At 39.8% G+C, this 144179-nt stretch overlaps 1 protein-coding gene across 5 annotated transcripts; it reads right to left on the reverse strand.

The window, feature by feature from the left end:
- Positions 1–39176: 39176 nt before the first annotated feature.
- On the reverse strand, positions 39177–96627 carry TMEM200A (transmembrane protein 200A). Of its 5 annotated transcripts, none has more exons than XM_084889647.1 (3): positions 95243–95533; positions 93836–93933; positions 39177–42092 (listed from the first exon to the last, which is right to left on the reverse strand). In XM_084889647.1, the coding sequence occupies exon 3, from the start codon at positions 42074–42076 to the stop codon at positions 40604–40606; it is 1473 nt and encodes a 490-aa protein (XP_084745773.1). In that variant the 5' UTR covers positions 42077–42092; positions 93836–93933; positions 95243–95533; the 3' UTR covers positions 39177–40603. The 5 variants fall into 5 exon arrangements, with proteins under 5 accessions (XP_084745773.1, XP_084745770.1, XP_084745772.1 ...); XM_084889644.1 differs by lacking the exon at positions 93836–93933 and adding an exon at positions 58895–59040 and having other exon boundaries at positions 95243–95330; XM_084889646.1 differs by lacking the exons at positions 93836–93933; positions 95243–95533 and adding an exon at positions 96618–96627.
- Positions 96628–144179: the final 47552 nt, after the last annotated feature.

The raw sequence follows: 144179 nt of genomic DNA on the forward strand, positions 1-144179 counted from the left end.
TCCTCTGGCGAGAAAGAACAGGCTTTTCTTGGGACTTTTATTGTTGTTGTTCACATCTAATGGCACCCAAGTTTCTGGTTTCTTTAGCTCCAAGTCTAAAATGTAGACAAAAGGAAACCTGGCCTGCGCACTGCTGTGCATTCCGTGAATTTCAAGGTCCCCAGTCAATCTGCCTTCTCCTCTCCACCCTTTAGAGTTGTATTACATTTGTTTCATATATTATGTCTAGGGATTTTGGACATAAATTTTGTGCTGAGCTGCAGGAATAGGGCAAACCAACACCATCTTCTGGGAAACAGAAGTCTCTGAGTACTCTTTAATGGAATAAAGCTGGAATCAAAGTAGTCAGAAATAAAACAAATCCTGGTAGACATGAAAAAGAACATATAAATATTGGAAATAAGAAGATTGTCACTATAATTTAATACCTGCTTCAGATATAGAGCTGAGCGAGGCAGTGCTCCTACTATTATACATTACAGCAACTCACCACCACCAACAACAAGCCAAACAGACTGCAAGTTTATGACCTTTCCTTAAACTGCCAGAGAACTGAGGTCACAGGCAACTGAGTAGACCTGAATTTAAGGAGAGATGGGAGCTGCCTGGAGAGATGGAGTTTGCACATGCAGTAGAAGCATCTGGACACTGATGAAAAGAATGCGGCCAAAATAGGAAGCTGACTCCTGTCAGTGCTTTTCTTGATCTATTGAGATGATCAGATAATATAACTTTCTTAGTAATATTATGTTGATTTACATTGAATTATGTTGATTTTTCATATTTTGAAACCTACCTTGCATTCCCATGATATGAATGCTTGTGAACTATTACCTTTTTGATATATTGCTGGATTTTATTTACTAACATTTTGTTGAGGAGATATATATATATATATATATATATATATATATATATATATATATGAGGCATATTGGTCAGTAATTTTCTTCTTTATAATATCTTCATCTGTTTTTGCTATCATGGTAATTCTGGTTTCTTAAAATGAGTTGGGAAGTATTTCCTTTTGTATAGAATTTTTATTATTCCTTACTTAAATGTTTTATAAAATTTATCAATGACCTATTCAAAAGAAGAAAAAAAAATCTCAGCTGATGTGGCTCAGTGGTTGAGCATCAACCTATGAACCAGGAGGTCACAGTTTAATTCCAGCTCAGGACACGTAACAGGGTTGCAGGCTCGATCATCAGTGTGCAGGAGGCAGCCAATCAATAATTCTCTTTCATCGCTGATGTTTCTCTCTCTCTCTCCCTCTCCCTTCCTCTCTAAAATCAATTTAAAAAAGAAAAAAAAGATCTAACAACATGAAACAAAGAAAACTAGATTTATTATGTTATTGTCTGACCTAACTGAATTCAAGCCAAAAAATATTGTGAGGAACAATGAGCTGTCAAAAACTGTTAAAATAAAAAATAATAAAGACAATAGAATAAGAGGTACTGTTGCAATGAATACATATGCATCTAACAATATAGCCAGACACAGAATAACAGCAGGGAGAAGTAGAGTAATCACCAATTTTACTTGGAAAATTTTTACATGTTTCCCTCTATCAAAGAGATATAATTATTCATTTTTGTGAATATGTTAACTGTTCACTTCTGACTTGGTACTATAAAATCTATGAGGGCAGATGCTTTAATTCACCAGTGAAAATCATAGTAATGGACTCAGTACAAACTTACTGAGTGAATAATGAATGAATCAATTGATAATTGGACCTTTACTTGGTCTATACTAATAATGAAAACTGTGGAATAAAATATCTATTAAATTAACCCATCGAGCACACCTGTGTGTGTGAGGGAACCTGAAGAGCAACAAATGTTTTGAAAAAGAAAAAAATTGCTCAACAAATTTTAGTGCTATTCCCCAGAAGTCTTGAGTTTTATTTTTAGCATTGGAATTTTAAGTAAAAAAATAAAAGCATGAAGAATGAGGCAGAAGAGAAATATAAAATACCACACTCTTCTTTAATTACATGAACCAAATATTTAATTTGGAGCAAACTAACAGCTGAATGGAATTGGAAGATATTTCCCAGATAGATAAGATATTAACTGGATTGTTTAGAGAGTTTAAAATTCTCCCTGGATGGTGACAGTTCATACATCTTTTAATTTTAATTGTCATATTCATTGCCTTCAGGATTGAAAAATAAGTACCCCATGGTGCCTGTCAGTTAGTAGACAGAGTTGTTACACAGAGGAACTACAGAAGATATACTTTCAGAGCTTATGAAATTCAAATACTATGTAGCCAGATAAAAATAGCGAACAAAGCTGTAAGTTTCCAGAAGTTATGCCTAAGAGTAAAACATCTGGGCAGAACAGTTACCCCTTCTAGGGCAAGTGAATTTAAAGAAACGAACATGATAATAACCCAGGAAAAATAGCCACAATGTTAAAGCTTTAGAATTCTGTGTAGGTTCCTGAAGAATATACAGACAGAAGACAAAACGGTTTATTCAGCACTGAACAGCCTTCAGTTCATCATGCTTGAACTCAAAGTAGTCTAGTTGTGAAAAATTTATGTCCAGCTATTTAAAATAATTGACCTCAGTTGTTGAGTCTTGAAATTTTTACTGTCTCTGCTAAATTTCCATTTAAAACTGTAACATGTTTTCCAAAATAAGGGTTCTTCCCAGGAACTAAGAGGTCGCTGGTCAGGGCACATGTCCAGATTGCAGGCCCAAACCCCAGTAGGAGTGTGCACAGGAGGCAGCTGATCAAGGATGTTCTTCCTTCATTGATGTTTCTGTCTCTCTATTCCTCTCCCTTCCTCTCTCTCTAAAAATAAATAAAAACATTTTAAAAATACTACATTAAAAATAAAAACAAAATAAGGTTTCTGAGTAACCATCTAGAATGCAGGAAATATATGAAATTTAACATTTAAAAAGTTCCACTTCCAGCCAAGATGGAATAACAAAGATAGGTCTTCACCTCCTGCCATGGAAACTTAAATCAGCAAATACATGCAGTAGCTGTTCTCAGATATTAAATTCCATAGGCATCACAGTACTGGGATCCCTAAGAGAAGGGAACAAACAAGGTGAGCCCTGTGATTGGGTAGTTTTCTGCCTCAAATCAGTATCAAGACTACAGAAGTAGAGCAAAGGAATGCAAACATAGCAGTGAGTTGAGCAGGGAGAAATTAGGGTTCGGGGAGGCTGAGGGATCTGCTGATGGTGGAACAGAGCTCTGGAAAGGAGGAAGCAACACAGACAAAGAGCCCCAACGGCTAATAGAAGTCCATTTGAGTTTTTGCTGAGCAATAGGAAGTGGATGCATAGGAGTGAACTCCACACAAATAGGCAAAGAATGATCAGGAGGCTGCATGGTGAACAGTTTTCAGAGCTCACATGGGTGGAAAGATGCTCCAGCTCTGACCAGCCAGAGTGGATGCTCCAAAACAGTCCTACATTAGTAACAGGAATTAACTCCTATTTTGACTAGAATTATGGTCAACCCCATGCACATTCTTTCTGGGGTAAATAAATCGTACAATTAGAATATTTTTGCCAATATCCAGGTTTAAAGTCTAACTTCCTAAATTCCTTATAATAATTTTTTTTCATTTGATACATATTCAACAATATTACTTAACAGTTTTTAAAGTTAATCTCTATATTTGTATTTCTCAGCATATACAACCCATCTATTTCCTTTGCAAATAAATCTGAAAAAGCAAGGATGCTATATCATGAAAATATAACCTTTTTTTGTCCACTAGATATATCAAAAAGAAGGGTGAAATAAATTTGTTCCCATAGTCAGTGATTTAACTCTCAGTAATTTAAGTTTACATCAACATTTTTGAGGTGGACTGGGACCTCGAAGTGGAGAAAGGATAATAAGTGATAAATGATGCTGGTTGGGCCAAGAAGTAGGTGCCGCTCAAGGGCCAGCCTTTAGTACAATGGTGACTTGGATGCTGTAGCTTGATTGATAGGCATTGTGGTGGTTACTTTATGTGTTAACCTGATTGAACCCAGGGATGCCCAGATATCTGGGGAGTATCTGTGAGGGAGTTTCCAAAGAGTTCAGCATTTGCATTGATGGGCTGAGTAAAGCAGATGGCTCTCCCCAGTGTGGGTGGGCATCACCTATTCCTTTGAGGTCCTGAGCAGAATAAAAAGACTAAAGTAGGTTGAATTCACTCTCTACCTAACAAGTGAGCTGGGACATCAATCTCCTGCTGCCCTCAGGGCTCCTGGTTCTCAGACCTTCAGGATTCAGACTGAAATCTACACCACTGGCTCTCTGGCTCTCAGGCCTGTGAACTGTACCTCTGGCTTTCCCAGTCTCCAGCTTGCACACAGCAGGGTGTGGCCCTTCTCAACCTCATGATCATGTGAGCCAATTTCTTATAATAAATCTCACTCTGTCTATCTCCATATCTCTATTGGTTTTGGTTCTCTCGAGGCATGCAGCACCCTACGGTCCACAAGAGGCTTAGAGCAAAGAGACTATTTCCAGACCCACCAGCTGGTAGGAATAGGACTGGTAGAGCTAGATAGGGCTGACTGTAGATTACGGCTGCTCTTCAACCCCTGAATGAGATCAAGAGGCGACTAACACCGAAGTCATGAAAACTCTATGATATCGAGGACAGCTCAATTTGGAAAAGAGAAGCAATGTCCTCCAGAATACCTGTAGGCTATTTTTTGGTGGCATGCTGCCAGGCAAGCATCATTTTTGGATCATCAAGTACTAATCTGTCTGGTTTTTATTTTCAGAAGGAAATGAATATTTATTGCATTTATTATGTGTCACCGATAGGCATTTTGCTTATATCTTATCTTATTCCCCCCTTATTGTCCACATTTTTCATAACAGGAAATCATAAAACTAAAGCTCAAAATAATTGTCAACATGAAGCTCACGTATTAAGTCATCATAGTTAACAACTGAACTGGGCTCTGTCTTCTTCCAAAAACAGTGCCCTTACTACAACTTTTCAGAGCTAGGAGGTCTTTTTTTTTTTTATCAGAACATTAAAAATTGATACGACCTCCCTGGATATATTCATATACTCAAATTCACAGGAGACTGATTCACTAAAAGCGTTCTAATGGAGAAATAAAACTGATAAGAGAGACTAGAGTGCTTGAATAAAAAGTTTTGTGTATTCTGTCACTAAATTAAAGAGTTATCCTGGGAAGCAAAATTATATTCAAAATACTGCTTGGACAGGAGAAATCAGAAACAAAGGGCTGGAATGGGCTTTAGTATAAGGTGCCTCCATTAAGGGTGATGGGGCTGTCTGCCTCACTTAGTTAGAAGGTTGTTGTGTGGGTCAAGGCTCACTCTCCAGTGGGCAGTGCTGGGTATAGACTACCCCTGCTATTATGTGTACACAGCACAAGAAAATGCTTCTTTGTTTCAGAATCACTCGCAATCAGTCGTTCAGTTTATGCTGTGCATCTCTAATGGCCTGACTATTCAAGGCACTAGGGTACAATACTAAGTAAAAATGTTAAAATCCCTGTTTTTGATGGAGTATTAAAAAAATTTGTCAGAACCAAGGAAACAAAACATTGACTCAGCTACAGCTTTACCTATGCAAATGGTGTTATTTTTTATAAATTGATTTCCTATAATGCTATTCTCCACAATTTACTCTACTTCAAAAAATCCAGGGAGAGCTTGCCATCATCCCTGTGTGTCTTCTCCATAAGGTTACTGAATGGTTGAAAACCTAGGAATGCTTCTTGTAAAAGCCAGGAGTTCCCAGGCAACTTTTATCTTGTAATATTCCTGAGTGTTCCTGCAGCATCGCTGACCTCGCAGGCAGGCCACTGAATGCTTCAAAGATTTACTAAGTCTCTGGAGAAGCCCTGTAAAAGCAAGAAATTGCAGTAACCTTTTTTTTTATATTCATACAAAAAATGTCATCTCTTCTGAGAACTCCCTGTTCCTGAGAGGCTGCTAGCTTGGTTCTCAAGTACCTTTTATGCTCAGACCTTTCTGAGACACCGACTTTGTGGTGGTTAATGTCAATAAAAGCACTCCCATCAATTCATCCCGGGCGATCTGAGGATTTCATGGAGCATTGTTATACTATCGCAAGGAGGACTCCACAACCTTGATTCTCTCTTATTTATTTTTTATTCTAAGATTGTGTTGCATAAAATACCAGGAGAAATAAGTGGGCTGATGACTGAAAATTGACACTCTTCTGATTATGTGTATTTTGATCAAAACACCACTTGTAAAGAATTTATCCTCAAAATAAAAGCAGCCTTTGCTCTCTGCTCACCAACCCCTGACAAATTAAATTTTAAAAAATCAACCTTTAATATAACAGAAAATACGTGCATCTTCTAGTGATTAGATATATTTCATAGAGTAAATTTAAATCAAATGGTTTCTGCCTTAAAGCAGTTTTATTCTAGGCTGAGTAGTCTTATCTTGCTTGGGAAAATGGGCCATAGTCTGCCTCTTCCATTCAGGAGCTGTGTGTAAGCTTCAGCACTAGAGAAGAGCACAGGAGTTGAGTGTGCAGCACCTACGTCAGATGGCAGGCTTTAAATCCCAGAATGACATTTATTGGCCGAATAATCATGAGCAAGTTACTGAGCCTCCCTATGCCTCAGTTGCCTTATTTGTATAAAACAAGCTGTCTTGGTCTGTTCAGACTGCTATAACAGAATACCACAGATTGAGCTGCTTAATCAACAAACATTTCTTTCTCCCAGTTTTGGAGGCTGAGAAGTCCAAGGACAAGGTGCTGGCAGATTTGATACCTGGTGAAAGCTGCTTCCTCATAATGGCTGTCTTTTCTCTGTGACCTCCCATGGCAAAAGGGGCAAAGTGGGCCCTCCTTTTTTAAAGGGCCCTAATCCTACTCATGACCAATCACCTCCCAAAGCCCCATCTTCAACTATAGTGGCAAGGGAGCTTAGGTTTCAATATATGAATTTGAGGGGTTGGGAAACACAACCATTCAACGTATGACATGAGGGTAGTAAATAGTACATATCTCACAGGGTTGCTGCAAGGGCTAGAGGACTTATTACATGTAAAATCCTTAGAACAATGCCTGACAAAGAACATAGCTCAGTAAACATCGGTTTGCTACAAAGTGGTGGCTGCATCAATGCCACTCTGTCTCTTACTCCACATCTAACCCCCTTCCTCCTCCGATTGCTTCTCTGGGATTGCACTCCCTGATCAAACCTTCAAAGATGCTTGTGGCCTGACATTTGCTTCTTGAAGGTTGAGAAGGATGACCTCTAAAGGCCCTCTGCTCTAAAATCACAGGTTGTGATGCACATAGAGTAATTGCAGTCAGAAGATCTAGTTTCGTGTCCTTTTTTTAGCAATGATATTTGTGCGAACTTGGGCTAGCCACTTAACCTCCTCAAGCATAGGTTTTCTTTTTTAGTAAACGAAGAGAAAATGTACTTGATTCTGTGAAAAACAACTTTTTCACAAAATGATTGTAAGAACTGACTGGTTTATAGGAAAACATTTCAAGATTGTAGAACTCTACAAATTTACATATCTGTTGAGGTCAGTCCACCTCACATTTGCATAACAACAGGTAAGTATTGGGGAGGTTTCTTTTGGCCTCTTATTCCTCCTCCTCATAGGAAAGAGAATGATCCAGATTTGGGGGTGAGGGGTAAGGTCCATGGTCATGTGTGGCAGGCCCTTTTGATCTCAGGCATCTCTGTGGAATCAGATGAGGTGCATGTCCATTCATTGTTGCTTTTCTCTTAACTTCCTGTTGCTCTGTTACCATACGTATATCTATTCTCCAACATGTATAGCCTATGTGATCACAGCCAGTGACTAGGAATATGAAGCCACATGCTAATCTTGCAGCAGGTTAGGTAGACAAGTGCACTTTGTGTCTGTCATACTGATTCAGCTGCCCTCACAGCAGTTCCCCAGACTCAGTGGGAAGAGGGTCTAAGCTGTGTGATCTCCATGGGGCACAGAAGCCTTGAAATCTGAAGATGAGCAGCAACCAATGAAGCTGACAGTTTATGAGCCTCTGCTCTATTTTGTTGGAATCTAGAAAAAATAGAGGGTTGTTTCTCACAGCTCCATCAGACCACTCAGCTTCTAGCAATAACTAGCGCACAAGATCAATGCTATCCTCAAACATTCTTGACTTTCACTCCTTTACTGATGTTAAATCTTCTAAAGGAAAAAGTAAATTTGGAAAGGTAAGTTTACAATCACTGTTCCTTTGCAAATAAGAGGAAAAAAATCTGTTTTTGAGAGCAAGATGTAAAAACCTTTAACAAGAAACAGAACCTCTGCTTTGAATTATGTTTAGATGGAAAACCTGCTGGCCACTGTCCAATTGTCCCTCGATGTTCTGTTTGGAACTTAAGCACACTCACTCTGTTCAACAGAATATACCATGAGTAGTAGACATTGGTTAGTTAATATGCGTTTAGACTGCTAGCAACAACAGTTCTAAAAATAATCAGAATAGCCAGTACATTTTACTATCTGTAGGAAAAGAATAAGTCTTTAAAACACTATCACCAGCCCTAACTGGTTTGGCTCAATGGATAGAGCATTGGCCTGCGGACTGAAAGGTCCCGGGTTTGATTCTGGTCAAGGGTATGTGCCTTGGTTGTGGGCGTGTCCCCAGTAGGGAGTGTGCAGGAGGCAGCTGATTGATGTTTCTCTCTCATCAATGTTTCTAACTCTCTATCCCTCTCCCTTCCAAGGGCCTCTAGTTCTTTAATAAGTCCTTAAGGTTCTGTTTCTCTGATTGAATCTTGAGTGATTCAAACACTGGAAGTATTTTCACAGAACCTTAAGGGCAGGTTCTCTGAATTGTTTTACATGATCTAAAATTGGTTTTTGGATACAATTAGATTTAGAATCATCAATGACCCTGAACTTGAACAATGAACTCAAGTTCATGGAATACCCTAGTGTGATTATACCATTTCTCACCCCTGAAGCAGTTGGCCTGATGGAATGCTAGAATGGCCTTCTGAAACTCAGTTATAAATGGCAACACCAGGGTTGGGGTAATATCCTCTTGGATATTATATATGCTCTAAATCAGCAATTAGTAAGACAGAGCCATTTCTTTCTTAGCAAGGATTCAAAGGTCTAGGAATCAAAGGGCTAGAAATGGGATAGCTTTTCTCACTAGCGATGAACTAGGGAAATGTTTGCATCCTATACTCATGATTTATGACTTTGATAATCTCAGACATTTTAGTTTCCAAGTAAAAAATGCATCCACTAGACAACACAGCAGTGGTTCCACAAAATTGAAACTTGAGATGGCCATTGACATTTTTAGGTGACTTGTGCCAGCAAATCACCAGGCAAGAAAGGGGTTACTGAATTGGCTGGAATCCTTGCTCTGGATTATTAAGAAGGGGGAATTGGGCTGCTTCTACACAATGTAAGTGGGGAGGAGTATGTCTGGGATAGAAAGGGAATGAGAGTTTCCATTTTGGACAAAGGGCCTCCTGTACTTAAGGTTTATGGGAGAACTACAAATTGTGTGTGTGTGTGTGTGTGTATAGACCTTTTTTTTTTCTTTTTCTTTTTTTTTTTTTTTTTTACATGGCTGTGGGATAACCATTTGGAAAGAACAAGGAAACAGGTTTATTGTAGCACTTTGCTACTTGGAAGTAAATAGACAAACAAAAAAAGCAATAACCTCTTAAACTAGTTTGTACAAATTGCATACAGATTATTGGCTGACACTTTGTGACTGATAATGCTTAATCAGTTAGTGGGTTTCAGAAATTTTTGGATGCAAATTTCATCTGAATATAATATCTAACTCTGTTCAGGCCTGTTCAGCTTCCTGATGTCCTTGGAGAATGTCTATCTCGTCACAACTTCAACATATAGCTAATGGAAGTTAAAGGGGAGAAGTGAAGTTGCTCAGTCAATAAAGACATAGGGCCACTCTTCTCTCTGTACACCACATCGACCTCCGTTTCAGGACCCTCACTTTTTCTTTTCTGACATTCACGGTGTTAATTACAAAGAAAAACAGAAACTTGGCAAGGAGATTTAGAGACAACTTACACTGCCTGAACTACTGGCAGGCGAATTAGAAAATTAAAAGGCAGCTATAAAACCCTGCTGCCATTACCCACCAGAGATTTCCTCTGAAGTAGGAAATTAATGGCAGTGGTCAAATTCAAACTTTGCAAAACCAGAGGCTTGCAACGTTGATAACTGATGTGTTTAATGCATTTTTTAAGGAGCAGAATGGAAAGTGAATGAAATTTAATTAAAAACATAATTGCAATATGAGCTAATCATGTTGTAGGCACCAGACTTTCCAGCTGTGGTAGGCATGGTCAGAACTTCAATTTCCTTGCTTTGTGCATTTTGAGAACTCAAAATCAATTGTACTGTTTCAACAAAAAAACAATCTTGTAAGAACTACTGCCTCTAAACTGTTGTTGTTGTTTTTTCACCAGAAGGTTAAATATAGCACACCTCTGTTACATATGGCACACATGGTCACACACATGCACCCTATTAAAAAGTTTCCTGCCCACAGCATCACTTAACCTAGACTTCACACAAGACCCATTCTCTTAATCCTCCAAGAAATGAATTGAACATTTTTTGTGCTTTTTTTTTTTTTCCAATTTGAATTCTTTCTTTTTTTTTAACTCAGAAAAATTTCGATTATTTCTATTAAAAGTAAGCAACAAGAAAGAGTTTTACCCAGAGCCCAAACTGGTGAATTAAACATAAAACCAGGAGGTGTTTTCACAGCTTGGGGGAACAGTCCAGTTTGTTTGCCTGTTAATTAAAGGGCTGATGATGTGCGGAGATCAGCGTCTTTGGCCAAATGCAGGCTGATTGTTTCCCAACTCCTCATTATCCCTGCCACCACCCTGGCTCGGGCCCTCATTATCTCTCACCTGGACTGTGGTAATAGCCTTCTAACTGGCTTCCTCCAAAACAGTCACTCCTGGACCTGTGCCTTCAAAGTGTCCCTGCAAGATTCGTTTTCCTAAAGTGCTGAGCTGATCATGTCACATCTGCTGATCATGCTAAGAAGCTTTAATGTACCTCCCATACACACCCACACTCTTCAGATTAAACTCCAGCTCCTAAGGCTGCAGCTGTCACACTCATTACAGCAGTGCCCTACCTCCTCTTCCAGAATCCTCTCTCACTTCTCCTTTACCTCCAGGATTCATCTGGGCTCTATCTTCTTCCTGCTCATTGACCCACCCTGTGCAGTGCCAGCACAGCCAAGAGTTCAGTGGGCCTGAAAGGGGGTGGTGGTGGTGGTGACGGATTAAAGAAAAGACAGACAAAGATAATATAGCTGGGGTTTGGTGGATCTCCTGTGCCTGGATGAGGGCACAGAGAAAGATCCAGCCAATCAAGCTGAGGCTTTATTTTATAGTCAGAGAAAAACAAGGTAGTCGTCAACATAGTTACAATGTTCTTGTGAGTTTCACTTGGTTCACTTGCTGCACCTCCCACAGCCCATTAGCTACCCAGGAAGGATCTAGGGATTGTCATAAAGTCAAGCTTAATTAATATGCTAAGAGGGCTCTGCCCTCTAAGCTGGGACTTGTTTGTGGCTCTGCCACAGTCAATCTGAGGCTTACTCTAGAGCTGTTCCCTACACCACCTCCCAATCCCTTTTTTGGCTCCATAACTGCTGTTTCTTCCACATCAATTGCCTTCCCTTTTTGACTTATGACAATTTTTGTTTATTAAAAAAAAATGCCATCAGCCATCAAAACATCTCTCCAGTGTGACCTCTTTCCTTGAGATTATTTTTCTGTTCATCTCCCTCCCCTTCTCCAGCCAGATGAGATCTTTTGTTTATGCCTCTTTGGGACATCGATCTTATTCTGCTTTATATGTACTTATTTTTTCCCTTCAGAATAATGTTTCAATTTCTTCATCCTTACCTTTTGGAAAGAAATCCAATACCCTTTTAATGTTTTGGGAATTTCTAAAGAAATGAATTATCATGACTAACAAAAAAAAAATCAAAGTAATTGTAGTATTGATTGTCCTTTTTAAAACTATAATGGCCCCCAAAAGAATATCTCCATTGCTTGTTAATTATAACTCAAAACACTGGATTATACTGAAAATGTATGTAAAAGCTAAGCGTAATACCTATCACACAGGATGTGAGCAATACATTTTAGTGATTTTTATTATGATGATTAGCTCCTTGAGAATATGACTGTAAATTCCTGGTTGCAAAAATTCAAAACTGACTGGTCCCTTAGGTGTATTTTTATTTCATGGCAAATTTAAGATCCTGTCTTCTCCATGATGATAACAAATAGTAACAATACACTCCACATATCCTATGACACAGTGTATGGGCTTGCAGAATAAATGAAACAGTGGCCGAGAGAAAGAATGTAAGTTAGTGCAGTATGGGAAGTAAAATACCACTACCTTAACTGGGAATCAGTGCGGGCTCAGAATTGGATTGTTTTCACACTGAAAGAGATAGATAAAATGATTGACAGGTCTGCCAGTCAGGCAAACAGTTGTTTCAGAACTTTAAATTATTCAATCCCTGATGTGTCACCTCAGGGCTTAAATGGGAAATGTGACATATGATTCAAATAACTTGTTGAGTCCATAACAGAGACAATATCTCAGTGTTTCCAATTCAATGATCTCAAATGGGGGATATATAACCAAAGGGCAACTTAATGATGTCAAACATCCATTTTAACTTAGGGAAAAAATAATCTGTCGTAAATATTTAAGAGCTTAGAATCACCAAAAAATAACTTACCTGAAATTTTCAGGTATAATTATTAGGAAAAGAGCCTCAGAAATTAAGCCAACATCAAAAGATAAAGTTAGAGACCAAACTCAATCACCTGTGTTTTATTTATTTGGGTTTTTTTTAGTTTAGTAATTTGGTTGAGTACTTGGGGTCACAGAGTATGACCACATTGGACAATCACAGCTCTCTCCTCCAATTCCTCTCCTTATACACAGATAGCACTTTTATGACAACCCTTGCTATATGCTCCACATCCCCGATAGTGCTGTTTAAAAATAGCTAGGAGTATTTTCTTGTCCCATGGCTTAGAAAAGCCTGGTCACACAAAATATGTCATTAAATGCTGCTGGCAATACCATCACACAATCCAGAAAACATTGTGTTAGTCATAAAATTAATCTTATTATTTGTTATTAAAAAACCAAACCCAATGTGCTCTGCAAGAAACAGGTGAACAACTTATGAGTGCTCTTTCTAAAATCAATGTAGACATTAGCAGGGTTATAGAGCTCAATAAAGAACTAGGAGTTCAAAGAGTCACATTAATTGGGTTCTGAATCTTATTAAAAAAAAAAAAAGAATTAAGTCCTCTACACGATATTTTACTCCCTTATCTTTAAACTGCAAAATAGTATAACAAATAATTTTCATTAACTGGAGGAAAACTTTTAAGCAAATACCCAAGCCGGCTCCCAGGAATTTTATAATGTGCTATCTGTCTGTGTTTATGCTCTGACCATACAGCTTCCCATGGTGGGTGATGCTTGTGTGACAACAGGCTGAGTTTGTAAAAAGAGCCTCCTTTCTATGCTCTGCTGATAGAGTCAAGAAGTCTCTGGTTATCTTTATTTAGGAAAACTGGCCAGGGGTCTGCAGGATCAAGGAGGAGTTCTGAAGGGAGGGGGCCTGTGAGCTGAGATCTCAGTGATGAGTAGGTGCTGGGGGAGAGGAGTCAGAGAAGAATGTTCTTTCTGAGGAATGAGAACAGGGAGCAGGAGGGCCTGTCGGGAGGCTGGCTGGAAGGCTGGGGAGTGACAAAAAATCTCTCCTTTACCAACTTCAGTTGGGCATCTCTGATACCTCTTGTTAACTAGTCCTGTCTTTGGCCTACCTGGCCCACTTTAACAGGAATCCTGCTAAGTCAGTTTAGAAAGAATCCATCATCTTCGATATCTGATCACCCTGGCCTGCTCTCAGCAAGAATCCTATTAAGTCAGTTTAGCATAAACCAACCTCCCTCCCAACTTTGATACCTCTTCTTAGTAATTTTCTATCACTGACCTTCTCACTCTGCTGAGAGATAATAGTCTCACTGTCCTTATTGAAGTAACCTATTGTTGAAGTAACCTAAGAGGTGAAGTCACCGATTGTGATATTTCTGATAGTCCCCTACTGTGATAGTGTTGACACGCAAAGGTGACCTTAGTCAGTCTTCTCTTACGGGAAGCATTTGTCAAGGAAACCTAACATGCACCAGTCACAGTCCTTGAACTCAGCTTTACCTACCTTACCCTAGAAAACAGGACTTGCTAACGTTAAAAGGAAATTCTCAAGCTCCTAGCCAATCATGATGTATTTCCATGTTGCCACTTCTAATTTTCTGTAAAATTTGCTCTTGCCTAAAATCCCCGGGGAAGAGTGCCCCACTGCTGCATGGATTGTTTTCCCTTGAAGAAAGGACATCAAACTTACCATAGCAGTGGTCCTGAATAAGTCTTCCTTACCATTGTAATAGATCTCAGATCATGTTTTCCCAGGAGTGGAGAGCAATGAGTGGGGCGGGGTGAAGGAAAGTGGGGTTGAAGAAGAGGAGGGGAAAGGAGCTGAGGGAGGCAGCCTGGGCCAGGCAGGCAGGGGCTCCTTGGCCATGTGAAAGTGTGAAAAGTTTGGGTCTCTACTGAAAGAGAATGGAAACTCATTGAAGAGTGTTAAGCCACCTAGTGATAGGATCAGGTTTGCGTTTTTGAAAATAATTTGGGCCTTTAACAAAGAGCAACAATATCAGTTTAAAGATTCTTTACAATATGTTAAGGAACATAAATGAGAAATGAGCTCATTTATACATATCCAAGTTTGCACTGTAAGAGGCAAGGATCTGGCGTATTTGTGAGCCCACAGCTATTAGCGTCTCTCAAGTCCAGATTCCCTGCCTCAGCCCACCTGCAGCTAAAAGAAGTTAGTAGTGAATGGCCATGACTATCCCCGCACCCTGGGTATCCAGTACTATCTCATTACTAACCTTGTTTTACCAATAACTTTGTCTCTGATATTCAAAGTTGTTGGTGAGTCAAGGTTAGTAACTCATTTTGCTGTATAAGGCATTCCCATCCTCTGCTGAGTTGTGGGATGTTTCTTTTTCATTCACAGTCAGCTAATTAGCACAGCAGGTAAAATTTCTAGCATGAAAAATAGTTAAGTATCTGGAGGGCAACATTTTGCTTCATTTTTTGGCTGTCGGGTCCTTTGAGATCTTACCTGGTAGTGTTTTATGATTTGGCTACAGTATAAAATCTTGCTCCTTAAGTGTTTGAAAATAAGATTTAAGTTTGACAGGTGGAAACATGAATTGTGTTTGACCATGCTTTTGCAGAGAGCAATGGAGGCATTTTAAGAAATTGAGCTGAATGTTCTCATGTACTCTCTGTCATTAACTGTGATAATGACAAACAAAAAAGATTTGCTGTCCTGCTGTACAATCCTCCAATATTATATTATTATAACAGCTCAAAAAGCATATTCACTTCTAATCCATATATAAAAATGGCTGTAATCAAGGCCTCCTGCTATAGTCATCACACAGATGCAGATATTTTAAAAAGGTGGAGAAGTAGGGAAGTATACCAACATCACATGAGTGTTTTCCTTCCCACCAGTTTTTCTGTGGGTGGCACTCAGCAGTTGATATTATTGGACCATTGACCTTCATAGCAATGAATGAGCATTAGACTCAGCAGCAATGATTGGTAAGAATTTTGTTTTTATTAAGCAGTAGGAATTGTGGATTTCTATTTGGGTCAGAAAAACTTGATGTAATTAGAGTTTTAATTAGAACTGTTTGGCCTTAATTACCTGTTTGTCACTCTCGTTTGATCTCAGTGAAAATGGTTCTACTTTTAACTCACAGTTCCTAGTTCCACCTCCAACCTGCCCCCTATGGCCAATTAAATTGGTCGGACTAAAACCTAGAACATTTTGTATTAAAAAAAAAATCACTTGTAATAGTAGAAACAGATTGTCGTAAGCCAAGCTAAGAACAGAGGTAATTATACTATGGACTTCCGAAAACCATTTCCTTTTGTGGGATGTGGCCACTCAGAAGCATCTGAGTTATTCCATTGCAGTCCAGCGGTAGGTAGACAATAATGTTGACTCGCACAAAACAGAACCAGCTCCATTTCTGCCATCTGGTCCCCCAATGTGCTAGATTTCTTTCTCACTGCAGCCCAAGTTATATGCTCCCTGACCCCACCACTCTTGCAGGTGCTTAGCCCCATCCAATGCAGTAGACGGTCTGTGGCGCGTAGGATAACCCTGGGAGAAGAAGACCAGATGGCCTGTGACACAGTGAACCCCTACTAACTCATGTGGGCCTCCTCACCTCACAGGCACATGTGCACACACACCCTGCCCCAGGGCTTACTGCCTCATTGGACACACTGAAGATGACTAATGTATGGTTACAGATTGACCATTTGATAGGATGGGCCAGGGAAGGTCTTTCTGACTCCCAGTATCACTCAAATTAATCTGACATATGGGAGAACTTCTGTAATAAGAAATCAAGTGTTTTGTGTTAAGGCAGTATTTTGAAGAAGACCTTTTAAACTCCAAATGACTTAATTGAGATAATACCAAGTCACTAACATTCATTATTAATGTTTACTGAGCATCACTATGTGCCCATGCTAAACATTTCACAAATATTTAAATCTCAACCATATCTCTAGAGGGTATTTGCTATTATCACTATTTCATAAGAATATACATTAATTTTTCCAGGGGAACTTATATACTATCACATAAACAAAAAGTAGTCCAATCCTAGAAGCCCAACTCCAAAACTGGGCTCTGAAATTTTACTCTGTATTTATGAGTTCATTTATGCACTAAAGTGCTCAAAAAGTAGCCCATGTTCTTGAGAAAATACGACAGAGATGTGTTCCTCCTTTCTTTAGATGGCCTTGGCCTTGGTTTAGCCAGAGCACCACGTACCTCTCAGCTATGATTCCATGTCTCAGGTGGAAGACAGGTGAGCCAAAGGCCCGAAGAGCATGCCAGCTTGCCGTCTGTTCTATAACATGTTCCTAAAGCAATTCTCAGTGTCTTCTGCCCGCATTTCACTGGCCAGAACTGGATCATATTGTCAGTTGATGCAAGAGAGTCTGGGAGGTGTCATTTTACGGATTCTTGTGGCAGGGGAAAAGAAGGAAAGGGGGTGGGGGGGTTGAACACTATGGGAAGCCAAGCCATAGCATCTGAATCAACATGCTCCAGACATGTTTTAGAGCAGTGGTTCTCAACCTTTCTAATGCCATGACCCTTTAATACAGTTCCTCATGTCGTGGTGACCCCCAACCATAAAATTATTTTTGTTGCTACTTCATAATTATAATTTTGCTACTGTGAATGAATTGTAATGTCAATATCTGTGTTTTCTGATGGTCTTAGGCAACCCTACTAGTGGTTCTCAACCTGTTGGTCATGATTCACAGGTTGAGAACCACTACTGTAGAGCCTAAGACCATCGGAAAACAAAGATATTGACATTACGATTCATGCACAGTAGCAAAACTACAGTTATAAAGTAGCAACAAAAATAATTTTATGGTTGGGAGTCATCACAGCATGAGGAACTGTATTAAAGGGTAGAGCCATTAAAAAGGTTGAGAACCACTGCTTTAGAGGAACTTTGGGTCTTGAGTTGGAAAAGTTTTTATCAAGATGGAGCTGCTCTGACAAGGAATTCTGCCTGAATCGTAGATGTTCTGAAAATGTTAACTTTTAATAATGATTGACACAGTATCTAGAAATTTGTCAGCATCACAATCCTATGATTTACGGGAAAGTAGAGTATATTTATACAGTACAATTTCCCTAATAAAATTTCATTTACACCATTATTCTATATCTTGGCACTGTAAAAAAACAACAGATTTTAAGAACAGCAAGATGCATCAAAGGTTGCCAGGCTTTTATTTCACAAATGAAAAACTAAACCAGACCAGTGGTGGCAGGATTTTCCCCTGGGTAGCCAGTTAATGATAATGCCAAGGTGCTGGTATGCGGCGCACCTTCTCCTAGCATAAGCCACCTCACGATCAGCCCACAAACCACATCTTACCCAGGGCCCGGGCCAGGGAGCTACAAAAACAATGGTTTACAGGTTTTCCTTTCTTTCATACCCAGAAATAATTTCATGCAACTATAGCTGTTTCAATCAATACATATTCTATTTGTATTTTTATAAATGCAAATTTTATTTTAAGGAGGAAAATTTCTCAACTGGAAATTAGGAAATTCCAGTGTGTGTGTGTGTGTGTGTGTGTGTGTGTGTCTGTCTGTCTGTCTTAAAGACAGAGTGAAAATATGTATATTCCATAGGCTATAAACCTGGTTAAAAATATATATAGGAACATCTTGATATGAGTGTTTATATTTTTAATTAAAAATTTAAGATGCTAATATCTTCAGTGAAGCACAAAATTAATACAGACCATTTTGCTAAGTAATGTTGCCATAGTAACTTTAGATTCAGGCTCTCATATGCTCACAATTTTTTTCATTCTAATAACCTTCATTGTTGATTTTTTAAAAGAAGATGAAATTTAGCATCTGTGTGATATGCCATCTAGCTTACTGTCAGATATTAAACAAATAATCATAACAGTTCTCTACTTTCTAAAATAATGCTTCAAGCAGTATCCACATACTAGTTGTTGCTTTGACATATCCTTTTTATTTTTACTGATTTGAAAGTCAGTAATTTAAAATATGGTTATAGTCATTGTTGAAGAAAATTGAAATTATACAAGTCAATAAGACAAGTCCTAGTGCTGTGTCTGCCAGTATAGCTATGTGACCTCGGTGTTGATATGACCTTAATGCCTCTGGGCTTCACTTTCCTTATCTGTAACTGAGATTGGTGAACTAGAATACCTCACTGTCATAGGATGTTCACAGCCAATGCTCCAAAGAGAAAATCCGATTTACATTTTCTTTTTGGTCCTGACCACCATTTTCACTGAATCAGTTTAGGAAGCCAAATCTCTAAGAGTTATGAGACAATTGATATATTTCAGGAATTGGACCTTTCACAGTTGTGGGGCAGGGGAGGAGAATTGATGCTCTCACAAAGGTGTTGGAGGATCAATGGAGTGGCTGGCCCCTCCATTTGAGAAGCCAAATTCATGCAGCCTTAAGAGAAGCAAGCCACAGGGGAGCTGGTGGAGAAGTCTACAGGAGAAGCCTGAGGGTCCACAGCCACAGGTCTAGAGATAGACTTAGGGACGCTGTTGGTCAGCAGGCTCAAAAGTCAGGACAAATGACTGAGAGAAACCGAAACCTGCTGGTATTTTTGACCATAGGACTTTCAGCGAGGAAGGCTGCTGCTTCTTCATTCTACCTCCCAAATCTTGCGCAGGATTCTCTTTTGGACAATTCTAAATCTAGAACCAATAGGGATCATAGATGCAGCTTAATTAAGTTGGTAATAGAATAATTTCATGCAAACACAACCCAACAACGTGGTAGGATCTTTGTTCCGATTTTCTCTATGTTTTGAATCCTTCTGTTCTATGCATATTACTAATACTCTCAGATCCTTGATGTAGAAGTGGAGGTAATTAACAGTTTTAAACAAGTGTGAAAACATCTGAGGATTTAGGGAGCATGTGGACAGTCTTGAAGTGAAGCTTTAGTCTAGAACTAACCTGACTGTCTGTTCATACCAGTCCCGCCCTCCTCACAGATGCCCGGGTCCGTGGGAGGAAGAGTAGGAGGTTTTGCAGAAATGGAACACAGAGCCAGAAGGGCAGGGGAGGCAGTGGGAGGAAGTAGCAGGTGGAGATACAGGATTGAGAAACACACAGAGAACAGGAGCTGGAAGAAGGGAACAGGAGTAACAGAGAAATGGGGGTTTGCAAGCAAGAACAATGAAAGTTGGACAAACAATCCTAAATGTATGTCTGGTTGATCATAAGAATTACTTTGGGAGCTTCTGTTTTCCATCACAATGATATATTTTCTATATCCCACATATTTAAAGGTTGTAATTATACATTGTACATTGTAATTATACCAATTACACACCATACTCAGCTTAAGAAAAAGAATATTGCCCACTGTTGAAGCTTCCTGGTGCCAGTCTCAGACTGCCTCTCTCACCCTGAGAAGGTGGGCTCTCTCCTGAACTTAGAGACCAGATATATGAGGTTTTGTGTTTTTTTTTTTTTTTTTAAAGAAATGCACTGGAGAATAAATAATTTGGGTGATAGAAAAGATGATGGATTTGGTTTAATTGAATAACTTTTCAAGAGAAAGATCATGGGTGTTCTGTGTACTCTGACCCTAACCCAGCTTCTTGGTGCTGTAGGGGCCACTGAAGTGGTCTCTGGGCATAAGGATAAGGTCTGAGTGGGCTGGCAGCGGAATGGGGGGGGGGAGGTGGTTCCATGTTCTTACACTTCAGTGCCTTTTGCACTTTTGTCCACAGGCAAATGCTAGTCCTATGATTATTAGACTTAAACTGGAAGAGTAACCTTATCTGCAAATAGGTGCTTTGTACAAATGAGAGGCATTACAAGATAGTTCTTATGTGTAGAAATTCAGGATTTAATATCCCCACTGGAAGCTATTGCTTTGTAAATGATAAATTGGCAGAACCTTTCTATAAAGAGGGATATTGTCCTGTTGCCTTTTCTGGGACTTCTAGATTGGTATCTTTGGGTCCTTTTTAGCTTTGTCTGTTCTGAACAGCAAATAAATAGAAGTAAATCAAGTTAAGCAAGTGAGGAGGAAGTACAGAGCAGAGAGAAGAAGGGTGGAGGGAGCCGAGGCTGTCTCCTTAAAGAAGGGACTGTCTTACCCACTTTTGAATCCTTCCCTGTGTCTTACACTTTGCCTGGCACAGAACCGTTTGTTGAATTGTTGAGTTAAAATGAGAGTCATAATTGGTCAGCAAAGCCTCCACAGCTTTCTAGTTTAACCATCTTTTCTAGCATCTACTTTGATTCCAACTCCACTGTTTTAGAACCACAAGCAGAACTGAAATTCACAGAGAAGTCTCCCCAGTGTATCTGCCAAACACAGTAGTGACTCAGGAGTGGCCACACAGCAACCAATCACCATCCTTCAAGCCCAAGAGTCAGATACAAGTCAGCATTTTCATTCCTTGGTCTCTGTGCCCAGCTTGTCAAGATGCTCTATAGTAAACTTCTGAGACTGAGCCCACAGGGGTTGAGGAAAATGGTGAGTAGGCACCATAACAAGCTTGACTCTTGGGGAGATTATAAACTAAAGGCAGATGTTCTGAGTTTTGGACCCAGGTCTGATAAGGTCAGTGTGGCTATGGGGCAGATTTCACCAACCTTAGCACCATTGTCATTTTTTAAAATGTATTTTCTTAAGGTATTACATATATGATTAAGGTATTACACATATTTCCTTATCCCCCCATTGCCCTCCACCATGCCCCTCTCATGCCTTCACCCCCTGTTGTCTGTGTCCATTGGTTATGCTTACATGCATGCATATAAGTCCTTTGATTGACCTTTCTCCTCACTCCCACCCTCCCCTACCTTCCCTCTGAGGTTTGATAGTCTAATTGATGCTTCTATGTCTCTGGATCTGTTTTTGTATATCAGTTTATGTTGTTCATTATATTCCACAAATGAGTGAGATCGTGTGATATTTATCTTTCTCCAACTGGCTTATTTCACTTAGCATAATGCTCTCCAGGTCCATCCATGCTGTTGTGAATGGTAGGAGTTTCTCCCTTTTTACAGCAGCATACTATTCTGTTGTGTATCTGTACCATAGTTTTTTAATCCACTCATCTGCTTATGGGTACTTGGGCTGTTTCCAAATCTTAGCTATTGTAAATTGTGCTGCTATGAACTTAGGGGTACATACAGTATATCCTTTCTGCTTGGTGTTTCTAGTTTCTTGGGATATCTTGGGATATCTTACTGGGTCAAATGGGTATTCCATTTTTAGTTTTTTGAGGAAACTGCATACTGTTCTCCACAGTGGCTGCACCAGTCTGCATTCCCACCAACAGTGCCCAAGGGTTCCTTTTTCTCCGTATCCTCACCAATTGTCATTTTGAATCAGATAATTCTTTGTTGTTGGGGGCAGTCCAATGCACTGTAGCATGTCTACTAACAATTTAACTTCTATCCACTAGATACTAGTAGAACCCCTTTTCAAGTTGTAATAGTTAAAAACACCTCCAGACATTGCCAAATGTTTCCTGGAGGCAAATTTGCTCCCCTCCCCCAACCCTCAATGAGAACTCTTGTTATAGGAAACTTCTATTTTCCTATTGAAGTTTTTCTCAAGACATTATTCTTGTATCAGAATCACACCGTGTGCTCATTAAAATACAGAGTCCTAAAGACCATTCCAGAATCACTGGCACAGCAGCATTTGTGTGTTTGATGAGCACCCTAAGACACTCTTACATAAAGTTTGCAACCATCACTTTCACTGGGTGCTACGTACCTGGTTAATTTTGGGAAGGCGTTTATATTGTCAGAGTCCTGGGTGTGGTTAGAGGGAATGTAGGACATTCCTCTGGCACTGGAGGGTTGAAGCTGCCCAATGAGATATGGAGGAATTAAAAACAGAACAAAGACTCTAAAATTAAACAGAGCCTGCCTAAAAATTTCCTTAAGGCTGACTCTGCCAATAAAAACAGGTGACATTTGTAACATACTTCCTCATGTTTAATGGGCCTTACTTCATATCATCTCGGCAGCCCTAGGAGGAAGGCACTTCATTGCAGATGGGAAAACTCAAGTTGAGAGGCAGAACCATGACCTGAATACAGATCACTCTTCTCTAACCATGCTTTTACCATTACATGATAAGCTGCCTAAATTCCAAAAAATTCAAGTTGAAAATACCCTCTGGGACACAGATTCCCAAGCTTCTGTAGCTCTAGCAACTAATCTATTAGAATGGCTTTGGTTTAGTTTGCAATTTGGGCTTCTATTGCAGCAGTGTCATATCCTTCTGCCATCTTGGCAGGCTGTTGGGTGAAAAAGCAGAGCTGTCCTAAGGGCAGGGATCAGAGGAACATGGGCAGAGTAGCAAGACCACCCCCCCAGGGCCCACCAGGAGAGCAAGGGCCTGGCACCTCCAGGGACTGGGGCCCAGCAGTTCTCCCAGCTGGTGCAAATGTAGACCAGAGCCTTCTAAACAGTCCAGCGCCATCCGATTTTTTTTCCTATGCTCTCCCCTTCTGCTGCACACTCCCTTTCGTGCCTTCTTCTTTCCTCTAAGACATCCTCTGAATTCATTCACTTAAGAATAAAATCCAAGTGATTTCTCCAGCTCTGCATCCCTGTGGCAAGCCTTTGGCTCCAGAGCTTCTCAGACCATGTAGGAGTCTGTCAGTCACAAGGGGAAGAGAGAAGGTCAGGGTTGGAAGGGAGGTGGCTTCAGAGCTGAGTGACTGGAGAGAAAACACAGCATGCTTGCTTTATTTAAATCAGGGAAAGAGAGGGAAAGGGAGAAGGCGAGAGGGAGAGAGGGAGAGGGAGAGGGAGAGGAAGAGGGAGAGGGAGAGAGAGAGAGAATTCTGATGGGATTATGGAATCTTAAAGTCCCATCAAGTGCATTAACATTAGAGTTTATTTGTATTTATCTACTTGTGTTTCCATGAGTCTGCCATCTTTGACATATTACTTGGTCTGGAAACACAGTGCCTCTGGAGACAGGATTTGAGGCCACAACAGTGTGAGTTTTACAGTTCCTAGCATATTTTATTTGCATGTGGTCCCCCCAAATTCAAGTTCCCCAAGTCACATGGAAAATGCTGATTAAAACATAAAGCTGCACTGTAGTTTGTCTTCCAAGCATATTGCGCCCCACTGTAGGACAGGCCCCCAAGGCGGCCGGCACTTGTCCTCAGGCCTGGCCGCAGGCAGAGCTCCAGAGAATGGAGCCACCCACTGCTCCTGCTTTTCTGCCTTTGTGCTCCAGGTCATCCTGTAAGCCACCTGCAAATCTAAAGTGCTGTGGCCGAGGGCTTCTCTTGGACTTGCTTCAAGTTGGCACACTTACATTCATCCTGGGGGAGAACTGGCTGTAAGTGAACCACTTACCACTGTTTGCCCACGCAGGGAGCAGGTCGGCGGGAGAGCAAAGCTTCCAACCACGGCCATTGTGCTCTGTACTTTGTAAGCACTTCACCCCAACAACTGTTGTGTCTTTCTGCCCCTGTCTTTGGGACAGAGAAATATTAAATATCATTACACAACAAGAGAAATGCTCAAAGGTGAAGAAAAATAGAAAAAGCAGACCTCCCTTTTGTTTCCACCAAAGGGACTCATTTTATACACGCACGCACGCACACACACACACATGCACACACATGCATGCACGCACACACAGAGACAAAACTGCACAAATGATGTCAGGAAGCCCAAATTTCTATTCACCAGCGGAGAGCAGCTGCCTCCAGGAACCCAGACTTCCATAAAATCATTTGGTTTTAAAGGATCACATCCATCATATCTATTTTAAAGGCTTCCCCAACGGAGTGTCCACTCTCTGAATAGCCGCCTCAAAGATAAAGTGCTCTCTTTAAGAGACTGAGATAATTACATTCATGTCTAATTCAAGGCATTCCTTTTATCATGATGACTGTGGACCTTGACATCGTCTGAGATTCTTTGAGGATTTTCCTCAATAGGAGCCTAAAAACATGACAGAGAAGCAACATGACAGAGAAGCAGACCTAATTACTATGTCCCATGCGGGCAGTGGTTTTTGTTGTTTTTTGTTTGTTTGTTTGTTTGTTTGTTTGTTTTTTGGATTTTTTTTGTCTCCATCCCCCACTACACACACACACACACTATATTGGAAGCATTAAAATAAATAAATCAAACAACATAATTTTTCAATTTTTGGAGGAAATAACAGGGAGTAACTGAAATAGAATTCACTCAGGTCACATTTTCATATCTGGAGCTATCCATTTCTCTGAATTTAAGGAACAGAGTAGAAAAAGTTCAAAAGTTTGGATGTACCAGTATGCAACCCAAGAGAGTGCTCTTTGTTTTAAACAGTGCCCTTTGGCTGGGAATAAGGTTTTCCTCTCATGCCCTTGCAGTGTATTGGCCTTCCTAAACCTGCCTCCTCTGCAGCCGCCAGTGTCCCTATGTCTGAACTTGGTGGGGCAGCTCTCTTTATAGGACATAATAAGCCTCTCAGTGCCACAGCTGTGGGGCCCTACCAAGTGGCCAGTCTGATAGTGGTGACTTCAGCCTGGCCTCACATTTCCTCCTCTCTGCCCTCCCCAACACACACACACACACACACACACACACACACACACACACACACACCCCACTTACTGCCTCCTTTCTCAGACTTGATCCCAGGTTTCTAAGAGGGCCATGTGCCATTCTGTGGCACCATTCCAACCCTGGGCAGAGGGAAAGGATCAGGCCAATTTTGTGCATAGTCAGGATGGAAGAAGCCTAAACAGCATGATTTTTTTTAAAGCCTCTGAGAGCTAACATTTTAAAGGTTATATGTCTAATGGGTTAATCAGATATTTTAAAATGAAAAGAACTTGAAGGAACTTGACAGGATTACAAATGCTGTTTATTCAAAGCTACCAAGAACCTATAATTTTATTGCAGGCCATCTCTCGAAAAAAGGCTTTCTTCTACCTTTGAACCCACTGAGCTGTCATTGTTCTTGGGACTCTTTCTAGGAAAGTCATGATATCTGGCTCAATATTTATTACTTCTGATGAAGACAGGCAAGATCAGAGATTTTTCCTATTCACTCTAGATTTTTATTAATTTTAATGGAATTCAGAAACTTGAATGTCAGTTCAACTTGACTGATAATCTCTGTCTTGAAGGACACATAAGGTTATACTTAATATTTAGTTTCTTTTTCCTTGAGGGAGTTATACCTAGACTTCTTCAGTCTATTTCCACGTGAATATAACAATGATGAATTATGTATGTTTGAAGCTATTATTAATATTTGATGCAACCAGAGTTTCTTTAGTCAGCAAAACTCTTTGGATCTTAAATCTTGGTAACCCTGAACCAAAGGGCAGGTTGACTAAGAACAGATTTGTAATACAATTGTCTAAATGCAGATGAATAGTTGGAAGTTATACACTGGTTTTCCAACATCAGTGATTAGAAATTTATGATTGAGGCTTATCATTTCAGGATTATTCTTCTCTCAGAGACCAGCCAGTGCTATAGTGCAAAAATCAATATTACAGTTGCCACAGAAACTGGGATCACCTTGGAGATGATTAATACCAATAGGGCTAACAGTGGAGGTTGCAATCACATCATCTGGCCAAATTGCTTGTGTCCAAACAAAGAGCAACAAACACTTCTATGATAACACCTAAGCCCAAGTCCTCGTTTCTAGATGATTTAAGAATTATCATCATGTGTTTTTCTCTCTGAGTAAAGAAGTCTCTTAGTAAACAGTTACATTTTCATATACTAAACAACTTTTTACTTGCTCAGTTTTATGGGAGTTGAATGACTCAAGGAGAAGAAATGAAGGTTTGATGATAAAATGCGAGGGAAAGGGAAACTTAAGAACATGTTTATTTTATTTATTTTGTATTTTGCTATGAATCCTTTACTTTGAGAGTCTGGTAACTGTATTATTATAATCATCTTTGAGGTTTTAAATGTTTATGGCTTTTACAGAAATCGCCTTGGTTGAGAGAGATTTGCCAAACCATCAAATTCACGATGTTATCAAGAAAGTCTATATTTGGGCAGGAAGAAAGTACTATTGCTTAAACAGGAGAGTTCTTAATGGAATGTTGAGGCAATAAAATAATATTTTATTATCTGGCATGATTGGTTGGAGATTAGGCTGTCCTGGCTTTAAAAAACAATAAAATCATTATCAATAATTTCACATATATTTCTCTCAGAAATTATACTATCAGAGGGAGACATAATAATAGAAATAGTTATGCTTTTTAGTAAATAGGGTTACAGTATGAAAATATTATTAAAAATTGATAATATGAAAGATGATTATTTTGTTGCTACAATTCTTATATATAATATAAAGCCCTAAGCAACTGGTCGACTGTTTGACCAGTCTCTATGACGTGCACTGACCACCAGGGGGCAGATGCTCAACACAGGAGCTGCCCTCTCATGGTCAGTGTGCCCCCACAGGGGGAGCTCCACTCAGCTGACCCACTGGCATCAGGGATATCAGAAGCCTGGCTCAAGGCTGGGGAGTGCAGCTGTAGCAGTGTGAGCCTCTCCTGCGTCTGCGGCAGCGCTACCACGCAGCCCGGCAGGCACAGCAGGCAGGGAGCAACAGAGCGCCTGGTCAGGCTCAGGCTCCTTCCTGGCCGCCTGCCACTTCACACACTACTCAGGAGATGTTGGACTGCCAGTATCGGCCTGATCCCACAGGCCAAGGGACACAGAGGACACAGGCCAGGCTGAGGGAACCCACCGACGCATGAATCTGTGCAACAGGCCTCTAGTTTATAATACTGCTTCTGGACAAAGTGGTGGTACTATAGATGCATTAATGATGAGTAGCATGGCTTCTGTAGCAGAAAATCCCAGAAATCTCAGAGGTTTAATTCTCTAAAGATTATTTCTCAATTCCAATCCAATTTTAACAGCCTACTGAGCAAGAGACCACAAATCTCATGAGCCTCCTTAGATCCAAAAAGAAGCACATAATAACACCTACAAAATCTTGCCAAAATACCTCCCTGATCATACAATCTATACATGGGACATGGGGGCAGAGAAACTTAACAAATAACATCAGAGAGATGCAATTAGCTAAACTAGAAAGTGGAAAATAATAAAAGACAAATGGTCTAACAAAGCAGTTTCAAGAAAAAGAAAATGGAAGAGGAAGCTAAATATTGAGACTTAAGAGGCATGTTAGCCAACTATAATTTGTGGACCTTATTTAAATTCAGATATAAAGAATCCAACAGAAAGAAATTGTGAAACAATTGGGTAAACTTTAATACCAAGAATGTAATAGTATTAAAAATTAATACTTTTTGGTATGATAGTGGTGTTTTGACTAAATTAAAATGAAAGAAGACTCCTTTAGGGATAAATGTTGAAACATTTACAGATGAAATGGTATAGGTAGGATCTGCTCCAAAATAATTCCAGAGGTGGTGCAAGTTTGGTGAGACCATTACCTTTTTGTTCTTCAAATCTCCCAGCAACAACAGGGACTTCACTAATTAGTATAATGATATTAGAAATGACTTTGCATTGCTAAAATTTGTGCCTTTCTAAAAACAAAATGGTTGTGGGAGATGGACTGCCACTATAAAATCCGTGGTATTCAAGACAAGAAGATTGGCTGAAGTGTTTTTGGCATCATCCCTACACTTGCATGAACAGATTTAAAAGTCCTGGAATCCCTTTGATTTCGTTCTTTATCTTTCATCTGTAGGGATGGTGCCTGCGGTTTTATTCCTAAATTGTCCTGTATCCAGACACTGGTTCAGAGGATTCTAATTGCATCTGCTAATTTCTGAATAACTGAATCCTGACTCTAGATCAGCAGCGAATCTGAAAGTATGTTTGTGGGACCTCTGGGGGCCCTCAAGATCTGAAAGAAGTTCGTGTGGTTAAAATTATTTTTCTAATAATAAGGCTATGTTTGCTTCTCTCACATGCATTCTCTCAGGAGTGTAGGTGGAGTTGTCCAGAGGCTACATGCTCTATGAAAACACCGTTATTCTAACAGCTAGTGTGTTTAGGATGTGTGTTTACTTTATAAAAGCTTACTTTCCAATAAAATATTAAATACCCATGGACATAAAACATAACAAAAACTTTTTGGAGTCTTTAATAAAATTTAAGAGCAAAGGATTCCTGAGCCCAAAAAGTTGAAGTTACTACTACTTTAGATGATCATGTCTATCTTGACTGAAAATGTCATACAAGATGGGTTTCAGGACATGCTACCCCAAATATGGTATCTTGGCATATTGAATATCTTAAGCTGAAAAAGTTTGAGGGAAAAACAGGAAGGTAACTCCAATCTCCCCCAACACTTGCCCTTCTCTCCTGAAAGCAAGAGCTAAACTTACCATGTGGAAAGGTGCCCCCTCAGTACCAGGAGGCAGGGAGAAATCTTATCACCTGAGAGAATTGAGGGCCAAGAAGGCTGTAAAACAATCCCTGGGCTGGGGCAGAGGACCTGAGGCTCCAACCCCCCACCTGCCCTGCAGGGCTTAATTCTCTAAAGACCTCAGGCCATGCCCCCCTCCCAGCGGGGCTTGACGGGGGACCTGAGGCTGCACCCTCTGCCTGGTGGGGCTTAGCGGGGGTGGGACCTATCAAGTCTGGATCTCGCCCAATGTGGGTGGGGCCAGCTGGGCCTGGGTCTTGCGAGATTTCGAGGTGCATGCAGGTTGGAGGGGACTTGATTCTGGGTCTTGTGGCATGCCCCAGACTCTGACAGGAGGAAGGTTTTCATATGCATTTTACTCATTTTCTTTCATCTCTGACATTTCTATTATAGAGAAAGGGCAAATGGCAATATTAAAATATTTTCTCTAATTCCCTTTTAATGTGCATGAATTTCGTGCAGCAGGCCACTCACTAGTCAGTAATAATTAAAAAAAAAAATCTTAATGGTTATGTGTGCTCACATTGGCTTAGGTCACTTTGTACCAGTAATGCAAACCATAAAGCATATGTGCTCAGGAGACTTGACATAGAGGGTTAGGAAGCTGGAAGAAGGGTAAGACTAGGGTATGAGAAAACACAATGGAATACAAATTCAGGCAGAGAAGAGAGCAGATGTTGGGGGAAGGGCTGGTAATATAAAGGACTCATATGTAGAAGCCCTAGGTCCTAGATAAAGCAGGAGATAAGTGGCTTAGAGTCCTCCATTCCCAGCAGTTTTCTAAAATAGTTCTCTGACAACTAAGGGAGTTTTCAGAAGAGTAGAGCCTACAGAATTATAAATTTTCCATGTCCCACCTGCTTGCAAAGAGAACAAAGATTTTCACTCCATAGTTAGAGACAGAAGGCTTAAAATCAAAGTGTAATCAACTATTCAATTAACAAGCAGGAATGATTAACTTAAAAAAAAAATTTTTTATTGATTTCAGAGAAGAAGTAAGAGGGAAAGAGAGAAATATCAATGATGAGAGAGAATCATTGATCAGCAGCCTCCTGTATGCCCCCTACTGGGGATCGAGCTCACAACCCATGTGCCTTTGACCAGAATCAAACCCAGGATCCTTCCACAGGTTGACACTCTAACCACTGAGCCAAATCAGCTAGGACAGGAATGATTGTTTTAGATCTTTTCCTCTTGGGAGCTCAAGGGATGGAGTAAGTTGCTCTCAAAGAGCCTTGTGTAGAGATAGGAAGATTCAAAATGTCCTTAGGATCTCCCCTGTCTGGGTCAAATACTCATTGCCTGGATGCTTTTTCAAGTGTAGATAAGGATATGTGCCACTCTGTTTCTCAAGTTTTGGGAGACTTTCTCTTTGTCCTTTTTTAGTAATGATTTTAGTTCTGAAAGGGTCTATTTCTGAAAAAGCAAGAAACTTAGAATCATTAAAGTCCATAAATCTATTCAATTATAGGTGACATGACTTAATACTTTTTAAGTTTCTGGATCATCTCAGCCTTTTCAAAACTATTTGCCTTTGGTCTTCCTGGCCTCATCCAGCCTCTTCATTCTGAATACACTGTTTCCTCATCATCATCCCTCATGTCAGCTGGCGGTTCTGTGCATCCACCCAGCAGAGAAGGCCAGAGTGGCAGGAGGGTCACCAGGCCAGAATGGATGGTTTGTGTCCAGAAGGAGGTGTGAGATATAAGTCGGAGCACAGTGACTATGCCCATGCAAGAATGGATGGGGGAGAGAGCAGTTATTTGAGTTTTGCAAGCTGCTTAAAGGACAGTTTTTCACCTGGCTTTGTTTTTGCAGCACCTAATTCAATGCCTGGTACACAATGACTCTCAAAAAGTGAATGCTATAGTGGCCACCTAAGAGCAGGATCATGAGGGACATTTCACTATCTTAGTTATTCAGGTCCATTTTGAAAGACACAGCTCTAGTAAGAAGCAGCATCTTGTCCAAATGAGACAGGACCACATTCGGGGCCTAAGGTCTGCCTTGGGGAAGTGGGACAAGGAAAGAGTATGAGAAAAGAATAAACCAGAAATACTAACTCAGGCCCTGAGGTGAAGAAGACATGCCACCTGATCTAAGGCAGGGGCAGCTATCTGAGGGAATAATAGTCTAGGCTAAAAGGCACACACTGCAGAAAGCCTTAAGGCAGGAAGATGTCTGTTGTGTTTAATGAACAGCAAGAAAATGAATGGCGAGAACTGAGTAAGGGGGAGAGTAATAGAATAGATTAGAGGGTAACAAGAGACAGATTATATAGGCTCTTGCTATGGAGACAGATTATATAGGGTCTTGCTATGGGTGGGAAACCATTGCAAGGCTTGAGGAGAAGTGACATAATCTAGATACCACATTGAGAATAGATTGCATGGAAACAAGGAAGGAAGGAGTAGGAAGGCTAGTTATGTGGGTATTTCAGAATTCCAGGTGAGATATGATGGACTGAAACAATAGAAGTGGTAAGAAATGTGAGGCTTGTGGATATATTTTGAAGGCATAACCAACAGTATTTGCTGAAAGATTGGATACGGGATGTGAAAAAAAAGTCTGGAGTCAATGATAATGCTAAGGTTTTGGACTGAACAATTGGAATTGGCATCAACTGAGAAAGAGAAGACTACAAATGCAGCAAGTTGAAGGGAATGATCAGAGTTCAGTGTTTGATATGTTAAATTTTATTTGCCTGTTAGTCCTCCAAGTGGAAAAGACAAAAGTCTTGGATGAAGGGGAAAGTTTGGAAGTCATGGCATTAGTTTTAAAAGCCAATATACAATTAAATATTATTCATCCCTAAAAAAAATAAAATCTTGCCATTTATGGCAACCTGGAGAGAACTCAGGGGCATTGTGCTAAGTGAAGTAAGTCAGACAGAGAAAGACAAATATTCTATGATCCTTCTTACATGTGGAATCTAAAATATCTAAGATACTTAAGAGGGTTTTTTTTTTTTAAATCTTTCTACTCATTAAAAAAATTATGTCAGAATTACTTTTCATACTTAACTTGGAATAGTGAATATTTGCATTTTAAGTATATATTTTCTCATTCTTCTGGTATCTGCTGTTAGCTCATACATGTAAAAGTTCATTAAGAGCAAGTTCTTATTTCAGATTTACATCTAGGAAATGAAAGTAATTTGCATGCTCAGGTAATGTTGGAATTCCTGGGAGACTAGATAATGAGGAAAATGTGTTATACTAATCACAAGATCTTTGTAAATGAACTATAACCTGAGATTCACAAGGAGCAGTAACTGAAGACAATTATTTTGACTTATGGATCATTCATGAAACGGAATATCTGCTTCATTTCAAATAGGGTTTGCACCTTTATATTAAAAGGCAAATATATGAGACAAAAAGATAATACAAAGTTTCAAAAAGGCCACTGACCAGCTCTACAAATACTAAATTCCTTTTTTCACTTCAAAAGTTGCTTTTCAGTTTTTTAAATTTTTTTTTAAACATGCAGTTTTTGAGTTATTTTTCTCATTCATTCTAGGATCAAATAACCAAAAGTACAACCAGATTAATTACTCCTATACCTTCCCACAATTGGTTTATAAGTCCATGCCTTTTAGTCTAATAAAACTTAAACATTTATAACCAGCCACATATGTTCTCCTTTTGTTATTATTTTACAAGCTGACCCATAGGTGTAGCTCAATATAATATAGACTGTTTTTCACCATGAACTAAAAAGTACGTTAACTGGATCAATATTGAGAGTCCAATATTTACCAGTACTGCAATACTCTAAGACATCTTGATGAATCAAGTCTGAAGTCTAGAAAAACAGAAATATTGAGAAGGGAGTCTATAGAGAATATGTTAAAATCAATTCCAGAATTTCCTGGACTTTCCAATAAATAAATAATTCACTGACATACCTTCATTTGACAATAACCTTCATTCTGACCTACAGTCGACTCTTGGTTGACTATGATAACAGGAATGAGAGAACAAAGATAACACATGGTAAGCAGTATTTAGAAATACCACCACCACCCCCATTTCACTTTCTCACATGTTCTCTTTTCTTCCTTTATGATCCCATGCCAGTGTTACCATTATGTTGCAGAATGGTCAGTAATAAGTTTTACCTCTCCTTTAACCTATCAACCAGAAAACATAACTATAAAACTGTGTGAACAGAAGCAAATAATGAGATATATAATAAATAGAAGAAGTTGAAATAGAAGAGCCTGAATGATCCACAGATTAAATACTATAATATTTAAATATTTGAGAGCAGACTATACTTTAGGACTAAACTCTTTTGGTGTGATTTATAAACAGAATAATTTTGAATCAGAATTTCTTAGTGTCTATCATTGCCAGAATTCTAAAGAATGGAGTGGCATATATCAAATTGACTTTGTAAGCTGTCAAACATCTTGCTAGCCAGTATTAAACAATGTAGAGTTCACATGCCAAAGAGAATATATTTCACTTAAATTATTCATAAGAAAAATATTTTCCTGTCTATTAAATGATAATGAGCATGTTATACTGTAAGGGACAATTAATTATAGCCCATATTGAATATGATTCAAGTTTTAAATGTTCTTCATAATTTTTGCTCATATATATTTTATATGAACCTCTTAAAGGCCCTAAAATAGTAATAAAATGTAATGACAAACTCAAAAAATGTATAATATTTCCTGAACTTTTCAGCTGGCTGAAAAGTTAATTTGACTTCTCAAGTTATGAACATTGTAAATGATAACACAAGGAAATACATTTGGAATTTTGAAATGCTTTAGGGAAAAATATATCTAATGAACACAGAAAATGTCTAAGTGCATAAAAAAAGTGACTTCATTTTTTTTAAATAACAACCTTTGAATAGCTTTGAACTATTGATGACTCATTAGTTGACAACCTCAAATTAATTATTAATTCACTAACCTTTAGGGTGACTGATTCAAACTGAATAATAAACACTGGTAGTGTATTTTAAAATCAACTAAGAATATTTTTCACTGCTTTAGGGATTAAAAATTATGAGCTTGGTTTTATTCCCAAATAATGTATAAATAGAATGCCTTTTGCTGTGCATGGGTTTTCAATAAGCAGGAAAAACATGTCATTCTCTCTCCTCCTCTATGTGGGTCCCAAACCCACACCTCTTCATTCCCTCCTCATCTTCCTGCCTTCCTTCTAGTACTTGTGGTTTATCGAATATGCATGTAAATGACTCATTTTAGTTCCATAGATCAACTTCAAAGATAATATAATGGCTCAGAAGAGCATGATGGCATAATTTTCATGGCAGTCACATAGTTAATATATTAAAACAAAGGAAACCAGTGCACAAAATGAATACTAAGAATTCCCATTTCAGACTATGCAACATCTCTAATGTCAGCCCCTACTGTATCATCTCCTTCCCAACCACCCTACACACTTCCAAGATGTGATGAAAATTTCAACACTATGTTTCCCACCTGAAATTTTAGATACTTTGCCCTGTACCAGTTCTAATAAAGCCAAATCTATTCATTAGATTTTCAACATATTTTTATAACCCCCTTTTAAAAAGCCTTGTTTGAGTTTCATTGATGTTGATACTGAGAATCAACAGTCCTGGATTCAGGTGCTGATTCTGTCACTAATATGTGTGTTTCACTAGGTGTCAACTGCAATTGTTTCTAAATTCTAGATTTTTATGTTTCTATTAGCAAGTATCCAGTCTTTCATACCACAAATACTGTGGTTTTGTCTAGATTATAAACAATTGCACTACTAACAACATCTCTTAAATTTAATTTGTAGAATACACATATTCCTGGGGATACAATCTATACCATTTGTTGAACGGAAAGACATAGAGATTTATAAGAAATCTCAATATGTTGTTAAATGGTAAATTTATAGGAGAGGAGACAAAAATAATTTCCTTAATCATTTCTATAATAAAACTACAGCACCCATCAGTAGTAAAGAAAAGTAGTAAGGGAATACATGAAATTTAAGATTACACAGTATAGTGAAAAGCCAACTTGATGCTGCGAGAATGGCAAAATCCTTTGTGTAGAGAAATATACCAAAGATGTGTTTCAATAATAGGAACTGACCTACAAACATACAAAGGTTGAGTAACTTCATTCGCTCACTTCAATGAGCTGTTTTGGGGTAGGCCTGAATTTTAAGTTACTACCTCAAGATGGCATCAATGAGTAAAAGGCACCTCAATGAAGTTGGCCCTTTTTTCCCTTGTGCTACAATTCTGAGAGAAACAGAATATAGAAAGAAACCAATGGAATTACTTCAGTTTGAATTCTGATCACAGAGGAGTTAGATCATCATTAAAAAGGGATCTGACCCAATATCAAGGTTATATACCCTATTATTGATATACAGTCTAACATTCATTTGAGCCTGAAAGCTTTTACCACTGATTGCTACTCTTTTTTTTTTTTAAACTTAAATTCTTTATTGTTTAAGGTATTACATAAGTCTCCTTTTCCCCCCATTGACCTCTCCCTCACCCCCTCACTGTCTGTATCCATTGGTTATGCCCATATGCATGCATACAAGTATGATGGCTACTCTTAAACCAACTGTGGACTTTTATTTTTTTTTTATTATATATCAAAATCAGTATTTTCTGCTTCAAAGAAGCTCTACTTTCTGTGTTTAAATTATTATGCTGATATTAAGATTATCAGTATTGGCCTAACTAGTTTGGCTCAGTGGATAGAGCGTTGGCTTGGGGACTGAAGGGTCCCAGGTTTGATTCTGGTTGCAGGCACATCCCCAGTGGGAGGTGTGCAGGAGGCAGCTGATCGATGTTTCTTTCTCATTGATGTATCTGGCTCTCTATCCCTCTCCCTTCCTCTCTATAAAAAATCAATAAAATATATTTTTTAAAAATATTATAAGTACTAAAATTAACGTAAGTAAACCATACATCCAGCCTTGGGCCACCTGCCATCAGCTAGTACGGATGCCTTTCACCTTGCTTATAAGTCTGCTGACAACTGGCTCACTGCTCTGAAAAAGCCTCTTTGGTTTGGGGGAATGTATTAGTTCCCTAAGGCTGCTGTAACAAATTACACAAACTTAATGGACTAAAGTAATATTTATTTTCTTACAGTTGTGGAGGCCAGAAATCCAAAATCAGCTTCACTGAGCAAAAGCCAAGGTGTCAGCAGGGCTGGTTCCTTGTTGAGGCTCTGCAGGAGAGAATCCCTTTTTTACAACTAGACCTTTGCTCCTTATATTTATTGGCTCATGGCTCCTCCCTCCATTTTCAGGACCAGGATCTTAGCATCATCCATTCTTTCTCTACGTTGGCCACATTATCTTCTCTGTTGTCAGATCTCCTGCTTCCTAATTATAAGGATACTGTTATTTCATTGAGCCCACCTGAATAATCCAGGATGATCTCCCCTATCTCAGGACCCTTAATTTAGAGTTGGGAGTTCATTTTGCCACATAAGTAGCATTCACAGGTTCCAAATTGTGGACTTGGGGCATTTTTAGAGGCCTTCCTTCATGCTACCACGGGGAATATACTTGGGGTTGAGATGGGGACAAGGTGAAGACTGGAAAGTTCTTTGATGACACTTTCAGATAGTAATATCACATATACTGCATATGTTGAATGCTCACTATATGACATCCTGGGCATTCTCCTGGACCTTCTAGGAGCATCAACTCATTTAATGTATATCAGCTGAGGAGTGAGATTGGCACTCCATTGCAACACACCAGTGGTCTTGCCTCAGTAGTTCTCAGCACCTCTGATGGGTCAGTGCCCAAGACCTATGACCAGATTAAAGTAGGAGTCTGGTGCAAATTCTGATCCTCTGGCTCCTACATCCATGAGTCTAACCATTTACTCTACCATAGCTTCTGCCCTTCATTTAAAAAGGAGACTGCTGCGCCAAAGCCGGTTTGGCTCAGTGGTAGAGCGTCGGTCTGCGGACTGAAGGGTCCCAGGTTCGATTCCGGTCAAGGGCATGTACATTGGTTGCGGGCACATCCCCGGTAGGGGGTGTGCAAGAGGCAGCTGGCCGATGTTTCTCTCTCGACTTTTCTAGCTCTCTATCTCTTTCCTTTCCTCTCTGTAAAAAATCAATAAAATATATTAAAAAAAAAAAAAAAAAAAAAGGAGACTGCTGCAGAGATAGTGATAGGCAAAGAGATCTTAATCTCAGGGCACCAAGAACCCTTTACCCTTAGAGGTAGCACTTTATAGTTTATGTTCTTACTCATCTAATTTCATGGTTGAAGAATCTAAAGGCTTGAAATTAAGAAATTAATTGAAATGGAATAAATTAAAATTGGGAGATTACGTGATTTACTCAAGGCTTCACAGTGGAGGTGGTAAAGCCATTGGGGCATATTGTGCTCTTCTCACCAACTGTAGACTCAGAACACTCACTCGGCTCTGCCACTTCTCAATGGCACACCTCATGTTATGGGCTGAATTGTATCCTCACAAAAGCCTATGTTGAAGTCTTAACCCCTGTACCTCAGAATGCAATATATTTGGAGATAGGTAGGGCCTTTAAAAATGGTGATTAAGGTGAAGAGAGGCCTAGAGGATGAGACCGTAATCTAATATGACTGGTGTCCTCATAAGAAGGAAGGAAACACCAGAGATACTGATGCACAAAGGCAAGGCTGTGTGAGAACTCAGAAGACTCCCATCCAAAAGCCTAAGGAGAAACCAAACACCTTAACTTTAGACTTCTAGTCTGCAGATCTGTAAGAGAATAAATTCCTATTGTTGAAGCCACCATCAGCCTGTGTTATTTTGTTATGGCAGCCCTAACAAACCAACACAGCCCAAGATAGCCACAGCCTTAGAAACTCTTTGGCCTGGCAGAAGTCAGCTCATGATTCAGATTCCTTCTTTCCCACAAGAAGAAATGGGTTTCTGAACAATTTTCACTATTTATAAAAGCCTAAGGGAAATGCACAAAATAGTCTAATTAAAATTCTAATACTGTAACATTAATGATTTCATATTCATCTAAAGCTTTATTTATAGCATGTTTCTTTAAAATGAGGTTATCATTTACTAAACTTGATTTGTTTGGTAAATGAAGGACTCTGGTTTGTTGATGGAGAGAGATTGAACAGGAATCACAGCTTTAAGCCCCAATTCTTTCATTTGGATCCTCCAAGACCCATGCTGTTTAATCCTCTTCAAATTCTTAAAGCTCTTTCAGGGGTGAACTGAGCAAATTATATGGCTTTAGTCATTTGTCACATCAGGGGTGTTGAGAGCCATTGTTTTGAAATCTGTATCACTGACATTTGCTAGATAATATATACCTGGTTATTTTTATGAGAGTTGATGAAATTTTAAGTGAAAATGATCCTAAGTGTTTTAGTCAGGATTCTCCAGAGAAACTGAACTGATATATATTGATAGGAAGAGAATAAATAGATAGATGACAGATAGACAGACAGACAGACAGATAGATAGATAATTATTATAAGAGATTGGCTCATGTGATTATGGAGGCCAAGAGGTTCCAAAACTGCCATCTGAAAGCTGGAAGCCTAGGAAAGCAGGTATATAATTCCAGTCCAAACCTGAAAGTCTAAGAACCAGGTGAGTCAATGGTGTGCACCCAAGTCCAAGGGTAGGAGTATATGGATGTCCCAAGTCATATGCACAAATTTGCCCTTTGTTCTATTCAGTCCCTCAACAGATTATATGATGTTGACCTAAATAGGTAAGGACAATCTTCTTTACTCATTAGCTGATTCAAATGCTAGTCTCTTCCAGAAACATGCCTCGAAATGTGGGCATTCCCTTAGCTCAGTCAAGATGACACATGAAATTAACCATCACACCAAGGGAACAAAATATGAAAATAGCCTAATTAAATAGGTGAATGGAATTAGGCTCTCTAACAGGCAAAATCAAAAAGCCACAGCAACCAATACATGTACAAGAGTATCAACAACCTGCTAAAGAATATGTCTGAAAATTTGAAAAACAGTACTTTAAACAGAAATTTATTTTATTTTAAAAATTATAGCAAATATGAAGAACACAAATTTCTATTAAGAACAGAAGTTTATTAAATGTTTTATAGTAAAATATCGAGCCTAGTTTATTGCAATGCACAGGTTTGATGTTCTAACAAGTTAACACTGTACCTCAAGTTAATGATGAAACTGCAGGAACCTGCAAAGGTATCTTCCTTTTCTTCTTCCACAACTGCAGTACTGATTGATATTCAGAAATGTTTAGGCATTGGGGAAGACCTGTCAAGCTTCCTGAGTATTCCATTAAACAGTTCTTAAAATTATATATTACTTTAATGGAAAACATGAAAATTTTCTGGTGGGAACAACCATTTTAATATTTATTATCTTCGATAACTGAGAACCACAATTCCCAAAATGTATTATACCACAAGAAAGTCTTTGGAGTCAGCATAAGGCTTTCCAGCACAAGATAAATTTCAAGGCAATTTATCAAGGACTGAATTTTCTTAAACCACCAAGCTAGCTATATGTGAAGATAAAAATAAATGTCAAGGTAAAGCGGATTGTTTTCCAAATAATAGGATCTAAAAAATATTGGGGGGACATAAGGATGTGAGAATGAGTGGATACTGGATGATAATAGAGATGATTAGTAAAAGGTACTGAGACTAGTTAGTATTAACTAGCATATATTTTCATTCATTAGTCAATATTTTCTTCATGTATATTATTATTTTAAGGTAGCATTACTAAACACTTAATTGGTCCATTCATTTTTCAAGTCGGTTGCAAAGAAATTTCAATACTGGATGTCTAAAGTTACAGCTATTAACATTTTCATTATCTACCACTAAAAACTATCTCACATTCTCAGCCATGGCTCTTGAATACATGATTTCTTGATAAAATATCACTAAAATAGAACTGATGTTGAAAAATTACCGACCTACCAACTTAACCAATTTATATCAATTAGCTCATATAGAATTAAAACAATTCATATCACTTGGCTCTCACAGAAGCCAGATCTTTTTCCTTTTAAACAGTCTAATCAATTCTACATAAAAGCAATTATTCAGAATAGCACACCTAAGATTTGCATTCCTACTCATTTACAAGTATATATTGAGGCTTGGGCCTGAATTTGGTACTTCTAGTCCACACTTTGGTTCCCTACCCTTTCCAAAGTGGACCCTTTATTTTATGAATATGACCATCAACAAGAACATGAAAGTAAAGAAAATAAACTTTAATTCAGATCATGCTTTCAAAGGAATGAAAAAAAAAAATAAAATCATCTATGATAATATAGAGTACTCCAATCTTAGTAACCCAAACATGTAACTATCTCCATTACAGAATTAAGCAGCCAGGTCAAATACACTACGAACCATTTGATTAAAAATGCTTAAAAACCAATGCTTTAACAAGGAAACACTGATGAAAATAGTTTTAAAATATACAGCCTTGTAAAATTATATGTTTTTTTAACATTAAAACCTTGTTTCAGAAGTCCCCCGCTTTAGGTTGTTACTCAAAAACTCATCATGTTCAAAACTCAAATTATTGTGAGATCTTGAGATCATAAGCAGCTTCTCCTTATTGGTAAAGTCTTTTTTGATTGCCGTTGGGGGCACAAGCAACCTTTCCATTGGGTCCTCTTTGTTCTCCAGTTTCACATATCCTTTGCTGTTGCTTCGATCCAACCGAGGCCAACTTGGATGTTTCCGTTGTTCTGCCTGAACAGTTAGGGTGGAGCGACCTCGGTCTAAGTCTAAGGATTTTGAATGTGATGAGAGCACATGCAAAGATGTGTTGGACCCAAACTGTCTTCTGGCAGCCCCAGGAGACAAGAGCTGCCCAGCCCCAGGTCCAAGGGCCACAGAGGACTTGTACTGACTAGACAATGATTCCCCAACGGAATTATTCCGAGGGAGCATCATGCTGACTGGCTGGAAGGACTCATTGGTGTTAGGCAAAGGGACCACAAGGGAATCCATAGACAAATTCCTCGACCTACTATTGAGGGTCTCCGCATCCTCGGTGATGTTATCTATACTGGGCTCATCAATCACACAATTATTAAGTTTGATCACAGGCAATGTAAAAGCACTGATGGATGAGGACACAATGGACTTGGTCTCACATTTCTTAGGGCCACCGGTCTTATCATCAGTTGTCTTGGAAGGAGATGGGTACAGGCCAAAGACAGAGACAGAGCTGTCGGAGAGCAAAGGCGGCATAAGATGCCCCAAACTCTTTTCATTTAGCACAAGCTCATCCTCTTCAACAGAGCTGTCCATCCGAAAACTGCTCCTAAAACCCGAGAAAGAGGAAATGGTGTTCGCTGCCAGTCTCGAGGCACAGGAGCTCCCATTCTGTTTTACTTCCATGTCTCCTATCAGACCTGTGTAGATGCCATTCATATGCTTTTGCTCCTTGATTCTTAGCGTGTGGATGTCGATGACTGTGGAGTAGATGTCCCTCATGTGTATGATTTTGGTTTCTTTGTCACGGTTCTCGTGAAGGATGGCATTAGCACAAATGAAAATGAAAATGCCGATCCCCATTGTGAAAGGGCCAAGCATCTTCATCTTGTCAGAATGTAAATGCTGCTCGAAGAAGCGAACCACCACGCCACTCTGGTTCCGAATGACCTGAGTGGTGTTTGTGGACAGTGTTGTCTCAGCGTCGATGAAATGTTCTTTTTGGGGCCAATACCCAAGGACCGCCATTGCAATTCCAACTATGGAGATAAGCACTCCTAAAATGAGGAAAAAACCAGAGGGGGAATAAAGCCGGATTTTGCCTCGAACAACCACAACATCGGCCCTTGGCCGACGCCTGACTGGTTTCTTCTCTTGGGCAGCGGGCGACGGGCTGAGGCTGACATGATGCTGTGATCTGGCAGAGTCTTGCCTTTTCAAGGCGGCCAGGCCGGTTATCACTCCACCAGTGGCTATCATAGCTCCGTCTTTTATTCTGAAAGGAAGGGGAAAAGATAATTAGCTCAACATGTGCAGGGGTATGCTCATCAATTCAACCATTGTTTGCATATTTTTGTTGCTTCATATAATGAAATGGGCAGGAGAATAGCTTTTTAATTGGCATAATTTGGGTAGAAGTTTTATTATTGACTAAAGTAAAATCCTGGAGATTTCCTTTTTTGGCTAAATTAGTGTTTTTATTATTAATGAAGTGTAAGCTCAAGGTATAGTTTGCTTCAGTAATTTTACCACTTATCATATAAAATAGTCCCCTGGCGATCATCATACCCTGGTAAGTCTCTCTCTCTCTCACACACACACTATCCTCATTATCTGTGTTATTTTACAGAAATGGAAAAATCCTGAATATTTAATAAAACAAACCCTAGACTTAAAAAAAAAAATATGTCCTATTCTTGTGAAAGTCACCAAAGAACTCCTAAACTCCAACATTTGATTTCTCAATTCTCATCTTCCTTACTTCTCTCTTTCCATGAATATTACTGACCCCTCCTTTCTTGAAACTCTTGTCCAGGTTTTTATCTTCCTAAGTCTTCTGGCTCTTCCCTGACCTCACTATTCCAATTTTGGATCATCTCCCCTCATCTAAAAGTAGACCACCATCCCCTAAGGGCCTGGTCCTTGGCCATCTTCTCTTTATACTCTCCCTTGGCATTCATATCTGCTCCTACACCTTCTACCATTTCCTCTATGCTAATGATTCCCAAGTCCCTATTTCAAACCATAGCCTGGGTTTCAGTTCCACATTTCCAACTTCCCAGTGGGGAACACATACACATGCATGCACCACTAGCAAAGCTGAACTCACTTCCTACCAGCACTACTTAACTTTTTTAATGGTGTCATTTCTTTTTTTTTTTAATAAATCTTAATTGTTCAGATTATTACATATGTTCCTCTCCCCCCTCCTCCTTAGCTCCCCTCCACCTGATTCCCAACCCCACCCCAAGCCCTTACCCCCACCACTGTATTCATTCACAGGTGTAAGATTTTTGTCCAATCTCTTCCCACACCCCTCAAACCCCTTTCCCCTGTGAATTGTTAGTCCAATCCCTTTCTATGTCCCTGATTCTATTATATTCATAATGGTGTCAGTTCTCAGGCTTGACTCCGCATAGTCATTTTTAACTCATCCCTTTCTTCTTCCTCTCATCTTCCAATCAGGTTCTAAGTTCTAGGAATTTTCGCTACATAATCTCTCTCCATTCTGCCCCTCCATTTGAACCTACTCTTCCCAGCCCAGAGCAACTCTTACCAACTCTTACTAGACCATAATAATAACCTCCCAGCTTCTCTTCCAAACTCCAACTGCTCTTCCTCCACCATCAAGCTCACACACTGAAGGCAGATTAATTACCCTGAAACACAGCTCTGAAGTTGTTGAAAGAGTGGAATAATGGATAAAATAAATATTCTCCACCACCTACCCAAGTTTAATCTGGAATTTCAAACCCATGGAATTTAGCTTTATCTCCAGCCTGCACCCTTTCATTTTCATAAAACTAAAACCCAACCATACTCCATATTATACTGTTTCTGAGACTTTGTTAATAATGTTTCTCAATCATCTATAATTTCTTCCCACTTCCCCCAACATATATTGGCATCTGGCTGGTCATCAAAGCTCTTCTTTCCACTTCCTTTATAAAGCCTTCTCTGAATGATTTAGCAAATCCCACGTGAGCTCTCATTCCTAAGAGCATTTCAGCAAGTTTTCTATGGCACTCACTGTATTATAATGTCAGTTCTTGCATGTCTTGTGGTCAAACATCTAATCTAATTCACTTTTTTATCACCAGAAACATTCACTGTAGTACCTTGTGCATAGCCAGTGTTCAAAAGCTATTTGCTAAAATGCCCAATAAGAGAATAATTCTTCCCCTGAGATTTGCTGAATGGTCATAATATGAGTATACTATAATAAATTTCCTAGTTAAAGAAACACACACACATAAAATTAAAACCAAAACAAACAGCAACATTTTGCGACTTGGTAAAATATTTGTCATTATTTGCAATGAATAGTACTCAGGCTGCCAATCTGGCAAGTAGGATATGGAGGATATTTTAAGAGCCACACGATCTCTGGCAAATTTCTGAGAGGGTTTCTTCACAGCAACAAATCTTGTCTTGCAAAATCAAGCTATCCTTTTGAATTTTTATTTATGATTTCTGTTGTGTTTAAATAACAGCATTGTGGATGATATCTACAGTTTTAGATAGCCGAACAAGCTGGTTAGTAAATCCAGCCTGCATTGGAATTATAACTAGGATTAAAATAGATTAATGTTTGAATACCAAACTATATTGTAACCCATAGCTCTAGTCTATTAAATTTATCAAAGTATAAATATTACAGTTTAAAAGTTCTCCCAAACCTTGGCTAAAACAAAACTTTGTGTCAGTTTATGTTTTCTTAAAACAGTTATAAATGTTAGAATAAAATTTAGTTACTTCAATATGACAGGATAAGGATTTACTCTGAAATCCTTCAGAGTAGAATGAAAACAAGGGCAAAAGGCTTTCATCTGGTTTAAAAACAACCACCATGAATTATTCCATACAGATTCTTAATCCTCCTCCACTTGTTAAAACATTTTCTGCAGGCTCCATTTCAGAGGCTGACTGAGGAAAGGGGGCTGAGAAAGAAAAATGTATGTATTCTGAAAGATAGATGGGAATAGTAAGGTGGAAAAGAGTGATGAGGGACTGAGTTCCTTTGTGAGCAAGCAAAGCAGGTTAGAGCAGACATGACAAAGTAGCAAGGGCAGTTTAAGAGGATAAACATTCATTAAAAATGAAAGGAGAGAAGATGCCTGGAGAAGTTAAGAAATAAAGGATCAAATTGGGGAAAATCAAAGCACCACACAGCTTCTTCAGCCAGTCTACCCTGGCCAGGTCTGGGCAGGGGTACCCCACTCCTAGGATTAGGGGCGAAGGGGGGGGGGGGCTTGTCCTCTTAATTCCACTGGAGACAACTGAACACTAAGTGAACCTCTATTGTGATTCGGGCCCAGCCCTGAGGGGAAAGCTAAGGTGTGCAAACTCAGTCACCGCTTCAAAGAGCTAGTACATTTACCTAAAACAGAATGAACTAACCCCTAGAATGAGGAGGATCTTTGCAACAGCTTTAGGCTGACAAAAGCATTAACACTTAACAATCAAGTGAATAGCATTTCAGGGAAGGAAGAGAGAAAGAATAGCTGGATACCAGACCTCTGACCTGCCTTTAGCACACAGCTCAGCCCTAAGAGAGGAAACCAGGTAAGGCTAGAAAGGAAAGGAGGGCCAGGTCTTGGAAATTAGGAAGTGGCACTAAGCCGGATGTTGGGCAATATTTAACGCTGGTGGGTTTTGTGCAACTTGAAGCCCTGTGGCATTCCACTAGAGACCTAGGTGGACATTGTTAACTTGTGTAGATTAATAAAAACTGATGTCTGCAAATGCAATAGATATAGGGCTCAAAATGTTTCCTGGCCCAAAGAATATAATAATCAGCAACTATCTTCTCTAGGAGATCATTTGACTAATTATAAACCTAATTAGATGATCAGCCACATCTGGTTTCCATATTTTCAATATTCTTAGGATTTTATCAAAGGTCAAATCCGTGGTCAGCAAATTGTGGCTCTCGAGTCACGTGCAGCTTTTTGGCCCCTTGAGTGTGGCTCTTCCACAAAATACCATGGCCTGGACGAGTCTATTTTGAAGAAGTGGTATTAGAAGAAGTTTAAGTTTTAAAAAATTTGGCTCCCAAAAGAAATTTCAATCGTTGTACTGTTGATATTTGGCTCTGTCGACTAATGAGTTTGCCTACCACTGGGCCAAATTAGTAGATAGGCATATATTCTTCTATAGACAACCAACAAAAATTCGTTTGAATTAACTCTTGGCTACATATTTATTATCCTATTTTCCATTCCCAGTGTTCACAAAACAGCCACAATTTTGCTACCGAGATTATCAGCTTAAAATTTGCACAATAGCCCCGCCAGTGTGCTCAGTAGTTGAGCCCAACCTATGAACCAGGAGGTCACTGTTCAATTCCTGATCAGGGCACATGCCCGGGGTTGCAGGTTTGGTGCCCAGAAGGGGATGTGCAGGAGGCAACTAATCAGTGATTCTCTCTCATCATTATTAATGTTTCTATCTTCGTCTCACAAATCAATAAAAATGTTTTAATAATTTTCACAACTTCTTCACTGTTCAAAACTAGGGTCCTGCAGGGCTATCTACAGACCTTCGCCATCTTACCCATTCATCTCAGGTCTCAGATCTTATCAGCAGGATTTCAATCTTCTTCGTTACCTTTCTCAGTGCAGATGTGAACTCATGCACTCATTCAAGCACTCTATTACATTCGACTCGCCTACCCTGGGCTCATCTTCCCTCTGGACCATGTTTATTCTACCCCTTTTGGCCAAAAGCTCTGTCCTTGACAGAAGATATCTTCCCTGTGTGTCACGTGTTAACACTACTCCATCCCGTCTAATCATCAGGCTCAGTCTCTCCTATTCTTGCTTTGGTAACTATTTTTAAAGCCTTATTGTTGTTGTCCTTTACCCTTCTTACAAGCTTAAGGACATTCTGGAATTTGCTTTTCTTGGCACTAATTTATACCGGTTTTTAGTATTCACACACTCACTGGAGTTGATTCCTGAACTTGTAGACCTTCTGATCACACTGCGAGCCTACTATAAATCAGACATGGTTCCAGATGCACTCACACACTAACAGCTGAGTTGATAAGTAAATAGGCCTACATAATTGAGGGACTTTTCAAATTTTTGAAGGAGACATTCCTTTTAGCCAAGACATTCCTTTTAGCCAACTAGAGACCAGGATGTTGTCTAAGTTCCAACAATGAATTAGCAGGAAGAACAGGATTGGTATTCATAATTTCAGGCTCCCAGTGCAATGTTCATTTTTGGTGAAATCTTTCTGTTGTTTTTATATGCTATCCCAATGCCTTGCAGAGTGCCTGGAATGTAATAAATTCTCAACAAGTTTGTTGACTGTGCACTGGCTTAAATATCATTGAAATGTGTTAAGACACTAGGGACACTGATTTCAAGGAGTCTGGAGTCCAAAGGGAAAGCAAAGTGCACGTTCATAATGAAATGAACTGATTCTAGGATGGCGTCATGGGAACACTGAAGAATGTTCTTCCACACTATCTGGAGGCTTCCACGAAGCAGCAGTAGTCATCAAAGGCTTAGTACATCAGTAGGAGTTTGCCATGCCAACAGACTCTAACTCATCGTTGTCCCTAATTCTTCCACTGGGCTCCTTGCCCCATGGTTTCTCTTTATCTTTTCACCTGAAGTGTGCCAATTATTTTAAATATACTTAGTAACAATGTCTTACGTGTTGGACTTTTTTTTTTTTAATATATTTTATTGACTTTGTACAGAGAGGAAGGGAGAGAGATAGAGAGTTAGAAACATTGATGAGAGAGAGTCATCGATCAGCTGCCTCTTGCACACCCACTACTGGGGATATGCCCGCAACCAAGGTACATGCCCTTGACAGGAATCAAACCCGGGACCTTTCAGTCCCCAAGCCGACGCTCTATCCATTGAGCCAAACCGGTTTCGGCTGGATTTTTTATTCTTATCTCAAAGATTAAAAATTCTCCAGAATTGTAAGGCTATCTACCAAATGGAAGTAGAAATGAATCCATGCCTTTACGACCAAACAACAACATTATATAAAACTCCCATGTGGAATTCACAAATGTGACAGATGGAAATATTTTCTGTTCAAGCCAGAACAGTTTTAGGACTTTCTTCCCAATAGAGACATTTTAAACTTTCAGAATAGGATTTCTAGTCTATATCTTTACCAGAGTTCAAAGAGAAAATGCCTATGGTGACTAACATTTCAATCATATTAAATTTTAAAAGATAGAATAGAAATCACTTTTTAATGTGTAGCATAATGGTTTTGCACACGGATATTGGAATCAGAGAAACAGAAGACACATTCTTGCTTCATCATTTGATAACCATGCAATCTTAGCCAAGTTGTCTTAAACTCCTTAGCTAAGTTCTTCCATCTGTAGGATGGCAAAACACTTTTTAATACAAGTGCATCCCAGCTTATTGGAGCCTCAGTTTCTTCATCTATAAAATGAGGACAGTAATAGTACCTATGGGTTGTTATAAAGCAAAGGAAATAATGAATGCACATCACAGTTTAACATTTGGGAACTAAGGTCTATATTGAGTGGGAAGAGACATGGGTGGTTGACCAGCCTACCTGCTGGTCAAACTCCTGGTTGAAGGGACAATTTTCATATTAGCCTTTTATTATATAGAATATACAGTGAGTGGCCAGATTATTATGTATTCAGAGATCATAATAATCTAGCCACTCAGTGACATTAGCTATGTCTGATTTTAAGGTCTTTTTAAGGACAAAATTAAAAATTATGTAATATATATAAAATGTTGACAGTGTTGATTATACTAAGGTCTCAATAACTTAGCTAATATTATTAAACTCTTCATTGCTCACTATTAACTCTTTCATTGCTCAGCTAGGTAAACTAAAACTATATTTTAACATATTAAATTAAATTTTAATGATGGCTCACTGCATATGGAAAGGAAATGATTGAAAATTTGTCCTGGGGTTTTTAGAGTCAAAAACTATCTGAGTGGAATCTGTGCATTTTAGTGGAAGAGCATGAATAATTAGACGGTTGCAAAGAAGAGTTTACATAAGAGAGAGACAGGTGGGGAATATCTTATAGAAAGAATAAAGCCTGCCTTTCTTTTTAATTCATTCTATTTCTTTCGATTTGAAGACTTGCAACAACAACAAAAAAAATAATAGCAATAATAAAAGCAGGGCAGGAAAACCCAAACCAGTTCGTCTGATGATTTTACTCATCTTAATGATGCCATTGAACCAAATGCATGAATAATCTGAACAATTCTGCAAGCTCCATTCTGTTTCCATAGGGACATTTGGGCATAAAACAGACTGAAGACAAAGAGGAATGTGAGGGCTGGGGATATAAGGACTAGAGAAGATGCCATAAGGGTGAAATAAAGTGAAAATGCACAGAATGGTAATTTTGTGACAAAAAGGTTAAGCTGTGATTTAATGTGCACTCTGAAGGCCTTTGCTGGTCTGTCTTGGAGGGGATGGTTGCTTAATATTCAGTATAGAACCACATTCGCATGAATGCTGGAATTAAAGGGAAGTATAGAATTTTTTTAATAATTAGCAGAATATCTTAAGTCATTAAATATAAAGCATTGCTTATGGTCAAGTGCATCCTGAATGTGCAGAAAATGCCAGGAGTAGAGACTGCACTTCTATGTGCTCTTGGTTACTGATGACTAAAACCTGTAACCCTGACAAACCATAAAATATGGGCCCAACCCAATTATGAGCTACGTAACAATGGCATGGAACAATTGCTCTCCAGTGACTAAAGTCTATAAAGTCCACAGAGCACAAAAGTCTCCAGGAGGCCAAATAACGGATCCATAATGAGCTATTAGAGAAAACCCTGCTGAGACCCAGTGGGAGCCATTTCCCACAGAAACATAAGAAATTAGAAGCCTATTTTCCCCCAACATAGAGTTATGCTTCCTGCCCTGTACCCCAATTCTTCAAATTGGACAAGCTTTTACAATGACTGTCACACTCCCTTTACACTGCATTTCCTGACAGGAAGTCAACTTGAAATTGGTGTAAGGAAGCTACCCCTAAGGAAGTCACATATTTACTAAATGCAGGAAATTGGCTGAGCTTTCCCTGGGTAGAGAGCTGGAGTATTTAAAATCACAAATTGGACTTTTCATACACATCCCTCCCCTGCTGAACATACACAGGAACTTCGCTTAGAGCAGTGGTTCTCAACCTTTCTAATGCCGCGATCCTTTAATACAGTTCCTCATGTTGTGGTGACCCCCAACCATAAAATTATGTTTGTTGCTACTTCATAACTGTAATTTTGCTAGTGTTATGAATCGTAATGTAAATATCTGTGTTTTTGGATGGTCTTAGGCTCTATAGCAGCGGTTCTCAACCTGTGGGTTGCGACCCACAGGTTAAGGACCGCTAACAGGGTTGCCTAAGACCATCGGAAAACACGGATATTTACATTATGATTCATAACAGTAGCAAAATCCCACACTGGAGATTGAGCCTGCATGCCACGCATATGCCCTGACCGAGAATCGAACTGTGACCTCCTGGTGGGGCATGCAGGAGGCAGCCTAACCATGATTCTCTCTCATAGTTGATGTTTCTCTCTCTCCCTCTTCCTTCCTCTCTGAAATAAAAAAATATTTTTTAAAAAAGAGAAATTGAGACTTGAATAGGTTCTAACCTTCTTTCCAGTGATTGTAAATGCCCAGAAAATACAAATATACTGTTGACAGTCATGTAGGAGAACGGGGAAAGATTGAGGGCAATAGTAAGTTTCAATTCCTGCTACTCTACTTTCTATCAAACATCTTGTATCAGTCTATTGGTTTTGCATGTTACCCAGCTGTGCCAACACTGTTAAGGATGCAAAGGATATTTCTTCTCTACTGCAAGTAAGGAATCATCTAGCAGAGCAAAAACACCATTTAACTTAATGATGAGCTGTGTTATATTTTAATCCATAGTAACATACATCAATTTTATCTTAAAAGTTTTCCAAAGATGGTAGTTCAAAGCTACCATTAGCATTTTTTAAAACATTAAAATATAGTTCAAACTACATCATTTCCACTGGAGCATTTTACTTTTATTTTTTCCTAGAAGTAAAATCTGAGAAGTACACATTTTTAAAAATTAATTTTATTTTTCCCATCACCATTTATCCTCCTCTATGCCTATGAACATTTTATGTTGCCTATGAATTCTGGAATTTGATTTTTTTAAATCTTGTTAGTAATTTTATTGGGATCATGTCAAATCTGTACATAAACACTTGAGAACTGACATTATTACGCCACTACAGCATTTTAGCTAAAAATTTTTATTTTATGTCCGTTTTTAAAAACAAGATCTTTTCATTTCTTGTTACTTTTTGTTTCGTGGGTATTTTCTCACTGGGTTTATATTGTGTATTCTTATACTATCATTTCTACCTTTAAGTGGTTGTGGTTTGAATGATTATTGTGCATTAATTTTGTACTACGTTACTTTACTGATCAATTTTTTAAAAAAATTTTTTCAGTTCACTCTCTTAGGTGTTCTTGAAACACAACTGTATCATCCAGATATAATAATATTCCCTTCCCCAATTTTAAACCTGCAATTGCTATTTTCCAATCGTTTCATCTAACACCTGGAGAGCAAATGTGAACAAGTAAGCAACCCAGACATCCCTGCCTCTCTCCTAATATAACTGGCACGCCTATGGTTTCACCACTGAAGAAGGACCAATCAATGCTGTTGTACTTAGGGTTTTAGCTAGAATTCCAGGAGACAAAATTAATTGATTCAGAGTTGCTTCTGGAGAGGAAGACCAAGAAAGGAGAGGAAGGAGCAGGTGAAGGGCAAAGGGCAGAAAAGAAGAGGAAAAGGTGGAGGATACAGAGGAGAAACATGTATAGGGGGAGAATAGAATGGGTTACTATTGCAAACGCTAACTATTGCAAACGCTAACTATCTGAAATGACGACTAACACCTACATATTTTCTATACAGTCCTTACTTGTTTCCATCTCCTCTTTTAGAAGCATGTATCTAAGGACAGGAATTCTCTCCTGGGATTGCTGGGACTACTGAATCATCTAAATACCAAATCCTGACTCTATGTTACCTGAAAAGGAAGATTTGAGAATAGTAAACTGCACAGGGAAGTATAAAAAAGACAGGGAAGAATGCTGAGCAGTAAAAATGGTTTCAAGGGAGGCCTAAATTAGCAGAGGAAAACCCTAATGCATGTGAACACTTTCCACTAGAGGAGGGTATTTTGGGGTCATGCCTGAGATATTTTTAGCTTCAAATACCTGTTATGCTTTATTATGGTTTGCTTCACTGGTTATTTCCTGTGAGAGATCACAACCCAAAAGAAAAATGGACCAAAGACGTTAATAGCCAATTTATAGAAGAAAAATACAACTGTCCAGTTAACAAATGAAAAGAGTAATACTCAATAGTATACAATGAAATGCAAAATAAAGCAATTTCAAAAGTAAAAATATAACTTCAATTACTAATTGACAAAAAAAATGGGATTGATTATGCCCATTACTAGTGAGGTATAAGGAAATAAACTCTAATAAGCTGTCAATGAGAGGATGAAATGGTACTTTTTAAACGTTAATTTGGGAATGACTTTTACAAGTTTAAATGCCCATCCCCCTCCATCTCACTTCTGTGAACCAGCCTTTCAAAAGACTATGCATACATGAAAGTACACATTTCATGTTCCAGTCAAAGCAATAACTTGGGACTAGCTTAAATGTACATCAATAGAAGGTTGGTTAAATCAGTTATGCAATGGAATAAGACATACATATTTAAAAGGATTAATGTATGACAAGAAGGAAAATTTTTCACATATTTTTTAGCTTTTAGAAGAGAAATCAAGAGTAAGGTCCTGTTTATGCCAAACATACAGAACATGTGTTTGAATACATACTGGAGGGATATAGTAGGCAACATCCTTTGTTTAAATTTTCTTTTCTTTTTTTTTTTTTAACATATTTTATTGATTTTTTACAGAGAGGAAGAGAGAGGGATAGAGAGTTAGAAACATTGACGAGAAAGAAACACTGATCACCTGCCTCTTGCCTACTGGGAATGTGCCTGCAAATAAGGTACACGTCCTTGACCAGAATCCAACCTGGGACCTTTCAGTCTACAGGCCAACGCTCTATCCACTGAGCCAAACCGATTTCAGCGAAAGGTAACATCCTTATTAACAGAGCTTACACTTAAAGAGTGACATGGTGGGTTACAGGTAACAACATTCACTCTTTACATGTAACCTCACTATTCACCTTTTTGCAAGGAGCATGCACTGCTTTATTTTATTTCCACTCTGTAACTCTAATTGAATACAGGGCAGAGAAAAAGATGTTAAAGTTTGGAAAATTAGAGTAAAAGGCAGACCAACTTGATACAGGTTTGGGTAATTAGATGGGCTGGCTCATTAAAAAAAAAAAAACACAAGAAAATAGCAAATGGCTAAAATTGCTAACTAAACTAAGTCAGAAATTCAGGAAAGAGACTTACTTAGATCATAATCTTAAAGCACAGGCAACAATTCTGCCTACCTGAGCAATACCTGCATCTACTGGGTGCAAGGTAATATACAGGATGAATTAAGAATTGCCAAAACCTGTTTGGCTCAGTGGATAGAGCGTCAGCCTGCAGACTGAAAGGTCCTGGGTTCAATTCCGGTCAAGGGCATGTACCTTGGCTGCAGGCACATCCCCAGTAGGGGGTGTGCAGGAGGCAGTTGATTGATGTTTCTAACTCTCTATCGCTCTTCCTCTCTGTAAAAAAGTCAATAAAATACATTTTTTTTAAAAGAATTGGTATCTGAAACAAACAAACAAACAAACAAAAAAAAAAAAAAAAGCCCGGCCAGTATTGCTCAATGGTTGAGCATCAACCTATGAACTAGGAGGTCATTGTTCAATTCCTGGTCAGGGCATATGCCCGGGTTGTGGACTTAATCCCCAGTATGGGGTATGCAGGAGGTACAGATCAATGATTCTCTCTTCTCATGAAAGTTTCTCTCTCCCTCTCTCCTTTTCCCTTCCTCTCTGAAATCAATAAAAATATATTTTTTATTTGCTTTATTAAGGTATTACATATGTGTCCTTAGCTGCTATGCATATAAGGGTACATACATTCTTTCTGATTGGTGTTTTGGGTTTTTTAGGATATATTCCAGAAGTGGGATCACTGGGACAAATGGAAGTTCCATATTTAATTTTTTGAGGAAATCTCTAAGTCTTAATTGATGGAGACATTGGTCGCTATCATAGCCTCCCCCACCCAGCCCTGCCTGCTCCATCCACGATTTCTGATAGTAATTCCTTCTCATAAAATGTTCTTTTAAGCAGAACATAGTTCAGGGCTATGTTCTGCTTAAAAGGTCAGTTTAGGATTTGTTCAGACTTCAGTAAAATAAAGTTGACTAAAGTCTACAGGCTTACATAGATCAAAGTAAGCATTTGTTAATTGGTGACTTTTTAATATGATGAATTCCAGAAAGAAAGAAAAAAGTTTTATCTTGAATCTTTTCCAAGAGAGCTGTCAAGAGGTTCAAATTATTTATCTGGAGACTTTGGGGAGAGGTATTAAAAAATTGAGAAGAATGCACAATCAGAATGAGAAAGAAACTAGCATTTGCTGATTTCTGATATTTTTAAGGAACTTGATATATATTATCATGTTTAATCTTCAGTAAAATTATGTAAAAGAGAAAAAATACCATTTCATTGTGATTCAGAGAAGGTAAGTAATTTGTTCAATGCCATGCAGCTAAGAAGTAGAAGAACAATATTTCAAAAGCACGTGATATCTCCTTCAATCATATTACATGTTAACAGAAATAGGATTAAGGGCAAGAGACATAACTGGAAATGTGGAGAGACAACAAGCAGATGAGGGTGCCAGTGAAGAGTTAATGTTATGAATTTAGGATGCAGTAAGAAAAAAATGTTAATTAAATAAGAACCAAGTATGTTATTTAAAGAAAGAAATTAAATGCATCTCTGAATTGCATAGCATAGCGCCATGCCTTCAGTAACTTCGTTGGTTAGGACAAAATGAGTTCAACTTCTAACCTTTATAAGAACCCACTTCTATAAAAATTATCAGGTCTGTATGTGGGAAATAACCAAATCTCCCCTTCCCCTATATACACATCAAAACTATATCACCCAATGCATAGGCAAAATAAAGATCAAATATTCCCAAAAGCAGGTAACATTGGCAACAGTCTAAATCTATTTAGTTTTCTAAGTATCTTATTACTTTGAGGCACAATTTTTGCTATTTTATCTCTTCATTGCTACAGACTTGACCATCTGTCTCCAAAACTAAGAGAAGGATATTAAAACATGTCTCCTATCACTCTAAAAACTGATTGGTATTTTAAAACCCAGTGAGCAGACTGATGAGTCTCAGAGGAGAGGCTGGGATGGGGGTAGGGAGAGATTAATAGGGAACTCATGTGCATATATGTATTGCCCGTGGACACAGTCAGTGTGGTGAAGGCCTGGGAGGGGCGGGAGCAGGGGGAGGGGGTGAATTGGGGGGGTAGGGAAGCACATCTGTAATATTTTCAACAATAAAAATAAATTTAAAAACAAAGAGCCCAGGCAGTTTAAAGATTTCTTTCCCTCCCCCACCTAAAGTATCATGAGAAGTATAAGCTGAGGAGATACAGCAAAAGCTTTTATATTCGTAAGCAATGTTTACATGAAAGTTTTCTATGTCTTTCCAATGGGTAATTGGCAACATGTATATTTTTCTTTCATTTATATTAACAAAATGATCTGGCCAATTAATTTTGGTACATTCAAATAAAGGAATACTGTGTGGTCATTTTAAAATTATAGACAAAATGTCTGACAGGGGAAAAAATGTTCAATAAGTAAGTTAATTGAATATAAAAAAATAGGGCAAGCAATATCATTTTAAAAATATTTGTACATACACAAACAGAGCTGGAGAACAAATACAAAAATGTACACAGCTGTCCAAAGTCTGCTACTGACCAAGCTACCCAAATAGCCCTGTTGTAATTAAAGGCTCAGAGAAAAAAAAGATTTAAAAAAATCCTCATAAGCCATTTGGGAAAAGAGCTCACTCTGGGGTCCATCTAAATATAATTTTTCTTTGCTCATCTATTTATTAATAAACATCTCAAACAGAAGATCACTTAAAAATCTGGAATTTCATTTCATTAGGCTAATGTGCCTTTATTTTCAAAAGTCAAATGATTTTGTTGTCACCTTAAGAGCAATTCAAGAGCTACAACTGTGAATTTATTGCTCGAATAAGTCAACAAGATAAAATTCCTTGTGAAAAATTGCAGGCACACTAATTTTATCTCCCACCAATAAAGCTGAAATAACTCTTTTTTAATGATTTTGAAAAAGGCCAACTGAATAACTAGCTAGCTACTACTGGGAGTATCATAAAAACACTCATAAATCTCTTAAATAGTTGGTTATAAGGCCCAAGTGTCTCTGCTACAAGGAAACCATCCCTTTACCCTGGTAAGGTAGCTGGCATTGTGTTTATTGTCTTACATTCACTAAGACCAAATACAGCCTTCCCAAGTACTGGGCAGGCAACTCCCTGGACTTTCTCTCTGTAAGGTTTTCTAGGATGAGATAGTTCCAAAGCATAGGAATTCATAATCAATAACAATCAAAACATTTTGGCAGATGGATAACAGGAAACACTAGTATTGCAGTTGTCATAAAGGGAGAGAAATAGGGTCAATCCAACGGTTCAAAAGCAACATGAGAAAAGAAGCAAAACCAGTACCTGAAATGGCCCACGAAGTCTTGGGGCCGGGGAGGTAGGGGCTCCAGAAAGCGTTCATTCAGATAAAGTAGTGCCACTCAAATGTGGCAACACTGGTATAACCTGTAGTGTTGTCAGAAATGCAAATTCATGGGCCAAATGCCACCTAAAAAATTAGAAATCAGAGGATGGCCTGGCCAGTGTGGCTCAGTGATTGAGAGACATAAACCAGGATGTCACAGTTCGATTTCCAATCAGGGCATCTGACTGGGTTGTGGCTCAATCGAGTGTGGGGTGTGCAGAAGGCAGCCACTCAAGGGTTCTCTCTTATCATTGATGTTTCTATCTCTCTCCCTCTCCCTTCCTCTCTGAAATCGATAAAAAAAATTTTTTTTTTAAATTTTAAAAATAAAGGAATGTAGAATGTTTCTTGTTTTTTTGTTTGTTTGTTTTAAATCAGAGGATGGGCTCACCCTTCTGTTTGAACAAGTCTTCCAGGAGATTCTGAGGCCTGCTGATGTTTGCAGGCCACTAAGATGGAGGAATTTCCTCAACAGGCCCAGCCTCTGCTCAGATAAAATAGGCAGGGAGGGAGGGGGGGGAGATTGAATTGCTGACCACATTTCATCTAAAACAGGACTCTTTTTCTGGGGTGGAAGAAGGTGGGGGAGGGAATGCTATTATTAGAGAAATATGGCTGGAGACCACAGTGCCCAGCAGTGCCAGTAGGATTAGGGAGACTCCTCCTTGCTTCCCCTGGAGTCACACCTAGAGGACTCTAAAAACCATGAGGACCTATTTTTGCCTAAATTGCTTTGACTACAATCTGACCTGGTTCCTATCAACCTGGAAGAATATGAACCATAAGCAGGACTGTGTGTTCTGCAGCTTAACATGGAGCAAAGGAATGCACAGAAACAAGGCTGCACGCTCAAAAATAATGAACGTGGCTCCAGAAAATGAAAGGTAGAATTCCAACTCTCTTTGTTCTTTAGCGGTTTATGAATCACAAATTTCCTATCTGGATGGAAAAGAATAACTGACCACTGTTACACATAAGTCATCCAAGTCAGTATGCTGTCTGTGCAGCACACAGACATTTCCACTGCACAAGGTTATGATGTTATGCAGCCCTACTTTTTCCTAGACAGGCTTCATTCCGGATGTTTCATTTTCTTAAGGGATTCTACATGCAACAAGGTGAAATAAGTTTCCAGGTATCATCCTATCTAATAAAAGAGTAATATGCAAGTTGACCATACCTCTACTACACCCACAAGCCATGCCCAACAGCCAATCAGGAGTATGCAAATTAACCCAACCAAGATGACTGTGGCCACAGAGCAAGCAGGAGGCTTGGGTTTCCCTGATAATGGAGGAAGCTAAGCTTTCCACACAACCTGACTGGACTAGGCCTCCACTCCAGGCTACAAAGTTTCAATTGTAGAAGATAAACAAATCCCAACAAAAATGGCTGCAGCCACTGAGCAAGCATGAGGCTTGGCTCTGCTCAAGGTTACAAAGTTTCAATTACAGAAGATAAATAAATCCCAGATATGGTGGCCAGCCAGCAAACTACCACAGGCCCCTCGCCCAGGACACCCCACACTCCAAGGGAACCCCCACCCTGATCCGAGACACCCTTCAGGGCAAACCAGCTGGCCCCCACCCATGCACCAGGCCTCTATCTTATCTAATAAATAATATGCAAATTGACCATCACTCCAACACATAAGATGGCTGCCCCCATATGGACACAAGATGGCCACCACAAGATGGCTAGCAGGGGAGGGCAGTGGGAGAAACCAGGTCTGCAAGGGAGGGCAGTTGGGGAAATCAAGACTGAAGGGGAGGGCATTTAGAGGTGACCAGGCCAGCAGAGGAGGGAAGTTGAGGGTGACCGGGCCTGCAAGGAAGGACAGTTGGGGGGGACCCAGGCCTGCAGGGGAGGGCAGTTAAGGGCAAACAGGCCAGCAGGGGAGTGGTTAGGGGGTGATCAGGCTAGCAAGCAGAAGTAGTTACGGGGTATCAGGAAGGCAGACAGGCGAGCAGTTGGGAGCCAGCAGTCCTGGATTGTGAGAAAGATGTCCAACTGCCTGTTTGGGCCCGATCCTAGGAGGACTGGGCCTAAACAGGCAGTCAGACATCCCTTGATCAGTCCCAGATTAGAGAGGATGCAGCCTGGAGAGGATGCAGATTGGATTGGATGCAGCACTGTCCCCCTCTCCCCATCCCCCACCTTCTGTGCACAAATTTCATGCACTGGGCCTCTAGTTATTAACAAAGTTTGTAAGCAAAGTCAGAACAATCCCTAATTACCTAGTTCTTGTAAGGTTTTCATTCACTTAGTATTCCTGGCAATCCTAATAGGACCAGGTGTTGGCCATTAGGGTTGTTCACCAACATTCCAGTCAGTTCTCCTTCCAGGCCATAGGCCCATTGTTGTGCTGTATTTTCCTGACCCTCTGAAGTAAGGCAAGAGAAAATTGTTTCAGTCAGTGAAATGTGAGTCAAGAGATGTGTGTCCCTTCTAGGGGCAGTGTGCAATTTGCTATCATCCCTTCCCCTTGCCATGATGACCAATAACCTTCCAGATAGTAAAAAGTCAATCATACCAGGTTCTGGTACAAGAATGAGGTAAAAGAGCTATTGGTCAATCCACAATGGACATGAGTGAATAAAATATGTTTCATTATTTCAAATCATTGAGATTTGGGGCTTGTTTGTTACAGCACATAACCTATTCTGACTGATACAGGTAGGTGCTATTATTATTCCAATGTTCTAAGAATTGGAAAGTCTAAAATATACCTTAGTAACACCTAGAAGGGTAGTGTACTGAATAAATGAATTTTTAATGCCTAATCCTTTGGCTTCCCAAGCTAAAAGAAATTCACTAGCTGATTCCTCAAAGAGTTCCTCTTGTGATTCCAGTTCATACTTGGCCAAACTAAAATGTGATAATATTACATGACCAAAAATTTTTCAAGAGACTGCCTTCATCTAAAGCAATTAACATGTTGCCCACTGTAACATGTTAGAGCTGGTATGTGACCAAAAGAAGGATCCAAACCTAGATCTTTCTGAAACTAAAGCTTAGGATTTTTATCACAACACTACATTACTAAGCATACCGAAAAAGACTAAAAACTCTGGTCCTTAATAGCTATCATCTTGAGGTCATAATTTAAATATGGCTTGAGGTTTTTATTTATAAAGTAAGAATACTTGTCCTCCTTTCCTCATAGGTTGCTATGAACTAGGTTCAGTTTAAATGGCTTGCAAACTACACATTAATAGAATTACAACTAATAAATAGTAAAATTTCAACTCTGGGACACTCTCTGGTTTATAAATGGCTCTAAAAAGAGGGGAAGTAATAGTTTGTATTCACCTCTTTTAGAAGAAAAGCTTTTTACTTTCATTATTAGGGATGAAAATATTTTTAAAATGTAATTTTTAAAATGTAATTGCAGACTCCTCAAACAATATTAAGCACAATTTAATTTTGTCCTGATGACTCAGAGTGGTTATTGCCTTGTTTTGATTGGAATATCAACTAGGACATGGTCTTGTGCGATATTCTGGACACCTTGTGAAAAGCCAAGCTCTTTCCTTAAGAAACTCAAGGCCAAGAATGGGAAATGACTTTTTAAAAGCATAATCGTGATTAGCACTGTCACACAAGTAAAGGTCCGAAAAGGTCTGGAGGAGAGCAAGAAGACTCCGATGAAGACAGACGCTGCCATTGGGAACAGTGAGTTACTACAGCAACTTCCCCTGCCCAACGCTCATGTGGGGCTTTAGTCTTAGAAATGAGAGGGCCAGGTGTGAATAGGTTTATTGATACTATGTGCAAATTAAGAGCAAGCAAAGTTGGAGTGGAGTGAAGACATTGGGTATACATATTCTTTGGTTTTTATGACATCTGTTTAAATTTTTTTTTCTTTTTTTTTTTTTTTTTTTTTTTTTACTTTTCAATGTGTGTCTACTACCTGGTTTTGCTGAGTTCTTAATAGGCCTGTCCATTTCCAGTGAGTGTAATGTTATATGTTAGACCAGCCTTTATGATAGAGAGCTTTTTAGATATGTTGTAGCATGAATTCGAGAAAAACATATCTTCTATATTTTACATTCCATATACATTTTCATAAAGAATCCTTTCCGCTAGTTCAGGGTTTACCAATATGTTTAAATTTTGTCACCTGAAAGACGCTTTCTATATGCACCCACACACTGCCACATCCACTGAACCAGAGTGGACAAGACTGCTAATTGATACTCTCAAACTTTTAAAAATTGCCATCCATCTGTGCTCAAATTTTCACGTGGTTTCTCTGAGTTCCAACTGTCATAATAATTCAACACCAAAAGTAAGTGTTTAAATAATACTCATATCAGGTTTTCATTGACTCACTCAATTCATGTATGCATTTTTATCCAATAAATATTTACTGAGCATTTGCTGTGCCTAAAGCACCTTGCTGGCAGTCGGGGATAAAATGATGAACAATTCAGATTTGATCTTCACCTCCTTGAATCTTTACACATCAGATGGCAACTGGGTTTTTGTTTGTTTGGTTTTATTCTGTTTTACATAATGGCACAACTTCAGACACCCTCCAAGAACTGTCTTGTTCGGGGCAGGGAAGGAAGCATCGAATGAATGACACTTGAATAGAGAAAAGGAGATCTCATAAACAGGGAAAGGATGGGGAGATTTATCATAATTTAGTAAATTATGAATGTCCCCTCAAAATTTGGGAATGTATCATGTTATGGAGACTTTGATTCTCTTTTTTCTAACTACTGACATATAGTTCTCTTTAAATTATAAAGAGCTGATTTCTTCACCAAGGAATGATACACTTCATTAATAATGAAGCTTGCTGTCGGCAAGTCAAGCCCACAGCAATGAAGAGAGCATACTAAACAATTTGTCTCTTCAGGTTCCAATTTTCTCTGCTGGTGTCTACAGGGTGCATGGGGAATTGCGGGTGGGAGAGGTTCCCTTACTCTCTTCTGCTCATCCTCTCACCTTGGCACCTTATCTTGCACTCTGGAGGAGAAGAAAAAGCCTTCCCCTTTAGGCCAAACTCAATTCTTTCCATCAATCCTGGTCTGTAACTCCCGACTCTCCCACCCCACTTCACCTCCCGCTTCTTAGAAGCTAAATTTCAAGTCCTTCCATGCCAATGAATTCTCTTTTGGATGGGGTGACAGTGGATAGATGATCTACAAAACAATAAAATCTTTTATATTGTCTCAAATAATTTACCTCCTATGAGTTAATATACCTAGAGTCTCTGACTCTCCCTTTTCTTTGTATTTCACTTCCAAAGGTTGGTTTGGAAGTTCGGTATGTTTCTGGCTAAAAAACAAAAAAACAAAACAAAAAAAAACCAACAACAGTAGTGTATATGAGCAACAAAATATATCCCTCCAACCCTTATTTGTATTTGCTGGCTTATTTGTTTGTTATGTGTCTCCTCCACTAGATCCTGAGCGCCAAGAGAACATTTTTAAAAATATATATTTTATTGATTTTTTACAGAGAGGAAGGGAGAGAGAGAGAGAGCTAGAAACATCGATGAGAGAGAAACATCGACCAGCTGCTTCTTGCACACCCCGTACTGGGAATGTACCCTCAACCAATGTACATGCCCTTGACCGGAATCGAACCTGGGACTTTTCAGTCCGCAGACCGACGCTCTACCACTGAGCCAAACCGGTTTCGGCACTAGAGAACATTTTTGTTCACATATAGTATGGTGAACATTATAGTACTTACAAACACCATTAATAAAAACTTATCATCTTTACTGAAATGAGTCTTGTGAAAATTAAATGCGCAATAAATTGATAAAATATTTCAGGTTTCAAATACTGAATATTTTATAAACACTGTGGGGTGTTTTCCAATTTATATTTTAAATGTTATAATTACATTGATTTTTATTAAGATGTTTATTTTAGCAGCAGTCGGAAGCAGACTGTTGTTTTCTTAATAGTAAATTAAGTTTAACAACTATTGCATGCTAATTGCCACTGGAATTCTCCTGCAAGTACAAAATAAATAATATTGTAAGAGGACAGAAATTAGTCCCCAAATCACACTCATTCGTAAGCATTAGGCTCTCATGTGAAGATTAAAGGTTCTATTTGGAATAGGAAAGTTTATGATATTTTAGGCGAATGATGTTCAAAAACTCTCAGGTAGCAAAACTGATATATTTCAGTAACAGAGACAAGGCCAAGTGCTTGGGGCATAGTGAGGGGTGACCAGCACAAGATGAGACTACAGGAACGGATGGGCTGCTCATGCAGCTGTATACAGAACTGTTGGCTTGATGAATTACATTTCAGCAGGTTAATGACATGATCTGATGTGCAGACACCACTCTGGCAGTTGTGAGGATAATGAATCCCCAGGAAACAGGGATGGAGTAAGAAGGAGACCAGGTAAGAGATGTTGGTGGACTGGATGAGGGCCGGGACAGGAGGTGCTGAAAAGAACAGCACAGACCACAGATGCACTGATCTCTTCTACATAAGGGATAGAAGGGAGGGACCAAGGACATTTCCAGATCCCTAGCTCTGAGAATGGCTGTGTCATTCACCGAGATAGGGAAGACTGGGAAGAAAACCTGTGCTGGGAAAGCAAGAGTTCCGATGTAGGCATGCTCAGGTTGAGAAGCCTGGGAGACATCAAAATGAAGATGTCACAGAGGCACTGGCTACCGGAGCATGGAGCCTACTTGACATGTCCTTTTTGACATTTCACAGGCATCTCCATGACAAAGTTGTGGCACAATTGAGGTAAACGGGCAGTCCAAAGAAAAGGACTCTGAAGGCAATTCCAGTGCCAAGATCTGGGGTTATCAGTATACATCCTCATGTGTAGAATGAGAAGTACCTTTGACCCTTTGTTTGATTTAAAAGACCACAGATCTGATGGAATGCGAATGGGGACCTGCTGGTACTTGATTTAAAAGCTTTCGTCATGGATTTTCTTTAGACACAAAATCCTCTGCAGACAACCAACTCCTAAGTCATCAGAGCATATGTCTACTTTGGAGAAGACATGCTGTAAATATGTGTTTGTTTCTCATTGAATGCAGAATCAATTAAATATCAAAGCTTTGCCTTATTAAAATATCTATCTTCACATTAAAAATAAACTGGCATGAGGAGACTTAAGTAACCACTTTTCTTCAATTATATGTTCCAGAATCTTGGTGGGAAAATATGAGCACAGACCTTTTGAGTTTAGGAATGATTAGATAACTTCTAAATCAACATTTTAAAATGGCATTAAGCCTCATTCCCCTTCATGAATAATTCATTCATAAAGCCATTTAAGAGAGAGAAATCCATGCAGGAGTGGTACCAAGGATGGGATGTCAGAACTTGGTTAGCATGAGGAAGATGTTCACTGAGAAGGATGGCAGCCCCAATCAGGATGTTAAATATCGAGCAAAGCAAAGAAGGCATCCCCACAGGGAGAGGGTGGGGATGCCCATTCGCAGAGTCTCAGAGCCCAACGAGAGCAAGAGATATTTCCATACGGGGCTGTGGTTGGCACAGGGTGTCAGAGCCTGAGACAGGTGGACAGGACTCCCGTAGGAGATGTTAGGAGGCCTGAAATGGGTGTCGACACCTCAGTAGCATGAGGAAGGAACGGTATTGCACAGTAGGCCAGAGCAGGAATCAGGGCACTCACACTGAACAGGGAGTCCTTGTGGGGCCGGAGGAGGGCAGCAGTGATAAGAGGCTGCTTACTTATTGAGATGGTCTCTTTAGGGTACCTGGATAGCAATGAAAACATCTCTCTTCCAGATCTTGGTTTCTAAATACCACTCTCCACTAAAAGGGATCAGGGCTTCTGGGAGAAATGACTAATTTCAGAGTTAGGACAGGGAAAGTATAAAATGATTTTAGAACCATTCCCACCCCACCCCCCAAAAAAGCAAGGAAATGCTCCAAGAATAATGGGGTTATCAAAAGGACATAGAAGCCAGCTTGAATCTGCCACTGGCCAAATATGGGACAATTGAGCATCAAAATAAAGGATAGTAACAGACTATGACCCATTAAAAATGAGACCATAATAATATAAATTAACAAATGAATAAGTTGAAAGTTTAAGAAGGGACAAGATACTTGTATTAATTCAAAGTACCCCCTCACAAAATACTTACTAATTTCAAATGGAAATCTATCTGAAACTTGATAGGGGCAGAACACCCCTAATCAAGTGATCAAAGTGACCATCATCATCATCCTAGCGAGATGCGCTGACCTCCAGCACTAAATGACGCAATGAGGATACAGCATCACGGAGGGATCCAGAACAAGCTACTGTGGCATAAAAACTGTTTTAAACCAAAGGCATCCGAGTTCCTAAAATCTCTCATTTGCCTAAAAGCAGAACCTCCCAAAAGAACTCAAAAAAACATTCAACTGTCATAAATCGCATCCCTGGGAACAACTCAGAAGTTGGTACTACATCTAAATAGATACTGTCACAAAACTATCATATCTCCCATCTATCCTCCTAAGGGCCCATTCATCTTTCTAAAAAATCATTTGTTTTTCCATAAGTGTCCTCTGCTCCCCTGCCCCCGCACCTCCCTTTCCCTCCGCCCCTTTGTTTCTAAGAAGTCATCTGTTCTCCCAGAAGTGTGCCCCTGGCTGGTCCTTCCCCATTCCCTATTAAGATGATATATAAACCCCAAATCCTGGGTGCCTCTTCGAATCACATTTCTTTGTGAACTCATGTGCATACATAATTACGTGTTTTTCCTTTCCTCTTGCTAATCTGTCTTTTGTCAGTTTGATTTGCAGGCCTCCCAACACTAAACCAATGAAGAAGGTAGAGGAAAAGTTATTTTCCTCCCCAACAACACTACACTTCTGTGAAACTCCTGCCAAACCTGAAGCTAACAACAAAAAAGCATTCATTAAAACCACACTGGGAGACATCCTACAATAACTGGCCTTCCAAGGTCAGGAAAGTCTAGGAAAGACAGAGGAAACATTCCAGCCTGAAGGAAACTGATGAGATATGACCCCTGAATCCAACACGCGATTCTGAACTAGATCCTTTCATTACCGAAGACATTATGGAGACAACTGGAAAAACTTGAATGAGATCTAAGGATTAGAGGGTAGTAATGTGCCAATATTAATGTCTTGAACTTAATGGTCGGATTGTAGTTATGTAATGTCCCTGTGTGTAAGAAATGCACGCTGAAGTACTTGAAGGTGAGAGTATCATGCCGACAAGTTATTTTCAAGTGGCTTAGGGGTAAAAAAAAAAGTTTTTTGTATTATACTTGCAAAATTACTGTAAGCATGAGTCTTAAAAAATAAACACTTGAAAAAATGGCATTGATTTGCTTTAGTGTCCCATCCACTCACCCCAGAATGGTCAACTACTGGTTTGAAATAAATCTCCAGTGTCCACTGATATGCCATATTGATTTTCCAAACTTCCACTTGACGTGGGCAGCCTCCCGTAGTCAAGCATACACCCACTGAGGTTTCCCTAGTGCTACGGTAACATTGAGAGCTTATTCCTAATTAAATAAGGAGCCATGCCCCCCAAATTCAATCTTAATCAGAATTAAGAAACAAGTTCTTTAACCTTTCTTTCATTTGGGCTTTTGAAGTAATCATTTTTCACATGTTCAATGGTTATCATTTAGCTTTGTTGAAACTGGAGTTCTAAATACTATTAAATTAGGATACCACGTGAAATATTTTACTAAACAGACTTCCTAGCACTATTGAACATTTTCACAGAAATAAGAGATTTTTCTTTACTTGTTTTTTTTCCACATTTAAGCAACTACTGTGTATTTTCTTTAAATGAAATTTTACTAGAAAATGCCCACAATCACAATTATGTCATTTGCATTTAAAATATTTCTCATGGAAACGTTAATATTAAAGGCATAACAGTTTATCATGCCACAGATTTTGAATCCATCTGAATTTTTGTCAGCTTTTAAGTTGTCCCTTACTGGACAGATTCTAATGTGTAGAATGAAAGCAAAGCAGTACATCCCAAACCATGAGGTTGGTCCTCAGTCTCTGCTTAAATCCTGGGCTGCACAGAGAATTCCCACTAACAGAGAACCCACGAAAGAGCTCCAATCACAGGGAAGTCTGCCCAGGAGATTTAATAAGGCTTCATTCCAAAATTTAACTCAAACACGTTCATCTTAGTTTCAAAAAACATGATCCCCCCACCACCACCACCACCGCCCCTAGCATTTTATTTTAAACTAGAGGCCCAGTGCATGAAATTCCTTTGGGGGGGGGTCGTCTCCCTCAGCCCAGCCTGCACCCTCTCCAGTCTGGGACCCCTTGAGGGATGTCCAACTGCTCGTTTAGGCCCAATCCCAATGGGCAGTTGGACCCCAATGGGCAATTGGACATCCCTCTCACAATCCAGGACTGCTGGCTCCCAACTGTTTGCCTGCCTGCCTTCCTGATTGCCCCTAACCACTTTTGCTTGCCAGCCTCATCACCCCCTAACCACTCCCTGCCAGCCTGATTGATGCCTAACTGCTCCCCTGCCAGCCTGATTGCTCCTAACTGCCCTCCCCTGCTGGCCTGGTCATCCCTAACTGCTCTCTCCTGAAGGCCTGGTCACCCCTAATTGCTCTCTCCTGAAGGCCTGGTCACTCTAACTGCCCTCCCCTGCAGGCCTGGTCCCTCTGCAACTACTCTCTCCTGTAGGCTTGATTGCCCCAACTGCCCTCCCTTGCAGGCCTGGTCCCTCCCAATTGCCCTCCCTGCTGGCCATCTTGTGGCAGCCATTTTGTGTCCACATGGGGGCAGACATCTTGTGTGTTGGAGTGATGGTTAATTTGCATATTACTCTTTTATTAGATAGGATAAGTGCAGTGTACAATTTTGCTATTAGCCAGATTATGTAAACTGCAATAAATATGGCAGACCTTCTAAAAGCTTATCTGATGTCTGAAGATTACAACCTACTTTAACACCATGATTCACTGTTTTTACTTAAACAGCAAATTTTTATTAAAAAGAGAGAGAAGTGCCTTTTCATACATAAGGCACAATACTCCATAGAGAAAAACTGCCTTAAAAATCACACAAGGGTTGGCTATAATTAATCCTGTCTTTTCAAATGCTAGGCCACAGGCTTTTAAGATTCGAATTATCTTCCTTTTTTTTATCTAACCACCTGCTAGTCATGAGATATCAAAATACTTTATAAGAATGACAGGGGGAAAATCCTATCTGTCTGAAGCATTTCCTACCCATCAACTCTTTGAACTTGAGCCAAGCCTGCCACAATGAGATGTATTTCTTAAGAAAAACCAAGCAAGGCTGCACTAGTCCTCCAGAAGCCGGCCAGATCCCATGTAGATGTAATGATAAACTTATGTAAAAAGGCATGGCATGCCCAGAGGTCCAATCTTTCCTGAGTTAATTTAGTTGAGATTACCACTGACTTCATACAAACAGTTTATTTTATATAAAGGAAAAGTGTGTTAGTTCATAGGGTAAGACATAAATAACCACTTAAAAATATACACTAAAATTTAAAAATAGACTTTAAGGCACCATGTGTCAGTTCATGTCCTATGGGAAGCAGATGTCCAGACAGAATTAGACATAGAAGAGATGATTGGGGGAAACACCTGTGACGGATAAAGGGGGTAGGGTACAGAAATAGGCAGAGGAAGCCTCAGACCACCAACTCTTGGCACCTGGGGGAGGAAAGGAGAGAAAGAAGAATCAAGTAGGAAGAGCCTCAAGATGCGTGAGACTCTGATGACATCTCTGCCAGCCAAAACTCAAGCAAAGACTGCCCAAGAGGTGACTTCTGTATTGGGCAGAACTGGCCCCTCCATGGTACCTCCCCTGGGAGTGGCCCAGAGAGAGCGTGGCCCTGTGGGAATGCTGCAACAGGTCAGAAGTCGTGGCACCTGCAGGATGTTGGCCAGTGAACTTAAAAGCAATTGTTATGCTCTAGCTGGTTTGGCTCAGTGGCTAGAGCATCAGCCTGTGGATGAAGGGTCCTGGGTTCAATTCCGGTCAAGGGCACATGCCTGGGTTGCAGGCTCGATCCCCAGTAGGGGGCATGCAGGAGGCAGCCGATCAATGATTCTCTCTCATCATTGATGTTTCTATCTCTCCTTCCTCTCTGAAATCAATAAAAATATATTAAAATAAAAATAAAAGCAATTGTTAGGACAATACAGAAACAACCTCATAAACACAGAGAACCCAACTAATGGTTGCCAGATGGGAGGCAGTTAGGGAGCTGGTTAAAAAAAAAGGGAAGAGATTAAGAAGTACAAATTGGCAGTTACAAATAGTCACGAGGATGTAAAATACAGCATAAACATAGTCAATAATAGGGCAGTAACCATGGTACCAGGTGGGTACTAAACTCATCAGGGGGGGTTAGACATATAAAAATGTCTAACCACTATGCTGCACAACCGAAAACAAATAAAATATTGAATGTCAACTGCAATTGAAAAATTAAAAAAAATAAAAGCAACTGTTATGAACAGGAACCCAAATCAATAACCTTTTATTTTAAAAACAAAACACTTCCTAATACCAGGTTTAATAAGAGCTTTTTAAAAATTGAGCACTTATTCTCAACCAGAACCTGGCATTTATTTTATTTATTTATTTTTTTTTTTTTCCCTGAGCTACTGTCCTTTCCCAAAAATTCGTTGTTTAAGTAACCATCCCCTCCGAGGACATGCCGAGTGAGGCCTGCTCTTCCTGAGACTGCCTTCACCGGTCTGCTGTTTGTGTATCAGACGGGGTAACAAATAGACCAGCTTAGGCAGGCGATGGGCGCTGCCTCTCCTCAGCCTCCAGCAGCACAGATGGACTTTGACACTTTGCAGCTGGCTGGCATCCCAACCACGGTTCCCCCCACGTGAGAGAGGGAAAACGGCCGGAGTGACCCCTTTCTAGGCAATTCAATCAAGCTGCAAGAATGTGGGCCAATCCATCCAGTATGACTTGTAGCTGTCAGACGTGGAAGGGGAAAGGAGAAAGGTGCTTTTTTTCCATCCTAGGGCAGAAAGAAACTATGTAGATATTCGATATCCCCAATAGAATTGACTGAATGCCTACTACTTTCAAAGCATTGGGATATAGTGAGAGGGACCCAGGACAAAGAGGGAGCAGAATGCTGGCATAGGCTCCAGCACCGGCCAGCTGGGTGGCCTTTGAGTCACTGAAGTGCTCCCAGCCTCAATTTCCTCAGCTGGGAATGAAGGCAGTAGATCACACGAACTTTCCAATCCCTATCCGCTTACAAGTCTGAGGTTCTGTAATTCACTGTTCACGGAAAGGTATTGAGACTTCTGCAAGGAGGCAAATAAATCAACCCACGCTCCTGTTTACCCAGTGCTATAACCTTGATTGCAAAGAGAAGGCTTCTACTATCTCAGACCTACTCAAAGCTCCAGGATGTAAATTCAACCTTCACTCCGAGGCTTTGTACCTACAGTTGACATCTTAACAAATGCAGAAAGGATGTCAAAAAGTAAATTAGCAAGGCGCTGTCAGCCAGACACGGAGAAGAGGATCAACTGTGCCAAAAAAATGTCCTCCCACGTGTAAAGAAACTGGTAATTGGAAGTCAGAGGAATCCCCCACCTCCTAGAGCAGACTGTGCAGAGGCGGGGCGTCCCTGCAGATCCCCAAACCCTTGCCAGAAGCAGGGGCAGCCTGGGGAGGGGAGAGAGCTCTGCCACCTCTGCTCCTCTGCGTACTCACAGGGATTCATTCCAGTTCCTGGCAGGAACCTGCGGGCAGAAGTATTCCCTTCTGCGGGAACGGAAGGGGATTTCAGGATGACAGGTATCACACAGCAGAATCATACCACGCCTTGATCAAAATTCCTTCTTGCATATCAGTCCCGCATTTTCCTTTACGCAGGACCAAGCTTACAGACTCCGGCCTGAGTTGAGCACAACGGTGGTGGCTCCTTGGATACAGAGCCAAATCTTCCGGGGCTGGTGGAAGGTTTGTGAGAAATGGACAAATACTGACTTCAAACCCTAACCACTGACTCACAAGTGCAGTTTGTTGAATCACTCACTACAACCAGGGATGTGATGCATGGCTATTTCCCCTCAACCACAAAGCAGTGCACAGATAATGGGAACGACACTCACGTATGACTCTAATTGAAGAGCCATGTGCACTACTCAATTTGTAAGATGAAGCATGGGAGTCCTTTCTCAGAAGAAGAGATAATATGCCAAAAGATGAAATGCAGATGGAGATTTTTCAAATGGAATTTGTAAGAGCGCATATTCAGGCAATGTAGAAACATGCTCTCTGGAACAACGAGACCAATATGGTTCCTTTCAAAAAGTCATAGGTCAAATGGTTAATGATGTCACTAAGTGATGTTTGGGTCATCTCCTCAGTGCTGAGAAAGTGCTCCTCAGTTTCCCTGCTTTACATGAAATGCCTGAAAACGATCTTACTGAAAAAAGGACTCTTGACACTATGGCTTTTAGCAGCAAACTAATGTAACACCGCCTGGGCAGAAAATGACAGAACACTGGCCACTTCTGTGGTTGAGGCCATGTGAGCCCAAAACTGTCTGGGCTATTGAAAGTGACCTTTGGTCAAGCCCTCACGAGATGCTCTTAGAGACACTGAAGGCTTGAAAGTGATGTAAAACATGCTCACTGCACATCTGACCTGATCATTTCTGACCCCCCGGTAAGGACATACCTCCGCTTGAAAAATTACTTTGTCTCTAATGCCATAACGGAGGTACACACCTTTTTAAATAGCCCCCTATTTTAAGGATCGATTTATTTTTCCTTGGGTGTTTTCCCCTTGTGGTGTCAAGCTCCTTAAAGTCAGGGCCAGTAAAAGGAGCCCTCAACACCCAGACCCTTGGTATTCTGTCAACTTATTCTGATTTAATTTTTCCCTACAATTTTGTCAGTCTATGCTGCCCAATTCAACCTTATGAAACCCTAACTTTATTCAGCAATAAATAGTTATCCAATACTTACTATGTGCTAAGAAATGAGCCACTTAGCCCTAACCGGTTTGGCTCAGTAGATAAGAGCATAGGCCTGTGGACTGAAAGGTCCAGGTTCAATTCCGGTCAAGGGCATGTACCTTGGTTGTGGGCACATCCCCTACGCAGGAGGCAGCTGATCGATGTTTCTCTCTCATTGATGTTTCTAACTCTCTATCCCTCTCCCTTCCTCTCTGTAAAAAATCAATAAAATATATTTGTTAAAAAGAAATGAGCCACTTATATAGAAACAAAAATGAATTCAACATAAAAAAATCACAATTTAGTGGGGATGCAATCAAGGAACAAAACTTATGCATGGTAAGTGCTATGAGATACATATACACAGGGTTATGTGGTAAGAGGATGAGCACACAGTGGAGCACTGACCTCAGTGAAGGGTGGCCAAGTGCTGCTTCTAAAATACTAGTAAAGAGATGATGGAGCTTTGTCTTAAAGATGAATAGATGCTCACGCAACAAAGACAAGAGAAGAAAAACAAGGAAGAGGTAGCAGCAGGTACAAAAAGGCATGGAAGCACAGGGTTTGATTGCTAAAGAATGTCGGGAAACATCGATGGTGAGACTGAAAGCTAGGCAGGAGGCAGGTCACAGAGGCCATTTACATCATGCTTGAGAGGCTGACCATCATTATAAAGTCAAAAAGAGACACTAAGAAATAGCTCTGCCCGGGCAGCAAGACAAGACAGATAGGCCAATGTGAAACCGGAGACTGGTTAAAAGGCTACTGTACTCATCTGGGCAAAGCCTGCCTTGAAGTCATTGAACTTGAAATGGATAAAGATGGGCCACATGGAGTTGAAATGGGAGGTAGGGTTAACAAAATGCAGGGGTTTGTGGGTGGGAACAGGGAAATGGTAAGGATGGAGTAAGAGATGGCTCTCAGGTATCTCGCTAAAGCAAGTTTTAGACAATAACAACATTGACCCTGTATTAAGCAGGTCAGGCATTGTTTTCTAAGTGATTTACTTGCATTGTTTAATTAATTTGCATACATTACCTAATTTAATCTTCACAGCAATCCTGGGAGACCAGTACCCATTTGACAGGTGGGGAAAGTGAAACAATAGGAGGAAATAACCAGCACAGAGTTATCAAGTGGCGAAGGAAGACTCACTCCCGAACCCTCACCATTCCCAGGACAAAGAATCCTGAAGGAAGTTCACAAGGAGCAAAAGAAGGAAGAGAATGAGTTCAGGCTTATACACACCAGGCTTCTGTGTCCAGAGCTTGTAAAATATCAACAGGAGGTCTCTTATAGGGCTAGAAATCCCAATTCCTGAATAGGAAGGCTATTAGCTAGACACACATTTAGGGATCTACAGAGTATGGGGGTAGTTGGAGCCTGGGTGCAGGAGGTATTACAGAGTTTGAGAGAAGTAGAGAGAGAGGGGACCATAAAATCTGCCTGGACCTTGAAGCCTAAAGTCTCAGGAATCTAATCTCAGAGTACCCTCTGCGCAGAGTGAACACACTGCATAGTGATCAGGGCATAGGGGGGGAGAAAAGTCTGAGAATGTGGTAACCTTAATGGTCTCTGGAAAGAGACTTGAGGTTGTGGCACGTGCTTACCCTTTTGGTCCAGAAGAAAACAGAAGTCCATTACAGATAATGGACCAACACTATCATTGTAACGGATTATCTTTTCCTCTTCCCATATTTATTGCACTTCTACCATGTGTGGGGAGCTCTGGCCCAAAGAAAGCACTCCCCTCCAGGGGCTAGCTGTCTGGTCGGAGAGGGCGCAAGCAAATGAAGGATTACATTGCAAGAGAAAATAGGTCAGGTCTGTTGACATTTTTATTGTTACAACTTGAGTTGGGGGTGTTACTGACATCTCGTAAGTAGAGATACAGATATGATTCAACATCCTGCAATGCACGGGAGAAGCTCCCACAGCCAAGAATCATACGGCCCAGACTGAAAACAGGGAGAAGGTTGAGAACTCCTGCTAGCATGAAAGGGAGCTGAGAAAGACCGGAGGAGGAAGCCCACACTCAAGGCGGCCTTGGAGGGTCAGCACAGCCTCTCAAGCCTGGACTCTGACTCCAGAAAGAATTGCCAGGCCATGAGCAGACATCCGATCTTAGTGGACATCTGCTCCTTGCCGGGCACTGTTTTTTCTCCACAGTCCCAATCCATTATCAGCATTTATTAGGCATCTACCATATGCAATGCATTCCTCCCATACCATGGGGAAGAAATATTCGTGAAAAGAAGCAGGATTCTCACCTTTAAGTGCATAGAGAACATCAACACTAGTCAAGCTTTTTCACATCATTTAAACCTCAGAGCAATCCTATGAAGTAGGCAGTATGAGTCTCACTTTGTAAATTCAGAAACCTCTGACTGAGGAGAACTGAGGGGCCACAAAGGATGTAGTGGAGCTCCTCTGAACGCAAGTCACTCTCCTGCTGCTCCTGCCCTCTGCAAAACAGCACCTACAGAAGGCCTGTCCCAGGCACACAATGCCATAGAAGCCTTTGGTCATTTAGTTCAAATTTTCTCTGTGGCCGCTGCAGTTCACAACCCCAGAACACGTTTGTGTTAAACTAGAAGACAGAGAATTAGAATAAGATCCGGTTCTCCAGGATTCAAACAACTGAGATAAAATAAACAAAACTGTATGATTTATAATCATGTCTATCAGGCCGTGAGATTTTGTAACCAAAGAAAGACTGAATTGTAGTTGAAAATAGTTAGGAGGCTGTCGCACATTTTATTTTTCATACCTTTTTGAAAATCAATAAAGCATTTATAGTAATTCTTCCTCAACCAGAACATCCAGGAAACCAAAGCATTTATTTCTGGCCATTCCTAACAAGTGCTTAATGCTCTTGAAAGCAGAAGAACTTTTACTAGCAATTTTAAGCCTTCTTAAATAAAGCATCTTAACAAAAAAGTGGTTAAATTCCTTTACTTTTCTAGAATATTCTCAGATGGAGAATGGTTACCTCATAGAGTGCAGTGAGAATCAAATGAGAAGACATGTGCAAAGTCCCTAGCAAAGCACACAGAGTTCACACTAGCAAATGTGAGGCATTTTCCTTCGCAGAAAGGTGAAATTTGAGTTCTAAAGTAATAGTTACCTCACACAGCCTACTCTTTATATTTGAGAAGGCACCTTTCAATGGTCACACATGTACAGGGGTCACACATGGACAGGGCTCCCACGTGTTCAGAGCTGGCTTGGAGAACATACAGGTCCTGGTCTCCTTAGTACTTCCCTGCGGGCTCATGCCTCACTCTTCCCCTAACAGTACCCACACTGAAATAGTTCTCCTCCCTGTCATTATTCCCAGCTTGTGCCTTCCCTGTGCTTCTCAAAACTACACTCGGTATTCAGGAGGTGCACTACAGTGGAATGTGCCCAGGGCTAGGAATCAGAAGACAATCCCTCATCCCAATCTGGTTCCTGCTCTCACTAATATTTTGCTGTATGATTGAATCTAATTCTAAACCTTCATTTCCTCATATGTAAAATCAGAGGATTATTTAGATCTTCTATAGTCTACCTCAACCCAATCCATTGTTCTAATCTAAAATTATATTCTAAGGTTCTAATTAGTTGACAGGCAATGAAAATATCATTGACCTAGCTACTAGTAATTATTAAAAGATAATGGAGCAAGAATATATAGCATTGTATATGTAATTATTTTATATTTTACGTAAAATGTATTTTATATTTATATTCAATACATCTTTACCAGATGAATGATGAGGTCTTTTTTTTTAATAAGTCTGCTTGCCTTGCCCTTGAACTTAATAATTTGTGTTAAAATTATTGCCACTTAGTGCCTAATGCCTTGAGTTAAATGGTTTTATCAGCAGCCGTTCCTGCAGTAGTTGATGTAATTCATATACAATAAGTATGCTTTAAGGGAGGATATTCAAATGCTTTCTTTTTCCAGTCCTGGTAATTTTAATGTTTATAATCGACTGATGTGTGTAATTTTTTAAATACCATAATTATTTTAAAAATTGAATATATACTTACAATAGATAGTCATTGTTTCTGGTGTCAAGATTGAGATAGCATGATAACCTAATTATGTCACTCATTAAAATAATCACCTTACCAGAAATAGAAACAATAGGGGTATGTAAATTTATACTATAGAATGATACACATGTGTGAAAACATATATAAGCAAGAATGCACATGTAACATCAACAGAAACAGAACTCACCTAAGCTATGAGTTGTCACTCCAAGGAGATGGGTCCCATTTTCTCTAAGCACAGATCTAATACCTCTCTTGAGAATTCATTCTGGGAGTCATCAACTTAGTTAGGAAGCATCTACAAAGAGCTAATTTCCTAATATTGTAGTTTAAGTACTTTTCCTCTTAAACTTGTATTTCCCTGAAGAGAGAGAAATGATTCTTACATTTGAAAACCATTAATACAAGCCTGCTTGTTTCCAGGATCAACCTAGGTCCTCTAACATTTTCCAACTTTTTAATCAAACCTTTCTGTTCACCTAAAAGGTCAACTCCTTCACTTCCCTCTTGATGTGCCGATTCCTGAAGTGGACATGATAATCTCCAAAGGACCTCCACTAGAGTAGAGTGTGGTGAAGTTAATGAATCTTAAATTTTTGCTCTCTCTTCATTCCTGAGTGGTACTTGTCAATCTCCCTTGTACTCTCACAATACTCATTATGAAAACTTCCACCTGAGAAAATTTTCAACTCTCTAAATTTTCAACTCTCTAAAACATTGGGATATCTACCCTTACATTTTCATGCTCTTTCCTCTTTTCACATAAAGCAAACAGGACTTTAAAAGTTTCCAAGAAGAAAAAAAAACAAAAAAACACAAACCACCAACCTATCTATTCCCAAGTCCAGTTGCCAAAAAGCTTCATGTATGACTGACTATTCCAGGGAAACATATTTAAGGATAAGAAAGCTGTCGTGAATTTGGTGTACAATTCCCTCCACAGATTTGAGTCCCCTGGGCTCAAACAACTGTAAACAAACAAGAATTGAGGTGATCACGTCCACATGATCCAGGGTTGCCAGCCTGTTAAAAATTTTATCTAGTTGGGACAGTGTGGCTCAATTGGTTGAGCATCAACCCATGGACCAAAAGGGCACTGGTTTGATTACCGGGCTTGATTCCCCAGTTCAGCGCATACAGGAGGCAGCTGATCTATGCTGATGGAAGTTTCTTTCTCTATATCCCTCTCCCTCTCCCTCTTTCTCTCTAAAATCAATATAAACATTTTTTTTAAACAACCCTATCCAGATAAAAACATTTTTTTATGTTTCTGCAACAAAGGAATTATGGGAGTTTTAACAAAGGTCTTTAATGCTGTTAACATTATCCTAGCTAATAAAAAAGTAATATGCAAATTAACCATCACTCCATCACAAAGATGGTGGTGCCCAGTCCCCTAAGCCTCGCCAGAGTCCCTCAGTCCTGCGGGGGTGTGGCCGCTGAGAGTCAGGAAGAGCAGGCAGCGTGAGCGGCCTGGTGGAATGCTTGCTTCATTGCCACAGCAACAAGGCAAACATTCTGCCCCAGCCAAGGAGGGCCTCTAGGTCACAGAGAGCCTCTGGGCAGTGGGTGTGGAGCAGCCAGGCCCTGCAGAGAGCAGAGAACCATGGGAAGTGAGCCTAAGCTGTCAGGGTCCGGATTAGTGAGCGTGTCCCTGAGGGCTCCCAGATTGGAGAGGGTGAAGGTCGGGATGAGGAACCCACACCCAGTGCATGAATTTCATGCACTGGGCCTCTAGTTTTTACTATAATATAAACAGAAGAGAGCTTGGGTTCAGTTATAGACAGGGATCCCTCACTCTTTCTTTTCAAGCTTTTCAGTGCCTGGGGCACTACCACCCTTATAACGATATACCGTCACAAAATAATAGAGCTAGAGTCTTAAAGGTCAATTCTTATTAGAATTGAAAATTAAAGAAAGAGCACTCTTCTACCAGCTCACTTTAACAGCAGTAAAGGATTATTGATGTATGACCCATGTCCCTGCCCCCACCACAACAGAAAGGTTTGGAAATAGGTTCTCTGTCAGGTAGGGGCTGGAGTCCTGCAGAGTCTTGTAGAAAAGGACCTGGCTTTCAAATGCTGCTGATGAAGAGAAAGGAATACAGCCTTTTAACACAGTTTTAAAATTAACAGTATTGTAATGCAAAGCAAACCTGTTATATTAGAAAATGTTCCAAGATCATATCTGTTGAGATTATATTTTTATTAGTTTTTTTTTTTTCATGTGTGTGTGTGTGTGTGTGTGTGTGTGTAAAAGAACTTCAGCATTAACCTCCAACAGTAGCTTTTAAATGCCAATGGTTTCCTCCTTAAAGTTTGAAAACATTGGGCAATGCTGCATCCTTTGGGGGTGGAGTGAGGAATGACAACTAAGATGAGAGCTCAGAAGGCTTCTCTCTACTCATCTGAAAAGATCATCTATTCCCATGTGCCAGTCTTTACAGATGACAAAAACATGGTTTCTGTTAGTAACTCCAAAATCAGGGAGTGAAAGAGAACCTATTAGGGCAACCCTCACTGGCTCTGACAGGCAGAATCCCAGCCCAGAGCGGCTTCCAGCTCTGCCTCAAGCCAACGCAGCTGCTCCCTCTCAGCAGAGATGTACCATCGCTCAAATGCTGCCACAAGGAATATCCTTCCCCTTCCTCTTCAGAGAACAGGACTGGGCCCAGTTCGAGCTCCTGCTTCTCTTTGCTAGAGGTCATTTACCTTTCAGGGATGGGTTGAGATTACCTCAGAAAATGGAAACCAAAAAGCTCTTTTAATACTTTAGATATTTTTAGCAAGGACATTAAGTCAGTTGTGGTATAAACCCAGATACATACACACAAGTGAAATAAAGAACACAGGAAAAGTCTAGATAATTCAAGTTGCAGAGCTCTCCCCTAATAAACAAATTTTCCCAGAATATCAATATGATTTCAGAAAAATGGGAGTTTCCGGTCCTCCTAAGGATAACTGTTCATTTACATTTCAAAGCATGGCCAAAGGGCAAAAAGATCGCCCCAAACACTCATCTGAAAATTCTCCCTGTGGCTTATTTATAAGAATGTGAGGTTACACAGCATTATGAGTTGGTTGATGTTCAGACTCTCAGAAAAGTCTGCAAAATGGAAAGTGGTCTGAGAGATGGCTGGTTACAAGATTATAAGCCCCCTTTTATTCCAAGCAGAACCTGATGCAATTATGAAATTGCAAAGAAATTGATTTTTTTTTTCTTTGGACAATGGCTTCTCAATAAAGGCATTTTATTTGTGGGACTTGCGTGGAAATGAAAGAACTGGAGGAAGGAGGAAAGATCTTGTTCAACAGCCTCCTAGAAAATGATCAATAAACTTACTCTTAGTGAGTGTTTTTGCCAGAGTAGTGACTTATCTTTGTTGTGTATTAAAAGTGTTTATTGGGAGAACTTAGGTTTGGCAAAGTAAGACAACTGCCTTATGTAATAAGGTTAACAAAACAAATCCCAAGCAATAAACTCATTAGAATTTAAAGGAACCAGTGTGTGTGTGTGTGTGCGTGTGTGTGTGTGTGTGTGTGTGTGTGTGTGTATTTGTTAGATCTCTGGGAGAACAAAGAGATGATAAAAATGATCGAAAAAAGCTACCTTTCAGGTGCCGATCAGTCCTTCAGAGCCTGACATTATCCCTCCTTGTAGTCACTCACTTACCTCCCAGCAGGGAGCCCTGCCCACCTCAGGCCTTGCAGGGGCTCCAGGCAATAAGAATTCAAAGTTTTATTATGTAATCTCCATAATTAGCAATGCTCCAAAAGTGCATGCAGGCAGCAGAATGTTAACCGAGGGAATCCCCTTTCTAGGTTTTTTTTTTCTGATTACTTTCTTCTACATTTTTATCCTAAAGACTACAGAGCCAGTGCACAAAATACATGCACAGGTAGGGTCCCTAGCGGCTGCTGGCTGGGGCCTCCCTTCCCTGGCTGCCAGCTGGGGCCTTCCTTCATTGTATCCCGCCCCCTGGTGGTCAGTGCAAGTCATAGCGAGTGATTGAACTCCCGGTTGAACTCCCAAGAGGACACTTTGAATATTAGGCTTATACCCTATCTAATAAAAGGATAATATGCAAACCAACCAACACTCCGTCACAAAGATGGTAGTGCCCATAGCCACAAGATGGTGGCACCCAGTCCCCTCAGTCTCGTCAGAGTCCCCCAGTCCTGCGGGGGCTGCTGCTGAGAGTGGACAGCATGGGTGGCCTGGCAGAATGCCAACTTCATCACCTCAGCGACAGAGGGCCTCTGGGCAGTGGGCATGGAGTGGCCGGGGCAGGATGCTTGCTTCAATGCTGCAGCAACACCCTGGCCACAGAGGACCTCTGGGGGACAGGGGGATGGCTCGCAGCCTGCACAGCTAAGCACAGGACCAGAGAGGAGATGGTGGACTCCCTCCCGCCTCCGCCTCCTGTGGAAGCCACATGGCTCCCATGTAAGCAGTGCAGCTCCTGGCAGTGCACTATGTGGTTCCCACCAGCTCCCACGTAAGTGGTGGGCGGCCTACTGCACGCGTTATCGAGCCATGGGCTACTAGTGTGTGTGTGTGTGTGTGTGTGTGTGTGTGTGTGTGTGTGTGTATAAACTAGAGGCCCGATGCATGAAATTCATGCACAGGGGAGGGGAAGAGAAGGGAGCCACTCAGCCCAGCCTGCATCCTCTCCAAGCTGGGACCCTCGGGGGATGTCCGACTGCCTGTTTAGGCCCGATTCCTATGGGTTCTGGCCTAAATTGGCAGTCGGACATCCCTCTTGCAACCCGGGACTGCTGGTTCCTAACTGCTCACCTGCCAACCTGTCTGATTGCCCCTAACAATTCTGCCTACCAGCCTGCTTGCCCCCAATTGCCCCCCTCCTCCCCATCCCCCTACCAGCTTGATCACCCCCATCTGCCCTCCCCACTGGCCTGCCCACCCCCAACACCCCCCCTGCCGGCCTGATCACCCCTAATGCCCCCCACCCGCACTGGCCTGATCACCCACACTGCCCGCTCCTCTTGGTCCCTAACCGCCTCTACCTCAGCCCTGCCACCATGGCTTTGTCCAGAAGAATGTCTAGAAGGTATCCTGGAAGGTCTCTCAGTCTAATTAGCATATTACCCTTTTATTAGTAAAGATTGCATTAAAAAATGACTGAATAGTATTCTTGTGTTTCTACCACAGTGCTAAAGATTAATACTTCTGCAAAGAGATAATAAATAAATGTACTCCAAGTGTAAACTTTTGTCACTGAAGAAAAAGAAAAATAACCTCAAACTGTCTGACACTGAGAAGCTTCTAAAAAGAAGGGAGAAAAAAGATCTATTCAGAAACCTTACAGGAGAGTTATCTGCCCATTCACAACTTAACTTCTATGTGATTTGACCATTACCTCAAGTTGATAGAAAAATGCCAACATATCCAAAGATACATTTGGGAAACATTCTTTCCTTTCCTGAATCAAGGAAATTGCTAAAGTTCTAAATGTCACAAAAATTAGTATTTCCTTTTTTATTAATTAAAAACTGTAATTTAAAAACATAAGTAACAGAATATAATACATCCCCTAGAAAGGTATGCTTACAAAAACTTCAGTAACATGACAAATGTTTATAATAAACTAAAAAAATAGATGTGTAAAGGGGGAAATTTATTTTAAATGAAATAGTGATAAAAACAACTTATAATGTTGAGAAAGTACTTTAAGAAGTGGCTTCTTTTTCCCCTCCTTATTTAAATAAATTATTCCTAGAGATTTTTTTGGGTTCATTGGCCTTCAAAGTTTTTGTAATTGCCAGAATTAGTCAGAAAAGTTTTAAAAGAGAAAAGTAACCGTTTGTACTCATTCTGAAGACAATATTCACCACTTTTTGATATTCGTTTTAATCTCTATACCAGCCAAATGTGATTTAATAAGACACTAAAAATTAAAAGAAAACCGAAGACACTGGATTTTTAGCATGCCAGCTCAAAATTTATTGATCAGTATTTTCAGAGAGACCTAGAAAGCAATATCTAGAGACAAGGCTGAGTTATGAGTTATGGGAACCGGAGCCAGGCACTCAAGTGCTCAACCTTAAATTTTATTACAATGGCTTCGTGGATGTTTCAAAGCATCCAAATGAATAAGGCCCATCAAAGAACTGGATTTTCTATTGTCATTTAAAACTCTCCATCTGGCTATGTTTTGGAAGGCCAGCATGCCCTGACTTGGCTGCCTCTTTCTGCTCAGGATGGCTCGTCCTCTGAACTAGTTAATACTAGTATCCTTGCTGGATAAGACCAACACCTCAATCAAGGTGACGCTATCAGACCCATTGCTACAGGCACCTAATAAACCCTTCAGAGCTGCTGTCCCACTTCAATTTAATTCAGCGATTCAATAACCACCAAGAGGAGTCATAAACATAACAGAAAGACACGCCTAATTGTAAGGAGCGCACACAATTCATCACGTGAGAGGGTTTGCTTCTGGTCTGGAGTCACTTCGAGCTCAGAGCAGGTGCCGTGAGGAGCCTGGCCACAAGAAGAACAACTCAGCAGAGAAACTGAGTAATAGAAACTGGACAGGCTTACTAGCAGAGAGGTTCCTGCTTAGTGCAGCTGCCTTGCCCCTGCCCCAGAAGGCTGGAGAGAAAATTTCCCTGGGGGGGTGGAAAGAGTTACTCTCGGAGGGCTGCAGCCACTCTTCAGAACTCCGTCCACTGGTCTCCAAAAGGCAGCTGCTCAAGTCCGCTTCCACAGAGCGGCAGTGGGCTCTATTTTTGTAACATTGCCACTGGTAACACCACCAGCAGAAAACAACAGAAACTCTCCTTCCAATCACCATGCCACTCTTCTTTTCTTTAAATATATTTGTATTGATTTCAGAGAGGAAAGGAGAGGGAGAGAGAAATAGAAACATCAATGATGAGAGAGAATTAATGATCGGCTGCCTCCTGCATGCCCTCTACTGAAGATCGAGACTGAAACCTTGGCGAGTGCCCTGACCAAGAACCAAACCATGACCTCCTGGTTCATACATAGGTCAGTCGATGTTCATCCACTGAGCCACACCGGCCAGGCTTCATTCCCCTCTTGTGGTTGTTCTGAGGGTTGTTCTTAGGTCCATTTTCATGGTTTATACATTTGGGTATCAGATAGAGACAGAAGCTGCACAAGCCACTCTCAGTGCATCAGGCTTCACTGCTGGCATGAGCAAAGCACCTTGACAGCCACCTCTCCCAGGTGAGGCAGGGGAGACAGGCAGAAGAGGTGCAATCAAGGTGGCTCTAGAAAAAGAAGTGCTTCCCCTAATAAGGAGGTCAGCTTAGATAACAGGCAGAGAAAACAGTTATTTCACACGGAGCACATGTGTCCAGGGCATCCTGGTGGGAGCGAATGAGACATGGGAGTTGGGAGGAAGGAGTACACCGGGCAGTGTCCACTATGTGCCACACTCTGTGCCAGATCCTTTACTTACATGGCCTTTCCTAACCCCCAGCAACCTTCCTGAGGTGCCATGTTGTCCCATGCTAAGGATGAGCAACGTCGAGCCCAGCAAGGTTCAGTCATGTGACCAACGTCACGTAGCTCTTAGGCGATAAAGCTCAAATTCTCCTGTGATTTTTCAAATTATCCCTGGTAAGGGGAGTCCCCATTAAGCAAAACTTCACTTAAATCATAAATAGCCCAGAGAATCCAAAGTTGACTATATGTTTTCTAAAATATCTTTGAAGGAGAGACACTTCAGCTAGACAGCCAGATGGCAGTGGGTTCTGGTGAGCATGGCGCTAACTCCCAAAGGACTCAAAGTCCAGGAGAGATTATATGTAAACTTTTCAATCATAACCTAAGAGAGTACCATGGACACTATCGGGTGCTCTGGTAACTTCATTTGATAAAAAGGTTATTTCTGAATCTTAATGTTTTAATATAATGAAAACTACAAAAATGAAAAGGCCACACCATACGACTAAAGAAAATGTGAAGTAAATGTAGTGTATCAGCTCTCGTTTGACAACGCTTCACTCAAGGGTGGTTGTTGATTTCTGCACATTAGTCTCATGTACTCGGCAACTCTCCAGTGTATCTTCCTCTGCAGGAAGATAAGAACAAGGATTTCATTCTCCCTCAGGTCCACCATCACCCATGACCTTCAATAGCAGGTATTTTTTCCCTCTTCGATTTAATGATCTAAAATGCATTTATAATAAGAGCAAGGATAATCCTCTGAGTCTTCTGATAGCTGTTCAAGCACTTTCCTTTTAAATTACATTCTTCCCTCATAGTGTCCTGGAAAAGAAGCTAGCTTAATCCTCTATTTGTGGTTTTAAAAACATGTCACAAAGATGATATATGACCTAGTAATTCCTTAAAATAAATTTATAAGACAAATAAGTTCTGGGAATGTATATACGGCATGGTGACTAGAATTAGCAATACTGTACTGCATATTTGAAAACTGCTAAGAGGTAGATCTTAAGAGTTCTTGTTATTAAAACAATTTTTAAACTGTGTGATGATGGATAATTAGACTTATTATGGTGATCATTTTGCAATATATATACATGGTATGTCAAATCATAATGTTGTACAACTGAAACTAATATAATGTTATGTCTCAAGTGTTTTAAAGTATATTCAAATACTTTAAAAGATATAACAACCCACTAAATTGGAGGTCAGCAAAGAAGTTGATAATAAGAATAGATTAATAATCAGCATGATGAAACTGACCTTCAAATGTGCTCTTCTACCATTACAATCCTGTGAAGGTATGGCTCCTGTATCTATTCTGTTCTTATGCAGTATCAACTGCAACATTAAAATTCAGAAATTTTTTTTCAATAGTTTCTAATCTCATTTCACCCCAAAGTTTGAAGGCTACTATATACATGTGAGTTTCACTGGTCAATTAAATTGGGGAAAGAAGTTGAAACCAACTCTTTAGGAAGGGCTCATTGAGGAGCATGTGGCAAGCTTTACTGCTAATGCCACACACACCTTTCATGAGTGGCATCACACCCCTTGCTCCTCCCCCACTTTCAGGGCTGCTACATCTCCATACGCTCCTCTAGCCACTCAGAAAGGCGGAGATCGCCAGAGCATGCTCCCAAGTCCCCTTCTTGCTCAGTCTCTGTTCTCTCCCCAGCTCTGTTCCCAACTACGTGCTAACGACTCAAATGGATGTCGTCATTCCAAATTTCTCATCTGAGCTCCAGACCCGCCTGTCCAAATGTCTACTTGCTCTTTCCCCTGGGATGTCTCACAGGCATCTCAAATGTAATGTGTGCAAAACTGAACCCAGGAAGCAAACATATGTAAAGGTTTCCTCATTGATGCAAATGTTACCACCATCCATCCACTTGCTCATGCTAAAATCTTGGTGTTTCCTGAACCACAGTTCCCATGTGCTTTCAGTTACCAATGTCTGCTGGTGCTGCCTTAGAAACCTCTTGACTCTGTCCCTTCTCGCCATCGTCATTGTTGCCATCCAAGCTACAGCCCTGTTTTCCTTCAAGCATTCTTGCCTCCTTCAACCCCTTCACCACCAAACTGCCAGAGTGGTGTGTGGATGTAGATCAGTTCATGTCATTCCTGGTTTTTCAAAGCCTGCTCTTTGGATTGAGTATCAAACCCTTACCATTTCCCCCATGGCTCTACATGGTGGGCCCCTGCTCAGCTTATAACCTTCCCTTCTACCTTTTCCCCCTGGCTCACTATGATCCAATAACAGGACTTTCTTTCTGTTCCTAAAACAAACAAACAAAAACTCCTTCCTTCCTCAACCTTTCCACATGGATTTTTCTCTGGCATGCATTTTCTCCAGACAAACGTCTCTGGGTTCTAGTCTCATCATAGAAGGCATTTCCTGGGGAAGCATTCACTAACCCTCTGACTCACAACCCTCTCTTAGCAACCTGCATGTCTTTGTGGCACTAATTACACTTGTTACTTATGGTGTGATTGCTTTTCTCCCCACTAACAGAGAATTAGCTCCCTCTCCACCCCATTCACAGCTTTTCCCTAGCATCACCCACAGTCAGCATAGTAGGTGCCCCATGAATACCTGCTGACCAAAAGAATGCTGATACTGAAGGGGGTTTTCTGGAATTGCTCCAAGTCGTTGACCCTGGTAAACCTGGTTCTTATTAGGTGACTAATTTCAGTCCAAATTTTACTTCATTCGAAGTAAAATGACTCCCATTGGCTTTGGAATTCTCTGGGCTATGCTTGCTTCAAAGTATTTATCAATGTCACCTTTGTTTGATCTCATGGCTTTCAAGAACCTTGAATTAGAGTTCTGACCCATCATGCAGGACCGACAGGTGATGAATGCAGACATATGGGTCTCTGCTCACTGCATAATTCCTTCTGAGAATCGTAATGACCTTGAGGATGGGGCCCAGCAAAGCTCTCACTGTAGGTTTGGATCCCAGTTGATGCTTCCCATGTTATTCAGAATGAAGTCTAAAGTGCCCTGTGGCTTTGGTTGAATTACTGGCTCTTTTTAAAAAATATATTTTTTATTGATTTTTTTACAGAGAGGAAGGGAAAGGGATAGTTAGAAATATCGATGAGAGAGAAACATCGATCAGCTGCCTCCTGCACACTCCTACTGGGGATGTGCCTGCAACCAAGGTACATGCCTGTGACCAGAATTGAACCTGGAACCCTTCAGTCCGCAGGCTGATGCTCTATCCACTGAGCCAAACCGGCTAGGGCCACACTAACTCTTTGCTATTCAAGCAAACAACTTTAGTTGTGAATAATTTTTGTAGAAAAATAGCAATTGTGAAGAAATTAAAATTGGCACTCCAAATCCACCTCAAATGGACTACACAGTAAGGTTAATAGCTCCCCTATAGTCTCAAGCAATGTTTTTAGACACCCAAAAAACCCTTCCAAGTTTAAATGCGATCCAAGTTCCTCCTTCTTGTGGAACGAGTCTAAGTTCACCACTACAGAAACTAGATACTGCAATGAGGCAGCTTCTCTTTGGGAAATGGGGTATAATCAGAATGTTCAAAGTAGAAGATCCCTGGTGTGTTTTGAGGGAATCGGTGACTAACAGAAATGAGAGATCCTTGGGTGAGAAATCTCGAGGGTTTTTACTTCCTATATTAGAGCAAATCTTACCTCACATTCTACCTACCACACAACCCGGCCCTGGGTGACGTGCTGGGAATACAACTGGGAATAAAACAGACAGGTCTCAGCCTGTCAGATAGGGTAAGACCATGAGCACAGCAGTTACAACGTGCTATGACCACAAGGACCTGATCGCAGGCTGGCAGAGGGTTAACTCCACAAAGTGCGGCTCTTGTCTTGTATCATCTTTTCCTGTTTAACAACATTTAGTTCAAATCTGAAGTTCCATACAAGGTTCTCTGCACTACGGTCTACAGGATGCCCTCACAGGCTGTACATATTATTGGCTCTAAAACACATTCTAATCTCTCTGTCACTCAATTTTTAAAAATTGAGTGGTTCACCAGTCCACATTCTGAAAGAGAGTTTTTGTAACAAAGAGACAAAATTAGCAGTGATCATAAAATTTTACTTGTTTTGAAATGATAGCATTTTTATTTAAAAAAAAAAAAAAAAAAAAAAACCATAGTGCAGGCACAGTGAGGGGGTATTTCTGTGCACTGTCAATCACAAGTTCATCTATTATGAAAACCAGTTTTGCGTTAAGCATCAATTATCTTAAGACATGCATTACCTTTGACCCAGGAATTACCCCTTCCCTGGAACTTGCTTAAAGAAGTAATTTGAAATTTGTACAAAGATTTCATCAAAGTGCCATTTATAATACCAGATATTTGGAAACAGCCTGAAGGTCTAATTTTAAAGGAATGGCTAATAAATTATGGTGTGTCCATACAATCAGTTTTTATACAGATGTCAGTAAATCTGGCTGAGAAGTTGGAAATATTTAGGACACAAGGTTAAGCAAACAGAGCAGGTTGTACTGTTATTAACTATGGAAAATTCGTTAAAAATAAGGGGGAAGAAAATGTCAAAATGTTATGGTGCCTTTGGGTCATGGGATTATAGGCAAATATTCTTCCTGAGTTTTTTTATACTTAATATATTTTCCAAAGTTTTTATTGGGAGCATGCATTACTGTCAATATAGGAAATAATAGTGTCTCTTCAGAAACACTAATTCTACTGTATTACAAATACTTGTATGTTCACTAAGCTGATCTGATATGTGGTTCACCAAGTGAGTGAAAATTTGTGCCTCTCTTATGCCAAAATCAATACTGATGATTCCTTGAATTCACCCTGTATTCCAGCCCAAAGATGCTGATTCTCAAAAAGGAGAATATTCCTTAGCAGCTGCCAACCTATCAGCACCTCTGTGATAAACTCACTATTTGCAAAATAGCCTGCCCCTTCTCAGCCTGACTTATCCCAAGAGACTCAAACCTTCTTTCCCTATTCTAATAGCTCTGCCAGCTTTGTTTCAGTGTGTTGTGGTCATTGGTTTATAGCTGGCTCTTCCATTAGATTGAGATTCTTGAGATTCTTATCATCTGACATCCTCAGAATCTAACACAGCACCCAGTAAACAGCAGCCATTGAATGAAGGTTGTTAAATAACTTATTAGAGCAGAGGAAAAAAAATAATCTCACTAACCCACAAGAGAAACACTCACTCACAGGATCCTATGGTAATGGGGATCTTGCTTGGCGCCTGGAATAAGATGTACTTTGGAGTATCACTTGCAGTTTATGAAAAAGCATATACCCAGGAGCTGGCCTGGCCATTAGAGCTATGCCTTGGTGTTCTCCTGTTAGATGGAGATGATGTCACAGAACATCAACACCGGACAAGGACACCTCGTGACCGTGAGGAATCAGGACAGAAACAAGACCACTATGTACTCATATGGGAACACAAACAAAAGCACGAACACCGTACAACCCCGTAATGACCAATACCCCCTAACCTAGCTAATGGGAGCTTGCGGCTTCTTTGCAAATTATAGTGTTAGCTTCTCTAGTCTTGCCTCCTTCTAAATGAGACTTAAGATACAAACTCATAGGATTATTCCTGCTCCAACCTGGAACAAAGCCCTGCTTCATTAAACTATCTCCCAAAGCATTTAACAAAACCCAAATCCAACATTAACTAACTCCTAACACCCTCTTACTGAGACACCCCTCTTCTCCCTATGATGTGCATTCTCAATGGCCTCACTGAGTAGCAAACCCTATTTGACTACATTGAATTTCATGGTGGATTCTGGCTGGCGGGCATTGTCAAGTTCCAGCCCTACCTGGAATACCTTCCTCTGTCTCTCTTTCCATTTTATTCAGCAGACCTCACCTCCTCTGGAAGCCCCACTGCCGGCTTCCAGGTTTCAGATAGCTCTGTTTCTTTTAGTCTCCATCGCACTTATATTCAGCTGCTACTATTACTAAAGTTTGGATTTCATAATACTAGGTAGCGCTGTCATCTTGACTACTCTCTAAAAGATCCTCCCAACTCTAAAGATCATATTATTCCACTGTGTTGTTTTAAAAGTTTTATGCATGGTTGTTTACCTCCCCACATGGGCTATGAGTTCTCACAAATATGTCTCAATTATGTTTTCTCACATATCTTCGCATTCCCCTTCTTCTTAGACAGAAACGCAGGCCACATAATGAAGACCTACATCTGGTCATAACATCTGAGCAGACACAAATGTGACCTTGCGTTTGTTGGGGAACGCTGTGATGTTCCAGTAGTAAATAGTTTGATTGAGAGCAGCTTCAAGTGCAGATTTTTACAGCTGGAATGTGTTCCCCATACCTACCACATTCTGTATGTTAGTGCTTTTGCTTATTCTCTCAATATATATCTGTTTCTTATTTATCATATTTAGGGCAAAGTACCTGTATGTATAAAGGTAAATCCAGGCCATGGTAGCTGGCAGAGGTCCCTGCTCTTCAACTGAAAACAGTGACTAAAATTAAGCCTTCCAAACATCTGCCTTGCTGACGTACGTATCCTGCATAATGACAGAGATCCTGTGCTGAAGGGAAAAACCTACTAGATTACTAGGTTTTGTGCCAAAGCCGGATATAATACCGCCGGACAACTGTCTTCAGATGACCTGATATCTGCTCATATGCACATGTCCAGAAGTTACCTCACGGTCCCCCTTCACAAAACATATGCCCCTGCTGACTTCACCATTTCTACGGCCCAGATTTGAAACTGACCTTGCCCTGCCAGGACCAGGATGACTCCCTGAAGACCCAGGATAAGGTCCAGACTTAGATGGATCTGGGTTTCTATGACCACTCCTTCATCTTCCGGTCAAGTTTCAGGAGCTCAGGCAAGGAACTTGACCTATCTAAGCCTCCATTTCCTGGCTTTAAAAAAAACCCTAATATTTACCCTCCCAGCCTTCTACTGAATATTTGGTGAGATTATGTATGTAAGACGCATGGCAAACATTCTACAAATGTCATCTATTTTTCCTTAATAGAACCCAGTCTTCCACTTGGAAGTCAGTCACCATTCTATATTTTCAGTGACTTACACCAGGAGGAATGTTTGAAGCTCGAGTAGATGGTAGAGTTCCTGTTCTCAGGTCAGCAATCAAGCTCTAGTTGTTCTACTGAATTCCCCACCTGTTCCTGATACCACTTCTATCCACTTTCTTTGCTACATCCCAAATCCCAAACCAAGAATCTATTCCTCCCTGGCATTGCTGTCCCGTTTGCCTCTGAGCAGGGATACTCTGCATCCTCACCCTGCTAACCTCTACTTCATCCTCTCTGACTGACCTGAACTTCTGGTACTCTGCTTGCCTATTAGAAGGCACAACACTGCACCTGTCCCTCCCTGTGGCCTGCTATCCTGTATTCTGACCTTGGGCTTGAGAGGTCGTGTGGCACAGTGTCTTAAAGCAGGGGCTTTTGTTTCGGACTGCCGCAGTGTGAATCCCAGCTCTACAACGTAAGGACCACATAACCTTGAGCCAAATTATTTACCTCCTTAACTTTCAGTTTTCTTCCCTTAGAGGACTATTATCAGATTTAATACAGTGAACTTAAAATAGTGAGGACCTGGCATATTAGGTAGGTATTCAATAAATATCAATGCTATACATATAAAAGCTTTGTCCCTAGCACTCCTGGTGGCCACTGGTTTCCTTTCTATACAATCCAGTTGGCATTTCACATACTGGCCCAGACTGTTTACTTGGTCTCATCTTTCCTGATCTATTTCATCACACAAATGCTTGGTCAACACAGATGCTCCCTCATCCTGACATGCAACCTCACCAGATTTTCCTTATCTTGCCCACACATGCCAATATTCTCATCTGGGACCTCTCACCTTATGCCTCCTAAGTGATAACACTAACCTGAGCCCGCTGCATCCCCTCTGCCCAGCCATCTTCCACAAACCCAATGAATTTGTATAAATAATAGTTCTGTGTTTATCACTTCACTTCCCTGTTCAAACTTGCACTGAAAATGCCCAAAGCAGGGGTCTCCAACCCCGTGATCCCTAGATGACCCGGACTTCTGTAAATAAAATCCTTCGGCTGGAAATAAGGCACAGGGGTATTTGATAAAAGTACAGAGATACAGGGAAGTGGTCGGCTCTGTGTACAATAATATCCTGCGAACCACAGTCCTTTAGCAAAGTCCAATTCTGGAATTTGCATGACATCTGAGATGTCTCCCTGTGCAAACTTGACATCAGGGTGCAGGGGACTATCCCCCAAAGAGAGGGAGCAATTCTCCTTAACAGCAGAGCATCGTTGGCTTGTGAGAACCTCATCTGTACATCATGGTGCCCCTCCAGCCTCCTCCACTCCACCCCATCTCATGCACATAGTGTTGGGCATATGATCCAGTCTACGTGGTCATGGTACTCCTCTCTGCTGTACACAGACTGGTTCAATGACCACCAAAGCAAGGCCAATCCAAGCCTTTCCAGATTCCTAGAAATGGGACCCAGAAGAGACAAGACCTCTATTTCTTATGGATCAAAGGCCTAGAGAGGCAGGTGTGTTACTATGGACTGTCATCTTTCTCAGCATGTGGAAGAGGGCCTCAGAATGAAGTTCCCTGAGAGAGAAGAAGAGCTGAGAAGAAGGGGGAGAAAGAAAGAAGCCTGACAAAGATGTAGTGTCTCTGGCATACAGTTATGACTGACGCGAGGACCACCTTTGGACTTTCTAGTCACATGTGCCAATACATCTTCCTCTTTGCTTAACCTGGGTTCCTCTCATGTATAACCAGATGAATTCTGACCAACTCCCTTACACAGGAACATGGGGGGAAGAAAGGAGGGAGACTTGTCACCCTTGGTACACTTAATGCTTTGAGCTGATGACAAGAATACTCCAAGAAGGAATGCAGAGATCCACATCTTCTCACCTTGCTCACATTCCTGTGTAATTCCTGTGATTTCTGTGTAATTTCATGTTTTGTGACAGTTTCAAAAGCACAACCTGCTACTGGAACATATCCCATGAATTCCCAGCACAATGATCCAAGAACCCACACCTTCACGGGAGATTCACTTTCACCAACTGCACTGAAAGCTCTCCGAAGAGTCTTATCAATGACTCTGTAATAATTAAATCCGCAGAATTGCTGCGGGAGAAGGAGGTGAGGGGAGAGGAAGCACAGGCTGGAGTCATCAGACTAAACATCAACCATCAGAACTCAAGACTTTTCAGGAAGTCTTGATCTCATGATTGGAGACTCTTCTCTTCCAGAATGTAAACTAAATTTTTACTCAGAAATTTGAACACCACAAAAATCTGACACCAACTTTCTCTCTCTCTCCCATTTCCATAGGGTTTCCAAAGCTATCCTGTCCAGCTTCTCTTATCGCTACAAATCCTGCAGAATGGCAGTGGAGCTTACGGGCGGGTGCAAGAGCACTTTGCAGTGTTAGTCCTGATTTCCTCACCTTTCTGCTCTAATTACTTCTCTGTTGTTGTGAAAGCCAATGGCCATTATTTCTGAAAATCCACTGAAAACCAAGTCCTAAGTGATCATCGGTACTTATTTTATTATGTATTGTGAACACAGACCATCCATGATGGGCCAGATGCCCAGGTCAGATCTCCTTACCTCCTATTATCATCGTATTACCCTTTCCTTGTCATTCTACCACCCAAACTCCACTGACACCACCCTACACCACCCCACCACATTCTGATTTCTCCCTCTCCTTAATTCCTCTAGGCCTCATCATGCAGCATTTTTTTAAAAAAGGACACAAAGATCACAATCCAAAGGCTTTGATCTGTTGAAAACAGGCCAAGGAATGTATTCAGGGCCACATAACCAGTTTTCTTTTTTTATCAGGATGAGTTGGTCTTTCCAATTCCCCTTAAGGCACTTTGGCAACCCCTGAATCTCAAGGACCACCCCAAATCCTCAGGGATCCATAGCACATTTTCCAGTCCCTTCTCCATCGGCCTGTCACCTCCCATAACAGGAGCTACCTTAGTGTCCAGCAGCTAGCATGACACAGCAGGGGTTCACCTGTGTTCCCTGGTGGTTTGGGCACATATCACACCTCAGCAGACAAAACAGATCTTAAGTCCGGAAACAGGTACACTTGGTAAAACTGCAGTTCATACATTCCTGAATAAAATACAGGGTCCCTCTCACGTGGGGACTCCTTTGTTCGTCTCTACACAAGTTCTTATTCCAAATGTGTTCTGCTTGATGCGGACTCCCCATGCAGACTTGTTTAAGGACAGCAACGTGAAATGAAATTTATATTTAAACTGCTTTCCAACTCCACATTCTATTTGGTAAGTAATATGCACTGTCACGAGGGCTTACTATTTTATCTTCTACTCATTTTTCTTAAGAATTATAAAAAGTGACATCTGCTTTTATCTTTGTTCTTCTCTATTTTCCTGAGCTAAAGATGAATATATTTCCCTTTAAGCTGTCAACGTAAGAATGGAAGAATAAAAACAAACAATTCAGATCCACTCCCCCTGTAAATCACTAGTTTCCTCTGCCCAATGAGCTGTTGTCAAAATTCTCAAACTACGCAAGTCCAACTACCACAAGCTAACTCTTGGAGCATTTAAAAGCTTCACTAAAAATTTCTCCGAGTTAAAATAACAAGCACAGCAGCCTTCTTTACAACAATTTCGCCTGCAGAGCCCTTCTGATTACAGATGTCTTTGGGATACTACATGGACTTACCTGGATCTGACACAGAAGCAACAGGTAAAACCTTCCTGTGCCAGCTGCCTGGAAATTGCACACAGAGACTTCTCTCGTCCATGGAAGACTTCCCCAGTCTAGCATACAAAGTTATACATAGCTAGGTTACAAATTATAGCCCACATCATCTCACAGTTACGGGCTCTCTAATAGGACTTCCTTCGAGAAAATCATTCCTAGCACCTCAGAATATATTTTAAAGAGTAAAAAGAAAAATTCCCATAACATTAAATTGCTAAAGCATTTAACTATAGTTTCCACTTAATGGAAATAACTTCTATTCAGAAGGACACTTACGCTTTACTTAAGCTATTTGGAAAGCATGAAACTACGAGCAGATGCTTTTGTATGGGTAGACAGCAGCAGAAAAATAAAGTAAGGCTTACGAAGTTTCAAAATGTAGCCTACTTTTCACAAAATGGTAATATAGTCTAGTATCAGTAGCCAAATAATAAGCTGTCATTTTATATAGTAAGTGTTACCATAATACAAGACATGACAAACCACCAAAGCAAATGAAATGTTTTCAATATATTCAGCTGTCCACAACGACTTCAGAAAAATACCACCACCACAAGCAAAGAGGTCAAGGTACTTTACGGAGTTCTTAAGTACCCCCGATTAAGGTGCACCTGGTTTACTACAATTACGAAATTACACTGATGTGAAGCACGTGGCTTTCTGGCATTACCAATGCCTGATAGTGAACAATGAATTGTTTTTCTTACAAATATCACACACACACACACACACACACACACACACACACACCTCAATCTAAATCTAAGAGCAGAAAATACAGACAGAGCTTATAACTGCACAGTATGAAATACTGGCTTGGACAATTAATTACTGTTTAAAAAAAAAGATTAATGAAGCAAATCCTGCAAACCCTCAGCCCTTTCTCTAAGGGCAGACTCCGTAGGAAGAGGAGTGCTGAATTTGGCACTAATTGCTTGCCTCTCCATTTTGCCCGTGGAGATCCTACCCCATACAGATAACTGCTTCAGGAAGCCCTGAAAAACACTGTGCTCCTGCCGAGGACTGCTATCAGTGAACGCTGAGCACACCTTGACGAAGGATGCTGACTCTGGAGCGGGAACAAAGGAGGGTGTAGCTTGCAGAAGCCCAGCGGCGCACCGGGGCTCCGCGCTCCTGGAGGCGGGCAGCCCCGTAGGCTGGTCTTGCGCTCCAGGGACTGGGGCGTCCCGAACGGATGGGACTCCCCAGTTTATTTCCCAAACTTCAGAAGACAGTGTTTTTACCCTAACTCTGGAGGCTGAAGCAGGAGAAGGGGGCACGATGAAGACGCTCCCCCCGTTTCGGCTGCAGCGATTGCCTGCCCACCCACCTCCCCGCGCCCACAGCACCCTTCCCTCCGCTCACCTGTCCTGAGCGCGGGGACTCGGCGGTCCAGCCGCCTCTCGGGGCTCTCCCTCCCTCCGGGAGCGGTCGGGACGTCTGGCGCCTCCCGAGACGAGCGAAGGAGGAGGCGGCGGCAGGGTCGGGGTCATCAGCAGGAAGCTCCGCAGCCGCCGGCAGCCTCGAGCTCCTTCCCCATCCCGGCGGGGCGCGGGGATCGGGGATCGGGGCGCGGGCAGCGGGCGCAGCGGCCCGATGAGTCAGGCGCGGGAGGGGGCGGCGGCGAGGGGAGCGGGACCGCGGAGGAGAGGGGCGGGGACGGCCCTAGGCCCGCACCCGCGGGGCGGCGGCGGCCCCGGGAGGGAGGGCCCGCTCCTGCCCCTGCCCCCCAAGAGCCGCGGGGACCCCGGCTGCCGCCATAGGGCGCTCGGAGTCCGGGCGCTCCTGCCCTCGGTGGTCACCGGGCGCGGCGCGCGGGGCGGGGGACCAGGGCTCTCAGCTCCCAGCCGCCGCCAAGAAAGACAAAAGGGAGCCGGGGGTGGGGAAGGGAAAAGTTTTCTGCTTGGTTCCTGATGGATCCAGCGAAACCTTACGCCCTGCGCGCCTAAGAGGCGGGGGGCGCGGGGCGCAGGGCGCGGGCGCGGGGCGGGCTTCCAGGAGCGCGGCCACGGGAGCCGCCCGGGTGGGAGCCGATCTCGCCGCCACCCGCGACCCTGGGGAACTCCCCCGCCCTGCCCCCTCCCCTCGCGGCCCGCCCCCTCCGGGTGGATGCAGACGAGGTCTGCGCCTCGGGTTCCAGGACCCCCAACCAAACCCAGACCCCGAGCCCCAGCCGCAAAGTTGCACTTCCAGCGCCGGGATCCCCGCAGACAAAAACCAAAATACCCGCTTGCGGGAGCTCTTCTCGGGGCTGGAAGGCGAGCGCGTGGAGACGGACACACCCACCGCGGGGCGCGCCCTTTCTGCCGTGGAACCCCAGGTCCCGGAGAGCCGTGGGTCCGGCCCGCGCGCCTCCCGGGAGCAGTAGCAGAGCCCCGGAGCCCCGGCGGATTCCGTGTTCCCGGAGCCGGCGCCTCCGCCCCGCGCCCCTCGTCTCCTTATCAGAGGCCGCGGGGCGGGGCGGGGGCCCCCTGGCGGGCTGCGCGGGCGCTGCGCGAGCTGAGCCTAAGGGCCCCCAGCGACCCCGGACCTCCCTCCCTCCTGGAAGCGAGCGGTGATAAACCACTGTCTGACCCGGAACGGGCTCAGAATGGGTGGCTGCGACGAAGAAGATGGACAGTGGTGAGGTTCAACTCCAAACACCAAAACCAACGAGGGATACAAGTTACTCCTCCTTCCCCCAAACATCCATGAATGGAGACTGTGCCCTGTTAACAGAGTAAACCATTAGGATGGTTACCTTCGACTGGACAGAGACAAAAGTGATGGTTGTGTATATTCAGGGCAATTCAGCAAATAAAGTTTCATGTGAAAACTGGAATAAGGGCTCTTCCAGCCCCGCCACAGAGCATGTCAGAGCACATAAGCTCCCAGTTCCCAGCGCTTGGGGGTGGGGCGTGCCCGCCCTTGTGTGTCTCCTCCATGTCTAATAGTTTAGGTGATGGGGCCAGAAGGCAAGTATAACATTCTGGTGCAGTGTGCTTGTGTATTTCAATGTGTGATCTGTTAAGCTCTTTTTTTCTATATAGTTATTTTATTATTGGAAATTAAAATTTAAATAATAGAAATAAATCTAGAGGTGTGAAAAATATTTTTAAGAGGAGTTTGTTTCTGTCGATGGGAAATGTATGAGAGAATGAGGGAAGGAGGAAGGGAGGGAGGGAGGATGGAAGTGAGATTGAGAAGTGGAGCAGAATTCCATGCAAAACTTTCCACATTAAAAAATTTAAAAAAAAAATCTTGGAAATCAGATAAGAGACTGTAGAAATGGATTGCTTATGGAACAATCTTCCTACCTTGCCTAAAAAATTTGGGGAAATTGGCACTTTTAGTAAAAATTTCACAATCCAAATGTTGAAAAGAAAAAAACTAAAGAGAGGGAGGTGGAGAAATGAGTCACGGCTATAAGCCATCTGTAGTTTAATGGCTACCTCACCTGCATCTAGTACATCTTAGCCCACAGCCACCTGCTGAACTCTCAGGTTTTCTCCCACGTTTGTCCAGGCACCCAGTCAAAGGATTGTGATTCTGCCTGGACTTGCTTCCTGTTGTAGCCTGTACATCTTATAAAGAAATACCCTGAGCCAAAACCGGTTTGGCTCAGTGGATAGAGCATTGGCCTGTGGACTGAAAGGTCCCAGGTTCGATTCCAGGCAAGGGCATATACCTTGGTTGTGGGGATGTTCAAGAGGCAGTTGACTGATGATTCTCTCTCATCCATGGATGTTTCTAATTCTCTATCCCTCTCTCTTCCTATCTGTAAAAAATCAATAATTTTTTTTAAATGTGGAGGGTTTTGTTTTTGTTTTTGTTTTTGTTTTTTTAAAAAGAAGTACCCTGAAGTCACTGTTTCCTATAAAAGGTGCTCCTGAGAGTGTGTACTTCCTGGTTAGGATCACTGGCTTCCCAAGAGGATGAACAGGCTCATAGTGGCCTTATAGATCATCAGACAAGGCACTTATCCAAGAGAAGCAGTGAAGTGTTTAAGATGGGGATCTAACCAGTTAGACATTGAATGACTGAGCCTTCCTCAAAGAGTGACTGATGAAAGGAAGAATTAGCACATTCTATGGCCACAGATATTAATGATTCCTCATTTCTAAACTTAGATTTCAGTGATTAGGGCATAAAAAAAGCAGCAGAAAGATGAACTACACCAAAAGGGAATTATTTACATTTCTTTTTAAAAAGAATTACTATTAGTCTCAGAAAAGACTAGGGTAACATGTCCTCTAAATACAGGACTGTCTACAATTCAGTAGACCAAGCAGCTCTTGAGACATTAGTTATGAATTCTTCCCTGCCGTGAAGTGCTGTAGGCAAGCTCAGGTAAATTATGTATTTAATATCCGCTATCGGCCAGCATCTCTCCATCTGAAAAAAAAAAAAATCCCAGTGAATATACCATGTCTAATAGATTCTGAATTTAGCTCCATATCCATTTTTAAAGTAATGGATGAGACCTCTCACCATCCAGCTGCATTGCACTTCACACATAATATTTTCTGGTGTATCCGTCTGAGATGTGTAAATTTCCACTGGAACAAGCACATCTTATAGGAATGCGTAGAGAAAAGAGAGCACTCCTTCCTGTGATTCAGGCTCAACTACCTATTAACTGAGGGACTTCCAGCCTTGTTTCTCCCATTCCTTAAGTAGAAACAAGAACCCATTTTAAAGAGCTTTTGTGCAAATTGAATGAAATAATACACATAGTACCTGTGACACAGATTCTCAACATGTAGTTATTCATGCACAAAACTTGTTTGAATCCTATTAACATAGTAAAAAAAGAAGACTCAAGAATAAATTTGAGAAAAATGTTGATATCAACATTTTTACTCTTGATACACTACAAATGTAAAACATATTAATGAATTAAGTTTTAAAATATCCATTGGATTGAAAAACAGTATGTATTCTTAAGTAGATGATGCAATGTGGCTAAGAGAAGGCCTATTAGAAAATTTACCTGAGATTATATCTATTTTCTTTTGCCATAAGGGTAGCCATAGCTTCTCCAGACTTGAGAAGAGGGTCCTCAACCAGAAAATAACAAATATCTTCAAAGGAAAACAAGTTAAATTGTTTGCCAGACTCTTATCTGAATTCTTTTGTTCCAGCTGTGAAATAGATTGATAGTCTTAAAACCCGGAGGTATCTCAGCTGGCAGCCATAGTTGCTGTTTCAAACGATGGCGCAAATAAAAACAATGTCACTCAAAGAAAACGATCTGTCTGGTTTTGTCCTTAAAATATAGAGTTTGGTGGAAGGAATACAGAAGAAAGAAAAAGGGAGCAAAAATACATTTTAAAATAAAATTTTAAGGGCATTTTTATTTCACTCTGATTTTGACTAGCACTTTGACATATTTTTAATTATTTCTCTCTCATGTGCAAGTGACTAATAGTTTAATAGATTTAGCAGCAGATATATAATACTTTCAACAATAAAGATTTTTTTAAGGAAAAATGTTGCTAAATGTGCAATTTAGAGTGCTACCTTTCTCAAGTAGATATTTTATAAAATTAAGGCTGGTAATACAACTTAAATATTTTATGAGTTCTATATCAACTTCCTTATTCAATAATAAAGTTGATTAAATTCTTTTTACCCAAGGATCCCTGGAAGCATACCTTTAAAAATGCCAGAGGAGCACCCTCCCCCCTCTCTAAAGCCCCCATTCTCTTCTCTAGACAGACTTGTACCTGCATGAACGAAAGAATCATTACATAGCTGATATCAATCCAAAAGAGTAATTTAAAAAAAATTTTAACCATGTGGTTTGTTGTCATAATCTTATCACAGAAGGTATTAAGAGATTTGAATGAAATGGCAGAGAAGGTGATGGTGGTAGAACACCTGGTCTGCTGTCCTTGGTGCTGAAACAGTCATTGGGCATTAGCTCTTGACTCCTAGCAGTGTGGTCTCTGGCTGAGCAACATTGCCTTTGCTAGGGAGTTGCTAAATAGCAGGATTTCTTTCTCTGGGTCTGTTTTTGTTCATCAGTTTATGTTGCAGCGATCAGACTCTCAAACTTCAGAGGGGAAGTAGGGGAGGGTGGGGGTAAGGGGAAGAGATCAACCAAAGGACTTGTGTGCATGCATAAGGGCTTAGCCAGTGGCCATGGACAACAGGGGGGTGGGGCATATGTAGGGAGGGGAATTGTGTTATTTAGAAGCCCTGGGAATACTGTTTCAAGCATGTATTTTAGAACATAAGGAAATATTGATAGTCATTTTTTCAAAAGAAACATCAAATATGGTCATCTGTTCCATTACAAGGGCCATTTAATGCGTTTGACACTGGGAGCATTGCTCATTGCACTGCTGAGCTGGAAACACCTGTTTCTCTAAGGGATTGAGCTATTATGAACTTGAGAAAATCAATTTTTCTTCTAAGTTCTATCTTCACTTTTTAAAGTTCCTGGAAAATAATCTTTATAATATATTAGATATCATTTCTTCTAGCTCCCTCATTTTGTAGTTTATGAACACAAGTCAAGTACCTGTCTCAGGATCATATAACAAGAGAGGGGTAAAGCCATGAGTAGAATTCAGGTCTCCATATTCCTAGTTCAGTGCTCATTCAACACTCATAAAACATGACTCATGTTAGGCTGACTTAGAGCCTCCAGGTGATTGAGAGATTTTTACATATCCTTGAAAGTATTTGAATTTCCCCATCCTTACTACACCTCCACACCAAAGGAAACAGCCTATGGTAAAAATAAACAGAGAACTTCAGTTTTATAATGTTTGTTCATTAGTTCAAAAAGCATTTCACATAATGTAGTGGATATTATATTCAGTTGGAGCCATATAAAAATGACAGATACAGATCCCTTCCCCTCATATTTATTCTGGTGAGTTTGGTGCTTTGATAAACATATAATTAGAGTATAAAAATGCCTTAACAGGGGAACAAAATGGTGATATTAAGTAGGCATCATCAGAAAATTTTCGGGGACCTATAGTTCAAAGGAAATTTTAAAAATATGCAGATACAAGGTTCTGGCTTTAAAAAATAAGAAGCCTTCAAAAATGTGAGCAAATGGGATTAGAATTCAAGGATGAGAGATGTGTGTGTGTGATTTTCAGAGGAGAGAACAGTGGTACATTCAGAGAAGTGCAGATAAAGCCAATATGGAGAGTGTATGCTATCAAGACAGGAGCTTTAAAAAAGGAGATCATATAATACCTTAATAAAAAATGAGGGGAAAATAGATTAGAGAGATAGGCAGGGGCCAGCTCACATAAGGTTTGCATTCCAAATTAAGAGTTTAAAAATATTAGGGAACCATTGAAATGTCTTTCTGGCAGATGTAGTAGAGGTTATATGGAAGAGGAAGGGGGACTCAGAAGCAGGCAGGCAAAAATATTAGATTTTTGTAATAGCCATGGTAAGGAAATACACCAGACTGAACTAGGACATTGGGAAGAGGGATAAATTTAAGAGATATATACTGAAAAATAGTATTTGCTGATTGGTAAGAGTGTGGGATAATGTCCAAGTTCCTGGCTAAGATACTTGTTTTTTTCTCCTCATGGCACCAATCAAAACCAGTGATTCTACATAAAATAAGTAGAATTAAATCATACTATTTCTTCTATAGTAGCTGAATGTACAGTGTATTATTTTAATCATTTTTAAGTTTAAAAACAAAATAAAAATATAATTGATAGTCTAAAACGTCTTGTAAATTGAAGACTTCCCAGGTTGATTCCATTTCACTTTACTCATCCAATTGCAACACTGGCCACCTTTTAAGGTCTATCATCATTGTCCCCAAGACACTTTCTTCCATTCAAAATAAGAGTCTATTCCTCAGAGTGTTTAGTTTTTAACTCAATTGATCATGAATATCCCAGACACATTGTAATGCTATATTCTGAAAAAGATAATATTTTATTTTATTGTTGCCCTATTCTTGACTTTGCATTACTGTTGATGAGGAAATGGATATTTAGAGCCCTTTTCATTGGAGATAATGTACAATAATAAATATGAGAATTGGTGGTTGCTAGTGACAGGGATGAGGGTTTATTTATAGTAAGAAAAATAATTAAGTAAAGAGGTTTTAATTCAAAAATCCCTTAAGTTATAAGTCACACTTGGGTTTTAAAATATGATAAGGAGCCCAACCAGTGTGGCTCTGTAGTTGAGCATTGACCTATAAACCAGGAGGTCACAGTTTGATTCCCAGTCAGGCTTGGTCTCACGTGCAGGGAGTGCAGGAGGCAGCCAATCAATGATTCTCTCTAATCATTGATGTTTCTATCTCCCTCTCCCTTTCCTTTCCTCTCTGAAATCAGTAAAAATATTTTTTAAAAGAAAGCAATAGCTTTTAACCTTTAAAAAAATAAATATGACAAGGAAAATTGTGTGCTGAGCCGAAACCAGTTTGGCTCAGTGGTAGAGCGTCGGTCTGTGGACTGAAAGGTCCGGGGTTGGATTCCGGTCAAGGGCATGTACCTTGGTTGCGGGCACATCCCCAGTAGGGGGTGTGCAAGAGGCAGCTGGTCAATGTTTCTCTCTCATGGACGTTTCTAGCTCTCTATCTCTCTCCCTTTCTCTGTAAAAAATCAATAAAATATAGTTTTAAAAAAAGAAGAAGAAAATTGTGTGCTGAAATGATTTTATTGGACTTATAAATACTTAATACATTTATTCATTAACATAGCTCCATGAATAGAGTTGATCCTCCTTTATTCATATTAATTTTTAATCAAGTCATTTTCTTATCTAAAGCTTTGCATGGCTGCCTATTATAAGATAAAGTGCAAAATATCCAGCTTCTTAATTACAATTTAATGTAGTTTTGACCTTTTTAGACTCATCTATAACCCACTTAGGGCATGCCAGGGTCTTTCTCAGCATCTACTAGGGTTCAGGAATCTGGAAAAGGGGCTGTGCATGAATTGATGAAGAGGCTAGAGAAGAAATATAAATTTGGAAGGCATTTTGGGATGCCAGACAGAAACTTAGTTCTAGTGACTAAGCTCTTTAAATGTCTGGACCCCTAGCTTTTTATTAGCACATTTTGCACTAAAGCAAAGCAGATATACATATCAAAGATAAGGTTTGGTAAACAGTAAAAGATTATCAGGTTGGGGGAACTGCCCTCAGTGTCTGGCAATAGGCAATAATATGTAGATCTTCAACCCTGCTGAAGCCCCAAGGTTCATCAACTTTTTGATGAACTTCTTGCATTTATGACCTGCTGGAATTAGCCTCCAGCAAGGACACTAACAGGACTGCTTTACCTGAATGTCCCAATGTTCAACTTGGCAATAGGGTACAACCCATGACCCAGGGCAGATACTAAGCATTGTCTAATCCAAGTTATCAGGGTCTGTCTCTTTTCCTTCATGAGCTCCCTGTGTTCATACCTGTAGTCAAATAGCCTGGTACCACTTGGGAACAGCTGATAAACCTCACTTCCTGCTGCAAGGAGAGCCTTAGCAGTTCCTGTGTTTACTCATTCAATAAACATGCGCCAGGGACTCAAAAGCATTCTGAATGCCGCTGTCTCTGAGGGAATTCTGGAGACATGGGTGCTCTCCTTGGCCTCACCTCCCTGACACAGTGGTGGCAGGTACACTCCCATTATTAATGCAAATAGCTGACTTTTTAGGTTCTACTGTAATTTGACAATAACTGGTATTTTAGATAATGAATTGTCCAGTGTAAAAGAGAATACATTTGCATTTTTGAGCACTTAACAGAATATTATCTACTGTAGCAAGATTGATTACTCCAGCTTCAGGTAGAAAATAACTATAGGATAATATGTGCTCTCACAAGACTACTGCTTTGCAGCACAGAGGAAAATATGATTAATTTTTCTTCTGAATATTTCTCAATGGAAGTCATTATGAGATGCCCATTTTACTTATGGGAAATGCACAAGTAAAAATCCATTTTCAAAAACATTACTCCCGCTTACCCAGTAGACCTTCTACAATGGTAATTAATATTCCTCCTCTCTGTTTTAGAATTTAAATTTCTTACGGATAATCCCATGCACCAGGTTGGAGCCCTTGAAGGTAGCATTATACAGTAATTACACTCAGAGAAGCCAGGGTTCAACTCCCAGCTCTAACACTGTGTGTGGCCTTGAAAAGCTGAACCTCACTTTCCTCATCTGTAAAGCAGGGATAATAAAAAATATCTCATAGGTGGTTTTTGATAATTAAAGAGATAATTTATGTAAAATGCTTAATTCATTGTATTAGCATTAGCTTTTGTTTTCATAGCTGAAGCCCAGAAATCTAATACAGGGTATATATTTAATAATGTTGGTTTACAAAACCCCAAGTTTGATAATGTTGGCTGAAAGAATAAATTAATTAATCAACCTGTATCAGCTTTGCTTAAGTCTGTATCATATAATAATATTGAGTACACTGTTCTTCGCAAGATGTGAGTGGTCCTCTACCGGGAAGATTCACTGGTGGAATTGTCTCTTTGATAGTGATTGTCTTTGGCTGAGCTGTGACATCTTTGACATGTTTGCCCTGGTGACAGGTCATACATATTGGAGTTTCTTGGTCAGGATCAGGGCCAGGCTCATCAGTCTTGGCACGTTATTTTCCCTGTAAGACATGTACCTACCCATCAAGGGAGAGAACCTTGGCCTCATCTCCATTCACTCTGGAGCATGACAAACACTGCTAATCAGCTGCCTGCTGACCATTTGGCTCATCTTTGGGACTAGGAAAGCCAACTTGAAAAAAAAAATAGCAGCTGGGAGCCTGACTCTTTGCTACTGCCTGGCCTTGGCTCATCCCCTGCAGTTCAGAAAAAGGTGATTTATGTTGCCAAATATGTATGTAAATATTGTCAGTCTTTTAAATGAAAAGGATTGTTGATAAATGATATGTTGCCCTTTTCACACTGAGCATGCAGAATGCCTGTCTTCTGGTAACAGTAGATTTGTCTACTGTTAATATAGGCCGATTGTCCATATTTCACTGCTTCTCTCAGCTGAAGCTGCAATATGAAAAGAGTGGCAAGGAGAGTAGGGGACCCTGGGCATTCATTAGGATCTGCCACTCGTTGCATATATGGCTTTGGGCAAGGGGTCAGGTGTAGATCATATATGGCTTTGGTACAGGGTTAACTATCTTCTGTGTACCAGTCTCTGGGGAAGATACCATGCATGCATATAAGCTCTTTAAATCTTCCAATGACCCTATAATGATCCCCATTATATAGATGAAGAAGTTGAATCTCAGGAGTGTATAACTTGTCCAAGCTCACTGAACTAAAAAGATGCACAAAGGATGACTTCAGTACAATCTGGCATTTAAAATTTGACACATTTATGAATATATTATTTTACATGCTTAAAAAATTGAACATTTCGGCTGGTTGGCATGACTCAATGGCTGAGCATAGACCTATGAACCAGGAAGAAAGGGTTTGATTCCCAATCAGGGCACATGCCCGGATTGTGCTCTATTCCTAGTGTGGCTCCTGCAGGAGGCAGCCGATCAATGATTCTATCTCATCATTGATTTTTCCAGTTCTCTCCTTCTCCTTTCATCTCTGAAATTAATAAAAATACACTTAAATTTTTAACATTTTAAATATAAGTAAGCCTTAAAAACATTCCTTACAGTTTAGATTGATCAAATAGTCTTAAACATTAATGTAATAGTTAAGAAAAATTAATTGACTCCAAAAAAGTTGATTTAAAAGAATAGACCTTCTTAGTTAGAAGTTGCCTCTGAGATAATTATTTTTTTTTCAGACTAGAAAACAGGCCTTTAAATTCAGTGGTCATTATTATTTTCTTTTTAAACTTATTGTTCCCACAATTTGGTAAAAGCCATTAGTATGATAAGTATGGTAAGTGTGGTTGTTTGGGCTGTTAAAAATGTATGCATGGCATTCTATATTTTTGTGTGGTTGTACCAATTCATATAACTATTTTTGATTCTTTACCACCAAAATATAAAATTGTATTCTTATTTCTGTACTTAGCCTCTTTTTTTTTTACATTATGCAGCACTTTCTGAATGGTTTGTACCAATTTACTGTGGACTTTCGTCCCCTTTGGAACCATTTCTCTTTCCTTGCAGAAACTAGGTTAAAACTCTGCTTATCAGGAAAATTAGGCTCAGAGGAAGACAAATAACCTTTTAAATACATCAAGTAAATTCCTGAACTCTAAAGATCTGAAAAACATCTTTGAAAATAGCTAGCACTAAAATAACAAAAATCAGATTTTGGAAAAAATTCATTGGAACAGAAAAACGTTAATGCACAAAGTGGTGAAAACGCCATCACCTCATCTGGTCTGGTGCCGCCTACACACAAGTACCAAACCTTTCCTGTGCCCTCTGGATCCCTACCTCACAAGCTTTCCAGGAGTCAGGGGTCTGTGTTTATTGGTTTCAAGTACAATCTTGCATGTCTAAGTGAAGTGGCTTCTATTGTCATCCATATCAGTGCAACCTTGAATGGAATACTGCAGATGCCTTTCAGCCCTGGGGAGCTCTATCTCTTCACAAACAAGAGCTGCACCTAGCAGGTTTTTAATTTGGCAGGAGCCTCCTTGCTATTCATTTAGGATTTATGTGTTTCTTTGTACTTTTGGCACAGTTCAGTACGAGATTATTTCCTAAATGTCATGATTTAAGAGCCTCCATTTCGACATGTTCATTACTGAACTCATTATTGTCCCTCTCCTTTCCCAGGATTACTGATCTCAGGGAATGGGCACATCTATCCAGCTGTCCATCCAGCGATCCAGAAGTCAGCCTGCACTGCTTCCTCTTGCTCACTTACACTTGTCAGACACCTAATTATGGACTTGGGCAGTTGCCATGGGGGCAGGGACTTGGTCTATAAATTCAGAGGCTAGCGCAGTCCCTATGCTCAATCAATATTAGAGGAATAAGTGAATGACAAATACCTTTCTCTGCATCTCTGCTATCTCAACTCTAGTTTTGGCATTCACCATAGCTATTGTAATAGCTTCTAATTTGGACCCTTTGACTGTATTCATTTCTCATGCAGCTGCCCTTAAATCTAGCCTCATTATGCTCTGGCCAGGTGGCTCAGTTGGTTGGAGCATTGTCCCCTATACCAGAAAGGCTGCGGGTTCAATTCCCAGTTGGCATATACCTAGGTTGTGAGTTTAATCCCTTTGAAAAGGGTCACAAACACAGTTGTCTTGATTCCATAGGTGGGAGAGGTAGGCATGGTGGACCAACATGATTCCAAGACAGGCTGGAAGACTGAGGAGCCCATTCACTGAATTTGAAATATCTGGGGTCCTTCCCTTCTGAATCTTTTGACTCAGAAATTGTGTACAGGAGGAAACTGATCAATGTTTCTCTCTCTCAAATCAATATAATAATAATAATAATAATAATAATAATAATAAAAACATATCCCCCAGTGAGGATTAAAAATTAAAAATAAACCTTATCTCACTGTTATTTACTCCTGTTGTTACATTTTATGCTTAAATAGTATTGATCTGGTTATATCTCCTGGTACACATAATTTGATTTTACCCATAATGCTTCTTTCTCTAGAAATGCCTGGTCATTTTTTCAAACTCCTGATTCTTATTGCTCAGTCCATGTGACACATTTTTTAAATAATTCTTCTCTGCAGTTCCAGATTGCATTGAATGTTCTTTTTCTTTTGTCCCATTGTTCCTTGTGCATTTTCCTAACTGAATACATTTTTCTTATTTTATTTTGCAGTTTATTAGTCTGGCTTTCCTTCTACGCTCCTTTTGGGTAGGAATTCTTACTGAGGCTTTGTAATAATTTCAATGGTACATGAAATGCAGTCCATAAATATTTGTTAATTTGAAATGTGGATATTTGTATTTTTCTTTTTATTGAATGAACAAACAGGAATTTAATATTGCCACTAATTATAAATGTTTCTAACATGTCTAAAGCAAATTATAAATTAATGGACAATAAAAGAGACAATTCTTTCAAAAAAAAATGAAGCTCGTGAAAATAGCTGTTAGATTTGTACATCATAAAGGTATCAAATAAAAACTGAGTAGTCAAGTTGGCATAAAGCCTAGTGCAGACATTAAATAGACAGCTGGTATTTATAATCTGTAGGGCATGGGTATTGAAATTAATATTTATAACAACCACATATGTATCAGGTATTATACTGTTAAGTACTTTTAATATTTTGTAATTCTAATTCTCAAAAGAATTAATAACATAAAAATCATTACAATGCCCATTGTATAATTGAGGAAACACATGTAGAGCAGTAAATAAAGAAAGAAGTGAATGAAACATTAATCAAAGCTAAATATTTTCAAATCAACAATGATCATCAAGACCATCATTATCTCCCTAGTTTGTTTGGCTCAGTAGATAGAGCATCAGCCCAATGAAGAGTCCCAGGTTCAATTCCAGTTAAGGTCACATACCTCGGTTGCAGGCTTGATTCCTGGCCCTGACCAGGGCCAGAGCAGGAGGCAACCAATCAATGTGTCTCTTTCACATCAATGTCTCTCTCTCTGTCTCTCCCCCTCCCACTCTCTCTAAAATTCAATGGATGGAAAAATATCCTCTGGTGAGGATTTAAAAAAAACAAAACTCACAAACAAATAAAAAAGACCATCATTGTCTAATACTACAAATCAGTTTAAATTTTGACCAGCCCAGAAGCCTGTAACTCACTAATACATTTCACTCAACTCCTGTCTGTCCCTGCCTGTCTTCCACCCACTTTCTGAGTTTTCCACAGAAACTGAGGCCTGCAATTCACCTGCTACTCTGCATTGAAATTTAGTGTGAATCCCTGGAAGTATACTCACGGGCCAACTGCCCATTACCCTTTCCACAGCTGCGACGGTCATGCCCTGTTGTGTGATGAGACTTTGCCCCAATTCTGACTAATATTACAGGACCTGCTGGGCCTGGAGCTGTGTGCCCTGGGCTCCCACAGTTGGCTGCAGCCACACAATTGCCCAGCACTTGCCAATGCTTGCTTCCAGGTGAGCTGAACTCTGTCTCCTATTGAAAGGCTCTGGCTGGCCAGACCGGTTTGGCTCAGTGGATAGAGCATCAGCCTGTGGACTGAAAGGTCCCAGGTTCGATTCCTGTCAAGGGCATGTACCTTGGTTGCGGGCACATCCCCAGTAGGGGGTGTGCAAGAGGCAGCTGGTCCATGTTTCTCTCTCATCGACGTTTCTAACTCTCTGTCCCTCTCAATTCCTCTTTGTGTAAAATCAATAAAAATATATATTTGAAAAAGAAAAGAAAAAAAGAAAGGCTCTGGCTGGAGTTCTACTTCCATCCCAGAGTCTCCTTTTCCTCACTTTATATGATGTGCAAAGTACGTCCTCCTTTAGGAAGAGACATTTGTGGCCAGACTTGGACATCAAGGTGAAGGGGCCCTGCACCAGTTACGGGCCCATCATGCCAAGTAGAGGAAACAGCCAGAGCCAAGACCTACAGGTAAGAAAAGCTTAGCATGATCCAGGACTGGGAAACAAAACACACCATGCAGGGAAGAGGGTTTGGGGTGAGTTGCACAGATGGTCAGGAGTAGGTTAGAGAGCCTTTCTGGTGATGGAACTTTTCTGGTGTGACCTGATTTATGCTGAAAAGAATCTCTGTGCAGGGTGGTTTATGAGGATGTAAAGATGAAAGCAAGAGACCAGTTTAGCCCCTCCTCTAGGGGCTGAAACGAAATACGATGCTGATTGGGTTAGGATGATAGAGTCAGAAATGAAGCAGAGATGACAGGCTTGGGTATTTTTTTAGGAGGTGGAATTATCAGAATTTGAGAATTTGGGTATGGAGGAGGAAGGAAAGAGGAATAAAATATGGTTCTTCGAGTGACTGTGGTTGTAGATGGTGGTGCTATTTACTGAGAAGGAAAAGGGGGAAGCAGGAGTTATGTTTTAGACATGTTAAGTTTGAGAGATATACTAATATCCCATGGAGATGTCGAGGAGGCACCTGTCTGTATGAATCTGGAGCAGAAGTGAGAGGTTAGGTGTAGAGTCATCAGAAATAGGTGCTGGTAAGTCTGAGATAGGAGATGATTGTTTAGGGATGGATTACAGGGGGAAAATGGGGCCTAGGAAGGTCCCGGGGCAGTCCATCATTTAGGGTTCGCTAGAGAAACGGCCAGGAAAGGGTCCTAAAGAAGACACCAGTTGAAGTGGTTGGAAAAGAAACTTGACATGAGTTGTTTCAGTGGTAATAATGGAGCGAAGTGGGCCAAAGAGAAACCAGGAGATGAGAAAATGTAGGCTGTGAGGACAGATAGGTTTTTAGAAAGAAATTTTGCTGAGAAGAGAAAAGAATTAACTTAGGGCCGTGGTCAGCAAACTTTGGCTCTCGAGTCACATGCAGCTCTTTGGCCCCTTGAGTATGACTCTTCCAGAAAATACCACAGCCTGGGCGAGTCTATTTTGAAGAAGTGGCTTAGAAGAAGTTTAAGTTTAAAAATTTTGGCTCTCACCAAAACTGGTTTGGCTCAGTGGATAGAGTGTCAGCCTGCAGACTGAAAGGTCACAGGTTCGATTCCAGTCAGGGGCATGTACCTTGGTTGCGGGCACATCCCCAGTAGGGGGTGTGCAAGAGGCAGCTGATGGATGATTCTTTCTCATCGATGTTTCTAACTCTCTATCCCTCTCTCTTCCTCTCTGTAAAAAATCAATAAAATATATATTTTTTAAAACTTTGGCTCTCAAAAGAAATTTCAATGGTTGTACTGTTGATATTTGGCTCTGTTGACTAATGAGTTTGCCGACCACTGACTTAGGGGACCTGAGGTCATGGTAGGCTGTTTGTGGTATTTTATTAGGGTTGAGATACTAGAATGTTCTCAGAGGCTGATGTGGGGAAAACGTTTGGTATGGTTAAGGAGTCGAGATTCAGACACTGCTGCAGTTTTTCCACAGTAGCAGAAGAGAAGGAAAAAATAAGGGCTGGATGCAAGCAGTTTAGCAGATTTAGTGACTGAATCATAATCATTGTGCTGATTTCTTCAATTAAGTCCAAGGAAGCCACAGTTTTGTGTGTGTGTGTGTGTGTGTGTGTGTGTGTGTGTGTGTGTGAAGGGGGTGGCAGGTTTGAGGAGTGATAAGAAGGGGTGAAACAGCCTTCTGCTAGATAAGAATACAAATGTGCTAGAGATTTGTACCAGGATTATGACCTAGGCCTTGCTAAAGGTTTTCAGCATCCCAAGTGTATTGGATACATGCAAAAGAGTATTTGTTATGTATGTGTACATTATGAAGTCTACATAACAAAGGAAAACCTTATACTCCTACCGCCCACTTAAGATCTAGACTATAAAACTTGACCATAATCATCACAGCCCCGTCCGTGTGCCCCTCCCTGATTCTATTGCTCTGCCTCATCCACAGAAGTAACCGAGGCTCTGAAATGGGTGTGTTAACCTAAAGATGAACTAGTGGTCTCGTGCATCTTGATCCCTTCCTGCATGATGGTTTCATGAGTGAGGACTAGCAATATATTGTTAAATTAACTCGGATCAGTTGGCAATCCTAATGAAAGCGGAGTAGCATTTAATATAGAATTTTGAGTAGGTCATATTTAATTCCTTTAAAATTAAACCATGGGAAGGATGTCTTCTGAGACATTAGAAACAAAAGGAAGATAGGTTTGAATATAACTTCCATATGCCTTTTGCTCGTGCCTGAGTCACATCCAATATTGCAGAGCAGGTGTGAATCAGTCTGTAAACTCTGGTGACAGGAAATATCAGGTTTATTTATTATTTTAATTTCACATAAAATCTGCTCTAAGCTCCTGTTGAGCATCAGTCCTTAAGGCTGCATGAGAATCAAAGATGTGGATATGGGACTGACTGAAGGAAGACGGTTTCATCACTAGTTTATCACAGTTATCTATTCTCACGCTTTTGTTTTTTATTTTTATTTTTTTTAACTCTTTTTTTTTAATTTTTATTCTTACACTTTTAACCCCATGTGTCCTCTGCTGTGCTGCCACACAGAGACTGCAGAGCTTGTGCTGAAGACCCACCCTTAATAAAAGCAGAGGACAGCTTGCACCTCTGTGAACTGCCTCTCCCCTGGGGCTGTCCCAGACCTCTGCTCCAGCTCCTGCACACAGAACTCCATTCTTTCCCCTCTCTATTGAAATCCTTCCACCTCCCCCTATTGTTTTCAAAGGTGCTGTTTTTCTTTCCTCTGCCTCTAGAGTACTTATCATAATAATATCAAGGAGTTTAGGCTTTTACAAAAAACTAACATAGTTCTCAGATTTCAAGGGGCTTCTTTTTTTCCTCCTGCCACTTTTTTTTTTTTTTTTTTTTTGAGTCAGGGGAGCTAGAAATCGGAGTGGGAGAAGAGGGGAGGAGGAAAACACATTTAAACAAACTGCTGCCTCCATGAATATTTCTGGGCCATTTCTACATAATGCAAGAGCATGTCTTAAAAATAAGAACTAGAAAAAAATAAAAATAAAAGAAAGAAAAACAGACTGTGGCCTCCATGGCAGTGGACTTTGGTCTTATGTGGGTCTCTACTGAGAAAATGTGGATGCCCATCTCGTTCACCTCCTCCCTTTCATGGGTGAGAGGACGGAGTTCCAGAGGCAACATGGTGTAGCCAACTGCAAAGGCTTTGCAATTAGCAGAACTGAGTTGTATCATTATTCACAATAGCCAAGATATGGACAACATGCGCGCCTGTCAATGGATAAAGATGTGGTATACACATGTATACACGTAAAATGGAATATTATTCTGCCACCAGAAAAAAAGAAAATTCTGCCATTTGCAACAACATGTATGACACTTGAGGACATTATGCTAAGCAAGGTAAGTCAGACAAAGAAAACAAATATTACAATGACACTTATATGTGGAATATGAAAAAGCCAAACTCATAAAAACAGAGTAAAATGGTGGTTACTAGGGGCAGGATTTGAGAATACGAGAGATGTTATTTAAAGATATAAGGTTCCAACTTGCAGACAAATAAGTCCTGGAGAGCTAGTGCACAGGATAGTGACTATAGACAACAATATTGTGTTATAATCATCAAACTTGCTAAGAGACATAAAAATGGTAATTATGTCTTATGATAGAGGTGCTAACTATTACTACAATGGCAATCATATTACTATATACAAATGTATCAGATCCACTATGGTACACAGTATTATATATGTGAAATATATTTGAATTTAAAGAAGAACAAAGTTAGCTTCCCAATTGTTACCTTTTTTTTAAGCACCACCCTAGAATATGTTTTTATTGATGACAGAGAGAGAGATCAATTGTCTCCACATAAGCTCTGACCTGGAACCGAACCCGCAACCTAGGTATGTGCCCTGACTAGGAATTAAACTCACAGCCTATTTGCATTTGGGATGATGCTCCAACCAATTGAGCAACCAGGCCAGGAAACAATGAGGCTAGATTTAAAGGCAGCTGCATGAGAAATGACTTCAGTCAAAGGGTCCAAATTAGAAGCTATTACAATAGCCTGGTAAGACTATGGTGAACGCCAAAACTAGGGTTGACATAGCAGAGGTGCAGAGAAGGGTATAGATTAGATAAATATTTGTCATCCACTTATTCCTCTAATATTGATTGAGCATAGGGGCTTCACTAGCCTCTGAATTTATAGACCAAGTCCCTGCCCCCATGGCAACTGTCCAAGTCCATAATTAGGTGTCTGACAAGTGTAAGTGAGCAAGAGGAAGCAGTGCAGGCTGACTTCTGGATCGCTGGATGGACAGCTGGATAGATGTGTCCATTCCCTGAGATCAGTAATCCTGGGAAAGGAGAGGGACAATAATGAGTTCAGTAATGAACATGTCAAAATGGAGGCTCTTAAATCATGACATTTAGGAAATAATCTCATACTGAACTGTGCCAAAAGTACAAAGAAACACATAAATCCTAAATGAATAGCAAGGAGGCTCCTGCCAAATTAAAAACCTGCTAGGTGCAGCTCTTGTTTGTGAAGAGATAGAGCTCCCCAGGGCTGAAAGGCACCTGCAGTATTCCATTCAAGGTCGCACTGATATGGATGACAATAGAAGCCACTTCAGTTAGACATGGCAAGATTGTACTTGAAACCAATAAACACAGACTCCTGACTCCTGGCAAGCTTGTGAGGTAGGGATCCAGAGGGCACAGGAAAGGTTTGGTTCTTGTGTGTAGGCGGCACCAGACCAGATGAGGTGATGGCGTTTTCACCACTTTGTGCATTAATTAACGTTTTTCGGTTCCAAGAAATTTTTTCCAAAATCTGATTTTTGTTATTTTAGTGCTAGCTATTTTCAAAGATATTGTTCAGATCTTTTGAGTTTGGAAATTTACTTGATGTATTTAAAAGGTTATTTGTCTTCCTCTGAGCCTAATTTTCCTGATAAGCAGAGTTTTAACCTAGTTTCTGCAAGGAAAGAGAGATGGTTCCAAAGGGGACGAAAGTCCACAGTAAATTGGTACAAACCATTCAGAAAGTGCTGCATAATGTAAAAAAAGAGGCTTAGTACAGATATAAGAATAAGATTTTATGTTTTGATGTTAAATAAGCCAGTTGCAAAAAAAATAATTATATGAATTGATACAAACATACAAAAACATAGAATGTTAAGAGTATTCCTCACATACATTTTTATAGCCAAATCAACCACACTTACCATACTTATCATACTAATGGTTTTTACCAAATTGTGGCAGCGATAAGTTTAAAAGGAAAAAAATAATGACCACTGAATTTAAAGGCCTGTTTTCTAGTCTGAAAGTAAGAAAGTTAATTATCTCAAAGGTAACTTCTAACTAAGAAGGTCTACTCTTCTGAATCAATGTTTTGGGATTCAACTAATCTTTCTTAACTATTTCCTTAATGTTTAACAACATTTAATCAATCTAAAATGTAAAGCAACTTTAGCTGGTTTGCTCAGTGGATAGAGCGTTGGCCTGCAGACTGAAGGGTCCTAGGTTCAATTCTGGCCAAGAGTTCATGCCTGGGTTTCGCACTCAATCCCCAGGAAGGAGCATGCAGGAGGCAGCCAATTATTGATTCTCTCTCATCATTGATATTTCTATCTGTCTCTCCCTCTCCCTTCCTCTCTAAAATCAATAAAATATATATTTTTAAAATAATAAAATGTAAAGCAATGTTTTAAAGCTTATTTACACTTTAAATGTTCTATTTTTAATAATGTAAAACAATATGTTCATAAAGGTTTCAAATGTTCAATGCCAGATTGTATTTAAGTCATCCTTTGTGCATCTCCTGGGCGCTGTCATATTTTAGCCATGCACAGTTTCTGTCGTCTTCCTTCACATTCTGATTGGAGGGCAAATTATTGTGTAGTATTTACCGTGCACCCCGCCAGTTTAAGCCTCTTCTTATATTACTCAGGTCAGCCCTGAAATAACCCTAAGAGGTTAGGACTTGCTGTCATCTCATTTTACAAGTAAAAAAATATGAATACAGAGAGGTTAAGTAAATAATCTAAGATCACAGAGCCAGTAAGTGGTGTTTTCAGGAATAAGAGAGAACAGAGAAATTTTATAATACAAATATTAGTGTGTTTTTGTACATAATTTCAAAGAAATACAAAAGAAGAGAGTGAAGTAAGATAGCTCAATGAGGTGAACTTGTCAGGGATTTGCCTCCAAGAACATTTCAAAGGACATAGGGACTGTGGGTCAGGTGGTGAGGAGGATGTGGGGCCTGGGAACAGAAAGCACCGGCTAGGCACAGCCAGGAGCCGGCGTTGGTAAGAGTGAGAGAGCGGTATCCACTGTCCTATTCTCCCTCCTGTCTACACTTTAGATATGTCTGACATTCATCTACTAGAAGGAACGTAGCAGATATTTTGCTGCTTTGACTTTTATAAAACACTACCTTGTTAACAATGCCGTTTTATTTCAAATGCTCATGGTTTTTCGCATGATAGTTATTGTTTGACTTTCCAGCTATTATTCCATGAACGGTTTCCACTGTAAACTTCTCAGTGCCTGAACACACACACACACACACACACACACACACACACACACACACTAAACAAATAAAAACACACACTATTAACTTCAGATTCAACCTTTGTTATTCCCCTTTTCCATTTACCAGGAAATCACAACCACACTGCCACCCAGTGGCTCCTAGTGGCAGCCTCCATGATTGACAGAAAATGTAATTCAAGCATATCCAGCCCACAGTCCTTTACAATTTCTGTTTTCACATTGGTTGCTTAGGATACACAACTCATTTTAATATAGAAATGATACTATGAGTGCTTGTTAGGTTTCCAACTATTTCATAAAACCATTTATCTTGTAATGTGTTTCAGATGAATACTTTCCAGCTATGTCAGCCTTTCTGTAGTCACAGTTTCATGGAGCCTTCTTGCCTTGCATCCTGTGTTCCTTCTGCTTTCACTGCTTTGATTGTGCATGAGAAAATGCCTGATGTCCAGCCTTCCACTCCAGCCTGTTGGCTGCACCTGTCCCTTGACCTTGGGAAGAAAAGGAACATCACGGGAAATCAATCTTTCTTTGAGCCTAATGCTGGTTCCTGCTGCTGTGGCTCAACCAGCAGGCGGGCCCAGCCTCTGTTCTTGCTCCCAGTTCAGCTGGGGTCAGCCTGCTGTGATGCTCTTCTTCCGCTCTTGCATGGCCCCTCTGACTTCCCTCTCCAGCCTTGCCTCACCCATGGTTCCCTTGAACTCTTGCTGATGATTTCCTATCAGTGATTCTCACCCTGCCCTTGTGGCTCCTCTTGACAGGAGAGAGAGTTTTCTTCTCCATGGCTTCCTCCTTTCCAAGTATTTTGAGTGCATGACGAATAAATACCTGGTTTCCTCATCATAGGGAAAAATGAACACAGTAGCTTAAGGAATTTCTCATTCTTCTGGTTTCCCACAAAAGCCTGCGCCCCCTGAGTTGAGATTTATATATGCTTTTGAGCCTATTAGCTAAGGAGAACCTAGTACCTTATAGTATGAACTTTGTTCAACTTCTATGTCAAGGTGTCAAACATGTTATTAAAGTATATTCTAATTATTTAGTTACTTGTATTATTACTACTGTAAACAGTTTTATAAACTACATGGCATTGCCAGTGTCTGGGATAGTATATAATACATAGTACGTTTTCAAAATGTACTTTCATAAATATTGAGTGAGTTCTTCCTGATTCTTCTTGGAACGATGCTCATGGACTGGCTGCCAATTCATCTAAATCCGGACAGTCAATTTCAAGCTTTCCAGAAGGGATTGGACTCTGCCACTGCCTTCCTTTTCCCAACTCGCTTGTCATCTAGTTAAAGGAAATGACAATCCTTAGAAACAACGAGAACAGTAAGGCAGAGAGCTGGTGGCAGTTGTGTAGTGAAACCAAGTCGTTCTCATGAGTCTGTCTGCACTGGATTCTTAAAACACCCTCGCCCAGGAGTCAGAAGGCTTGGGTGTGCAGTCTGCTCTGTTACCTGCTGGCTGTTCAACCAGGGCAATGAACTAACTCCCGGATGCCATTTTCACATTTCTTAAACTGGGATGGTGATAATGCAGATGTACTACAATCCCTTATCTGCAATTCCAAAATCCTAAAAGCTGTGACAACCACATGCTTTCTCATAATTCATTTGTCCTAAAAATTTTAATACAGCATACCCTTGGGACCAAACATTTCTTAAAAGGGACTTTGAATCTTTTCGTATCTGATGGGGTGGTTGTGAGATATATTAATATCATGAATGAAAGCTCACAGTGCCTGAATACATTAAGCCCTCCATGAATATTTTATTATTACTTTAAAATTTTACCCCTAAATACATTTTCTCATCCTTCTAAAGGGGCACAAACAACCTCCAGCACACACATAGCAATTTGCTCAAGTTTTTTTATTCCCTTTCTCTTCTCTTGATTTTATTCTGACATTTTCTTCTCCTCTGCTCTTCTCTAATATCCCATTCTTCTCATCTCTGCCAATGTGATGAAAGATATGGATCACTCCTTAGCACACATACACACACTTTCACGTACACTTTCAGAGGAGCCACCAAGTCCCCAGAGTCTATCAAGGGATTCTCCCTTGAGGAGCTCATCTTTATGGAATGAATATCAAATGTGTAAGAAAAATCCCATTCACATGGTCAATTACTATTTTAAAATAATCCAAAATTATTTTCACATCTATTGCATACTAAAAATTATGCCAGTTTTAATAGTTAAAAACATTTAACTTCAAATGTTTGGAGAAAATTGAAATACAATCAACATAAATAATAAAAGGCATAAAGAGATAAGTTACTTTTCTGAATGGCAGGTCTTTATGAATGTGATCAGTTCTGTTTTCCTACGACTTTTTCTTGTCAACCACTTACAATTCATGAATGCTTAGCTTATAAAGTGATTTAACAGATTATCTCAGTAAGGCCTCACAAACCTCTTGAGAATTAGGAAAGACAAGTATAATCTTTATTTTACAGTAGAAAAAAAATGTATTTTTAGAGAAACCAGATGATTTCTATCCAAAGTTACATAATTGGATCTCCAAAGGCATAATCCAGTGATTATATTATCATATTTTACTGGATCTTATGACAATTATTCCCATGTATACCTTCTCCATTCCAAGTTTTTATTGACACCCTATACCATATCTGCATTGGACTTCTTTTCATATACAAGGGTGAGCAAAAGAAGGTTTATAGTTGTTTATGTGGAAAAATATAATACGGAAATAAATAATATAAGACTAAACTGCTTTATGTACTCACTTTTTTAGAAAGATTCTGAACACTGCTCTGTGGGCACGTAGTACCATGAGAATGGCTATAGCAGCACTCAGGACAGGGCAGCAGGCTGGACCACGGGCCCTTGTCTCTAGCCGTGGCTGAGCATACAGCTTCTCCAAGTCCCTCTGCCCTCATTTTTCATCAAATGCTTTCCTCATAAAATTTAAATGATTTCTAAATAACCTTCTAGCCCTGATCTACTGATTCTGGCAATGTAAACAAAACCCTATTATTATTGCTGGGTGAGTAAAATGGATGTTCACAGTAGAAAAAGCTCAACTATAGTAATATTTTCAATTCAAATCATACAATAGCCATTCAAATTTGAAATTGACTCGAGTTCAATTCAATAGAATTTAATTCTAACATCACTTTTGAAAGTGGATAAAATTAAAAAAATGGGGAGGAGTTTGTTTCAGTTTGCATACTTGATCAGTTTTCCCTTTCAAATATAGCTTCTCCCTGTCTCTACGTGATTTGGTGAGGAAGGTGAGTTAATGCACAGAATGGGTGGTTCTCTGTTGGGGATCCTGGGTTCAGCTTCGGTCATATTCACTCTTCCCAGCATTTCTTGGCCTGTGCTCATACACCTACGGTACCAGTCACTAGTACCTAGCATTGGGTTCACCAGACAAACTCTCCCTTATCAATCCCAGGGAAAGATATTAGCTATGTTTTAGTCTATTTTTTTTTTTTTAAATCTGAGTCTGCTAAATACAAGGTATTGGTGTGGTAATGAAATGCCTCTCATTCAGATGTATATATACAATGCAGTAGAAAAATTAGTGGTTATGTTAATACACACACATTTGCAATCAGTCTTCAGCTCATGGCTTTTGCAATATAAATCAGGTCCTTAAGCCTCTGAAATATGCAATCTATAATTGTAGGGCTTGGAAATTTACAGGTGTTCAATTATCTGCACAGGGCACATTTACTGTAATTTTGCATTCAATAAAAATAGATTATTTGTTGCTAGGGGAAAAAAATTAGCACTAAAATGGAGTAGGGAAACTAACATTCAAGGAATTGTGTTCCCTAGCTCATAACCAGAACTATATATATATATATATATATATATATATATATATATATATATAGTATTAAAATTTGTTATAATATGTTATGTTGTGCCTTGCATTTTAAACAAAAAGAATTTGAGTATTTTTATTAGCCACCAAGTATTTTTAGAAGACCGAGATAATTAACCTTGGGAAGGAAATGATTCCTTTAGTCAATGATGAAATAAAATACATAAAGTATTTCTATTAATACAACTTCTGCCCATGAAATGGTCTCAAAGACAATATAGATTTTTATTAAGATTACATTCCCATTACAGATATTGCAATATTCATAAAGATATGGAGGTAATTATGGTGATAGTGTTTAATATTCTTTGAAACAATTGAAATACACTGAAACTGATTCTGTGACTCAAATGGATAGGCATGCCAGAAAATAATTAGAAAAAAAAATATTTTCCAATATAAGAATAGAAAAACTATGGGTACACTATTTTCTAATTTGGCTATATGTCTGCAGCCCATTTAGGGTTTCAATTTAGGACAGGAGGTTATACTCAGGGGGAAAAAAAGTATTATTTTAATTGAATAACAGGACTACTTGCAATCTTGTAAATTGGACAAAGGTGTTTTTCCTTCATATGATATTATTAGGTGATTACTCTGTGAGCCAGGAGGAGAAAACTGGGGAAACTGGTGTATGCAATTAAAAAGGAATTACATATGGAGCTTTTACCTATCATGGCACAGGGCTTAGAGGAAGACAATCAAGGGCATTAATTAACAAACACAATGGCAGTGAGAACGGTCTAAATTCTGACTCCCCTCTCAGCACAATATTTGGTACCCCAAAACCCACAAGTCTCCTTTCTCCCTCTGGCAGGACGCAGGAAGCTCATACTTCTTGGTGACTTTTAGGCTTCATGCTTGGTGGCTGTGTGAGCGATGGCTTGGCCACATCAGAGAATTGTGCCTGTACCTCTTGGTCTGATATGTTTAGTCTGAAACTTCTGATGTCTGATCTTTTTTAAAGAACTAATATTGACCTCGTGGCTCCAATATTAAAAGCAACAATGGCAGGAATAAAATCAATAACAAAACTACCATTTCTTGAACATCTTTTTTGTGTGCTGGGCATAGAGCTAACACCAGCATCATCTTATCTGATTACCACAGCAGTTGTACGAGGTGGAGAATATTATTACCTCCATTTTACAGGAAAGGAAAGCAAACAACAAGCTAGAGCTATCATACAACAAGCTAGAGCTGAGTTGCAAATGTAGAGATTAGAACCTAATACCTAAGGTTAATCAGAAGCACAGAAAATACCGGGGGAAATAGATGAAAATAATTTTAAAAAGTTAGGAGACAGAAATAGCAAGATAGAAAATAAGTCAGAACAATAGCTAGATCATCCATACCCCTTATCACATTATAAAAATAGAACTTCAGTAGTGAATGCATAGTTAAAACTTTAAGCAATAGTTTAAATTTTTTACAAAAATGAAACACCAAGCCCAGATGATTTAGCAGCTAATACTACCAATATTCAATGAACAAATATTCAATGAAAGAGAACATTTCCTGGCTCATTTTATGAGGTGAGTATAAATCTTCGTACTATAGTAGATAATGATCTCCCTCTACCGTGCACTTCCCCTGTATACTTTTCCCATACTTTTGGAGCTGGAAGCCTGCAAACTATATTTCATAGTCTACTTATCCTATGGCTTCCTGTTGATTTCTACTAATGTGAGGCACTGAAAAGAGATTTAAAAAATGGGGGGGAGGGAATAGAAAAGTGACTTGTTTTTCATTTCTGCCAGCTCAGCCAGTAGTGGCTGCTTCAGGTGGGCAATCTATAAAAGTAAGTTAACTTCTTGGTCACTTCCTTTAAATTGCAACAGCTCCAGAACCATTGTGATAATTGGTATTGAATAATACCACTTTTGCATTTGCTTCCTTAGCCTTTCTTTACCTTCATTTGGTAATTAATTTTTTCTCTTGTGCTTCTCTAATTCTTCCAATAACTTTGTAGTTACTTTAATTCCTAAATTAAGTTTCCTCTTCTAGCAAAATCTAAAATAGTCCTATATTTTTGTGCTGGGATAGTGATTTATTCAGTTCTTATATAATCCAAAGATAGTTTGAGGAAGAATTAAGTATCTTTGCATGAGTGCAACAGTCCTAAACAAAATATTAGCAGATCAATCTAGCAATGTATTAAATATGTGATATGTGATTGCCAAGTTGTGTTTATTATGATATTTCAAAATTGTTTGAATATTGGTAAATCAACCAACACTTTATATGTCAATATTTGAAAGAAGAAAAACATATGAGCTTCTTTGCAGATTCAGGAAAAACATTTAACAGAATTTACTATCCATTCATGATTAAATGTCTTATCTAAGTAGGATTAGAAGGCAATACCCATAACCAGCCGGGACCGGTTTGGCTCAGTGGATAGAGCGTTGGCCTGCGGAATGAAAGGTCCCGGGTTCGATTCCAGGCAAGGGCATGTACCTTGGTTGCGGGCACGTCCCCAGTAGGAGGTGTGCAAGAGGCAGCTGATCGATGATTCTCTCTCATCGATGTTTCTAACTCTCTATCCCTCTCTCTTCCTTCCTGTGAAAAATCAATAAAATATATTAAAAAAAAAAAAAAAAAAAAAGAAGGCAATACGCATAACCTGATAAAGGAACTCTATAGGGGCCTATAACTTTAATTTTACTTAATGTTGAAATGTTATAAACATTCTCTTTAAAATCACACACACAGCCCCAGCCAGTTTGGTTCAGTGGATAGAGCACCAACCTGCGGACTGAAGAGACCTGGGTTTGATTCCAATCAAGGGCACATGCCCAGGTGGCAGGCTCCATCCCCAGTAGGGGGCGTGCAAGAGGCAGCCAATTGATTATTTCCTCTCATCATTGATGTTTGTATCTCTTTCTCCCTCTCTCTTCTTCTCTGAAATCAATAAAAATATATTTTAAATCACACACACACAAGAAGACCATACATTGATTCCTACTATCACTATTTCTAATCAGCATTTTTTTAAGATCATAGCCTGGGAAATAGGCAAGAAAAAATAAAGTTAAAAGGAAACATGCTGAAAATTAAAAATAAACATTGCAATTATTTAGAGGACATAAATAATATAGTTGGTTGTCTACACTGAAAACCCAAAGAATCTATAGAAAAATTATTAAGATTAATAAATTTTAAAAGAACTGCTCAGAAAAAAATATTGATGTAAATAAATCAATTTTTATTTCTTTAAACCAGTAACAAATCAATAATGCAACTTTACTATTTATAATAACAACCACAGAAAACTCACAAAGTTGTACAATAACTTTGTAGAAAATGCTAAAATTTTATGGAAAGATATTTTTAAATACCTAAATTAATACAGCAATATACCATATATTCTTGGAAAGAAAGATTAACTCATTAACTTGAAGTTGGATAGAATTCTAATTAAAATTTCAGCATGATTTTTTTTGTGTGTGTGTATAACTTGGCAAGGTGACTGAATGCTGGAGATCAGAGTCCTGAGGAGAGCCACAACTCTTCAAAAGCAAAAAAAAAATAAAATGGGGAATTTTGCTTCAACTGCAGCAAAAAATTATAAAGGTCTACTAATTAAGATATAATTGTGATGTTAGCATATAAATAGGGAATTTGGCTAAGGGACTAAAGAGAGAGCCCACAAATTATAAAAATTTGATTTATGAACAAGTTTGGCATTTCAGATCAATGGTATTTGAGACCAAGAATAGGAGTGAGTTTTTTGTATGTTTTTTCAATAGCCTTTATCAAAGATGGCAGATACATGGTATACTCTACTCACACCAGAGATCTTGGACAGATGTTAGAAGCTGTTATTCAACCATACTTTACTTTTTTACTGGCCCAAAATGTCGTCTCAAAGTACTCTTCAACCCGGCACCCCAAGAAATAGATTTGGCCCATAATACAAAGCCAAATTGCTCCTCTAGCACAGATTCAACCGTCCAGTTTCCTTTATCCTAATGTGGACTCTCCAAACAGTTTAAATACTAATTAAAGTTTTCAGTGATCATGGGAGGGTGTTATCTTCTAATCTTTACATAGAAACAGCCTCCAATATAAATGAATAAACCAACATTCTGATTACATAGCATTCATTTATAATTGAGAATTGTTCCCGAGAATCAACTCAGCAAAGGAACTGGTGAAATTTAGGTTCTAAATGTACCAAGCCAGGATCCCGGCCCTGGGCCAGAGTGGGCCTAGCAACTCACTGCCAACCTGTGCGAGCCTGCCTTGGGAGCCAGTTCCTCATCTTGTCACTGTGAGCACAATAAAAATTTACTTCCTACTCATTCATAATTTAGCAAATCCATGTTAAGTTTTGGCTAAAAAATTGATAAGAATTAAATCTGCTCTAATACTAAACTAAAGTCACCTAGTTGACTTTTTAAAATTTCAAATTCCTTTTTTATTTCCATTGTCTTTTCCTAGACTAAATCAGTTCTCGGTAAAACAGATCTGATGTAAAGACATATTCAGGAGCCACAGATCTGCCTACATGCAGTTATTCTGATGGAACTGGAACTATGCACTTATGTGACTGAAGGAAAGCCCATGGTTAATTAAGTAATTCTGAAAATCCAATAAGAGTTGGCAATGCTAAAACACATGAGTATTAGCAATAAAATCACATATCAACAAATTGTTTTTAGATGATGTTGGTACACTCAGATGCAGAGAAGTAAATAAACTATAACCCTTTGATATTATGGCAAAAAATAATGAATAACTTTGAATGATATTAAGAATCCATCACCTAGATACTGTCTACAAAGTAGGAGGTATTTTAGCTGACAGGTGGCTAACTAATTTGCTGGTTCTCTAATAAACTATAAGTAGTGAGGATTTTAACTGCCATCTTTAAAATGTCAATATTCTTCCTTATTTATGAATATTCTGTAAACCAAAGGCCAGAATGAAAGGTCTGAAAAAGAGAATGTGTTAATGGTGATATTGAGGCAGAATATTGAAATGGTGGCATCCCAAATGATTGCTTATTATATTTATATCTAAAACATGAGGGGAAGAAAAACAAGACTAACAAAGATAAAAACTTCTTTTCCATTTAAAAATTGTATCTTGTATTTTCAGATTTTAAAATGGTGATAATAATTATATATGTTTAATAATAATAGCCATAACTTTCTGCACATTTATTCTGTGTTACCCTATTCCGAACACATTACAAGTATCATCTAATCTCATAATAACTCTACTAGGTGCTTTAACAGATGAGAATACTGAATCACAGAGAGGGTACAATACTTGCTAAAGGACACTCAACTCCCAAAAGGCAAACTTAGAATTAAATTTAGGCAGCCTAACTCAAAAGCTTAGTATCAAACATAATGCTGTAGAATAATGGTAATTTTATGTGTCACTGGCTAGGCTATTATATACCCAGTTGTTTGGTCAAACATCAATCTTCATGTTGTTGTGAAGGTACTTTTTATATGCAAGTAACACTTAAATAGATAGACTGTGAGTAAAGTAGATTATCTCATATAATGTGGATAGGCTTCATTCAATCAACTGAAGGCTTTAAAGTCAAAGACTGAGGTTTCCCAAAGAAAAAGCAACACAGAAACCCTGCCTGAGTTGCCAACCTGAAGATATGGGATTCAAAACTCCAACAACTCTTTCTTGCATTTCCAGACTGTTGGCTGGCTCTACAGAGTTCAGACTTGCCAGTCCTCATAACGGCAGGAGCCAATTCCTTAAACTAAATTTCTCTCATAGAATTGTATATAGGCATGTATGTATCCTATCTGTTTTGTTTATGGAGAACCTTGACTAATAATTTATGTTGGTATGACTTGTTCTGTTATTTAACATTATTTCATTTAATCTCCATCATTACCTTATGCCCCAGATAACAAAGGTATTATTAACATCTACACTAATAAAAGAGTAAGATGCAAATTGACCATACCTTCTTGATGCCCACCAGCCAATCAAGAGTGAGTATACAAATTAATCCAATGAAGATAACGGGTTAATTTCATACACAGGCGCTAAGTGGCTGGGGGCAGGGCAATCCACACGGCCCCAGCTGCTCTAGCCTCTGGGCAATGTGGGAAGGCAGAAAGGCAGCTCCAGGTCAGAGTGAAAAGGTGGCTCCACCAAAGCTAAGGTGGTGCTGGCAGCCAGGGGAAGGAAGGTCCATTCTTGCACAAATCTTTATGAATCGGGCCTCTAGTGTTAGAGATAAAGAAAACACAGCCATAAAAGGTTGGATTATTTATGTAAATAACTGGAGGCCCAGTGCACAAAATTTGTGCACAGGAAGGGTCCCTAGGCTTGGCCAGCCATCAGGGCTGATCGAGGCCTTCCAGCTGCCAGCCGGGGCCTCCCTTCCCTGGTTGCCAGCTGCCGGCCAGGGTCTTCCTTTGTTCCTTGGTGGTCAGTACACATCATAGCAAGTGATCAAATTCCCAGTCTTCTGGTCAAACTCCTGTGGGGACACTTTGCATATTAGCCTTTTATACATAGAGACAGCACTAGTAAGTAATAAAGCCTGAACTAAATGTAAGTCAAAGATTACAAGATCTGCCAGAAGAGGTCATGTGTGGCTTCAGCAGATGTGTTATATTTCTGTAGGGAGTTGAGTTTGAAACCATCTACCTAGGTCTTCTGACACCTATTAAAAATATTACCTCACACTACGTCTCAATAAACAAGTACATTTACCAGGTGATTCAAACAAACACACCAAGAGAGAACACTGAATCAGAGGCTTTAGATAATTTCTGCCTCTTTCTGAGGCATGATATGCAAAGAGGCAAAGATGTAGAAAAAGAATCAAGAAAACAACATCTTCATTTGTTTGTTCAAATACCTGTAGAGAGCCTTTTACACAGTGTGTAAGCCTGTTCTTTGAAAGATGGCAAAAGGACTGTGTTATTGCTGAGTCACAGAGCAATGGGTCTGTGCTACAAGCCCATAAAGTACCTCTAGTCACAACAGTCATATTTTTTTTCCTTAAACTGATATACCAAATCACCTGTGTACACTCTAAATTTTAATAGTTATTATATGCAAGTGTTACAAGGCAAACAATAACATTTTCAAACAAGGAGACCACAGCCAACATTACTTGGGGCTCATAGATGGAATAGGAGATTATGGTGCCTAAAAAGGTTAACTGAAGAGTGGTGCTTGCCAGTTGAAAGTAAAGAGCATTGCTGTGTAAACACTTGTAAAGATATGATCTTAATGGCTAGGCAGTGAGTATTTATTAGGGAAATTGCACTGCTTCTAAGATTGTGATAACCAGCCCATAGCTCTGCACAGCATTTTCACTCTATTTCACTTGGCAACTCATTTTCCCTGGCACGGCAGTGAATTTTACAAATGGCATCTATTATCTTCAAATCTTGGATCTCTCTCTCCCATTCCAGACATTCGTCTCCACTTCACAGAGAAATAGAAGCCATCTGATGGGAACTCCCTGTCCACTCACGTCAGTGCCCAGCCTCCTCACTTCCCATTTGCATTGGAGGGGCTGACTCTCCTGTCTTGAGGCAAACTTCTCCTGGTTCTTTAGCTTCCATCCTGTGATGATGAATTTTACATGTCAATATGGCTAACCTACAGTGCCCAGTTTTTGGTCAAACACCAGTCTTCATGTCGTTCTGAAAGTATTTTAGAGAAGGAATTGGCATTTAAATCAGTAGACTTTGAGTAAAAACAGATTACCATTCACAATACAGAGAGCCTCATCTAATTGAAATTGAAGGCCTTGAGAGAAAAGACGTAGGTCCCCAAATGAGGGAGGAATTATACTTCCTGACTCAAGACTAGAACATCAACTTTTGCCAGAATTTCCAATCTGCCACTTGCCTGGTGAAATTCAGACTTGCCAGCCCCAACAACTCTGCAATTGTGTAAGCCTACCCCTTAAAATTGCTGCTTCATATTTTTATATTTATTCTTCTGTTGCTTTTTTGTGCCTCTTATTCATATATTTTTAATGAATAATAAATAAATGAACAGAGAGCTTATTAGACACAAGAATGTTAAGCACTATGGAGAATATTGAAAAATATAAAAATGACTTCTTAAACAAGATACATATTGCTATGATTAAACACACACACACACACACACACACACACACACACACACACATAATGCCATTGTTAGTTATAAGCAAAGAGATATGGAGATGGGGCATTATAGGAGGGTAGGACTGTTCAGAAGATTTCTAGAAGGAGACAAACTTAAAGATCATTGTAATAAAATGATATAAGCCAAGAGCTCATTTAGAAGACAGAAGAAGAAAAAAATTGGAGCCAAGTAAAAAGATAGAGAAATGAGACATCCACAAATAATTCTGGAGCTAGGAAAAAAGCAGGGGAAAAGAGAGATTTTAAAAAAAGATAGTGAGTTTCTCCAGGAAAAAAAAATCCAGTTTTGTGGAGAGGCCTAGGTAAGAGAAATTTTAAAGAAAGTGAAGAGGGGTTGAGGGAAATAGAAAAAAAGAAAAGGCAAAATATATATATATATTTTTATTTAAAAAGCCAAAGGTGAATACATAGAGAAAAGTTTCAAAAAAATAGTTGAGGCAGAAGGTAAATTATGGGATAAGGAACAAAAGAAGAAAGGGAAGCAATGAATACTGTCTTATTTCAAGGACGAGGGAACTAATTGGGACCTCTGATATCCCTTCAGCAGCCTCCATCCCATGTCTGTCACTAAAGCTCACTATTCCTCTAGCAAATGCCCATCATCCTGATCCTCCCATTTTCCTCCTCATGCCTGCCTCTCTACTTTAATTTGTCTCCCTGACTCCCATTTCTCCTCCCTCCGGGGCATCCCCTGCGATTGAGGTAATGAAGAAGACAAAGGCAGCAGGTGGCCCAGGACAGAAAGTGTAGCACGGAAAAAAAAAAAAAAAAAGTAGTAGGAGCCCAGCTGGTGTGGCTCAGTGATTGAGCTTCGACCTATGAACCAGGAAGTCACAGTTCAGTTCCTGGTCAGGGCACATGGCCAGGTTGTGGGCTCCATTCAGTAGGGAGTGTGCAGGAGGCAGCTGATCAATGATTCTCTCTCATCATTGATGTTACAACCTCTCCCTTCTTCTCTGAAATCAATATATATATATATATATATATATATATATATATATATATATATATATATATATACAATTTTTTAAAAAAAAGCAGTAGGAGCATGCCTCTGGAATTGAACAAACCTGGCTCTAATCTTATTGCTGTCTGATCTTGAGCATGTTATTTAAATTGCATGGGCCTCCGCTTTCTCATCCCTTAAACACAGACAATACTTTTCTTTTGGTTTGTCATAAGGTTTGAATGAAATAAAAAATCTGTCATAGAGACAGCTATATTCCCACAAGGTGTTCAATCATTTTTATTATGATACCAAACTAATGTTCCTAAAGCACTCCCCTCATTAGTTTAGATCCATGACTAAGAGCTTTAAAGGCCCTATTTCTTGCCACTTTAAATGTAAATTTCTCTCTCCTATACTGTCATATCCTGTGCCAAGGACCTGTCTTAGTCATCTTTGCCACCCAGTGAACAGCTTAGTCCATTTCTTCAGCACAACCTTTCTTTATCTGGAAGAGAGATGGGCTTGTTAAATTGCCACTAGGATAGAATAAGATGGGTTTGGCTTCAAATAGTAGAAAATTTAATCAGTAGTGATTTTACAAAATAGATGCTTATCTAATGTAACAACATTCTAGGAGTGAGTCATCGTAGAGTCACTTGACTAAAGTAGAAACTCATTACTTCTAGAATGTAGTCATATTAGATAAGCATCTATTCTATAAAGTCACTACTAATTATATTTTCTGCTATTTGAAGCCAAACCCTTCTTATTCTATTCTAGTGGCAATAACGTTCTCGGTGTGACTTGTTTTAATGTAGCCTGCTCACGACTCACAGTATTTATTTAATCTAAAGATTTATATCTTGCATCAATTCTGAAAATCTATCAACAATTTTTTTTTAATATGACATGTATCCAGCACTTAATTGGTCTTGGTAGTAGGAGAATTTCTGCTTTCCTTTGCTCTCTGTTTGTTATATCTCTTTAAAGCTGCCATGATCTCTATTAGGGTAGAAAACAAGGCCATTTCCCTACTTATAGAAGCCATTTTTGGGGCCAAAAGCAAGGTTAAGCCTGTGTGTGTGTGTGTGTGTGTGTGTGTGTGTGTGTGTGTGTGTGCGCGCGCATTGTGTTAAAATAGGCCTCAGTCAGGGAAACTTTCCTGAGGAGCTATGTTTTGGAGGAAGAGGAGTTTACTAGAGAGGCACAGGAAACCTGCTCCAAGCACAGGACACAGCACGTGTAAATGGTCAAAGACTTAAAGGAACATCGATTATTTGCAGATCTGTGAATAGGTTCATTGGACAGAAACATAAACTGAAAATGGGGAAAGTGTCAAAGACTAGGAGTGGATGATGAAAATCCATTTTAATTCCAAACTAAGAAGCTTAGATTTTATCCTAAAGGCAATTGAAGGATTCCAAGCAGAAGAGGGACCTAATTAGATTTCCTCTACAGAGTGCCAAGATGAAGAACAGATGCAGGTGACCAGAGACCATTGCACGAATCCATATGTCTAATTCTCAATGCAATGAAAGGTCACTAGGGGGGCGATGATGTCCGGGGATGGTGGGGGGATGCAAAGAAAGAGTGCCAGTGATATATACCTGACACCAAGACACAAAACCAAAGGAAAAGGCAGGTGGAAAACTGGGCCGAGGGTCTGAAGTCAAGAGGAGGAATCATGAGGATAGCCAAAACTGAATAAGAGGCCGGTACCCAAGTTTGATTCAGATGCCAAGAAATCTAGGCCAGGAACATTCAGACCAGCCCAAATTAATGAGGGGAACAGTGCAAGTTCGTGTGGTCAATTGTGGTATTTTGTGGTCAGTAATGGGAATGCTTTTAGATATGGCTATTTTCACTTGTTCTCATAACAGATGGACATGCTCTCCGTTTATTGTTACAATCTTTCTGATTGGATCTATATGATCTCCCAGCATCACTGAAAATTTATACTTAAATACAGTCAACAATAAAGATGATGAGCCAACATAATGATATGTAAATAATGCACACTGCTTTGAGCCGAGAGGAATAATTCTTTAACGTAGCTATAGCTATATCTCTATGGGTGCAGCGATAGAAATATCACGTGGGGCAAGGTGACAGCGTTTCTGCCAGAAGACACAATCTGTGCTGTCCTGATTTCCCATTTTTCTATTTAAGAGGCTCTGGCAAACCTCTAGATGCCTGGCAGGTGTTTATCACTCTGTTCCTACCCCAATGGGAGAGACACAGTGTGAGGATGTGATTTCAAATTTAAAACAAAATTCACACTATCCCAGCAATGAGCTCTAACTGGTGACGCTCCAGGGAAGCAACTGCTACTGGCTAGCTCTTGTGTTCTTTTGGGAAATGTAAGCTGTGTCTTCCCCATTTTAGCAACCGTGCACCTCCAACCCTAATTAAATACTCACAGCGGTGCATGCCTGCTAGCACTGAAATTTAAATAATCGGGAAGTCAGAATCATCTTCTATAAAATCAGTAGGCAAGTGACTTTCTCTTTTTCTACCACTTTGAACTGTAGTGATTCCTACTGTGCTCAACTATGTTATCCACATTTTTAATGTGAACTTTATATCCAAGAATATCATTGAACATGTTACAGTTATCAAGTAAGTGCATGATGTTGAAGAGATGAATCTTTATACAAGCTAACAGAGTCAGAGATGAGGCAGGAAGATACAGACGAGGAGTTTGAAATCTGCAATACAGAGCTCTAAATAACTACAATACAAGACACTCTGTCATATGTGCCAAAATAAGAGCATAAACAGTTGCCAAATGGGCACAGAATACAATCTTATATTCTTTGAGGTGCAGTAATAAAACACATGTGAAAATTTGATTGGGCAAGAGGAGAGGTTGGTGTTGAAGGCTAGAATTGGAAGTTGCCCATGTAAAAGTTTTAAGAATAAATATGAGTGCCAAGAAGAAGCATGTGAGAGAGAAGAAAGCCACTATTCAGCCTACCACAAAACTTAAAGAAATTTTGAGCAAAGCCATAAACAGAGTGTGAGGGGGGAAGCCCTAAAAAAAAAACACAACCACACAGGAGTGGGGCATAAGGAAAAAGAATATTTTGAACACAAAGAGGTGCAAGATTGGAAGATCAGTGAACAATTCCAAATCAGGACCAAATAGACAATTTCCTGGTCATAGCATGCTAAGGATTGACTTTTTTTCTACATATCATTAGTGAGGAGGGGGATTAGTAAGTTAATAAATAAACTCAACTTTATATCATAAATAGATTGCTGTATATATTTATGCTTTTATTGTGCACTCCAGTTAAATTATGTAAAATGGGCTTGGTCGTTGTAAAACAATGTATGTTATACTATTGTTTCTCTTAAAGTCCAGTGCAATACAACCCTAATTTATATAGAAACAAATAGATTTCTTAACCCTTTGGGCTTTATCTGAGTATTTTGGTCAATATTTTAAAATCTAGACTTACCAGGATAAGGTAAAATCTTTTTTATTGTTGCCTTTATATGGCTTATCATTATGTCAGTAAAATATAATTTGCTGATAAGAGGACCCAAGCCAATTCAAGAAGCAAGAGAAACCAGCAAGTAAACCTTTGCAGTCAAAAGTTGAGAACAACTGGCATAGAAACCACTGCTAATAGAGAGCTACAATAATTTTCAATTGTAGGAAACTGAGATGGAGAAACAGGGAAATGACATCACAAAGAAGCTCAGAGACCAATATAGAATGAAAAGCATTCTTGAACCGGGTTTTCTACCCTTAATGGAGTACAACTCACCTGGGGGTCTTGTTTAAATGCAGCTTCTGAACCAGTAGGCTTGGAGTGAGGCCTAAAATTCTACATTTCAGATAAGTCCCAGGTCATGCCAGTACTGCTAGTTAGCAGAGTATTAAGGGTCCAAAAATTTGTGCCTTTGAGTATTACTTTGAGTATTAAGGGTCCAAAAATTCACAAGCTTGATGTGTCCACCAAATTCATGGTATGGAGGGTGGGCAGGGGAAGCAGAGAGTGGGAGCAGCAAAAAACTGGATGTGAGAGTCTTAAGAGACACTGCAATCAAATGTAATGATCAGTGCTTGTTTGGATCCTGATTGAACAAATTAATTATAAAAGAAACTTTTTAAAGACAATTGAATACTCTGATTATGAACTGGGTTTTACAAAATTTCAATGAATTGTTTTTATATATTTTTTATTAATTTCAGAGAGGAAGGGACAGCTGGAGAGAAATAGAAACATCAATGATGAGAGAGAACCATTGATTGGCTGCCTCCTACACGCCCCCCAACCCTTCAGTCCCCTGGCCAACACTCTATCTACTGAGCCAAACAAGCTAGGGCTTCAAAGTAATTTTTATTCATTTTGTTAGGTAGGATAATGACTTACTGACCCAGAATTGAACCACAACTTCATAGGTTGATGCTCAACCTTTGGTTATGCAAGACAATGACCATACATTTTAGAAATGCATGTTGAAGTATGTAGGAGTGTAATGCTTTAAAATAGTTCATGAGTGGCTCAGTGGTGTCCTACTACTAGGAAGTTCCCCTCTGCCTACCTTCCCTTTGGAAAGGACATGGCAATGTGGCCTAATTCTAATCAGGGGGACTGAGGACAAGCCTACTGGACATCTTCCAAGAAATGTTTTATTTTTTTATTTTATTTTATTTTTAATATATCTTATTGATTTTTTTACAGAGAGGAAGGGAGAGGGATAGAAAGCCAGAAACATCGATGGGAGAGTAACATCGATCAGCTGCCTCTTGCACACCCCCCCACCGGGGACATGCCCACAACCCAGGTACATGCCCTTGACCGGAGTTGAACCCGGGACTCTTGAGTCCGCAGGCTGACGCTCTATCCATGAGCCAAACCGGTTTTGGTGAAAGGTTTTATTTTTTAACAATAACAACAAAACAAAAAAGTGATGCACACTCAGAAGTACTCCTATTTTTTCAGCCAAATGTGGACTGTACAGCCAGTGTGCAACCGTGAGGTCAAGCGTAACCAGTAAGCAGATAAGCTGAAGATGGCATAGTGGGAAGATGGAAAGGGGTTGGGCCTTTGATTTCATCGATGAGTTGCTTAATTAACCATGGAACCCAAGGCTATGTGCACCTTAGCATGGTTAGGAATGAGGCCTTCTACCAGATTCTTTTCTATAGTTAGTAGTCATAACATTAAAATATGGAAGAATTTGCCATTTAAACTAGTTATATGCCTTATATACTGGAATCCAAGACAATCCTTTGGAATAGTACCCCAGAGATCTCTCAAGACCAGTAACTCTGCACCAAATCTTGACTATTTGCTGCCATGTAAAAATGAAGGACTGTTCTTCCTTATGCATACCCATTATCATTTTTTGAAAAACATTTCATTGGGATATAATTGACATTTAAAAAGCTGTATAGTATATAATGTAATATAATACATATAATTAAACAACTTGATGAGTTTGAAGGTAAGCATATACCCACAGGACCATCAGCACAATCAAGACCAAAAACTTATCCATCACCCCCAAAAATTCTCTTCCATTCCATTTACTTTTATTTATTTATTTATTTATTTATTTACTTACTTATTTACAATTTTTCTTTTACTGTAAGTGTTCTTAACCTAAGTTCTACCCTTTTCACAAATTGTTAAATATACAATATAGTAGTGTTGAGTATAGGCTCATGGCATAATGATGCTTTTACGTAGAATTTTAAAGACTCTAACTTATAAAACTAGAGAGTAGAATAGTGTTTACCAGAGCAAAAGCGATGGGAGGTGTCAGTCAAGGAATACAAATTTTAGTTCCGCAAAAGGAATCAGTTCTGGATCTACTGTAGGCCATTATCATTCTTTCTAGCCTCTTTCCTTGCCTGCTGATTCTCCTTGAAAACAAATACTGTTCAGCTCTCCTTCTGTTTTTCTGTTTGACATTGTTCCATGTTTAAACTACAGGAGTCTGTCCCTGGACTTGTTTGTTTATGATTGTATGTTTTGTCTGTGTGCACTCCTCTCTCATTGCTCATGAAAACAGATGTTGTTGCCTAAGCACTTTCCCCAATGTAATAAATAAAGCAGGATTGGGATTAAAAAAAAAAACAAAAAAAACCACCACCAACAACAAAACATTTTCTGGTTTCAGTTAATTTAAACATCCAATCCAGATGTTCCAGCTCATCCAGATGTCATTAAATGGATGAGTTAATTTTTCTTTTACTCTATAAGATATTTAATTCAGCTTTTGAAGTGGTGTGAGACAAAGGTATTTGACAAGTACTCAAAAATCATTATTTAGCTAGCTTATATTCTTTAGCTGCTCTGTAAATAATCCTCCTAAAATATTTTTTCTTTGTATTGGTATACAGTCTTTTGGCCCCATGGCTACATTGGGCTACAAAATGTTAGGTGAATTACAGCGAAGGCACCATCACCTCTCTCCACAAAGTTCGGGTACCATTCCATCTCAGAAATGGAACTGGATGTATTCAAGAAAAAATAATAAAAGCATGATTGTACTGTACTGGAGTAAGACAAATAGCTTTGGAGGAGGTTCTCTTTAACCAATTCCAATAAATAATATTAGAATCATGAACACAAAGCAGAGCTAAATTCAGGGCTTTTGCCCAAATCCTGTTGATTGTTTAGCCCCCAACCCTGGGGCATCTGATAACCAGCGGGGGCCCAGGCTCAGGGCTGTGGGGCATGCATCTGGCCCCTACAAAGAATTGAAGTAATTTTAAGTAAAAAAAGTTCCACATGTTTATAGTAACTGAGGATGAGGATGCCAGTATCTGTATCTGCCAGCCTTCTGATTTTTCCCTATGAATTCTACTCACTTTCAGAAGTCCCCAATATAATCTTGATGTAAAAATCTGGCATTGACCCCTATATCAATGCTCTGTGAGCCAGACATAGATGACATCTCCAACCTTTAGGGCTGGTTTTAATCAAGTTTTACTCAGCCAGCCACCTATCACCCATTTAAAAGTTCCCAGTGCTTCAGGAGTAAGAGCAGGATTCATTGTCAAGGTTTCTAGGAGGCATGCTAGCCAAGCTGCTTATAAATAAGTCTGGTCCTTTCTCTACAGGCTTTGCTTCCTCCCCTCTCTCTCCCGCCAAGAAGAGGCTGGCTTGTTACTGCAGAGTTCTGTCCATTGTTTGGGTCAACAATAATCTGCTCAGTCCAGGTACTTCCATGCTTGGAGCATCTTCCTAGCCTCTTCTCCATGCCGGGTCCCCACTGGGACCTCGGTGACCCACAGGCCGAGGGCAGGATAGACAGATGCAGTGAGTAGACTGGCATCCCCAGGGTGACAAGCAGCAAAATTCCTATTTGTTCCTCACGCACCGAACACTTTTCCTTGTTAACCATGTGGGCCCCGGACGCCTCTGGAGTAATTTTGTTTCTGCACATTTTGTAACTATCAGGGGTGTCAGTGAGATATAAGAAGAGATTAAGATGCTGAAGGGGCAAACCAGAGAGGACCATCACCCTGATGTATGGCTTTGATCCTGACTTTAGGTGGTTGCTTGTTGGGGCCACTAGCTACAGTTTGTGGGTTTGAATAAATTTTGATATGCTGTTAATGACTTTTTAAAATTTCTTAATTAATTAAGGTATTACATATGTGTCCTTATCCCCAAATTGCCCCCCACTCCCCTCCCCACTCATACCCTCACTTCCCTGGTGTCTGTGTCCAATGGTTATGCTTATACACATGCATACAAGTCCTTTGGTTGATCTCTCCCTCTTACCCCCATGCTCCTCTACCTTCACTCTGAGGTTTGACAGTCTGACTGATGCTTCTCTGTCTCTGGATCTGTTTTTGTCCATCAGTTTAATTTGTTCATTATATTCCATAAATGAGTGAGATCATGTGATATTTCTCTTTCTCTGACTGGCTTATTTTGCTTAGCATAATGGTCTCCAGTCCATCCATTCTGTTGCAAATGGTAAGAAACCCTTCTTTTTTACAGCAGTGTAATATTCTATTGTGTAGGTGTACCATAGTTTTCTAATCCACTCATCTGCTGATGGACAATTAGGCTGTTTCCAAATCTTAGCTATGGTGAAGTGTGCTGCTGTGAACATAGGGTTGCACAGATCCTTTTGATTGGTGTTTCTAGTTTCTTGGATATATTCCTAGAAGTGGTATCATTGGGTCAAATGGGAGATCTATTTTTAGTTTTTAGAGAAAACTCCATTCTGGTCTCCACATTGGCTGTACCAGTCTGCATTCTCACCAGCAGTGCACAAGGGTTCCTTTTTCTCCACATACTCACCAGCACTTGTTTGTTGATTTGTTGATGTTGGTCATTCTGACAGGTGTGAGATGGTACTGCATTGTCTTTTTGATTTGCATCTCTCAGATGATTATGAGCATGTTTTCATATGTCTCTTGGCCTTCCTTCTGTATTCTTTTTAAAAGTATCTATTTAGGTCCATTGTCCATTTTTTTATTAGGTTGTTTATCTTCCTTTTGTTAAGTTGTATGAGTTCCCTGTAAATGTTGGAGAGTTATTGACTTTTTGTTAATAAAGGCAAAAAAGCAAAAAAAATCAAATTTTTCAGATTGGTTCATAGAAGACATCTCAAACAAAATGATCATAGCAGTTCAAAATAACAGAGTGATCAAAGGTATACCATATGAATGCTAAAACCAAATCTATGAATCTTAATATCAGCATGGTTGAGATCTGTCCAAAAATATTAAACAGCGCCTTGAAGAGCAGTTTATAGCACTACAGGATGTACTTCACACTATATGTTATGCATACTTATGAACCAAATGCTAGAACAACAACATTCATACAAGAAGTAAGACACATGCCAAAATATAAAGAAATCCTAAGGACTTAGAGATAGGTATAATGCACATCACTCAGACTATGATAGATACAGTGGTCAAAGAGTAAGAAGAGATGTAGAAATGCTAAATAACCTAGTAGCTAGTCTTCATGTGGTACCCAAACACTTCTATAAAAAGAAACTTCTATAAATGTGCCTGAGGCACATTTCATATAAGAAAGATTGGCTAGACACCTGACTTTTCTATTGTTGTTTTCTTATTTGCCAGTTTGAAGTTTGGATAGTTCATGTTCCAAAAGTGACTGATCCCATGATGTTTTTTTTTTAAAAAAAAAAATATACTTAAGAATTCATGGCTTTAAATACCCTTGATGTGTTTCAATCGATTACAAGTATTATTCATACTGATGCTCAAATTGTCCCATGTTTGCTCACTGGAAGTATTTTCAAGTTGATTCCTGAGTGCTTTTGACATGACAACAATAATTTTTAATAGATCCTTCAATATCTGAAATGATAAGATGACTAGGTTCAGTTTATTCATGTTTTGCTGTAGGCTGTGAATCAATCATTTCTCCAAGGACAGCTAGTTCCTTTAAAAATAGGTTTCAGAGATAGTAATCTGGGTTCTAGGAGTGCACAATGTTTCTAGGCATTTTCAGTGGTCAAAATTATATATATGACCTATATTTTTTAACTCAATCTTTATTGTTCATATTATTTATATATATGATCTATATTTTTAAAAAATTAAGAGCCCATAATGATATTTCAAATTTACAGATAAAGGCCTTTTACTTAACTTTTTAATCTCACATTTTTATCTCTTTTAAAACACCTAAAATCCTATTGTCTAACATCAACATAATTGACAATTTAATAGACACACAACAGTCACCAAAAAAAAAAAAAAAAAGAAGAAAGAAAGAAAAAAAAAATACTACCAACACTACCATCAAAGATATGAATATTACCATAAAAGTAGTTCACAGGTTTGGGAGGGGGCATCTTTTTGTTCTGAGAACATATCCGTTAGGGATGTATAGACAAATAAGGTGTTGCAAAGCCATTTGAAAAAATTCCACTTCCGTGTGCTTATGCCACCAACGTGGCATGCTATTATGTTCCTTTGTTTCATTTTGCTTTCAATTTTCAGAGATGGCTTTTTACAATTTGTGTTTTATGGTAACATATTTACATGATTTCAAAGGTAATCTACAAAATGAGGGATATATGTATTCATATTTTTTATACTTTTGCGTTCCACGATTTCTTATTTATTTCTGGAAGCTTAACCTTGCTATCCAGGACTCCCAGTGGCATTGTGAGCTAGATAAGCTCTGTTTCTGAATAGTCTGCTAGAAATGGCTTCTGTGGCTTGCTACTAAGAACCGTGACTGATCCTGGGAGAATGGCTGCTCAATGGGTAACCAGCCATATCTGCAGACTGATCTGTACCTCCCTGAAATTGGCTTTGCGTAGTCAAAGTCTCAATGAGTGTCAGATTTGAGAATTATTAAAGTATTTATGACACCTTTATCACCCTTCAACCTCATTCTACAATCGTATTACTAATGGATACCACACAAATGATTTGCCACAAAATAGAAAAAAAAAATGTTTTAATGGGAGCCCTAGCTGGTTTGGCTCAATAGATAGAGCGTTGGCCTGGGGACTGACGGGTCCCAGGTTTGATTCTAGCCAAGGGCACATGCCTGGGTTTTGAGCTCGATCCCAGTAGGGGGCGTGCAGGAGGCAGCCAATCAATAATTCTCTCACATCAATTATGTTTCTATCTCTCTCTCCCTCTCCCTTCCTCTCTAAAATCAATAAAACATATATTTTTTTAAATCAAAAATGGGAGGGTCTAGCATAACTTTTAATACCCCTCTCAGCTAGCACCTCATATCATTTTTTCCTTACCCTGTGACATACAACTTTACACATAGTCCAAGAGGCTCATTATGCTCACTAAGACTACACTCTCATGGCTCTTTTCCAAAGGAAGCTTGTATTTACTGAGCTGTGCTTGGGTTGTAGCCCTCCCTGTGCTTTCAGAGGGTAGTTCCCTTTGTTAGATTATCCAAGACAAGATGCAGTGGTGCCCTTCTTCCTGGAAGGTGATAGTGGCCTCCAATTGAAGTGAAATACAGCTCCTCTCCAGGGCAGTGTGATTGAGGTGCTGTCCCAGAGTGCACTACGCATCGAACCCTGAAACAGTGGGTGATCTGAACACTATGAATTGGATCTGGTGGCAAAATATACAGATGTCATTTCAAAATAGCATTACTTGTTCCTTTTCCATGTGAAGCATTCTAAAATTTCTAGATATTTCCAATCATGATGTATCTTCTATTGTTCTTTGGAAGCAGAAACCCCTTTTAACCTCCTTTCAAATTCCCTGCTATGTCACTGAAACCGGTTTGGCTCAATGGATAGAGCGTTGGCTTGGGAACTGAAAGGTCCCGGGTTCGATTCTGGTCAAGGGCATGTACCTTGGTTGCGGGCATATCCCCAGTAGTGGGTGTGCAAGAGGCAGCTGATCGATGACTCTCTCTCATTGATGTTTCCAACTCTATCTTTCTCCCTTCCTCTCTGTACAAAATCAATAAAATATATTTTTTTAAAAATTACCTGCTATGTAATCTTAGTTTTTATAGAAGATGGCTATGACTTAGGTTGTTCTGTAAAATGTTTTTTTGGGGGGAGAGGAATTCATAGGCATGTGCCCAACATATTCTAAATTCAAATGAATTTGGGAGCTTCTATAGAGAATTCAGCTGTATGGGAATTCCTGTACCATTGTGCTAGTTCCTGGGGGGGGGGGGGGAGAAAAAAAAATGAAGCACAGAGATATTAAATAATTTACTTATCAATACATCACTAAATGTACATCATATAGTAAATAGGAAGTCAATCAAGAAATTAAGAATTTTGAATCCATTCTTAACTACTACACTTGCTGCCTTTCTAATGGAAAATGCTACTAGAGAAGTATCTCAATATTTATGTACTAGAGGGCCGTGCACAAAATTCATGCATGGGGGCGGGGAGGGTGTCCCTCAATTTAGCCTGCACCATCTCCAATTCAGGAACCCTCAGGAGATGTCCAACTGCTGGTTTATGCCTGATACCACAGGAATCCCAGCAGTCGGACATCCCTCTCACAATCAGACTGCTGTCTCCTAGTGCTTGCCTGCCTACCTGCCTGATCACCCCTAACCATTCACCTGCCTGTCTGATCACCCCAAACTGCCTCTGCCTCAGCCCCCACCATCGCAGTTTTGTCCAGAATGTCTTCTGAAAGGATGTCCAGAATGACGTCCAGAAGGCCATTTGGCTGTCCGGTCTAATTAGCATATTATGTTTTTTTTATTATAAATGTTTATGACACAGCTCATAAGGTTAGTGAAGCTTCAAATTGTCTATTGTATAGAAATTTTATTCTTTCTCAAATGCATGAAATATTTTCCTCTGAGTCAAATCATCCAATAAAAATAAATTTGCAACCCTATTAAAATATACTTCCAACTTAGTTGGAAGAAATGTATCAGTTTTATTTATATAAGAAAAAAAAACATTATTTGAAATCTATCTTCTACTTTCTATTTTCAAACTGATTAAAATTTCGTTAGTCATTTGCCTAATGAAAATGGAATGGTTGCCTACTCTTTTTATCTAGGGTCATAAACAAAGACTATGAAATCAAGTTGCCAACAATATATATTCATGAGACATTTAGGGAACAAAGCAATATACAAGTAGCAGCAGACGAATTTTTTAAATGTTTATTTTACAGTTAATGGTGTGTTTATGGTGTGTGTGTGTGTGTGTGCGTGTGTGTGTGTGTGTGTGTGTGTGTGTGTGTGTGTGTGTAATACGGCCAGCCAACATCTTTCTCTCCAACTATTGGGCTCTGGAGAAAATTACTAAGTTTCATTGAGCCTCGTGGTTTTTAAAAGAATTAAGTGGAATTATATACATACTGAAGTCCTGATACATGAAATTCCTTCAAGAGTAGAACTTCCTTCCCCTAGCTTCAGGCACCAACTTCCCTCTGGCACCCGGGACTGAGCTTCCCTTGTAGTCTTGGCTTCGTCCAGAAAGACATCTGGTCTAATTAGCATATTACACTTTTATTATTATAAATAATCTTTAGCAAATAGGCAGTATTTTCCAAGTTTGAAAGAGCCCAGAATTTGGTAAGAACTCAGTTCAAATTATGGTTCTATATTTACTATATGAATTGGTGCATGAGTGGGGTCCTTGGCCTTGCCAGCGATTGCTGGCATCATGGGAAACTGTCCTCAAATTAATTTAAATGGGAGGCCAGTGTCAGATGGGGATAAATATCATGCATATGCAGATCAATGTTTATTTTTAAACTAGAGGCCCAGTAAACGGATCTGTGCTTGGGTGGAATCCCTCAGCCTAGCCTGCACCCTCTCGCAATACAGGACCACTCAGGGGATGTCAGACTGCTGGGTTTTGGCCTGATTCCTGCAGGTCAAGCTACTGGCTAAGTGGCACTCCCACTGTGGGAGCACACTGACCATCAGGGAGCAGCTCCTGTGTTGAGTGTCTGCCCCCTGGTGGTCAGTGCGCATCATAGCTAACAGTTGTTCCAGTCATTCTGGCCACTTAGGCTTTTAGTACATATATAGATTGCCAGTATGTGTCATATATACTGACCAGTAGGTCAGTTGGATGGTCAGACAGACATATGATCGGTCACTTAGCCTTTTATATATATAGATTTTTCCCATTGCCCCCCTCCACCCAGTCCCTAGTCCACTCCAGACTTTTACCACTCTAATGTCTGTGTCTATGGTGACTATTGGTATATTGTGTTCAATCCAACAGTGACTTTATACTTGAAGATCTAGATTTCAGATAAATGGAAATTTAAGAGAAAAATTATACCATTAAAGAAGCCACTATTAAATTCAAAACTCACCACAGTGTTCAACCTCAGTTGGAAATCAAATAACTGTTTTCAAATGCAGTGTAAACACTTGGAATTGGTTTGTAAAAAGCACTTGTAAAAATAACGGCTCTATAATAGAGTTGAATGATGAGAGTGCTAAACACAATATGATTTAGCTCCGCCAGAAAACAGTATTACATGATTACATTTTAAGAAAGTTATATAGCTTGCATAAAAATTGCATATTATGATGTCATATGCATTGTTGCTATATGTATATATAGAGTACACTTTTCCATCACTACCTTACTTAACTCAGAGATGTTTGCATATTTATAATAATTAAGTCAAAATAGAAATTCAATTTGTTAAAGAATTACAATATCGCCAGTTCTTTTTAAAACTTATTGAAATGTTTAACAATTTAGAAAAATATGTAAGGGTTACAGATCAAAGAAAAAGGAGCTTTTCATCTCTGATAATGACAATGAGTGAATATGAGGTTGGAACCATCCATTCCCTTCTGCAGGTTAGGAGAATCAGCAGAAGGGCAGACTCTAAGTAGTGTTCTGCACGTAATTAGTAATTTAGTAATTAGTTATGTTTACCATCATACATCTTAGGTTGTTTGTTATGCATAGTTGGTAGTAATCAGGAACAAGAAAATTTGGGGGTTATGAAAATGTTCATTTTCCATGACTATGATCATATATATATACACATACACATAGTGACATACATTCAGGGATATATGGGTGTAATAATTATTTCCATTATGCCCTTTAAATATGTGCAGTTTATCAGTTAAACTTTAATAAGCATCAGTTAGCCTCTAATAAAATGGCTTTTTAAAAACTCTTTGATATTGGGAGGAAACTAGCAACCTGATAAAGAAAAATGAACATCACAAAAAGATAAATATAAATAGATAAATATAAATAGATATTGAACATATTGATATATTGTTAACTTTCCATTTAAGAGAAATACAAACTAAACCTTTACCTAACTATATAACAATAACAACAATTTCACAATTTGGCAACACACAATGGCAAGGAAGGGCAGGAGTGAGGAACTGCTTTCCCATATTGCCCCTCTTTTTGAAAGGAATTTGGTCTTAACTGCAGAAGCAATTAGCTCTTATTAGGGAGCAATGTTCCATAAAATTAATTTTTAAAATAAATTTGATTTTTTACCTCTCAAGCACCAGGTTAATCTTATATTCAGCTAGTCAGCCTCCATGGTGATAGGAAGCAAGTGATTCTACTTCAGAGATTTGATTTTAAAAGAAAAACCAGCATAGCCCAAAGGCCAAATGCCACCTTTCAGCCAGTCTTAGTTTTTAAAGTGATTCCTTCCTACAAAATTGCTGTTGAATAGAAACTCGAGCAGACACTTACCATTTATTCTTCCATTCAACTCAGAATCCTTGATGAACTCATTCACTTTTCATTCACATGACTGGTTTGCTGGGAGAATGATGTGAAGCTTTCCTTAATCCGAAAATTAAATTAAATCTTTTCCACGTTGAGCTTGAAATTTAAAGCATCAATGATCATTAACAATCAAATCAGTGAATTAAGGTTGTCTCAGTAATCAGTGATTTT

The sequence above is a fragment of the Pipistrellus hanaki genome (assembly GCF_964339955.1).
Source record: "Pipistrellus hanaki genome assembly, chromosome: 7".
Lineage (NCBI taxonomy): Eukaryota > Metazoa > Chordata > Mammalia > Chiroptera > Vespertilionidae > Pipistrellus > Pipistrellus hanaki.

Bases quoted from the DNA above. Each gene is read 5' to 3' on its own strand.
- TMEM200A (XM_084889643.1), bottom strand. From the start codon at position 95,370: ATGACCCCGACCCTGCCGCCGCCTCCTCCTTCGCTCGTCTCGGGAGGC. The intron at 42,093-95,242 runs GTGAGCGGAGGG...CCTTCCTTTCAG, and splicing joins AGTCCCCGCGCTCAGGACAG to AATAAAAGACGGAGCTATGA.